Source organism: Lutjanus erythropterus, chromosome 11 (genome assembly GCF_056507025.1).
Source record: "Lutjanus erythropterus isolate fLutEry1 chromosome 11, fLutEry1.hap2, whole genome shotgun sequence".
NCBI classification, from domain to species: Eukaryota; Metazoa; Chordata; class Actinopteri; order Lutjaniformes; family Lutjanidae; genus Lutjanus; species Lutjanus erythropterus.
The window spans coordinates 6,018,667-6,162,845 of NC_139327.1; the positions used below are offsets into that span (position 1 = coordinate 6,018,667).

Below are 144,179 nucleotides of genomic sequence, written 5' to 3' on the forward strand. Positions count from 1 at the left end.
GTAGTTCTATCATTTTATTTCATTGTACCTATATTGTTGTTAGTTTAGTTTAGAGACAACTGTCAGTTTTTATTTATTATTGTACCCATTATCCCTAATAGGAGCTATTAATACTCCCAACCACCAGAGCGCAGCAAAGACTGGCATCTGCCTGTAAGCTCCACTTTTATTGCCTTGAGTTAGACAGGAGGATTTAGTAGAAGAAGACCAACTGGATGCTGGATGTTAATGAAGCTTTGCTATAAGCAAGCTCACATCACGCGAGCTGGTCGGCACCAACGTCACGTTGGGTAACATTAGATCAAAGATCGGTGAATATGCTATGCCTGTTATGCTCTACAGTATATATATCACTAGTTATTGTCAAAGTAACTGCAATAATATGTTATTTTGTAATGTGCTACTCTCAACACTGGTTATATCCAAGCTGACATAGCTTAAATATTGTTATTTTTTATGTTACATCACTGGGTGAAGGAAGAACAACACATGCTGCAGTGAGTTCAGAGTGATGTATTGCTCCGATTGACTACATTTACCATCAACACCGACTGGATGTCCACTTGAAAAGTGCCAAATATTTTCCTTGTCAGTACCTGATGAGGTTAGAGTCCAGCTTTCGTCCTCATCAAAATGGGTGTCACCTCCCGCACCCTCTCCGGGGGAGAATGCGTGGGCCAAGACTCCAGCCTGGCCATCAAATGGAGCAAAATCTCCATGCTCTGTTGAGAATAATTAAAGGTTGTGTAAAGCAACAATAAATGTTTGTTTTGAATTTGTCATACTGCAGAAGCATATCTTATTAACCACACAGCCAAGTTTGAATGATTAAAAAAAATCATTAAGTATGTAAAATTATGTCTCAAAATCATGAATAAATTAGCTCGGAAACACTGTGTCTCGCTACACTGTCTCAGCTCAAACACCATTACAACCTGAAACATGGACACTCTGTCTGTCTGGCTTTATTGGACATGTCCAGACATGTTAGAGCCACCAGAGCCAAAGGACGGTGACAGGATGGTATTTTGTTTTCTTCTGTGTCTGGTTGTTGGGACTGAAGTGAGCTGAAGTGAACTGCTGGGCTGATTTGGACTGAGAGAGTCACTTAAAGGTCTTGTGAAGCAGCAATACATGTTTGTTCTGAATTCAGTACTATTGTCTAACATGTACAATGTGTTGAGGGGGAAAACTCACTTTTTCCTTCACAGACACACTGTATGAAACATTTTCTTAAAATCACAGAGGACACTGCATCACCTCGAGCCTGGAATTTGATCATAATGTCAGCGGTGCCCTGGTTGATCCTCTTGAAATTCAGAGGGATGACATCACTGTAGAGTTGCAGAGCATTGGTTATGGTGGCATCCACATCCTCCTGCCTCAAGTCTGGTGTGTAGTTCAGTATCCTACAGTACGATGAGAGTGAAAATGGTTTACAAAATTTCTCGATGACAGAATTTATTATGCTTTAATGCTTGGGTGAACTGCTCTTGTGTAGTACCTGTATGTGATCAGAGACTTGTCCCACTTTGGTCGACCTGCAAAATGGCCATATCTGGCCACATCTGTGTAACCACAGCGAGGTTGAGCCATCACCTCTACGGTGTTGGAGTCCAGCTGCCCCGTCGCCTCCAGGCCATAAAACTCCTGCATTTTTCTGAGGGCGTCTTCGAAGTTATCTAGAGAGCTGCGCCAGACGCTGTTGGGGGCACTGACACCCACCTCAGAGAAATATCGAGACAGATAGTCCTGGATAAAGAAAGAACAGGAATTCTCATACAGGCTAGAGATGAAACTTCAGTAAGTGATTCTGGAGAAAGATAGTTGATTGTTGAGTCTCATTCTTGTCTCCAGATATTGATGTTTTGGGACTCAACAATCAACTATGACGCCAAAAATAAACTGCCTACCCCAGCTTTAATTTGACTGAATATGTCATAGGGGTGTTTCTTGACATTTCTGAATGGGGTGGCCAAGTGGGGCACTGACTTATGCATGAAGTATGTGTGTGTGTGCACACATATACATAGGCATATGTGCATATTACTGAAACATTTCTCATATCTGTTTTAATTACAAACAATAAAGTATCTTAGAGTTTCTTACATTACCTCATTCATTTCTTTAGCTATAAAGAAATGAATAAATAGTCCTGCCAATCACAACACAACAAAGTGGCACCATAAAATATGATATAATGCTTTCATACTTTATTTTTTAAGTCCTCAAAAAGAAATTTTACCTCCACCTCTGTTGTACCTCTGTCCTCATGCTGAGGCTCCCAAATTCTTCCACAACACTTTCTGTGAAAAATTCTTTTATTTTTATGATTTATTATTTAAGTAAACTAGCTTTGTCATTTTAGCCCTGCGATGAACTGGCGACTTGTCCAGGGTGTACCCCGCCTCTCGCCCAATGTCAGCTGGGATAGGCTCCAGCAGCCCCGCGACCCTTACGGACTAAGCGGTTACAGAAAATGAATGAATGAATGAATGAGCTTTGTAATTTTTAAAAGTATGGCTACATACAAAACAAACAACAACACAAAAAACAACAATGCACACTTAAAATATTCATCAAACAGTTGTTCAAAGGTCCTGCTTCTCACTGGACAGATAGCCAATCATAATTGAGGATAAAGGGGTAGCAGTTAGAGTGGCCACCGAGATTTCAGGGGTGGCCAGTGCTCCCCCCTTCTACAAACGCCCCTGTAAAATTCTAACTGTAATTTAATTAAATGTTATAAGCCTTAAGATTTTAAGGAAATCAAAAACATTTCACTACTATTTATCGTTAGTATTGTTTTCTGCAATTGGAATTCAGTGTATTTACATTCTGTAATTTCCTCTCTACAGTAATTTCCAGTGTAAGTGGCGGAGTCCACCACACTTGCACTGGTTCCAGAGCACCACATGTATATAATCCAAACTGATATCAGTCCCACTGTTTACTGTTCAGTCTCCTACAGCTATATCAGAGCTGTATTAAGATAATCAATGTTCTATCACATTAAAAGTGTTCAACTAGCAAAACACAGGATAGCTGCTCATCACGACATCAACAATGACGGTTCATGCTTCTACAAACAAGACAACAGTCATTTTGGGCATTTTTTGACCACAGATTAATTCTAAATATTGCAGAGAGTGATGGAACAGTCAGGAGCAGCCACAGTGAGCTGTTAGTTGAAGAGCTGCAGCAGGCGACGCGCTGCACGGCTTCAACTCAGAAAGGTAACGTGCTCTGTTCACTGCAGGTATGTGGGAAACTACCCGCTCTGTGTCAGATGTCAGATGGAGGCTGCTCACAGCGTAATAATCATAAAAATCATAATAATACAACAACTGCTTTTATGTTGTTTTCTGACAAATTAGTGGCTCATGGAGTGTTTGCTTCTCCCAGAATTCTGGGACATGCAGTTTTAAACTGCGCAAGCTTTTACCACCAGTGACCAAAATCAACCCTTAAATTCTAAGAATGATTCTGTAACTTCAGCACAGAAATCCCCAAACAGTCTGCTGTGAGGCTAGTCCAGGTGTGCTGCAGCTTTTGTGACAATTATACATTATTATTGCAATATACGTCTGAAAATAAAGTTATGAATGTGTTTTTTTTAATCAATAATATGTATACACTAATTTCACAATACAGAGCCAAATTCTATTCCCTAGAAATATTCCTTGGAAAGCCTTCCTCTAAAGCGAGGCCCAGTTTTTGCCTGTTGTGCAGTTGCCAGATGGTGAGAATTATTAGCAGCCAATTACAAAAACAAAGCAGGAATGTACGGACCAGTCAGGACACAGTGCACTGAAAACAGTACATGTATTGTCTCCAGGCCAGACCACAGAGCCCTGCGGTTATCATTTGCAAGCAATCAGGTCCCAAGTAAGTTATGAAATGACTCCAGACTTTATAAAACTGAAAAGGTTCCTCGCTTTAATAAAAGTTGAGCACTTCTATAGGCATGAATACTAACACACTGCTTGTCCACTGTGTGGTGCTGGGGTGTTCATACGACACCCACCTCAGTAAAACACGTCCTAACAAAAAAAGAAGGGTTTTCAGGAGTTTTAGTGGATTTGGAGGAATATTTGGGGGATTATGAATACCAAGGATGCATGATGATGGAGAAATGTTAACTGTCAGACCAAGTATATCATTATTTCTTTTAAGAACAACTTTCCAGAACCTGTGGATGCATACACATTCCCAAAAAACAGTGACAGTACTGCTTGTGCCTTCTGTATTCTTGCACTTATTGCAGACAGATCTGGGCTCAGTTTATTGCTTCTCACTGGGGTAATATGCAGTGAATGATTTCTGTCAACTTGAAGTTCTTTTGCTCTGTCAGCAGAAAAACACTTTAGCCACATATCATCCCACTCTTCATCTTCAATTTCAACACCAAACTCGCTTTCCCATTCTATTTAATTTTAGCTGCATTTTCTTTCTCTATCCCAGAAAATGTTCCATATAATTGTCACTAATTTGGTATCAAGAACGTTTGAGATTGGCTATACCACAGTTGCGCAACTGCAAATATCTGAAATAAATTTTAATAAATATTTCATGAGTAATAAAGTTGTTGGAGGCAGTTAACAGGCAGTTTTCATACTACACTGTGGTGCATATTATTTTAAACCTCAGCTTTGAATCGTTCAAACCAATTTTTGATGCCAAAAGTAAGAAATTTATGTTCTAACAATGTGATTTACATTTTTCCTTTTCATGTTACACAATTTAAAAAGGGTGAACTTGTTTATTGTCTGAAAGGATATGGATCTTCCAGAATCATGATGGTCTCACCAGGTTAAAAAACACCAAGCAGTGCAATATCTTAACACAGAGACCCCCTCATGTTTACCTGGGCTTTAGAGAGCTCTTCTTGGCTGGGTGAAGCAGCTGGCGCAGCTCCACAGTGTGCCACGATCACCACTATCATCACAGCCAGTGCAGCCTCCATGATCCTGCTGTTCCACTGCACAGAAGAAGGAATCCAGGTGTGATTCTTCCTCCTGACTCTGCACAGATGCAGAGTGGCGATGCACTAGTCAGTGATTTCCTGAAACTGTGCATTTCAGTGTTTTGGTTGTTATGTACAGAGCCAAGAAAGATGCATGATGGGGCAATAAAACATTCCTGTGTCTGTGTCTGAACAGGCCTATTCAGAGCAACAAGACAGATAATAACTGTAGTGATGTGACAGGGAGTCGGGGCGGAAGAGTTAACGTCAGGTCAGCAGCTGGAGCAGCTTGTCCCTGCATGAACATGATTTTGATCACAATTAATACCAACCATCAGAACATATTACTTTGACTCAGGCAAGAGTCAACATGAAGGTCCTTTTTGTGTTTTGCTGAGTTTTATAGTTCAGTTTAGTGTTGATGACCTAAATGTATTGTTTAATACTGGTTCATCTGCTCTATTTTAGTAATTATCTTTAATTGCAAATAAATAACTGACAGCAAACAGCTGGTTTCCTCTTTGGGTTAATTTATTTTTTTTTAATTACCTGATAAAAGATCTGAGCAGCAGATGTTGCTTATGTAACACCTTTACATAAATCCAATCTTAATAATTCCAATGTGTTTCGAAATTATATTATTTAGCAAAAAACACTGGAATTGTAAATAATCAGCTAAAATCATTCCTCTCTGCACATTTTATTCTCAGCATACACCAGTCATGATTTTTTTTTATTGATATTTCAAAGGCATTTGATACAGTGGATCATGACTCTGTAGTCTTGCCTTGGATGATATGGCTTGCAGCAGTGTGTTTCTATTGGAAATGTTACACAAGGTTCAGTCCTGGGGCCTGTTCAGCTCACACGTAACATAGATGATATAACTATATTCATCTTTATGCAGATGACACCGTGTTGTACAGTGCTGCAAATGATGCACACTCTGCTGTTTATTTCCTCCAGAACTGCTTATCTGACCTACAAGATGCATAAACTGGTTGTTAATGCAGACCAAATTAAATTCATGTTGTTCATCAGATCCAAAAATATTAACTATGACAACCTCATCATCTCTACCAACAATGGTACAACTAGTGAATGAGTGAGTGACAGTGTCACATGTCCAAGCTGGTGACTACTGTAAGGATTCCTCTTTTATAGAAATAAACTCTCCTTTCCACTGTATTGTAGAAGATGCTTATTGAGGCAACTTTTTCTTATCGGTATTAGACTTCTCTATTATATACATGCACACCTCAGCTGCCATTCTGAAGTCCTTGGACTCCGTGTATCACTTTAAGATTTATTACTGGAGATAATGATAACACACATCATTGTGACCTTTATGCTAACACTGGGTGGTCGTCTCTCAGCAAGATGTGACAGACACTGGGTTTTATTTATTTATAAAGCTCTTATTGGTCTTTTACCTCCTTACATCACTTCAGTGCTTTACTTTAATGTGGCCTCTTGTCAAACTCGGCCAGATGATTGGATTTGCCCACAGGTGCCAGCTGTTTATACTGAATATGGAAAATCCAGTTTTTCATATTTTGCACCTGCAACATGGAATAACATTCTGAACAAGTTAAAAGTTTTCCTCATTTTTATCCAATAAATCTTTAACTGTATCATATTACTTGTACATGTTCCCGTTTTAGCTCATTTAGCTGTCATGTCCTTCATTTGGCTAAAGGTATATGATCTATATATGTACCTTGTGTTTAGAGTGCATGGAGAAAATAAAACTCAAATGGATGAAAAGAATGAATCATTTTAGTCCTGTCAGATCATGGAGCCTTATTTTACCAGCCAAAACTTTTTTGGGGGAATCAGTTTTTGCAGGGGTGGTCCTAGCCTGTTTGGTGCCCTGGGCAAATCTCTTTAATCACCTTCCATCAGTTACGCTGGCTCACCGATTGTTACCACATTCAACAATTATTTACCCTTTTCTCTTTGATACTGAAAATAAATTGGCTTCACAAATCAATCGTGGCAAAGACCTAAAAAACTTTTCTTTCCTCAAGATGAATGCCATCAATAGACCTTTCTCACAGTGGGCATTTTGTGTTCCATTTAGGTGTCTATGAGCCACATCTGACAAGTCAAACTGTCCACTGTGAGAGACGTCCAGCCACACAGAAGCTCAGTGTTTTATCACTGTGGCCTCACACAGCAGTGGTCAGGGTTGGACTCCCAGCCTCAATCTATGCTGTATGGAGTTTCTATACTCCACCGTGTTGGTGTGGGTTTTCTCCGGGTGCTCCGGTTTTCTCCCATAACAAAAAAAAAAAAAAAACTCTAAACAACCTCTTCAGGTCTTGCATCGCATGCAACTGCGACAATTAAATGACCATCTACCACTTTTTCACTGGCCCCTTAGAAATGAATGAAATCCCTTCACATGGCAGACATCAACCCCTTTTTCACTGTGCCACCCTTCTTCACATCATGAGCAACCGCCATGATTAAATGACCATCTATGCCTATCTCCCCCCGACTTCTTTAACATCTTGATACACACCACATTCATGATTGACAAACCATCGCATCTTCTATCTCACCTGACGTGTCGTAGGTCAAATGAGGTGGAGCGTCATGGTGGCAAAGACCTAAAAAACTTTTCTTTCCTCAAGATGAATGCCATCAATAGACCTTTCTCACAGTTGCTCAAGTTGACTCTAAAAAGAAATGTGTGCATTAAAGCTGACAAAGCCCTGGGCTGAGCATGCTGCTCATTAGCTGAACTCTTTTTAAGATGCTTTGTCTGATAAATTCCATTTTATGGCAACTTTTTTTCCCACAGGAGTTTCTGACACTGAGTCAGGGTCTCACCGACAGAACATGCACGTGCAGCTGCACTAGTACACTAGTAGAACAGCCAGTAGGAACACCCGTTTGAGAAGACCTGTGATTGGTTTAAATCTCCCGTCACGGGCCAGATTATCTAAAGGTTGAGAACGGAGCCAAGAGGAGGTGCAGGAGGTGTAGTTCTGTCTCAGACCACTTTATTTACAATACGCTGAATGGTTATTATTCAATGCCAGGCTGTTGACTGGACATCTTTTCCAATTGTTGTAGTCGTTACAGGTATCTGGTGTATCGGAGCTTCGTTAGCTAGTGCTGGGGAGTTTCCTGATGCCCAGGGCCGCTACGTCAGATTTAGACCTCCCCTTGGTTGAACCGTGACACGTAGCTGGCAATGACCTCCTCTTTGTCTGGACGCTCAAACTGTGCATGCAGGTCCTCTGGAATGGGGATCCTCTGTACCTCATCCATGTATGGTCCGGGGTCCAGAAAGACTTTTTCGAAGATGAGGTCCATCAAGTTAGCCACATATCCTGTACAATATTTAACAAAGATTTTGTTTAGGTTTTTAAATTTTCATGTGTGCATTTTGAAGAAAATCAGAAAAGACTCCTGCACACTGTCTCGCTTTCTGTTGATTTATTAAATAGCCGACGTTTGCCTGATGAAGGTTGTCCAGACCGAAACGTCGGATATGTAATAAATTAGCAGAAAGCGAGACAGCGTGCAGGAGTCTTTTCTGATTTTCTTCAAGTTGAATCTTCCTGTAACTGTCATACATTCAGGTGTGTTGAGACTTTTTTAATATGTGTGAATTTTGTTTATGTTTGCCTATTTATACAATTTAGTATTTTTCTATTCTATTTTTCTAAGATTTTTTTTTTCTCATTTTTTTGTGTTGAAACAGTTCCAACAATTGTTATAGTGCAATAGTACATATAACATGTACATACCATTTTTGGGGTAAAAATGAAAAGAATCTAAGACTCACCGAACGTCGGCTCTGTCTTCACTGGTTTTGCTGTGCATGTACCCTTCATAGCCTTAGAGAAGTTCACTTTGAAGAGTGGGTCTCCGCCAGATGTTTTGGCTTGTGGTCGGTTAGCGTTTTCATTGTAATACATTGCAGCCAGGTAGAGTCTGGAAGTACAGTACACAGAAAATCAAACATGTAAATAATGACAAAAAATGTTTTAGTAACCACAGTTTCATTTACCTGCATAGCATTCCAAGAAATGGAAACACAACATTCTTTGGGGCAAAACGGAGGATGACACTGTGGAATGCCTCCACAGATGAAGTCTGATGGTGGGGGCTCAGTTTTGCGACTTCCTTCAGAGTCCTCTTGTTGGTCAGCACCTTCTCCAGCTTGTAGAACGCAGGGGTTGCTAAAAAGGATAAAAATGATTACTTTACAATACAATACAGTATTAATTACTGATGACAGTATGTGTGATGAATTTATAAACCTAATTAATGGAGTGATTTGTGTGATTATCTTTATAGAATAATTCTGATCACTACTTTTAAAAAGATGAATTGTGATAAGGTTTTAGACTGTATATGAGCAACACACCTGCTGTCAGCCATTTATTTTTGTCCCTTGTCTGGCGTAGTCTGTGTGTGCACTTGGGGAAAAGAGGGTCTTCATGCGTATGGATGTCCTGTACATGGTTCAGGATGGACGTCCATTTCGCCACTCTCTCTGGCCCAGAGGTTGATGACGCTGCAGTCCAGTAGATGTGGTTTTTGATGCTCCGCATCCACTTCTGTAACTTCTCACAGTCCTTCATCTTACTGATCTTCTCCAGTTTTTTAGAAATTCCTACAATTCATATGAAACACATTTCTTTTCAGTAAAAAAGTCCAAATGGAAGATAAATTGAGTGATATATGGCAGTGCAGTATTTTAAAATCAGCAAGTATTAGTTTTCAATTGTCTCATAACATTATACTATAACAACACTAAGCATCTTTCATATGCTACTTAGACACTATATACAATCATACACTGTTGTGTGCCTAATACATTTGTAGTAAAAGCTACTGGCTTTGCTGCTACAATGTGCTTTTTCTAAGTAAAAACTGATCACCCATTGTGATGAAGGCCACACAAATGGACAGCTGAGGGTAAAACCATGCACACACTCACCTCACTTCTTTGTTCAATGCACATGTTAATTTAATTTGCAGTCAACCACACCCCAAACAATTCAGGTCCACACTACAAGGCCACACAAATAGTGAGTTATAATATCTTTATTTTCCTTTAGCTTTACACTGTTTAAATGGAGTGCACACATTTTCACACTGTAAGGTTAAATTTACTAATTTTCTGTTGTATTAATCATTTTTCTTTGTCTTCTTTTGAGTTACCATGCTGGTGGGGGCGGTATCCTCCTGGACAGGCAAAAAGCGTGGCCAAGGGGTGGAACCTGTTAAATCCTGTGGCCAGCTCATCAGGCCATACCATCTCCAGCCATGTCAGAGGGGGGTTTGGGTTTAGTTAGTTTTTCCTGTGTATTAGTTTTAGTGGATATCCGTTTTGTTTTCCCCTTTTGTGTTAGTTGGTTTGGCCAAGCCAGTATATATGTTCCCTCATGTTTCATTTTGTTAGGTTAATTTGTTCAGTTAACACCTTGTTTTGTTGCTGTCATTTTGAGTATAGTTATATTCTGTTGACCTCTTTTATAGGCCTAGTTATTAAGTTCCTGGTTTATATTGTTTGGCATTTTTTGGGTAAATAAAACCCTCTTTTTCAACAAATCCCTGTTCTCCTCTTTGCCTCACTGCTTGGTCCCTGACACCCATGCAAGCAAATAGTTTTGATCATGTGTTTTGTGTTGGTACATGAAAATAAAGAAATATACCTTTCTCCATGTGCCAGACATCATAGTAATGGGTGATGTTGGCCTCTCGCAGGAATTTCTGGATTTGTGGATGACGGTCGGTGATAATGCAATCCAGCATCACACCATGTGCATCCAACAATGCCAGGCTCCTCTTGAGACCCTCTTTCTCCATGTGGTAGCTACCACCAACCTCATTGCTCTGTTCCCACCAAAAATTGAGATAAAGATTATTAGAAAATGTTAAGTAAAGTAAAGTAAGTAAAATGCAGAACCCTATTACTATTTGATTTCATTCCACTCACCTGAACCAACTGGATGTCAACAACAGTGTTGGTCTTGAGGTCCATCATGGTGTAGCTTCCAAACTTGGCAGAGTGCCCTGTGTGTTAAAGTTTTATTAAAGCCCACATATGATATTGTATTACTTATTGATAGTGGTGTTCCAAATTTTATGGCACCCTCCTATTATTTTCACATAAAATCAAACACCTGTCTAAACTTTGTCATTTCAGTAAAATATAAATACCTGGAGAGTCAGCCCTCATGTCACCACCAAGTATGACTTTGTCCTCCTCACTGAGACGCTGCAGCATGACGTCCTGTGATGTTTTCCACTGGTGTATGACTGCTGGCTCAATGAAGCTTCTGGTGTGCCGTCGAAAAGTGCCATACTGGAAAAGTTGCAGCTGCATCGCCTTGAAGACCTGATGATTGATAAAGATTACAAGGGAAAAAAAATGTAGTACCGTCTTCTGTAATTTCTTATGAACCAGCTGCTATAGATCCAACAAGATTACATTCTATATTCAAAGACTCTGAGCGCATATACTTGTTCTTCACTTACCCTTTCAAGTTTGAAGAATGATGCTCCACTTATGTACACTGCCGCAGAAAGCTGGATGTTCCCGGCGGGAGTGCTTCCCAGAACAGGCTGGCTATTCCAGTGTCGGAAGAACTGACAATGGGGGCATCGCTGTTCAACCGATAGGAATGTCCCAATCCTTCTGGTCCGCACATCACACACCTTCTGGCACACTGGACACACCTCAAAGAGCTCCATAATGCAGGTCTCATAAACTATGTATGTTTTGATTTTATGTGTGGGTCTGGATGATTCAAATCTATTAAAAAAACATAGAGTAACATGTTATAAGTCATTATATGGTTTGAGCTCTTTTATCATTTGTGATGCAGTTGAACTTTTACAAAGTGATTCATTTTATTTAGTCAGCACTCCCTAATATAAATCGAATGGACAAACTAACATAAAACCTGTCAATATAATGCATTTCAATTCAACAGTGCAGCTAGAGCACAAACTATGGAGCATAAACTCCTCCAACAATGTCACAGTTGAATCACCGCCTGTCTGAACAGTCTCAACAATAACTGAGTATAATAAACTCAGTGAACAGACTTTTTTTGCAGGACTGTTGAATACTACATTAATCTGAGCAAATATATTGTCAACTACACATCCACATCTAGAGGCACATTAGAATAACTCACAACATGTCTGGTGATTCTGTCAAAGCTGTGACTGAGTCTGCAGGGTCGTACGTGTCATCCAGCCCTTGTGACGCCACCACTGGAGAGCTGCCCTCTAATGGATCCTCCTCCTCGCCCTCCTCGTCCAGGTCCAGGCGAGGTCTCTTTGACGGCCTTTTTATTGATGTAGATGTCAGGACGGGTAGGGGAACTGCAAAGGGCACGGTGGAGGTGCCAACACCAAAGTCCTGGCATGACACAGTTGCCTGGACACCTGTAATACAATAACAATTGTGATATCTCATTATAAGAACAACTACAAAAACCAGCAACAGCTAATTGTTAAACTTTATCAAAAGCAAATGTATTACAATAGGCTACAAACCTTTACTCCTGAAGTGAGGCTTAAGAGTGGTCATAGACAGCTGTGTGGCGACACTGTGCTTCTTTGGTGGGTCAGTCTGGCAACCGACATCCCTTGTTGAAGCAGTTTGTAGTGATGCAGCTGCCTGTAAGCAGGAAACAGAGGTTACAAACTCGGAAATACATTGAGGTAGAGACTTCATTTACAATGTAGCCGAGTAAAACAATAAAAATAAAAGCACTTAGGCACAGAAAGCCAAAGAGGAACTTACATAAAAGTGGAAACCAGAACAAAAAACACAATAAAACTGCAATTAAAAATGTTAAAAAAAAAAAAAAAAAAAAAAAGAGTCACAGCAGAAGCATGCATGCACAAAATATCACCATAGTCCAACAGTGATTCTCGGCAACAGCTACACATAGTACCAAAAATGTTTTTTCTTTAAATGCATGTATTCAATCATCATCATCATCGTCACTGTTAACTTTGAGACTTGGTTTGTACTGATATAACCGTGTTAACAGTCATTATTATGGACCAGTACTTCTTCTCCTCCTGCATCCTGCACCTCCACCCCCCATGGTGTTGTTTGTAATGTAATGCAGGACTACTGTTCCCATACTGTTGTCCTTTGTGCGCTTTAGTGGGGAAGCAATGTAAACATTAAATGGGGGAGGTGTGGTGTTAGAGAGGAAGCCACTGAATGGCAGACAAAAACACTTTTTTTCTGATTATTTAACAGTGATTATGTTCTAAGCACAAATAAACACAACTGCATACCTGCTCTAATCACAAGGCCTGATTTAGTTTCTGGACTTGATTTTCTGGCAGCTCACTACACATTTCACATGTGAGACACTTAGCAGCTTGGTGCTAATTTAAGTTACACAGACTCGCCATGCAGAGGAGAGAGGAGGCGTCCATAACAACAGAGCCGAAAGCACAAACCTAACAGCATGTAGTCACTCAAAAAGAACATGAAAATAGATACTGGCATCCAATTTACTGGTCTGTTCAGTTAATTAGCTTCATATGAGGTTTAACAGATTATCTTGACTCTGTGTTAGCCCACACTCGATGCTACCCACATTAGCCGCGATGCTAACGCCATATCAACCGACTAAATACACAGTAAAGCAGCATAAACATGATAAAACTTACCGCTGCCATCTTTGAAGTCGGGTCACGGACAGTGGGTACTGATCCATCCTTCAGCTTCAGTCTTGAAGCAAGTCCTGCTTTGTACTGACCCTCATTCAAAAAGCAGTCCGCCATAAAGTGGTTAGCACACACATACATCACTTTACCCAGTGTTGTGGGGACATTTCCGTCAAAAATAAAATTAATCCACTGGGTCTTCTGTGGGTCAGATGACGGGAGTAAATGCAGACATTTGTGCTCGTACCTGCAGCCATCAACAGAGCACCTGTTGTGTTTTCCTCTTGACTTGACATCTTTGTTTGCCTGTGCAGCGCTGCCGGGAAAAAACATAGCACACAGCATAGAATAGACCAGGAGGTGGACGGTACAGACACGCAGCACAAGGAGTGTCTCCTGCTATGTCGTCATAGATGGACACAAACCTAAACGGGGCGTTTTGGCCTACATTCACTGAAAGGTGGAGCAAGTGGAGAGAGGGAGTAGTGATGGGAAGTTTGGCTCTTTTCAGAGAGTCGGCTCTTTTGGCTCAGCTCCCAAAGAAGAGCCGGCTCTTTCGACTCCTGAACGGCTCTTAATTTAGGATTTTTGTAGGCCTTTATTTTACCATAACTTTGCAAAAACGCCCCCCTCTCTGTTTTCACAAAATGGTATGATCCTATATCCTCACATCTGATTGGCCGCGATGCTGACCAATCAAAACAAAGTTCTGCCTTGAGCAGAGCTCAGGCTGAGCACTGAGGTAAGCAGCGAAAGGAAAAAACTGGGAGCCGGCTCTCACTCGATGCGAACCGGCTCTTCTGATTCACTACAAAGCATTGGCTCTGAGCCGCATCTTTTGCGCATGACACATCACTAAGAGGAAGAGAGAGGACTGTTCTCATATCAGGGGAGTCTGTAGACAGGCCGGGCACACATATTTTTTTATTGGAAAACCTTGAAAAAGTGCATTTTGCATAATATGGGACCTTTAAAGGCATAATATGCAACACTGTCCTTGAAAATGTTTACACTCAGAAACATAATCCCTTCAAACATCACTTGACCCACTAGTAGTTTGTAGAAGTAAACCTTCTTTCTGGTGCATTCATGAACAGCTTGGACAAATCAGACTTTAAGTAAATGTACTGGGTTACATTATACTACAATTCCCAGGGGAACTGATCAACATCGCATTATCTGATCTCATGTGTTGCTGTCTTCACTTTCATTCAGTAAAGAGGTGGACAGCAGTACCGTGGGTACTGGTGCCCTCTGCTGGCTGAAATCCTGACTTTCAGCTGAGCAGTGGAGTACTGCTCATGACCACTAGAGGCCGACAAAGAGTTGAGAAATAAAAACAACATGCAGCATTCTTTTATTACTTCTGTTAGCAGGGTTGGGAGGGTTACTTTAAAAATGTATTCTGATACAGTTACTTATTACCTTTTAAAGTATCAAGTATCATAATATTAAAGTTATAGAACTTGATTACTTCCTGTTACTTTTGAATTTCCACAGTATAAAATATGGTGAAATTGTTTAGCCTAATATAGTGTTTTTAGGGCTTTCTTAATTACTTGATTGGTTGTTTGGTCCATGAAATGTCAGAAAATGGTGAAAAATGTCCAAGTCCAAGATCACATCCTCAAATGTCTTGATTTGTCCAAAATACAAATATATTCAGTTTACTATCAGAGAGGAATAAAGAAACTAGAAAATATTCACATTTAAGAAGCTGAAATCAGAGAATTGTGATACTATACTTTTTAAAGCAAAAATGACTCTGCTGTATGATGTTCATTGTTAGATTTATTAGTTTGTCCAGCTGTTCCTTCTTTTGTTGTGCACAATTTATTAATTGATTTATCAATTGACTTAAAGACAACAACAACAAAAAAAGGGTGAAATTTCCACCCAGTGAAGCATTTTTTCATGATAACAGGCCATGATAATGAATTGTGTGTGCATTGTGCATGGTAGGATATCATTCTTATTTTAAATGGTAATCCTGCTAATAATCTGATTACATCTTTTTTTTTTTTTTTAATCTGTAACTGTAATGGAATACAGTTACCTTTTTTTTGTATCATGATAGTTTCTGTAACCTAACCAGGCTTGGGGAGTAAGAGGTTACACTATCACTACCTTTATTATTATTACCATCACACAAAGAAATCCAATTATCTTAGTCACACTGTGATGAATTGAGTAACAAGTACAAATGTAAACATGTGCTCCTTGACATGTTTCCACACTTTTCACTCCTCTTTTCCACTGCAGACACCATGACAGGCACAGGACCAACATGCATTTCATCTGTAAGAGTGTAACTCGTGGTTGAGGGACCGTCACACTTGCCGCTGCTAAATTGTTTGGGATTAAAGGGGTTCTGACGTAATTATCCCAAGCCAAGGGTTAATCTCTGAGTGCTGGGCCTGGAATAGATCTCCTGCAAGACGGTGCTCATCTGCTCTACCTGTTTGCCAGGTGTTGGTAGCGCACGGCCTCCTGGGATCTTACAAACACTACGGAATTATTATTTATAAGGTCATTTAACACAAAAAAATCAATTGAATTACAATCAATCTCAATAGCAAAGTTGCATTAATAAAGAGCACTGTCATGTTTAAACCCTATTATGATGATTCTCTATATGTTGACAGTATGTTTGACCTTTTACACTGAAGAATGACAAGTTTTTTCAAATCAGTTTCAAAGCAAGTGTTTTAATCTAACTTGTTAACTTGATTTGAATAAAACAAATTCATCCCTGTGTAAGGATTTTTTTTTCAGTGATAGGCTCATGAAAACCTTCATAAAAGGTTCTTGCCTTGTGAGGCAGCTGGATTCACAAAATCATGCCAGAATCCATCTTGCCAGGTGCCAAGTTATCTAATTAGTGGTGCAGCCAGTCAGCGTCCTAGGAGGGACTACAGGCAGCTACAGGCGTGGTTTTAAGTGCAACAAAACAGCGAGAAGTGTCCATGGAAGCAAGGCATCTCGAACAAACAATGGCGGCTCCTGAAGAGGTTACACTGAAGGCTTTGAAGAGTTTGATCTGACTGGTTGAAGTTAGCGCATGTTAGACATGAGAGAAAGGCGGCTTATCGAATCACCTCTGAAGTATTTTTTAAAGTGCTCGCCCTTTTCCAAACAGTTTCTATGGACAAATTACCAGATTCTTCTGTGTAACAAACCATCTGACTTGTCAAGTTAAATAAGGTCATTATTCCAGACAATTGTTCCTTTTGAGCACATTGCAAAGTTCAAGAAACACAACAAACAAACAAGCAAACAAAGAAATGGCATAGGTAACAGAATTGGTGACAACAAAAAAACTTAAGTTTATCATTTATGATGTATATATGAAAGCTGACAAGAAGTCCGGGTCCAAAAAGTTCAGAAAATGTCTGATCTCCTCTTGAAAAGTAAGAACATAGTTTGGGACCAGAGTTCTGGTTATTGTGTGCACACTGTCACACCACACACACACAGTTCAGACGGTGTGGCTCCAAGCTAAGGACCTTCAGTGAAGATTTAGACCACAAAACATGGTATAAATGACATCTTTCAAGTCAACTTGGCATGTTGGAGCTTTAGGAGACTTGGATTACACCAGACGAGCAGTATGGAGGCTTTATATGTTTTTATTCTGTTGTTTTGTCCCTTTGAAAACTGGTCACCATTCACTTCCATTGTTTGCAAGGTTCTGTAACACTGTTTTCCTGTCAAACTCCGGCAGTGTTTTGAGGACTAAAAAAAAATGAACCTTAGCTTTAATCAGCATGAGGGTGAGTAGATAATTCTAATTTTTGGGCAAACTATCCCTTCAAGGCTTTCCCAAGCTCTCGACAAAAAGATATTAATACTGAACCTTTAAATGTCTTTGCACTGTCAAACTGAATGCTTAGATTTGTAGTAAATGGTGAAAACTTCTGTTTAGAGTTTTCACTAACTTAAAAATCTCAAACCCCAGTAGAATTTTCTTTCTTTTGTGTTTATTAAACTCATAATTTTCAATTAATGAGGGAAAGGGTCCCCAAAAAGGTCCCTAAAAGACAAATATTTAGAAAAAATAACTATTTTATTTATGATGTATAAATAAATAGATATATATGTGTTTTTATACTTTTGAGCTCAGATAACCTCAAACTTTTGAGTCTATGAACTCAAGAAAATTGTTGCAACTGATGGTCTCAGTTTGTTTGAGTAATGCTGCTTTATTTGTTTTTTACAGTCTACGTGTAATATTTGCTTTTTGTTATCCACATCCTCTCCAACAGCAGACAGCACAGTCCCTTTCATAGCAACTGAATGTCAGACATGCAATGTCAACAAGGTACATGCAAGACTGTTTGTCCATTTAACCTTGTATTGGGAGACAAACAGGCTGGGAAAATAGTCACACAAATGAAATGCAGCTTTTTTCACAGAGTATGAGTTGGATTTTCAGTCAGTGAGTAAGTGTGAGTAATTATTCTTGCGCTCACAATCGATTTTAGACTGTCAGTCAGGGTCCATGAAAATCAATAATCTAATATATGATATCTCTTTCTCATTTTATAAACCACTCACGTCATCTGTCCTTTTAGCCTTCACGCTCATTTCTGCTCCATGGAAACTCTTCTTGCACAGTGTGGGTCTCTTTCAGCCCTATCCAAACCTCCTCACCTCCTCCTCCCTTGTACTACTAGGTAGATTCCTGGAAACACTCACATTTTCTAGGGATGGGACCTTTGCAAAGCCTCCTTGGCAACTTCACACCCCCCACAGGGAAGTTTAATGAAATTATTTCTCTCTGATCTCTCCCTCCTGACATCTCCACGCACACCTCAAACCAGCAGCGCACATGGTTTAACCCTCTTTAAAAAAAAACTTCATCTTCATCTTCATCTATCTCCTCTGTTTCAGACGTCCTTTGCAATTTTAATATCCATAATGCCTAATTTATAGGGTAAGATTTAATCCTGCAGAAAGGAGAGAAAGAGATTTCTGATGCTCCATATGTTCACAGTGAGGTTTCCTCAGACTCCTAGCATTATCCATACATTTGGTCAAGTCTTCACATCCTCTGAAAATCCTGAAAAATATGATAGATGGGTTAGACAGTTCCATTTGTCCATGCTGTTAGCAGGGTCGAGAGGGTTACTTTAAAAATATTCTGATATAGTTACAAATAAACTAATAAAAAGTCCAAGATGACGTCCTCAAATGTCTTGTTTTGTCCACAACTCAGAAATATTCAGTTTACTGTCAGAGAGGAGTAAAGAAACCAGAAAATATTCACATTTAATTAAAGAATTTGGTGTCAGAGAATTTTGACTTTTTTGCATTAAAAATGACTCAAAAAGATGAATTGATTATCAAAATAGTTGCAGATTAATTTAATAAAATCGTTGCAGCTCTAAGTGTTTTATGTTTGTCAGTAGGTTAGTTAGTTTGTTCAGCTGTTCCTTCTTTATTGATTTGTTGATTGACTGCTTTAAAGACAAAAAATTGCACAATTTGCACCCAGTGAAGCATTTTTTCACCCGAGGCCATGACAGTGAATTGAATTGTATGTACACTGTGCATGGTAGTATATCATATTTTATATTAAAATTGAAAATCTACTAATAATCTCCATTTTTAATGCATTCAATCCCATCTTGTTTCTAGAAAGTTCCTGAATCAGATGAAGCTATGTGGAAGTCTGGAACTTGACTACAGTGAATTTTCACTTTATTTCAGAGTATTATTATTATTATTGATTGATAGTGAATCATCGTCCTGGGAATGGACTTCAGTCTCTTGAACAGCAAAATCAAATGATAAAGGATTAATTTTAGGAAGGTTTTATGAATTTGTAATTTCAACACTTTTCACGTGGATGTTCAGTTAGTTTTGATGGGAAAAAACTGAGCCAATAAATTCCTCAGTGCATGCTGTATTGACTGAGAAAGGTGAGTTCTGCTGCTGTAAACTTTGTTGTTCTTTCTGCATGCAGTGATGTCCCAGAGGTGTTGTTGGTGTGAAGGAAGAAGAACTACAGGCTGTTTCAGCTTGGACTTCTACTCTCCCTCTCTGGATAGCCAGAGGGTGTGCTAGATTAGCATATTTGTTGCATATCACTATGTTGTAGCCAATAAAATGATAGCTTATAGGAGTGAAATACACTGCAAAATGGCCATGTGCATCAGAGGCTCGAGCGCAATGCATCCTGGTACATGTAGGCACTGCAATCACTCTACGCTTCTTGACTTGCACTACTTGTTTTCCCTACTTACTGCGTTTATTCATATTATTCACCAAAACACCAAGGCAGATTCCTTGTATGCGAAAACCTACATTACAATAAACCTGATTCTGATTTATATACCCTTAATCATATTCCCTTAAAAATATTACTTGATTGTATACCCTTAATACATATACCCTGATTATATGCCCTTAAAAATATACGCTAAATATGTAGGCTACACCTAATTATAAATGTCCTGATTATATACCCTTTATTATATACCCTTAAAAATTTAGACTGATCATATACCCTTATTTATACAACCTTAAAATGCATCCTGATTATATAGTCTACACTTAATGATACATACATATTATAATACATATTATATATCCTTAATTATTTACCTTTAAAAACATACCGTGATTGTTTACCCTTAGGCGATTTATATACTCTTAAAATATACCCTGATTGTATGTGCATAATTATATAGACCTTAATTATATTCCCTCATCATATGCCCTTACACACCTAAACAATTACCCTGATTATATAGGCTAAGCATAATTATATAGACCCTGATATATACCCTTGATTACATACCCTGTTTATATACCCCTATTTATATACGCCTAAAAATATGCCCTGACTATGTAGTCCACAAGTAATTATATATACCCGATTATATAAGCTACCCTTAAAATATACCCTGATTATATGCCTTTATTTATACAGTATATGCCAAAAAATACCCTGATTATATAGCCTATGCTTATTATATATACCCTGGTTTTATACCTGTAATTATATATCCTGATTATATACCTTTATTTATAAAAAAAACTCTGATTACTGTGATTAATTATATATATATCCTAATTATATACCCTGATTATATATCCTTATTTATATACGCCTACAAATATACCTCGATCATATAGACTACGCTTAATTATATATACCCTGATTTTATACCGTTAATTATATACCCTGATTATATACTCTATGTTTAATTATAAGTATCCTGATTATATACCTTGATTATATATCCTTATTTATATACAGGCTACCCTTAAAATATTCCCTGATTTTATTTATGGTCCTAAGTGTCACTAAAATGTTTTTGCTGAAGTTAAAAGACTCTCATGGCACAACCAGACTTCACCACAGAATAGCTACAACATCCTGTTTGAACACTTGCTCCTCCATGTCCACCAGCAGTGACACTGCAGTGTCTCTGCTCAGGTCCATTTACCTCTGACAGTTATCCTGCACACTATAAAAAGTCCCCCTGTCAACGCAGCACTTGTCTCAGTGTCTGCTGTTCAAAGCGCTCAGATGGGATGTTTTTTGCAGTGTAGCCCACAGCTCCACCCACACCGTGTCTGCCGGATTACAGTTTTTAACTCTTCTATGAACGCTGAAGGTCCGTCTGTTCAGAGGGGAGCCCATACATTGATTTATGGTTAAACTTTTTTTTTTTATTATTATTAATATTTTAAAAGTTTGTTGCGTTGAAGCGCTCCTCGCTGCTCGGGTCTGCACAGTAACCTGTCTGTGTCACACCGCCGCTCACAGCAACTTTAAAGACTTAAATGAATCCGTGAAGTCCAACTGTGAAGAGACGACATTATGTCAACATCCAGGGAAATAACTGATTAACCGGCAGCTTCTGACTGTTTCATCACTGTCCGGGATACAAAGGCTGTCTGGAGGTAAAGTAAGTGTTTGTGCGCACTTTATCGGATTATCTTCATATAATCTGAGGAACTGTCACTTGGCACTGGGTTTGCTTTTGTGAGTGGAACTGAGCTGAGTGATCTGTCCTCACTGCCTCTTCATATAAATATATACAAGACAGTGACTGGAGACAAGCAGATTATTAGCTGTCATTTGTTTTCCTGCATGTTGGTTGATTGACAGTTGTGAAATCAGTAAAATTGCTTTTGTTTACTGAGAAACTTCAGTGACACCTGCTGACAGACTCACAGATACAATGAGAAGACACACAAAAATAAGAAATGATCATGAACGCGTACTAGAGGTGGGAAATACCACAGAATTTGGTTTCAGTCTGATAACAAATAATATCAGGACCAGGATCATCAATAATACTGATATCTATACTTTTTATTGTTAAAAGCAGCTTGTGTACTGTCATGTTAGAGAGTGAGATATGTCATAATTTACTATTATTCTACATCTGGATATATAAACAGCAAATATGAGGTGTTTCTTCTGACTATTCTCTGATTTAATTACTCAGTTAAATGCATGTTTAAACACAAGACAGCTTTTAACAATAAATAAGGAACTTTCATCATGTGAATTATCACTGTGTCATGCACACAACATTGATCTTTTCTAAATTAAAAACACAAAACATGTTTCTCCTAAGTAACACAAAGTCCTATTTTAAACTTTTGCTGGGTAGTGTTAAATTTACTTTGTGAAGCAGCTGGGTTCGTGAGATCACGCGAGAAACCATCTCGCCAGGCTTCAAGTTATCCATTTGTGTCCGCACCAAAAGTGGTGCAGCCAATCAGTGTCCTAGGAGAGTTCACTTGCAGCTACGGGCATGGTTTTAGGTGTGACGACAGCTCGTAGCATCAGCGGTGGTGATTCGTCTCAAACGTAAGAGGTTAGCGTAGCCACTGTGATAGCGTCACTTATATCAGAATCAGAGAATATTTCTTCATTCTCCATGGAAAAGATGTTTTTCGGTCTTCTCCTGACCAGCTTTGGCAAGAGTTTGATCTGATTGGTTGAAGCTAGCCTGTGTTGGATGTGATTCATCCAATCAGCTGCCAAGTGTTTTTTGAAAGTGCCTTCCCTTTTCCAAACAGACTTCCCAACCACATGGCATGTCAGGTTAGTGTTGAATATATAAATAAATAAATAAATAAATAGCAACTGCAATGTAAACTAATCTGCTGCTGTATAAGATGCCACAGGTTGTTGATGTAGTATAAAGAGAGACAATGTCCACACATGGAGGAGGAGGAGGGGATGGATGACTTTGTCTTGAAAGTGACATCATGTGACATAGTTATTGTAACCCCAAACATAGTCTCATCCTAAACCTAACCAAGTAGTTTTTTGTGCTTAAACAGCATTAAGCACATATTAAAAGGCTGTCTGGTGGTGTCAGATACAGCGGCTTAAGTGTATCTTATGTTTCAGTATCTGACGTGGAGGGGTGGTGACAAATATATTGGTATGACAAGTTTGCATGAGAACGTGAATGTGTTGTACTGACTAAAATAACTGTGTTTTAGATTGTAATGGTGAATAGGATAATGGAATTATACATGACTTTTCTTTCCCTGCTCTCTGAGTATCAGCATCAGCCACTGAAACACCCAGTTTGGTTCACTTCACAGTAGCAGCAGAAACACTCAATTAATTGAAATTTTATTGAAATTGCAATATGGCTTTCTCTAATTTTTCAAATTGCAGGAGGTGCAATATTTGTTAAAGGCAAAATGTGTGTCAAAAAACTTTTAAAGTCATGAATGTGGTGAGGCAGACATGTCCTGTCCTTCACATCAGATTCTACAGACATAAAAAAAAAACATCTTAATTTGGTACAGATTCCTGCAAAAAAATATACCATAGTCACTTTAATGTGTTTTTCAATCAAAATAACATTAATGATGTAAAACTTATCATTATCTCTAATATCACAATTGCAATATCAGTTCAAATAGTTGCAATTTGATATTTTTTTCAAAATCGTTTAGCCCTAATTTTGACCTGACTCCATTTCCCATCATGCATGCAGCCTCAGGGTAAAGGACAGCATTTTTCTGACATGCTAAACACCGAACTGGCTGACTGAAAGTATTAATCTATCCTTTTATACGGCATATAATCTAGTTGTCTTTACATGACTGAATATGTCTTCCTCTCCTGCTCTTGACTGCTCCTGGGGTCGCCTCAGCGGATCATCTGCAAATGTTTACATGTAATGAAGGCTTTAAAAAGCTGATTTACTGAGCTGCTGTGGCTTGTAGTAGGGTTTTCCCCCCTCTCTTTTTTAACAAAAAGTCTTTTGACAACAAAATGGTGATGTCATCATTTTTGCAAAGCAAATGAATAATCACATTCGTCTGTCCTTTTGTCCTCCCAAATCTGATTAGTAGAAGATCTGACCACCCGTTTTCTTCTCTATCTGTTCCCTGGCCTTCCTGCAGCGCCACTCTCAATATCTGCCTCATTTATATCACCTGTAATAAATCTGAGGTTGCCTCACAACTGGCAAGTGCTGCCTAGCTGATTAAACTGGCTCTTACTTTAAAGGGACAGTTTGGATTTTTTGAAGTGTGGTTGTATGAAGTCCGTACACATAGTCATTGTATGTCTTGGTGTACAAAGCTGAGCAATGACCTGAGGTCCCTGCTCTCTGCCTGTATTTCCTTATTTTTAAGTCATGCTCGGGATGTTTTGCTAACCGAAAACGTTGGTATTGGACGTCCTGATGCGTTTAGGAACTGCTCGGACAAATCCTACTGACTACCTTTAAGTGCATGCTATAGTTAGAATATTTTCACTGCTTTACCTTAGCCATGACCCATGGGAAACCACTGTTACATAATCCAAATATTGCTCTCTCCAAAGCCACCAGACTCCTTTGGCAAAAACGGTAATTTTATCTCACAAAACATGGATGCTACTGGTCTGCCGCTGCCTCGATTATTTGTTTGTGTTATTGTATGACACAGATTAGTTCAGATTCACCAAAATCACACAAAAACACAAACAAGCTCACCAATCGAGGCAGTGGTAGATCACCAGCAAGAAATATTCTGCAGGATAAAATCACTGTTTTTGCTAGTGGAGTTTTGTTAGTTCAGAGGCAGTGATGTTTGCCTTGTATAACTGTGGTTTCCTATCAGAAAAAGTTTTTTTGATCGCAAGGTAAAATGAAAATTCAGCTATTATCTACTCACCCTCATGCCAATTGAAGGTCAGGTTTATTTATTTATTTATTTTTAGTTCATGTTCAAGTTTATTGAAGTCAGACTAGAGTCACAAATTTGATTGCTTTAGACTTGACAAAATCAAAAAACAGGTCTAATTTTTTAGTCCACAAAACCAGTGTTGCAGAATCTCCCAGTTTAAGTGAATGGTAACCAGTTTTAAAACGGAAAAACGCCTGAAAACCAAAAACATAAAATGCCTCCATACTGCTCCTCCAGTGTAATTCAAGTCTCCTAAAGCCCCGACATGTCATTCACTTGCACACACACACTGTCACACCACACACACCCAGTTCAGACAGTGTGCAGATGAACATGGTTCCAAGCTAAGAATCTACAGTGAAGATTTAAGATAAAAACATGGTGTAAATTACGACTTTCAAATCAACTTGGCATGTCGGGGCTTTAGAAGACTTTAGAGTTTACATTTGAAAACTGGTCACTGTGGACTAAAAAAACTAAGACTTCAATCAGCATTTTTGGGTGAACTATCCCTTTAAGCTGCTATCAGTGTTTTAGGTGGGTAAGTTTTTCTGCTGATGTTCACACTGCTTAGCTTTCTACACTGGTACTCCTGCTGCTTCTCTAAACTGGGGGTGTTCTGACCTGTAGGTGATACACTGACTATGGATAAGTACCTCATATAACCCCACTTCAAAAGAAAAATCTGAACTATCCCTTTAACAAGCAGAAGCTAATGTCTTACTGAATGACCCCCTGCTGGATGCAGGTTCACATGGGGTGATGAAAAACATCAGCCTTTGCTGAAATAAACTCACTGGCTTCAGCAGCAGCTTTGTTTCCAGCCCGTGCCCTCATCCTCCTCCCTGTGCGTGTGTGTGTGTGTGTGTGTGTGTGTGTGTGTGTGTGTGTGTGGATAATGAGCACGTGGCACTAATGGAAACTCTATTTTAGGCTAAATCCACTGAAAGATTAAGGATACAATTAATGCATGCATATATAAATTTCATGAAGCAGTGAACGATGGAAGCCTGGAAAGAGGCGACAGTGACCGAGATAAAAGGCTAATAATAGAGCGATATGGCTGAGGCTCCGTGGCAATTGGTTGGCTGAGACTTAGTGGATTATTGTATTATTATTCAATGAGCCATAACTCTAACTCCACAGACGGCGTCAACACAGCAAGGCGCCTGCAGTCTTGGAGGGGTGTCGACAGTAACCAGGTTACCTCTGGGAGCTGGCAAGACAGTGAGGAGAGTAGTGAAGTCCCGTCAGGTAAGTGGCGGGTTCATGAGAGGAAACTGATCTGATGCCAGCTGAATGAGAGGTCAGCGTACAGGTGAAAACGGGTGAATTAGAGTAATATTCAGAGAGCTCTTCTTCACAGGGTTGCAAGGCGCTGGCTGCAAATGCAGCAACAAAAGACATTAAATGTGCACTTCTTCAGCTTGTCCTGAAACAGAGGAGAGACTACACTGTACACAGTATCACAGGAGCTAAAAGAAACAATAGAAAACACATTAAAAATTAATGGCACATTAAACCTGAGAGTCCAAACAACAGTACAGTTCCTGTTACTGTAAGTACAGCGTTAAAACAGCCAACACTGCTGACTCATTACAGCCTATACACTGCAACACACTGAAGTTTGAACATAGAAGGTAACTAGTAAAATGCTGCCAGTGTGTATATTCATCAGGTAAATACAGTCATCAAAAGTCACATTTAATGAGGTCAAATAATTTTGAGTTTGGTGCCCCCCCCCCCCACTCTCCCAATAATATGGTAGTTGAACTTGGGGTGTGAAAATGCATTGATCTGGACTGATACATTGATTCACTGTTCAACAATCCAATGTTATTCATGTAAAGTAAAAATATCAATCTATAAAGTCATCTTTAAGATACGCTTTTATTCTGAAATTCCCATGGCATGTCTGTATCACAAATGAGCTCAGTCATAAAACTGACGAATCATCATCAGCTGCTTTTTGTGAGTTGACATGATTGGCAAATGATATCATCCCATATTGATTGCAGGTCCCTGACTTGAAGTGAATTGAACTGAAATCATATCATGGCAGACTTATCATCTTGTTGTCTAAAGAATCCATACAATATTGTATTGTGATCAAACTTTTGATTTACACCCAGATTAGACTATTATAATGCAAGTATATGATGACAATTATTATCCAGCTATTTGGTTGAAGCTATTTATAACACCGCTTTGGTGAAAAATTTGCCACAGGAAACCACTTAAACAATGGAAGATAATGGTGACCAGTTTATAAGTGTAATAAAACAGCAAAAAAAAAAAAATCTCCACACTGCTTGTCTGGAGAATAGACAAGAGTAGACAGAACATCCTAAAGCCCCAACATTTCAAGTTGACTTGAAAGACGTTATTTACACCATGTTTATAGCCTAAATCTTCACTGTAGATCGTTGGCTTAGAGCCACGTTCACGTGGGCATGGACGCCTTCTGAACTGGGTGTGTGTAGTGTGACGGTGTGCAAACAGCATGTTGGGACTTCAGAAGACTTGGATTATGCGAGACAAGCAGTATGAAGACAGTTTATGTTTCTTTTTCTGTTATTTTTTTACATTTAAAAAATGGTCACCATTCACTTCCATTGTTTGGGAGATTCTACAATGCTGCTAAAAAACTAAACCCAACCTTCAATCTGCATGAGGATGAATAGATAATGACTGAATTTTCATTTTTGGATTTCATTTTAGCTATCCCTTTATGACAGCAAGACCTTGAGGAACTCGATAGAAAAAATCATGCTGTGATTTGGAATCAAAAACATTTTGAGATTTCTATAATAGCATTTTTCAGTGATAGCTGGTACTTCTGTTCTGGGAATTGCTCAGAAACCATTATATTGTAAATATAATTAGTAAAGTCACACACCCTCTAAATACCCCAGGTCTCTAGTTTGTGGTTGTGAGGTTTCATGAGGCTGTGATTATCCTAGAGGTCACTAAAGGTCATTTTATATACAGTGAGGCCAAGTTTCAAAAAATAGTCTCACCAAAGTGAAATAGCTTCTGTAGGGAGTAACATCATTACACATGAATACAGCTGGGCTCACTGAATCCACAAGAGACTCGGTGTTCCACTCAGACCCAATTTTTGATACTCTAATACTGTTTATGGACCCCGATATGAAAAATTATTTAAATGCACATTCATAGACTGTCGCAAAAATTTAGCCTAACTTTGAGCAAACTTGTGCAGCATATAGAAAATATCTCGATGATGAAAAGTTAATAAAAGCTTGAGTCTTTGTTGAACAGCGTTATCGTAGCGAGGCATTGAAATTCCATGTTTTGGCACTAAACAGGAAGTGGTTTGTAACTTGGTTTTACATGGTCCAATCTGCCCCAAACTTCACAACTTTGAGAGTTCTGCCTCAAACACATCTATACCGACCGAGCCTGAGGATGTTGCTGCAGAGTTTACTGATGCAGCAGGCAGAGCTGTGAGAGGCAGTTTAAGGGGCCTCTCCAGCACTGGGTGCCGTACGCACATGTGATGCACATGTACGTAACGGCGGCTCTGGTCTGGCGTTATTAATTGTCCGTGTGCGGCTGCTTACAGTGATTATACTCTAAATAGACCTTGTGTTGAAGACATTTCTTCAAAGGCACAGCAGTTTATGCTGTACACATTTCCATTAGCAGATTGTTTCTGTCAAGTCTTGATGGAAATCCTGGAATACCTTGTTTTGTCATTTTCCAATAACAGTTTCACCTCACCTTGTGTCTATTTTGTGATATTTTGTGCTTCAGCAGTCATTGCCTTTGTTCGCTGCACAGCTTTGCTCCATCATCTTACTATTGCTGCAATAAAAGGATAGTTTGGATTATTTAAATTGGGGTCGTATGAGGTACTTTTCCATAGTCAGTGTATTACCTTCAGTTGGTGGTGGTCGCCAAGAAATGTACTGCTGTGTGGACAGGGTCAGCACCAAAATGTACTTTAGCTACCTAAAAAAAAATCAATATCAGTTTTAATGACATATTCAGAATATGTTCACTGCTTTCTTGCTGTCAGACAGCCTTTTCCAATATAGTATATTTAAGTTATATAAGAAAAATATTGCTTCCTCCAAAGCCACCACTCCATTGGTGAAATCAGTCGTTTTTCATCATAGAACATAAGAGTGGTGGTCTACCGCTGCCTTGATTGGTTAGTTTGTTCATGTTACTAAATGACTTTGGTGTTTTAAAGACCCCCTCCCATGAAAACCATGTTTTTAACCTTGACAACATGTCCATTTGGTGCTTTTCATGTTTGAAACTGCAGTAAGCAAGGGCTGTCTCCAAAAAAAAACAAACAACAAAAATAAAACAGATTCAGTCAGACTGGGCATATGACATCATAAAGTTAAGGAACCGATGGGGTTAACTGAGGGGAAGATGTAGCTGTTGCTGTTTTGGATTGAGTGAGAGAGAGATTTTTGGCTTATATAACAGCTGTTTCTTGTCAGAAAAGCCTTTGTGATGGTAAGATAAAGTGGCCTATTGTAGGTAATGCACTGACTATCAGTACGTACTCTATACAACCCCACTTTAAATAATCTGAACCATCCCCTCAACCCTTCAACACTTACTTGTACTGCTTGTGAAAACATCTGCATTTTATCCACATTAGGCACCAAGTTTACACTTGGTCTATTTACTGGAAAACAAAGCTGAACATGTGGAGACAGACAGAGTTTTATAAGTGCACTCTCATATACTGAATACATACTGTACCAGACATGATTTATGTGGAGTTATTTTCAGTTCACTGTAAGGAGGTTTTAAATCACGCAGTAATAAAAGAGTGAAGTGTCTGAGCCCTGACTGAGCGGCCCTAGTTCACCACACGATGACCACAGCTCTGCACCATGGTGGAAAGCACACAGTGAGACAATAGGCCAACCTAGCTGGAATAAGGCCCCTGTGATTTCAGCTCCAGTTGGCCCTTGTTTGAGGACGGGGTCAGGATGTGAATGCTGGGTATCCGCCAGCTCCTGCTCCGGGAGAATGCTCCCTCAGGCCTGGGACTTTCTATATAATAACCAGTCAGATGCTGCAAAGCTGCGAGGTGTACGCACAACAATTTCCTCCTTTTGTAGATTGTTTAGATTAACAGTGAATTCAAAATAAACATTCACACTGATCCCCTGAGATAAACTGAACAGGACACATAGCTCAAGTACTATACAACATGTAGCCTCTGAACATGCAGTTGCATTAGATTTAGATATTCTTTTAAATGTTTTTAAAGGTCCAGCGTCTGAGATTTAAAGGTATTTATTGACAGAATATGACAGAATAAAATATTCATAAATACATTTTATTTGCGTATAATCAACTGAAAATCTATAGAGGGTATGGGTACCCTAGAGGCCACCATGTACCACCGCCATGTTTCTACAGTAGCTCAAAATGAACAAACACTGGCTTTAGATATAGCCATTCACTTTTTGTGTGACTTTTGTGGCCACCTTCCATTGGTGTTTGAAAGGAAAGGAAAATTTTGCAACGGTTTTCATTTTTACTGAAGAAAAAAACGAATCCGATTGATTATGTGATATTTTTTGGAGTATGTACCAAACAAACATGTTTTTTATATCTAGAGAACAAGTAATGTAATTTTGAAAATGTTGCAATTAATTGTGCACAGGTTGCAGCACAATAGTAACTGAAGGATCGTGTGTTGCGTTTGCTGCCACAGAAGAACAAGAAGTTGTGTCTTCCTGCATTCTTCACCACAGAGTTGGGCCAAACTGTCAAGAACTAGTTTGCAGATTGAATCAGGCTAAAATAGCCCAAAACCAGGGGTGTCCTGACCACAGTTTGGTGCTGTGGATTTTAGAGGTAGCATACAATCACATTAATCACTGAATCAACCATCTTCACGGGTCAAGAAACAGTTGTTGTTGCACAGCTGGGCTACACCTACATTTTGTTTAACCCAGGGGTCTGCAGCCTTTACACTTGAAAGAGCCATTTTTGGCCAAAAAACAACATAGGCTGTCCGGAGCCACAATTATTTGTATGTTTTCCCCTGAAATCTTCTCTTTTTTAAAATTTGGCATCCACAGCGAGTCTATTCCTATTAAAGTCTTAAGTTTGAGGGTCTAAACTCCCTTTTAAATATTAAAAAATAACCCTTATTTATTTCCATGTATCTTTTAGTTAAAGCCACTGGAGAAGGACAAAAGAGCTGCATGTGGCTCCGGAGCCGCAGGTTACTTTAACCCAAAACAACGTTGCTTCGAGGAAACGTACCCATTTCTGTCCCTTCACACTCTCAAAATACATCCTAATTTATAGTGCAATACTTAAAAAAAGAGGCGGGGCCCTAAGGAAACTAATTTTTACATGACTCTCTGGAGGTCGTGTTGAATCCGTTTTTTGCAGCCTTCCTCACATGGCTCAGCTCCATCATCTCTCTCCACAAGAATTTTCTGAAAATATCTTTTCCTGTAATTGTTATTTTTAAATTGTTTAATGCACTTTATTTAATAATTAAGTCATGGAACGCTGTTAAAATGTAAATATTGATTTGAATTAACACCCCAACCATGACATTTCTAGTATTGTGTGTAGCTTCATATACTGTTCAGCCAATATAAGATGGAGTCAAAATGCATTGATAACTATTTTATTTTATTTTATTTTATTTTATTTTATTTTATTTTAACTTATAAGCAGTGAGCCAAAGATGGCAGCAACACAACAAATGGTGGCAACATACTGTGTGACAGAAAAGACACACACCAGGAGGCTGTTCCACAATGGTAACGTCCAGACGAACAAACTTATGAAATTAGTTCATTTTCAATATTTTTCCATTTCAAATGACATTCATTTTAACCTGGTGAGGCAGCTGAATATTTTCCGTAAGTATTGTAATAAATGTTTCATTCCTTACCATTATGGTACGGTGTCGCTTTAAGGTAACGCACCCTAAAGTGTACCCAAAAAAGAAAAAAAAAGTTTACTTGGTCTATTTTATGACCAAAAAAATTACAATTTCTTTTTTACAAACTGGCATCATAATGTGTATAATAGAGGGCTGATAACTTTTTTAATTCAACATGTTATCATTATCATTGTGGACATGACACGGCTTCAGAGCCTCTGCGTGACTTGTTTCTCTGTGAATCTGCTTTTGAATCAAAAGTTTGTTTCCCCTTTTTGAGTCTTTGAAAATGTCAGAGTGACATGGAGACAGAGTGTTGGCTGTACACAGTCACAGGCAGACTCAGTCAGCCCGCTGCCCCCGTCATGTTGTAATTTCTCTGCTGAGAGATAAGGACAAAGGAGCAGTTTGTTTTGTTAAGGACTGTTGACCAGGAAACATGTCCTTATCTACCTTTATCTGGTCAGGAAATTGCTTTCCATTGCTGCCTTTTCTCAAAACAGATAAAAAATAAAATATTGGACGTTTTATTTCAGCTGAGTGTTTGGCTCTGTTTTATTTTCTGTTTAGTGGATGAGTGTTTTTCTATTTAGAAAACCTCATCCTCAAGGTCTGAATGTAAGTGGTGTGTAGCTGCTCCTCAGGTTCATGACTCCATCTGAAGGTGTTGTTTCTTTTAAGACAGTGATGCTTTCTTTAATATCAGCCAAGAGTTTGAGCGACCTTATGTTTTCTTTACAGCTCTAGTTTTGAATTTGGTTCAAATGACTTAGAAGAGGTGAGCTGCTCTCCATTATAGGGTTTTCCATTGTGATAGTCATGCTGAGCTGACACAACTCCACTGTGTTGTCCATCACAGTGTGGTGGTCAGGTCTGGGAGGGTTACTTTAAAAATGTATATATTAAAGTAATGTAACTTGATGACTTGCCATTACTTTTGGATTACCTCAATAGAAAATATGTTGAAATTTTTTAGCCTAATATTGTGTTTTTAGGGCTGCAACTAATGATTATTTTCATCATTGATTAATAGGTCCATTATTTTCTCAATGGATTAGTTGTTTGGTTCATGAAATGTCAGAAAATGATCAAAGTCCAAGATGACATCATCAAATTGACATAAAAAATATTCAGTCTACTGTCGAGGGATGGGTCATGATTTTCGAATATTTGAATAGTCATTCAATTATATATATATAAAAAAAATCAAATAGTTCATGTGACTATCGTTTCGCAACATGTATTTTCCCATGTTTTACCGGCGACTGGTAAAATAACAGGATACCATTAGATCTCGCGTTATTACAGGCCCAGGTAGTATCACCGACAGGACGTCTGCAGACCCTGATATGTTTAATTTCAGAGTGACAGGCTGTTTACTGAACATTTACTGACTCCAAACTAACTGACACCATGTCAGAGGAGCAGCACAAGTCTTTACATCAGTCTTCAGCCTCCGAGGACACAAGAGCTGAGTGGACAAAAAGTTGATTTTTGAGGGTGTGTCCGTCTGACTGCTTTCTTAACGGCTCAAGCTCAGTGATGGTTAAATACCAGCTGTTGTGAACCGACTTCAAACTTGTAAACTGTACGTTTTGCCGTGTTTGTGTTGTTTTAGTGTTTACTTTGTAGTTTATCCTGTTGAATTTGGTGCTACTATGTTGGTAAAATGGCAGTGGTTTGGACGCTGTCAGACTAAATTATGTAATATTGGACGACAGTTAAGAGATACTGCGTGGACACTGAACCTTGTTTGAAGCAACTACATAATGAGAGGAGGCGCTCAGAGGCTGTAACTGTTTTTTCATGTTGCTTTTTGCGGAGGTTTATACTGCAGCGCGAGCCGCTGAGCTTTCTTTATGTACGGAAGCCGGTTTGGCCCTCGGCTCCGTCTTGTGTACGATGCTTATATCGAATAGCTTTTTAGTTTGAAGTGCCCATCACTATTACTGTCAGAGAGCAGTAAAGAAACTAGAACATACTCACATTTAAAAAGCTGAAATCAGAGAGTACAGATTTTTTGTTTTTAGTCATAAAAATGACATGATTTTAATTGATTAATTAATCCTGTCACAGTTTTGTCAATCGATGTATGCTCCACATGTTTGGACCTGATCTTTTTTCTAACTATTATTTGCAGAATCGATTAATTTGATAACCACTTTCTCCATTAATCAATTAGTTGTTTGGTAAATAAAATATCAGGAAATGGTGAAAAATGTTGATCGTTTTCCAAAGTCCAAGAAAACGTCCTCAAATGTCTATTATTATTGTCAGAGAGGAGTGAAGAAACCAGAAAATATTCACATTTAAAGAGCTGAAATCAGAAATTTTAGATTATTAATTAAAAAAATAAAAAAAGACCCAAAACAATTGATTGATTATTAAAATGGATGCAGACTTATTTAATAGCTGATTAATAATAGATTAATTGTTCAAGTATTTTATGTTCATTGTTAGGTTTGTTTGTTTGTTCAGCTGTTCTCTCTTTCATTGTGCACAAGTTATTGATCAATTGATTTAAAGTCAAAAACTGCTAAATTTACACCTAATAAAGCTTTTTTTTTTCATTTCAGGCCATGAAAATGAATTGGCAGCTGTGTGTGCACTGTACATGGTAGTATATGGTTCTTTATTCTAACACTGTAATCCTACTAATAATCCCTAAATGTATCTGTAACCTGATTGTGTCTGTTTTATCTGAAACTGTAATGCAATGCAGTTACCTTTTTTGTATCCAGATTTCAGTATCCTGTTACATGTAATCTGTTATTCCCCAAGCCTGGTGGTATTGTGGTGGTATTGTGGTAAAAGGAGCTCCCGACCCTGATGACGTGTGTAGGATTTATAGTTGCTGACATAATCAGGGCAACACATTTCTCTTCAGTGTTGATGGAGGCTACAGCATTAAGCATGGAGCTCTTTGAGCTTTTCATGAGTTTTGTTGCATCAACACAGTGATGGTGTGACTCTTAAAGTGCACCTCGCTTGTATATGAAGACAAATTCTTGAGCCAATCCGTTGGCTGTGACGACATGGCACTGTTGCGGGTGGCTTGTGCTCCCTCAGCGTGGCTATCCCCTGCAGGCAGCGGGGAAAACACATGTCATCACAGCTCGGCTAAGATGGAGCGATCGGGCTCATGGAAAAACCCAATTAGTCTGCTTCCTCCCTCTCTTCCAAGAAGCAGATTCTATCAGATGTTCACACAATAAAGGCCACCGAAAGATCAGAAGTATTATAAACAAATAAAAGTATAGAGGTGATCGTAATGGCTGAAGTCAACTGGGCGCAGCACTGTCTGTCAAGGTCTGCTACTTCAGTTTGGTAAACTGCCCTTTTCATTTGGATAATGGACTTTCTCCTCTGGAAATGTCCTTCAGCATGTGTCTTATCCTTCTGAAGTATTCTAAAGAGTGTGTCAAGTGCTCTTTTGTACCTAACGCCATTCTCCTGTACTACACCACCTGTAATGACTCAGGCAGCTCAGTGTCTGCTGAGGCCCACTGTTGGATGTTCACCCATCACAGACTATTTATTGTTCCACCCAACACTGGTCACTGTTTTTGTACAGTCGTTATTATTATAGTTGACACTGCCTGGCTGCACTACTTTTTAATACGTTGCAAAGTTCATTATTACTGTCCTTGTTTCACAACTATTCATGCTGTCTCTTCTTGTTTGCACTACTGCATAGACATCCTTCACTTTATGACTGGACTCTGTTTGCACTTCTCGTTATATATTTGCACAGTTTTTGTACATTACACATTTCACACCCTTAAATTTATTGAGGTATACTGTTTTTTGCACCACTTACAGTTTTAATTTATTGATGTATACTGCCTTTGCACTTTCTTTACACTCTTTTTTCTTCCACCTTCCACTCTTTATACTTTAGACTATACTATCTAGTCTTTATTAGTTTTTATTGTACTGTACTGCATTGTTGTATTGAATAGTTTTTAATATTTTTTTCCCTATTTACAAAAGTTCCTATGCTCTGATATCTTTGCTGCCATGAGACCACAGTTTACTCACAGGGATAAATAAAGAGCCAGCTTCGTACCTGCCTAGAAAGAGCCCCATGAAGAAATTTGTCCAATCAACATAGCCATCTATTCGGCTAAGTCATTCTATTGTACAGGTGTCAGACTTGCATTTCATCCCAGGTGAAATCACAATCTTATCCTAAAATCAGCAGGTAGGCTAGTTAGCATGCTATCATTTGCATATTGGCACTTAACCCAAAGTACAGCTGGGGCTGATGGGAATGTCACTAGTTTTTCAGGTCATAAACCAAAGTATTGGGCAAATTCAAATGTTGACTGTGCCAAGACATTTTTACCTGCCAAAAGCTTTTCTCTAACTGGTTGATTGGACTTGGCATGGAGCGACTGTGCAGCGGTTTTTGATTTGTCCTCCACACGGCTGCGTGCCCCATGAGCTGTGTTATAGAAGCATTTCAGCAGCAAGTGTTTTGCCCACCTGATTACCTTTACTTGATCAGATTTTGTTGATTTGTTCTCTTTCCTTACTTTTTATGCTTCTACCACAGATAAGCAAGTTACATATGATCTTGACTCTGCACAGGGTCTTTTATTTTGAAAACTGACCAGATTCCCTCTGCTTTTTCTGTGTTTGACTTTCTATGTGCTAAGTCTGTGCAAATTGACGCAGCATCCATCAAAAAGACTAGAGAAAGAGTCTAGAGACTAACATTTCTCATTTCAGGTAAATTTTGATGCTAAAATATGCTTCTGAATATAATCTAAGTGAGAAATAGGCAGTGCAGTAACAGGATCTTGTTTCATATTTGATCAGCACTTCCTAGCATGATAGTTTGATCGGACTTTAGTGAGTCTGCTACAATGAGTTGGACAGACCTCATTTGCATAAATTAGATGACCAGTCATGATTATGCAAATTCATTTATGGTTATCCATCAGCCCTCTGCAACATAGCCATCATGCACCGAGTGTCCGGATCTACTCGTTTCCATAGAATATAAATTTGATCTGTCGACTTGATGTACGTCAACAGATTTGGTGTGTCTGCACCGTAAGACAGAAGAGAGTGTGAGGGCAGCACGCTAAAGGTGGCATGAAAGGAGGATCATGAAAGTCAGTAGAATTTATCCCCTAGAAATCTTGAATATTTCACTCAGAACCAATAATGTCACCCTCATGATGGCACCAGAGGAAAAGTCAACAAGAATATCGGCACAAAATCCTTTAACAATCCATCCAGTTGTTGTTGAGGTATTTCAGTTCGTACCAAAGTAGCCGTTCATAGACCCACGTCACTTAGAACAAGCAATCATACTTTGAAAGTCAAGATTATTTCCAGCGTGTCCAGGACACTGAAGTGTCTTATAAACAGAAAGGCATTAAAGGTCACATGCTCAGACTGGGAGCTTGTTCCCAGTATCCAGCTTTATGTTAAGGCATTTTATTTTTAGACAACTATATGAGCTCACATTATGCAATTCTATATTCTGTAGTCTGTAAGCTACCCCATGATCTGAAAATGCTAGAAGTAAAAGAAAAGTTAGTTATCTTTTGAGCAAACCCTGAAAAAAGAGACAAGCACAGCACCGTCTCCTCCACAGAGCCATGAAAAACACCACCCTCTGTGCCAAGACATTTTTACCTGCCACCAAGGCAACAAGCTTTTCTCTGAGGCAACACGCTGACTCCATCTTACTCTTACTTTCCTTTTCACTGATGTTCTACTTGTTAAGGGATCAAATTGTACCCATAGATAGATATCCTACCCACCAACGACTGTTTTCCACTTTTTCACAGTCAGAAACCCTTAGATCATGACTGTAAAGCATATAGCATGTTATTATGTCCGTCCCAGACGTGACTCACTACTGAATGGTGTTGACTTCCTGTCACAGGTGTTGTGACTGCAAACAGGGTCCAGGACTGTCAACATGTTCATGCTGTTTTGTGAAAATACTCCTCAGCAGCTACGTGACGTGACGTGGCATGTTGATGTGAAATGTAATTGTATGTATGAAGACTGAGCTAATTATGTGAAAGTCTGTCCTGTTCAGTAACGCTTTGATCCTCTGCAGGGTTCCCAGTCCTGTGTGGGATGTTAACGGACTGGTGGCGCGTTGAGGCTGAAGGAGCATGGTGAAACACCAACCCTTACAGGTCTATGAGAAGCAGGTCTTTGTGTCCTTTGTCACTGGGATCTATGGTTGCCGCTGGAAACGCTACCAGCGTTCCCAAGACGACAGCTCCAGGGTAAGTCAATACCACTCATCTTTGAGTTTGGATATCATAATAATGAATAAAAGTCAAATATTACTTGTTTGTTATTCTAATAAAACACAACAGTGACTTTCTATTACTGTTAAAACTTTAATGTATTACTGTAGTACTAGTATTGTTGTTGTTGTTTTATGTAGGCTTGGGGAGTAATGGATTACATGTAACAGGAATACAAAAAAAGGCGACTTTTCAGTCACAGTTACAAAAAAAAAAAAATGTAATCAGTTTACAGCTACCTGTAGCAAAAATGGGGATTATTAGCAGGATTGCAATTTTAAAATAAAAAACGATATACTACCATGCACAGTGCACACACAGCTGCCAATGCATTATCATGACCTGCAGTGAAAAGATGTTTCACTGGGTGGAAATTTCACCATTTTTTATCTTTGAATCAATCAGTCAATAAATTGTGCACAACAAAGGAAAGAAGAACTGGACAAACTAATAAACCTAACAAGAACATAAAACACTCAGCTGCAACAATTCATCTATTTTTAATCAACTATTAAATTAATCTGCATCTGTTTTGATAAGTGATTCATCATTTTGAGTCATTTTTGAAGAAAAAAGTACAAATTCTCTGATTTGAAATTCTCTAAAGTGAATATTTTCTGTTTTCTTTACTCCTCTCTGACAGTAAACTGAATATCTTTGAGTTGTCAAAAGACATTAGACGATGTCATCTTGAGTTTGATCAACATTTTTCACCATTTTCTGATATTTTATGGATCAAACAACTAATCGATTAATTGAGAAAATAATTAACCTATTAATCAATGATGAGAGACTGTTAGTTGCAGGCCTAAAACACTATATTAGGCTAAACAACTTCATATTTTATATTGAGGTAATTCAAAAGTAATCAAGTTACATTACTTATTATACATATTACTTACTTATTGTGACACTTGGATTACGTAACTGACTATATTTGTTAAAGGTAACTGTCTCAGAATACATTTTTAAAGTAACCCTCCCAACCCTGATTGTATGTGGAAATTGTTGCAGATGGATGATCAAATCATCTTTGACTGAAGCTGTTGTTGTTTGGAATGTTTAACTGCTAGTGCCAATATAAAACTGAATTGTCGTATTAAAACGCCACATTTTAGATCCCTCAAAGATGAATCAGCTGGCTGAGTGATGTCATCTGCAGGCAGCGGACAGTGTTGTCAGTGTGGCTGCTGTGGAAGGATGCGAGCACTTGAGTTTTGGGAAGGAGATGAAAAAGTTCATTTTGAGCTCTGTGCTGTAACTCTCATCCTGCTGTAAACATGTCTTCACTTACCATCGTCTTATTAAATATGAACATGTTCCTCCCATCCTTAATGACAGCAAATCTCATTTAAAACCATTACTGACTAGCATTAAAAATACCATAGATGCAGTGGTAGATGGAGGTGTATTTTGAGGAGATGTACCGCGCCTGGTGTGCGCTCCTCTTGTGCGCCTTCCTAGCATTTTTTAAAAGCTCATAAAAGTTAAAATACCCTCAACTTTTCAGTGCAGGGCACGGACACGCCCATCCACGTCCATGTAATCATATTTGATCGCCCATTAGCACACGCAGCCCACCTCCACGGCCACGTCTGTGATGTCTCCGTCTGATTAATGCAGACTGATGCAGTTGAATGACGTCACTTCTAACGTTGTGTACCCCGCTCTCCCTTAAATACCAGTCATCTTCTGAAATCTACAGTAGAACCCAATGTAGTTTTCTATTTCATAAATTAATAAATAAAACTAATAAATGAATACTCCATGTAAAACAACATGTTACTGGCTATAATAACCATGTATATTAGATTATAATGTATATGGAATAATGGATTTATGCATGACTTTTCTTTGTTTTGATATCAGCATTAGCTCTGCTCAATATCAGCATCAGCCATTTAAAAGCCCATATCGTTCAATTGCTAAAAACCCCATCAGTCTTATGTGTTCAGTGGATATGAGGACATACAAAAACATTATTGTATTTAAATAGTTTAAAATGGGCAAAATTTACATCTGATCAAAGAATAGATATAACTATGAAATTAAGTGTCAGCTTTCAGTAGTTGACAGTTGACAGTAGTTGACTCAGTCTACAGACACAGCCACTGCCAAATACAGTTGAAAGTTTAGTGCATTTTTGTGCATTTACATTTTTTCTCATTTTAAGTTTCCATATTCAACAAATGGCTCTACTAGACAAAACCAAGTCAAATGAGCTGCAGTTACTTCCATTTCTAGACTATTGATTTGTTATCGATTATATACATTTTTAAGCAGTTAAATTCTTAACAACGATTAATCAGTAATTGATTAATCACCGACTTTCCTTGTACCAAATCAATAAATAACTAAATACTGATGTTTTATACACAGCCATATATTTGAACATGTATGTCAGGCATGCTTCACTTGTCTCCAGTTTTGGAAAAGGGACTCGAAAGATGTAATCAGATACTGATTACACATTACTGATGGAAAAGGTAATGACATTACTTCACTGAATACTCAGCAGCAAAGTAATGCATACTTTATTTTAATTTCTCAGCCCAGCTGCATGTCTTTAAACAGCTCCACATCCTCCACACCCACACGCCACATGTTGTATTTAACATGTGTAGAAATAGAAAACGAGACATTGTGGTTTAACAAGCAGATAGCCCTACAATTTATAGGGATTTACTGACCATCAGCAGCTGTCTTAGGCTCAAGGCTCTCCAGAGGTCCCGACCTCAGCTGCACGGTTCACACACAGCTCTAAATAAAACTGAGTGACTCCTGAATGTAGACATACTGTAATCGGGGCTAACGTTAGCAACCCAGCTAAGAACATGTGAGTATGTGAAACATCAAGGCTGTGTGCCTGGCTGGGACAGGCCCTCACTTTCCTTTAGTGAATCGGTCAGAATAACAGGAAGCTGAACCAAAGAAAGCTGTGTCATCGTTCGACTGCTTATGACACCTGAGAGTACAGAACAGTGGTTATTAAGTTAATCACAGGTGCTTCAGCCACAGGATTTACAGCGCATCTGCTAACTGCTAATGCTGTTTAGTGGTAACCTGGCTTACAACTCGAGCATCAGTCCTCTGAAGAGTTGCAGAATTCACCACTGCATGAGGAACATTTCAGTTTTGTAGGTCTGATAGGTGCTACTGACAGTGTTGTGTATGCTCATATTTTTGGTGAACAGTGAACTAAAGGAATTAGTTTGCAATTAATAAATGTGAACATGAGCATCATTCACTCCTGAGAGAGTGCTCACGTCATCAGCTGATTAAAAAAAAGTGTGATCGCAGCAGAGACGGAGTGTGTGCAAATGTGGGCAGAAGTGTTGTTGTGATACAAACACCTTGTTTCATCACAAAGCCTCATGTGTCTCTGTAATTCTGTGGTTTATCAGCGAAGTGTATGAACTCCACTGCAGGCTGGAGTCTGTTAACAGTGAGAAACACAGATAGATCCAGGTTATACACTCATCTCCAAAACGTCTGTATCTGTAGAAGCATATTTCTGCCAATATGATGTAAAAAAGATCCTGTAAGTCATTATAATGAGAAAATTGTTCAAATAATGTCTTGGAATCTCAAAATAATGATTTAGGGTATAAAAATATTGACTATTTATCTCAAAATAATTAGAAACTTCCTCAAAAAGAAAATAATGACTTGAACATGAAGTCATTATTTTAAGGTATTAGTCATTCTTTTGAGATATTAAGTTATCATTTTCAGAAAGTTTCTCATTATCAACTACTTTATGATAGGGGAGACCGGGAGCAAGTGTAACATTTTTCTTTCCTCCATAACTCACAGACTACTGAAGTACATGAGTCATCTTTTGATATAAGAAACATATATATGTGCACTATTTAATAATACAATTGATATATTTTTGTAATATTAAATTTCTTGCAGTAATGAGTGTACCATTGCCCCCTTTGTGGGTGTTATAGTAGTTTGGGGCAGTTGAACCATTGAAAAAATTAATCATATTAACCCACTGTGTCTCAAATATAAGCACACCTCAGAGTAATCACATTACTGCTGCAGTACCTAATAATGTTACTTAGTTTTTTTGTATGCAACAACACTGATATGCTAAGTGAGATGTGTATGTTGCATACATCTGCTGCACAGGTATTATTATCTTTGCCTCCACGTTGAGTTGTATGCAGGGATCTTGTACTGTAGATGAACATTAATGTAAAGAAAGCAGACTGGCTGGAGCGTGTGGGGCCATGTGGCAAACTGTACACGCTGTGCAGCAGAGCAAAACAGGCGGATAATGAGACCACGCCATCCTGCTGAGGCTGCACTGAAACCTGATCGCACCTCAGGAATAAATGAACTATTTTCCATTTGGTGGTTTTGAAGGCCAAAAAATAGGTCAGGCTTTGTGAAAGGCAACACACAACGACACAACGGTAACACAAAGTGCAACATACATTCATGTTGATTGTGGTGTTGCAGGCTTATCTTGACTTTCCCCTTAGTTTTCTCCTCTGTTACCAATTAGTTTTCAAAATACTAATATTATTTTGGTCTTGTTTTGCATGTTTTATGTATATTTGTATTAAATGGATAGTAAGTGAGTATTTGTCTTCAAACCAGAGATTTTGCAGTGGTATGTGTCTTAGCAGAAGGCCTCCATGTCAGTTCAAATGGAAATATTTTAGATGCTCTATAGACAGCCATCAGCCATTTGTTAAATACCTAAATCAGTTTTTATTTACTTAACTAAAAACTGACTAAATCCTAGCATAACATTTGTATATCTTTGTGTTTGCAAGTGATAAAATATGTCTAGCTTCATTGTAATTCTTTACAAGTCACCTTACTTTAAAAAAAAACAAAAAAAACAACTTGATTTATTGACATATTTCATCCATGCACATGCTTATGCTCACTGTGCTGCAAACTCAAATCTCTCAGCCTGAACATGATGAAACGTAGGCATCATACTATATAGGTTCGATATTTATATTTTTTAAGTGAAACATGAAAATTGAACATGTTACTAGTTACTTAATTGTTAGAATGAAATTAAAATAAAACAAATAAAAATTCAGAATAGCAACAACTAGAAACAGGTAACATCAAGTGTAAGTTGTTTAGATTATTTCAGCTTTTGTGAGTTTCTCAAAAAAATGTAGGTTTCTTTATCTGTTATATTGTTGTAAAGCCACCTGGTTGCTTGTAATGTTCTACATTAATAACAATGTTTAAATTGAGAGGTTTGGACTAACGGGATGTCATGAAATAACAGTATTAAAAAATTGAAATATCAATATCACTTTAATGACAGTCACATGATAATATTGTGTATATAATCCAGTAGGTAATAAGTATACAGTATTCTCTTTTATCAGTTCATCTGGTTACCTTTTCATGATCCATATCATGCAAGATAAAGTAGACTGATAGCACTGTGTATGTATTTTTTAAAATCTTCTATAGATATTGCAATAATCTTGTTATTGTGAATTCTTTTGGCCATGGTAATCCTATAGTTATATTGTGACAGTTTGGACTTATCATCCTGTTTATTGTTTCCTTATTAAGTTTATACAGTTGACAGGTGAACCCAGGATGCTCGGCTACAATACCGTTACACTATTCTACGCATCTGAAAAGAAACTGAGAATATACAATACAAGTACGTTAACTCAAAGCTTTGTAAATCTCTGTTGGTTGCATCTGGCAGTTGCGGTGACATTGCCAGCTAATACTCCTCTGGTTGGTTAGGGAAAAGATAAACACTTTAACTTTAAGAACCTGCAACCTCCAACAGCATCAAGAGATAGAAGCCATCGGCCCAGTGCTGAAGACACTGGCACCGTACACTGTGTCTTTTAGGATTTTTAATTTTAAAGTTCTTTGACTTGTGTATAAAGTTTTGAATGACATTGCTCCTCCATACATCAGAGATATTTCATCTTTCATTTAATGTTCCAGCCAGATCACTGAGGTCCTTCACCACTTTCTATTAAATGTTCCTTATGGGTCTCATAAATGTACTGGCAAGACTGCCTTCTGCTTTTATGTCCCTAAACTGAGGGAACTCACTGCCTCTGGATATTAGAATGGCAAGGAAATAAAAGACCTATCTTTTAAATCTGCCTTTTAATTTTTTAACATGTTATAACCTTACTTTTTAAGCTTCAGTAGTTGGTTTTTACATATTTTTGCCTGGTGCTCTTTCTGACTTTTATTTATGAATTTTTAAAATGTTATTGTTGTACATTTGTATGTCTGTGCACATGACCATCTGGAGCTACTGTATCCATATACTACCACACCCGTCTGTCCAATATATTTTGTGTACATTTATGACTGTGTAGTCAAGAGCTTTACGTATGTGTGGTGATTCACAGTGTTTGAAACCTCAGTCTGGCAGAGGCTGCAGGTCATCCACAACTGCTAGGCTAAAAACTCTAAAGTGGCTCAAAAACTAACATCCATAGAAAAGTTTCATTTAATCTTAAACCAGCGCATCTGCAGATTCATTCCATACCCTTCTAGTTTTTACTGAATTCCTAAGTAACCTCTGTGTCAGACCATAGTAACTGGGGAAAAATGATCCTGACAATAAAGCGAGTAACAGAAGCGGTGCAGTGTTTGGATGTGCAAAGCAGATCCAGACACCCAGCTGTGTCGGATACCGACTAAGCATAAACAGCTCCTGCTGCTGGATGTCTTCTGTATCACAAAGAGCCAGTGGCTCGGCCATAAATTAGTCCATTTACTGAATGTGTGAGCCTGGCACTGATGATGTGCTGAGCAAGAGGGAAAAAAAATCAAGCACACAGCTGCTTCTTTCCCCTCTCTGTCTCCATTTACAAAGCTCGTGTAGTCACACACAGACAGTGCTTGCTCAAGAGCAGAGATGTCAGCATTCATGCCCTGAAATGTGTGTTTAGACAAAACAGTGATGTGAGACTGATTGTATTATTAAGAACAGTTCTTTATTAGCAAAGACAGATTACGCCCTCACTGCCGCTTTGGCTTTCAGGATTAATGTTCTATTAGACATCATCAGTACTCTGAACCTCTGTTTCTCACACTTAGTCAGTGAGGGTAGTGGAATCTTTGCTTATTGGTTCAGTGGCCCACAACAGCATTAGACAGTTAAAGGAGGATGTCTGTGTTTTTAAATCTGGGCCCTTTTTTTTTATTATTTTACAGATTTTTGGATCTAAATGGTGAATAACTACAAAAAGTTAACTACAGGCTGTAATGTTTGCAGCATAATCCTTGAGGGAACTGCATCCGTCTAAGCGCGGCAACTAAAAGTGCTTGTTTTGCCGTTGACAGGCTCAGATTGTTATTTTAAGTGTCTGACAACCAATGGAAATGATCCCTAACAAATCCTTTTTGTTTAACCAGGAACAGCTGTTATATCACTGTCTTCAAAACCACCAGACTCTGTTGACAAAAACAGTCATTTTACCTGGCAGAACAGAGAGTTGCTGGTCTACCACTGCCTCGATCAGTTAGTTTGTTATGTGTTATTGTGTGACTCACAAACTTTTTTTTTACCTTTTAGTCATTTAGACCCCAAAATATGGGGGTTTCTTTCAGCTCACCGTTTTGAGCTGACTTCATTGGTTTACTTTTCTGTCTCATCAGGCTGGTTTCAAGGCAGCTGTTTTCAGAGAAAATGCTCCGATGAACCTGCCCAGCCCCAAGTGATAGACAGACAAAGTTAATGACTCACTAGTGAAGAAAGTGGAACATTTGCCAGTTAAGGAAGCAGACATTTCCTCAAAGTAGTAAATCAACACCAAAACACAGCTGAAAGAGAGAGAATTTTGGAAGGTTAACGTCATTAAATTTCAACATGGACCCCATTTTGCAATGTTTTTGTGTCTAATTGACTAATAGGGATAGTTTGAAACTGGTCCAGTATTGACAAAGACCACTGCAGCCTAAAATAGGCAATTGCTTTTTTTACTGGCAATTCCAGTGGGGGGAGGAGGGGCATGGTTGGGGGGTCTATTATCTATGACACAATATGACAATGGAACATACAACATATGACTTCAAAGAGGACTCACTAGTTCAGTATCATGAACTAGTGAACCATTCATATCAGAGGTTGAATTCTGATAGTTCCACATTTTCTACATGCACCTTTAATACTTGCAAACCTGCACACTGCATTTATTATTCCTCAGCTGTTCACTTGTCTTTTTTTATCCTCAATACGCTCATGTGCACTTGCTTTATCAGTGTCCGTGTTGAGCTGACACTGACCTTGTCTGATACAGGCCGTTCTGTTCAGTATTTATCAGCACAGAAAAGAAGGAGGTGGAGGTGTGTCATACGGTGAAGTCAGCACATACTGTAGATCAGGATTTATGAGAGCTGTCACAAGTTGGGCACCAGCAGTTCTAATTGGAAAGATGGGGAGACCTTTGAAGGCCATGTAGCACTGAGGAGAAAGTGCCAGATATCAGACAGCTTCCTTGAGAATGACTTGTACTGCACAGAGACAGCAGCCAGCTGAAGGTTGGAAACAGTGATATGGAGGTAACGCCCTCACTTTTGCAGAATGGATGCAATGTAGTAAATTTGTAGTACAAGCCACAATAGCATGACACACCCTCAATTATTTTCTCAAGCTCAGATAAAACATTTTGTAGATCTCCTTCGACTGTAGCGGTGTTCCCATCAACATATTTTTGCATGCACTTTTTGAAGTATTGCATCAGAAAAGGTTGATGAAAACAGAAAATTTTTGTTAGAGTGTGAGGCAGCTGGGTTTACAAAATCACGCGAGAATCCATCTCACCAGGCTTCAAGTTATCTGTTTGTTTCCGCGGCAATCTGCATGGTGCAGCCAATCAGTGGCCTAGGAGGGATCACTGGCAGCTACGGGTGTGGTTGTAGGTGTGAAGCGCAGATACTGTGATAGCATCACTGGCTCTGCTGGTTGATCTGATTGGTTGAAGTTCGCCTGTCTTAGACGTGATAGACAAATGGTTTATCCAATCATTTGCAGAGAGTTTTTGAATGTGCCTGCCCTTTTCCAAACAGTTTGTAAGGATGACACAGTGGCAGAACTTAGATATTTTGCATTTAAAGTTCCCATGAAATGATTAGCTGAGTAATTATTGCTTATATGTTTCCTGTAAAACAGACAGCAAGAGAGGGACTGGACTTTACAGTAGCCAATGCAACCAAAGTGGTCCTTGGATCTCGGAAGTAGAGTGGTCGCATTAGCTGACTGTAAAGTTACCTTTTCATCAGGAAACTATGTCAGGGGTTCATTGGGAGGCTGCTGAGCACAGTTCTGTTGCCCACTAACAGCAGTTACAGTTAGCTACTTCAGCAGCAAAGCTAAAGCTATTCATCCATCAGAGGGAAAACCAGAAAATATTCTCCAGTTTCACCAAAGTCAGTGAATAAAGTTGTGCCTTTAGAGTAAGGCCATGCTCTTGAAAACATTCCAGTCCAAGTGCAGGATAAGTCACTTTTAACTTTTAATGATTTTTCCATGAAGAGAAACTACTCTGAAATACCCAGGAATACCTACAAAACAATGTTTTTGTCATTGTTGGGCCAGGTACTGGTGTATATGTGACGTGTAGTTCAATATATGTGATAAAAACACTAAAACATTGATTTTGATGGCATGGGTTAGGGTTAGGGTTAGTTAGTTACTAACTGAGGTTCAGGCAAGAAGCACTTTAATTTTTTATTTGAATCTCTGGCTGCATTGTGCAAGAGAAGGCTGTGTTACAAATCAATGAGCAGGACTGCCTTAATTGGGTTTAGAGGATTTTAGCATCAGTTTGATGAAAATGATCAGTTAATCTTAATTATTTAGGCTTTTTTGTCTGCCAGTTTCTGGGAAATTTACACTATCACAGACTTTATTGTTATTTTGATATAGAATTGAAAGTGAAAGTGTTCTCCATATTGACTGAAGGTCACTTGACAGTAGTTACTGAGGAGCAGGCACCTCCTCATCATCATTTTCTTCACCAAGGAGATTTTCTCAGCCAGGGATTACTTGACTTGTTAGCCACAACCTTTCTTTGACCCTGCAGGTCACCCCCAGCCTCAAACTGGAATCCTAATCTGTCAAATTACCGGTCTCTGGAGGAGACATACAAAGGAGAATTTCACATTTTTTAAATGGTTGGTCTCTGGGAAAATAACAGTATATCAGGGAATTGTATCAAATGATGCCTTTTTCAGAAACCCTGGGAACTTGAATTTATTTTACAGTGGCAGTCAGTTGTTTCTCTCTATTGCAAGCCCTCATAGAGTTGACTTGAAAATCCATGAACACTGTTTCCACTGTTGCTTGATTCTCGAGTTAAACTGACAACGTGACCCTGCCTCATTGCCTCATAGCCATGTACAGGCACCTGACCTCCAGGTACCTGCTAAACCAATTAAAATGAGCCACTCGGTGAGCCGCTGTCATGCTATATGTTGGAAGACAATCTGTGATGCATATTCATGACCTCTCCATTCCCGGCTAAAAGTGAGACCTTTCACAAGTCGTAAATTAAAACTCCTGCATCTTAGATTTCCTGGTGTAGACTCAACTGTTTCATCAGTGCAGCCATTTGTTCTTCACCTCTACACACACCTAATCATCTCCCAGCCTCTTACATAAGGTGCTGGAAATGGTGAGTTCAGGCACGCTGTGGTGCAAAGCTGATCAGCAGGATGTGTTGACTGGCCTATCATACTCTTCACCCCCCCCTCACATGGCATTAGCCCCTAATCCTGTTAACCACTGAAGGGACGAGTCCTTGAGCACTGCACAAGCTCTCCTCTACACCTTTGTCCCACATGTCAAGCCGGAAGACTGTACAGGAAGGAGTTAAAAACCTGCTAAAGAGAAAACGTTTTAAAGGGATAGGTCGGCTTTTTTGAAGTGGGGTTGGATGAGGTACTGTGTTACCTACAGTAGCTGGTGGTCGGCACGTACCCAGTTTGGAGAAGCAGCAGGATCAGTATCAGTTCAAGCATTCACTACTGTATATTTAAAATGTTTTCAACACTTTACATTGCTGCACTGTAAAAAAAAAAAAATAATAATAACTGAGACGACTTAAAATTTCAAAGCAACACAATGCAATAGATTTTTGAGGTTTGAGCCCAACTCAAACTCTTAAGTTTTGAAATAAACTTGAAAAAGTTTTGATGACCTACAATCTTTAGATCAACTTGAATCTTTGAGTTTTAGAAACATTTTTTTTAAGTAGGTCAGTGAGCTGTGGACCTAATTTGTCTTGTTTTAGTGCCTGAAAGACTGAATAGTTTTAATTGAATTAATTAATTGAGTTTCTAAAATTCAAAGCTTTAAGTTTATCTGAAGAAGAAAATTAAATTTTCCTTAAAAATAAAAAAGATCAGCAGTTGGTCAAACTTCAAAACTTAAGAATTTGATTTTGGATCAAAACTCAAAAATCTGCTGCAGTCTGTTGCCTTGAAATTTTGAGCTTTCTCAACTTTTTCATTTTTACAGTGTGCCTGAAAGCTTTCTCTGACGGGAAACCGACATTATGCAAGCCAAATATCACTTGCACTGTATTGTACACAAACAAACTAACCGATTGAGGCAGCTGTAGACCAATACCAAGGATTCTTGTTGCTTTGGAGTGATATTGATTGATTTTTTAGTTGGCTAAAATATGTCGCTAACCCTGTCCACAGCAGTGCATTGCTTAGCTTCCTACACCAGTGTTCCTGCTGCCTCTCCAAGTTGATAGCAGTATGCCTGCTGCCAGTCATTGCAGGTACACTGACTATAAGTACCTCATAAAACCCCACTTTAAAAAATGACAACTATTAACTAACTACTAACTAATAGAGCCCTCCTTAAGTAATAACACTTATGCTCTTCTAAACATCTGGTTTTGACTATGTCTTTGTAATGGCATGCAGGAATTACAGGAAGTCATCTCACAAGGCAGATTGTTTTTTAGAAAAAAAATGTCAGAACTGGGTTGTTATGTCACCGTGACTGAGCAGACAAAAACAACAGCTACACCAACAGAATCTGAAACAAAGAGAAAATCAAAGGAAATGCTTGATGGAGAAGTGATCTTTGGTAAGTACAATGCAAAGAGACCATACGAAGAATCACATCACCAAATATGTTGCTATAAACAAGCAAAAATAGTCAGCTTTAAAAAAAATATGGCTGAGAAACAGCAAAACTCATTCACTCATTCATTTGTTTGAGATTTTGTCAGTGAAGCGAAGAGTAATAAGGCTAGACCTAAAAATGATGTGCATGTGAACTTAACTGTTATTGGGGAAAACACCACATTGACAAGATGATCTGATAACCGTCCAAAAAGGTGCCTATTTACTCATTCAGGAGTTCCACAACAACTTTATAATTCATTTAGAGACTTGATTCTCAGGGCGCTTTCACAATAGGCATAATTTATTTCTTACCATGTCAGACTCGCATCGTCAACTAGACAACATTTGTTTATGTCGTGGCCACAAATAGGTGAATGCCAATTGGAAGATCTCAGATGTCATACAATGGAGTCGACTCTCATAATATTCCTGCTATTGTTAATGTTTTGGAGACGTTGTCAACAACGTCCCTCTCGCCTGCCTACTTGCATCTTCCTCCACAGTCTTGTGGCTCAGAGGATGACATAGGCCCACTTCCATGTTTTGGTCCAGTTGCTCTTGCACGTAGCACACCAAGGGACTTTAGAGCCTCCTTGCTGCAGTGACAGTGAATCAAGCAGTAAAGTTGTGGGCTGTAAAACCAAATAAATGGTCTGGGAGACGTTAAAGTGCCATACAGCTGAGAGGAACTACAGAGTGGGGTGATAATTATCTGTGTTTGTCACTATCATCAACAGCTGTCTCATTAAATGCAGATATTAGATCCATTGTTATTATAAAAATACTCATTATAGCAGCTTTAATATTTTTTCAGAGTTTGTTCCTTAATTCCTGGCTTGGAACTAAGGAGTAAACTCATCATATTCTTATATACGCTGTATGTACAGAAGTTCCCGTGGACCTGATCTGAAAAAGTAAACTGTTGTTTGTGTTTCCTTTACAGTGGGAGTGTACATGGTTCATCATCCTGTGCAGTTCTTTCCTTCTGCTTCTCTTCTGGGCCTACTTCTGGCTGGTGGCTCAAAATGATTTCAACGAGTTCAACTTGTGAGTCAGTTTTTCCACCAGTGTGACTTTTTTGACAACAATGACAGTAGTGCGTTTCACCACCAGCATAGATCAACCTTACCTCTTCACACTGCAGGTCGGTATACAACCGGACAGGAGAGTGGAAGGACGAGACGATCCCCATCCTTGTATCCACCACCGTGGGATTCAGCTACATCACATTCTTAATGGTCAGAGTCTTTTCAAACCCCCGAATGTTTGCAAGGTTTCTTATTGCTCAGATATGATACAACTCACTGAATCTTGTTTCTTTTTCAGATCTTAGCACTTTTCCACATATCCTTGGGCCAGCAGCTGAACCTCTACTGGGTTCACAAGGTGCTGTGATTCACTTCTTACATTTTTGCCATGGATTTGCACCACAGGCTCTTTTGAAATCCAGCCTGACCTCATCATTGCCTGTTTTGTCTTTACAGATTGGAGTGTTGGCTACGCTGCTCACCACCATCTCTGGTGTCGTCTCTGTTGATGACCTATGGGGAGATGAGTGGGACATCCTGCTTGTGTCACTGCAGGTTAGAATCAGAATGACACAGCTGTGCAATAAGCAACTGACCACTTGCTCATAGTTGTCTTTTAGTTAACGTTCCCTAAATATTCCTCATCATCATAATTGAACAATATTGAAATGAACAATATTAGCATTATTATATGTTATTGTTTCTAAATTACAAATCATTGTGATCAATTAAATAAATGCGAAATGGCACAGAATAATTTATTTTATTTATTCCTATTTTGTCAAAAGGTCCAAGAAGCACTTCAGCTTCAACAGATTATCATCAAATTAAATTTTCTGGCAATTATTTCATGTGTCAAACTTTACATGGTTAAGACCTGGATACCTGACCTGAAGATTCAGTCCAATAACAATTATTCACCTGGTGCATGCGCCAAAAAAAAGGTTTCTAGCCTAGTTTCTAGATTCACTTGCGGGTTAACCACCCATTCATTCCACATTGAAAATATGACCAATATACATGAGTCACACAGTGGTTTCTAGACAAAAATATATATTTTATCATAAATTAAAATTACTTCTCAAACAAATGAATCATGTATCAAAGAATAAGTACATTCTTACATTATACCAACTATCTTTACCTTTAATTAGTGTTTATGTGTGCTTGATGGTGTTTGACCTGCAGTTTTATACTACTTCTACTACTACTACTACTACTACTACTTCTAATAATAATTATTATTATAATAATCATAATACTACTAATAATATCAGAATACTACTACTAATAATAATAATAATAAATTAAAAGAACAACTTTTACCCTGGCTAATGCACACCAATAACACAATATAACAGCCATGTTTTTACAACAGTAAAAACCACATGTGATTTGATTAGCTGTTCTAACCACAAATTAACACCAGTGTTCTATATTTGTTCTTTGTTACCAGTCCACAGCACCTTTCCTGCACATTGGAGCCCTGGCAACAGTCACAGCTCTCAGCTGGTTGGTGGCTGGATACGTGGTTCGCAGAGAGAGATCCAGTGAGTGTGGACTTTATTTCAACTGAAGATATCTGCTGTCAGAGTTCTCATTTCTCGATTTCTTCTTAATAAAGGTGCCAACTAGAACCATAAAGGATTCTTTGGCTTGCCCCATAGGACCTGTTCCTGTTAGAACCTTTTAAAAAGGTTCCACTTGGAACCCTTTCAGAAAGTTCCCCCTCTAATCCAACCTAAATGGCTGCATGTGGGACCATGTGTCAAAGCTTTCACCCAGAACCTTCTACAAAGAACCCTTCTATGGCGTAATGGTTCCACCCAAAACCCTCTCTTGGGGTCATATCGAACTGTTCTGCCTTCTAAGGGTGCTAACAGGAGCCCACCCCTGGGAGTTCTCCTGAGAATCCTTTGATATTCCATGGGTTTTATCTAGAACCCATCCAGCAGCTTCTACAGAGAACCTTTATATATATTCCAAGTGTTTTATTGAGAACATGCTCAGGGGATTCTACTAAGAACCTTTTTATATTCCAAGGATTTTATCAAAAACCTATCCAGAGAACCCTATCGTATTTATACAGAACACACTGTGGGAGGTTCTACTGGGAAAATGGGTTTTATCTAGAACACACCAAGTGAGTTATACCAGGAACCTTTTGATATTCCAATGATTTTATCTAGAACCCTCTCAGGGGGTTCTACTGAGAAACATATTATATTCCAAGTGTTTTATCTAGGAAACACTTAGTGGGTTTGAGAGAGAACCTTTTTAAATTCCAAAGATATTATCAAGAACGCACTGAGGGGGTTCTACTGAAAACCCTTTTATGTTAAGGTACGAAGAACCCTTGACCAAAGAGTTGTTCAAGGATTTCAACAATCCTATCTGTCATAAAGGGTTCTTTAGAGGAAAAGGGTTTGTATTGGGTCTCGTAGTCTTTCAAAGAACGCTTGATTGACCTTTATTTGAAAAAGATTTCTTCAGAAGCCCATGGTTCTTGGTAGAACCTGAGCCCTTCAGGAACAATTATTTTGGAACCCTATGTGTATACAGTGTTTAAGACTGAAAAAGTTTTTCACGTGTTTCCATTACAAGTAGCTATAGTGCAAAATTAGAGTAAACCCATGAAGATATTTCAGATGTTGTGTGGTTCGGTGTATTTGTTTGCCTACATGCACTATTGACCCATGTCAAATTGATTTTCAGTGCTTTCCTGTAATTGTCTGAATTTTCCGGCATGAACAAATTATTTTCCCTTTTGAGGAAGTGCTAGTATGGAAGACTACTTGGGTCAGAGATAAGAGGGGAAAAATGAGAGAAGGAAGATTTTTTTTTTTTCAGAAATTTTGCACTTTTTTTTTTTTTTAATCTTCCTCCTCTGATTTATATTTTTCTTCTGCCTGGCAGTAATGCTGAAAGTTTGACTTCATTCTCAAAATGTGCAACGTAAAACAAAAATCTTTATTTGAAGGGATGTGCATAACACTATCATTACACTATCATAATCATATCATGAACATAAAGGAGTCTTTATGAATGATTATGACTAATGTCATTTGGCCGATTATGTAATTTTTAATGCAAAGTTGTCATTGTTTGAGATGTCTTTGTTATGACAACTTGAAAACAACCGAGAACAAAATGATCTCTGTTGTCACACTGGCCTTATAACATTTAAATGATCTCTTTATGTGAAGTCCAAATGGCAACACTTTAATTACAGTCCAAGAAATTATTCATGACACTGTTACCAATGCATTTGACAGTGTTATAAACTTAATGACATCTTCATGACAAGTCTAAAATGTACCACTTTATTTGAGGTCAAGTAAAATGACACACTTACAATCATCTCATAGAGCCAGTGTCAAAACCAACCACATATGACAGTGTAATGTATCCTTAAACCATATAACTTAACAGTTTGATCATGTCAAGTTGTCATAACAAAGACATCTCAAATAATTTCAACTTTGCATTAAGAATTACACAATTTACTGACTCCTTCATGTTCATGACAGTTGTTATGACAGTGTAATGACTTTTGCTAACACTTTATTTGAAGGGGTGTGCATAAGGTTGTCATAATCATGTCATGAACATGAAAGAGCGTTTAAGAATGTTTATGGCTGTTGTCATTAAGTGTCATTAGGTCAACTATGTAATTTTTAATGCATAAAATAAAGTTGGCATTCAGTTCTTTAGGTTTGATAATGTCAAGTTGTCATAACAAAGGCATCTCAAACAATGTCAGTTTTGCATTAAAATGTCATAATTGACCGAATGACACTTAATGGCAGCAATCATAAACATTCATAGAGTCCTTCATGGTCATGACATGATTATGACAGTGTAATGACAGCCTTATGCACATCCCATTAAATAAAATGTTATAATTTTCTTTTTTACTTTGCACATTTTCCAGAATGAAGTCAAAATGTCAAGAATGAAGTCAAACTTTCAGTATTACTGCCAGGAATTAGAAAAAAATAAATCAGAGGAGGAAGATAAAACATGATATAAACATAAAAACTCCTTCATGTTCATGACAAGTGTTGTGACATGGTTATGGCAGTGTAATGACAGTCTTATGCACACCCCTTCAAATAAAGTGGCCTGGCCCTAATACTGTTCCATATACCACACTCCGATACTCCAAACAGACCAGTGCAGACAAAGCATCACATTTCTTCTAACAATGAATAGACGAGACAAGGTTAGAATGAATAAATTCACTCTTTGCTCTCCTTCCTCGTAGCTTTCCAGGTGATGGTGTTGCTGATCTACATCATCATCCTCTTGGCCCTCTACTTGGCACCGCTCACGTTCACCTGCCCCTGCATCATGGACCGCCACAGCCTCAAACCTCGACCAGACATCATCGGCCGTCGGGGAGCTCCCATGGTGAGTTGGTGCTCTGCCAGACCTCACTGTCTGATCCAGTTAATTGTTCAAATGGATGATGTGCAGCTCCGTGGGAAGAGCGTGCCGCTGCCAAGACATGGCAGGTGTCCGTGTCCTGCTGCTACTTTGGGTAAAAATGTTTAATAAATGTCCAACGTATTTCTTAAAGACTTGTTTCTGATGGATCAGTTTGTATATTTTTCTGCTCATAGACTGAGTGTGTGTGTGCCTCTGCACTGTATTTCACACAGCAGTTGTGGTGTGCAGCTACAGTACATGATACTGTTATCAGGCTCAGTAAGCATGAGAGCCGACAACACACTGAACTGTCATTTCACAGCTGGCCAAGCAAATACTGTTCCAGATGACTAGCTATAAACAAATGTACAGCGATGTTCGGAGCTGTGTTTTCCTGCCCTCTAAAGGCACACACACATTCATGCAGATGAACAGTATACACACAAATCACAAAATCCACCTGGCTTTCCCCTCAGCTGTGTGGAGTTTTTTAATAAATCACAGACTAAAAGATTTGGATAAATGAAGATATTTTTATATTCCATGAGGTCAGTAATAAGGAAGCCTTCAGAGAGTCTGACCAAAATAGTTTTTTATCCTGCTTTTATGACTTAAGAACAGATGAAACAGGTTTTGTCTCATGTCTTTCTTTTGGCTAGAAATGTGTTTTAATAGTGATGTCACATTAGCACAGATTTCTATCCAACAGAAAAACATGACAGTAATGTTAAATAACTTTGTAAAACACAATATATGTACCTTATATTTAGAGTGCATGGAGAAATTAAAACTCACCTGGAAGGAAACATGAATGTTCTTCGTCCCATTTAGAACATGGGGCAGCGGTGCACTTCAGCCTCTAGTGGTTGAAATGAGTATTACAATAATTTTGATAAGACTCAGGAAATGGATCACCAGATTTTTTTCCCCCTCTTACGTCTCGGGGCTTCTGTTCTGTTCCATCATTTCCCCTTGATGTTTGTTTTCTCCACACAGTGACTGACATTAGTCTTCCTGTCTTGTCTCCTCTCTGTTCTAGCTGGCTCCAGAAAACACCATGGTGTCCTTTCACAGAGCCCTGCAGAACGGAGCCAGCTCCCTGGAGGCAGACGTCACCATCAGGTTATAAACCACACTTTAATAACATTTTAATCTTGGCTTATCTACATTTAAAAAAAAACTCAGTGTGCTCTGAAGTTTCACATAAAGATCCTGAAGCTGAGATATCATTTGTTTGGTAGGAACACGATTAAATAATTTGCAAATCATTTTGTCTCTGCCAGTGTGGATGGGGTTCCCTTTCTAATGCGAGACCAAACCTTGAGACGAACCACAGACGTCCGCAAGGTCTTTCCAGCCAGGCAGTATGAGGACGCTTCCTTATTCAACTGGACAGAGATCCGCTCTCTGAACGCAGGGCAGTGGTTTCTGGAGGTACTGAAATACACTTGACCTCAACTCACCCTGATTTCAAATCACAGCATTTCCTCTTCAATCACAGCACATCATTCGCCACATGCCAAAGTCCTTTAGTCCTTTATCACATGATAATGTGAAAAATGTATAGTTATAGTTATAAACTTTTCTTGTTCTAACAATGTAAAGTGATAACATATTCATAGTTTTCAGTCAGGTGACATACGCGGTGATCTGGAGGGCAAAAACAGTGGGCCAATATGGCGGCTCACACCAGCGTCTCCGTAGAAACACAGCACAAGTCACTAAAATTTCTGACTGTTTCAAGCCATGAATATTTGGATCACCTTTCAACTAAAGAAAAACAAAGAAATGAAAACAAACTACAGGTTTTGGTCACTTGTGATCCATATACAGCACCCGCCACCGTATTTGAGTCACTAAAGTCGCTGCTGGAACTCAACTTCAGCGATGTTTGCATCTATATTGTGGAGAATCCCTCACCTTACACTGCTGATCTGGATGAAAACGTACAAAAATACAGACAGTCATATGTATTTTTGATCTGGATGGATCAATAATGTTGCTGATTGGGAAAAGGAGGATAAGAAGTTCTTCATTGTCAAAGCAAAGATGAGTAGCAGTTAACTTACGCTGGCTATCAGGGTCATTGTGGTCAGTGTTGTAGGACAGTATCATTTTTTTAGGTTAACATAATATTTCATGACATAAATTTAGTCCAAACTTTGGTAGTGTTTGCTGTAAATCCGTGTGAGAGGCACATTTAATGGCACAAAACAAAGCCTCCTCCCTTCTGGGTTTTCTTTGTTGGGCAGGATTCTGTGGAAACACAGCCCAGGCTTGTCTCCTTGTTGATTAGTGCATCCAGTCGCACCACAACTATCTGAAACAACAGAGAACATTCAGTTCGTAAGCTGGCAAGCTGTGGAAGACAGCATTGTTTTGCCCTCTGTTCTCATACAGACTTGACGTCACATGAAAGCTATGAATTGTTATAACGCTGCCTTATTACAGTGTAAGTTATCACATTATAATTTGAAATGGTTTATTTTCTAAAAATAAGTTCTAATAAGATAAACAGTATATTGTTATAACAAGAAAAGTTTCTTGCTATAATAATACATTTTTCAGTTCATAACATGATACCAATCTTTTTTTCTTTTTCTGCTGTGGCACCAATACGTTTCCGTAGAAACCTCAACTTTTAACAGTAAAACATATTTAAAAGAACTTTAAAAGTCTTATAGAAATTAGTTAGCTTTTCCGTTAACTGCACTGGGACAGTGTTGGTTTTGAAAAACCAATTTGGTCTGTGACCAAATCCTTAGGCAACAAATACTGGAGATGAGTGTGCAGATGCATTGATTTATATTCAGTAGAATAATCATGCAAAGACAAAAAGAAAAAAGATAGAAATGTCTAAATCTAACATCTACAAGATAAACAGTCTGCAAACTGTTTCTTATGTTGTGTTAATTATTCTACAGCGTAGAGTCGCATGTCATATCTGAGTGTGTGCCTCTGTGCTGCTGTCCTCTGCTTCCAGAGTGACCCCTACTGGACAGTAGAGACCCTGACAGCGAAGGACCGGAGCAGGATCGGCAACCAGACGGTTTGCAGTCTGGTGGAGATGCTGCGTCTGGCTGCCAGGGCCAACAGCTCCGCACTGCTCAACGTCCGCAGGCCTCCGCCAGAGCACCCCCGCTACCGCAACTGGTTCATGGACACGCTGTGGGCCGTGCAGAAGTCAGGGATTTCCCAGAAGAGGGTGAGGACTGTAGGTCCCTCCATGATGATCCTTTTTATAACTTAATGGTGCTGCTTGTAGTCCTGTAACCATGAGTACAGAACCAACTGTCACTAAGACCACCAGCTGTGATTGTCCTACAGGAAACTGATTTTTACATTTTATCACAGTTTATTTGCCAACATATACATTCTTGAGAACTGGGGTTAATCATCATGTCCTACAAAAAATGATTAATACTAACACTCTAATTCCATTCTGAAAAATATTCTTTAAGGAGTCATATATGTGACATGATACGCCATTTTTAAAATGGTTTGCTTTCATTTCTTTTTTCCCATTTTCAGTTTACTCAACAATTTTTGAAATATTTATTTGGGTTTCTTAATGATTCAAGTTGATCTAAAATAGAAAAGTAAATTATCTCAACAAAACATTAGTAAGTATTAAGCTTTTTCTCATCTTGTTTTTTGTGAGTAAGTTAGTAAAACATGGATGTGATGTCGCTTGAATTCCCTCCGAAATAGTAATGCAACTCCTGAATGTGGATTTATGGGAACTGTAGTTGTGTTTGTTTGTCAGGCAAAGAAACACAAACTAATAAGACGGAGCGTGCTTTAAGGGACACACTGCATTATAAAATTAATAAATAAAATTAATTAATAATTATGTTTTGCATTGATATTTATTTATAGTTAGTCAGATTTGAACTTGAATTCACAGTAATAAAGGTATATTTGTTTTTATTTATAAATATATTTTAAATGTGTTGCATTGAAACTGAAAATTTGCTTTGCTGACATCACAAAGAGGACAAAAAATGGTTATTTTGAAAAATTAAATCAAAAATCAAATCCAAGAATGTCATTCAATATTTTGTGTTAATTTTATAAAGAGGACCTCAATCTATTACGAAAGCCTTTGGTAATAGACATTTTATTTATTTTAACTGAAATATTAAGATTTATTTCATGGGAACGGAAAAGTCACCAATACTCTTTAAGATGAATATGTATGAAACATTTCATTTATTTATTTTAATTTTTTGGTTTGTTTTCATTTTTTAAAATTTCTAAATTTGTTCTGTGTCAGAAATCAGCCTTGTCACAGACAAAGGTCTGTGACAAATGTGTTTAAAGCCTTCAAAATCTGTAACAATCAAGACATGTTGATTTCATAGGTCTAGAAATGTGCAATTATAATTATCTTTGTTTTAAAATGTATTTTTTAATGAAAACATTGGCTCTTTAAAGTTTCCGTCAACTCCATCAGATTTTTTACAAAAACACAGTTTAATCAGACATGAAAAGGGTTAGCTATACTTGAAGAACCCCTGTCTCACTTCCTGGTTTAAAAAAATCACTGGTAAACTTTCTAATCTTTGACAAATTCATTAAATAATATAGCTTTCAGATGTGTCTCAGCCATAACATGTCAACTCTGTAGCCCTTCTGAATCAAAGCTAAATAATAATTATGGTATAAAAATGTGTATTCTGTTAGCATTAAGACAACTCTGAGCCACTTTAAAAAATAAAATGTCTGCTCACTTTTCCATCTGATGGAGTTGAGTTACCCAGCATATTTGAAGAGTAAAAATTAAAACCTCAACATACAGTTTTTTCCCAATTCTCAAGAATGAATTAGTATTTTAAATTCTACATGTAGCACCATTTAACATGAAACCAAATCATTTCTGGATGCGATGGACGCGGCATTCTGTCTGATCAGGGTCTTCCCATGTGATATGTGTTTGTGCCAGGTGACTTGGACCCCCGACACGGACAGGGGGAGGGTGCGAGGGCTTCAGCAGGCCGCAAATGAGAAGCTGTCAGTGGAAGAGATAAGGCAGAGGGGAATAACAAGTCTGACCCTCCACTACAGCAAGGCCAGCCGCAGAGACATACAGTAAGAGACACTACTGCCAGGCAGCAAGGACACTGCTCAGAAGGAGATAAGAGAGAGCGCTATCTGAAAGAAATCCTTCAGAAACAGCAAGTGAAGGACTCGTCTGGTGTGATTTGACTTTTCTTACAAAAATTATGATGATATTTACTTTAAAAACGTTTTAACCAAATTTAACTCCTCCATATTTCTGGACGGATATCAAATGTCGTCCATGTTTTGGTGCAGGTAACCTGTTTTTCTTGCCTGAGGTGCATTGACTTGGTCTTTAGCGGACTGAGTGGATGTGGAAAAGGTCAGCAGGTAAACAAGTACGGGAACTATTTCAATTCAAATCTCCTATAAAATACAAGAGATCGCCACCGACTTTAGACATTAAAGCAACATGTGCTTCAAACTAGTGAGAAGAGCAAAACAAAACAAGGAAATACTGAAAGCTGTTCTAACTTTGGCAGAAATTGTGTTTCCACATAGGAACCATAACTAATCTTAAGAAAATGATTGATTAATAAATATGCATATGTTAAAATGCAGATTCACATGAAGAAATAGCTTATCTCAAACTTACAGTGACTAATGAAAATCAATAGTCCACTAATATTCCTGTTTACATACAGCTACACGTACTTCGACTATGGAAAATTGGAGCAGCTGGAGTCAGTTGAACTATTTTGCTTCTTTGCGTCAAAATAGTAGTCAGTAGTCCCTCCTATGCTGCTGATTGGCTGTTGCATGATCTTGTGAGTCCAGCTGCCTCGCGAGGTAACTTAAGACCAGAAAAGTGGGCTTGTCTTTTGTGTATGCATCTTTATCCCGGCCTTGCAAACTGTTGAGTTTGTGTACATCGCACAGAGCTGACCAGACCCGTGCAAGAGCCATAAAACCCCAACTGAGCCACATATTCGAGCATGTACACGTCCAACAAATGCTCCTAAACTAACCCACATTTCCTAATCGAAAAATGCCTGATTCAAAACCAGGCCTAACTCAGAATGTAAATGTGCTGTTTACATGACCTTTATCAAATCTGGAAGATTGTCATGTTTGGAATAACGGTGGAAAATGATCCTTTAAACACATATGTTTTCTTCATCAGGGATACAGATGAACTATTGTTGGTTTAATGTTTCTACTTTTCTGAGTAAAATGAGCTAAGTGAAAGGTAATATGTAATATATTCATACATATTACAAGTTACTTCCATTTGAAAGTAATAAGTTATTTTACACTGTTACTGTCAGTATGGAGGGATGTGTTACTGATTACACTACTTTTGTCTTACTTCCAATGAAGTTAATCATTGCAGGGTTTGGAGGATTACTTTAAAGCTACTGATGCAATTATCAATCAACTATTAAAAAAAGGAGTCAGTATTGTTATCCAAGTATGAGAATATTAAAGTAATGTGACTTGATTACTTTCTGTTACTTTTGGATTACCTCAGTATAAAATATGGTAAAATTGGTGGTGAAATGGTGTACATTTTCAGCCTAATATTGTGTTTTTAGGGCTGCAAGTAATGACTATTTTCTCAACTGATTTGTTGTTTGGTCCATGAAATGTCAAAAAATGGTAAAAAATGCTGGTCAGAGTTCAAGGTGACGTCCTCAAATGTCTTGTTTTGTCCACTACTCAGTTTACTGACAGAAAGGACTAAAGAAACCAGAAAATATTCGCATTTAAGAAAGGGAGAGGACATTTTTTTCTTCAGCGTTGACATGTATTTTTTCTTTCCTTCCCTCAGGGAGTATCTGGCCAATAATGTGAGTGTGACTGTGTACCCAGTGAATGAGCCCTGGCTCTACTCCACTCTGTGGTGTAGCGGGGTGCCTTCTGTGTCCTCTGATGCCCCACAAGTCCTCCGAAAGGTGCCTTACCCCATCTGGCTCATGGTAAACAGCTCTGCTCTCTCTGTCTCTCATCTGACACACACACACACACCCACACACACACACACACTCACAGACAAGGTCACGCAGCGAGACGAGAGGACAGCAGGAGAGAGGACAGAGACTGACGAGGGCCCAGCAAGACTCGAGGGCAAGGACGCAGAGAAATATGAGGGAGCTCAGCGGCAGGCTTTAGCTCAGCGTGGCGTTAGAGAACAACAGGACCCTGGGAAAGAGTGTGGGACAGGCTGCGAGACAAGGACACACATCTGAAGGAAAAAAGCAGCTGTCGAGCAGGCGTTTGCTTTAGTCGGGACCTTGTGTTAGCTTCAGGAGACGTGCATGTTAACGGTGACCTCCGCTGGCGCTCACTGGAAACTGCTTTCCTCTCTCTTGTCTTGCAGGGCCAGAACGCTTACAACTTCATCTGGATCTCCTCAGACCTCGTCTCCCTCGCCGTGGTCATAGGGATTTTCTGTTTCCAGAAGTAAGTTTGGACTGGGATCATGTTGAAAACCACAGTACACACCTGTAATGCATAAGCACCTGTCATAAAAACTCACCATATTTATTCTCCCAGCTTAGGTGTTCTAAATAAGGGATAATGTACAGTGAGGAGGTCATTATTGCAAAATAAACCCCAACAGGGTGATGCACCCTGAGATCTTGTAGTGCGAGATCTCACAGTGCAAGTTTTTTGCAAATTTTAGTGTGTTGGTCAGGTCACATTTAATAAAAAAGTACATGGTTAATTTAACTTCTTTGGGGTCAAGTATGGGGTCTTAATGTAAACATTAATATTAATTTTAATAATGCACCAGGTTAGAGGGTTCCTCGTTCAATTTACAGCATTAGTTCTCTGATAATCTCTTTCATATCCAATAAAAATTGGTATTTTAACTGAAATGTCCCCAATCAAATTGATATCAAATTGAATCAAATCAAAAATCGAATCAAATCAGGACATTGTGAATCTAATTGATGGAACTGTGGATCATATAAAAGGTGCTTCTTCTTCTCAACCTGGTAAATTAGTCTCTTTTGTCTGTTTTGATGAGGGGAAGCTGAAATGTCCAGGCTGTCAATTTTAACCAGATAAAACAGGTTGGAAGTGCGTAAAGCTTCACTGAAATAGAACCAGGGTGAGCGACACGTTGTTCACTGCCACCTGGAGCAGGTTAGGGCGTCCTCACTGAGGAAAACTGAAACAACCAGCTGTTTGCCTGTGCGCTCGTTCGCCTCCAGTTAGGGTGTGGTGTGAGCTTTGACAGCCGTGCTCTTTAATGTTGCTATGGTAACAAGTTGGGTCACGGATGAATTTCAAACGGCGATTAAACTTGAGCCAAACTACGTGTGCGTTAAGTAAAGGATAATGTACAGTGAGCAGGTCATTATTGTGAAATAAATTCTGACCCCACGACACAAAACACTTATTACATGGTTACGTACCAAAACAAAATCAATAATTTGACACAAAATATTAACATTAAAAATGATTTTAGTGACATAACAATGATTTTATTGCTCCTCCAGAGTCTATGATGAGAACTGTGTCCATAGAAACGGTCTATTCTCCATAACAACGCTCTGTTATACATAGCAACGGTCTGCTATAAATAAATAATAGATCTTAGAATGCTGTAATTAGTCTTAATGCACACCTGCTGACCAATCAGAAAAGAGTATTCACCCAGACCACGGTATAATCTGCTTTATTAGACAGTGAGGTTTAATGTCCTGTAGAAATACAGTAAATGTGTTTTTCTGTAGCTCATTAACAATTTCATCACCCTCAGTATGTGTTCAGTCAAATATATATGTCTATATAAGTGTTGGCTGGAGCAGAACACATCTGAATGTATTAACATTTTACATGTAAATATGCTTAAGGTCGAGTCTGATTGTCATCGTCCAGTCTGCTGCTTCTACATTGACTGTTCATTGTGCTCTTTTTTTTCTTTTTTCCTGCCGTCTCTTGTCTTGTGGATGTTTCCGTATTTCTCCTCCGTGCTATAACCTCTCTTTGTCCTCCCTGTCCTCTCTCTTTCTCTCTTTCTCCTTTGACATTTTTACTTTGTCCTGTGCTCTGCCTGATCTGCATGCAACCTTCCTCCGCTGCCCCTGGCATCTGTCAGCTATCATATGATCAGGTAACTGCTGCGACTGCCTTGGCCTTTGTTTCTGCCTCCTCGTCTGTCCTCCTTGTGCTTTTTTCTGCCTGACGCCCTCAGGCTGATTCCTCCGTTTCCTTTCACTGCACTTGTTTACCTCATGTTTGTCAATGTACGTTCCATTAAAAGCGTGCATTATTTTATCTGTATCTTAAAGACACCATCTGGCACGATCATTATTGAACTGTCTGCACTGATGACACAGTTGGCATCATTGTAATGGTTTGCGTGTGTGTGTATGTGTGTGTGCTGTCACAGGTGGAGGGTGAGCGGGATGCAGAACTATAACCCAGAACAGATCATGCTGAGCGCTGTGACGCGGCGCTCCAGTCGGGACGTCAACATCATGAAGGAGAAGCTCATATTCTCAGGTGCAGCTTTGACCACATTCACACCTGGAAGTAAACTCTTCATGTTGTAAACATGTATACAGTCATATCCAGGTGATAACACAGCCTTTAAGGCTTTAAACTCATAAATCAGACCCTGTTAGACATTATTATAATACATAGCCATTAATAAACAATATGTCCCATTAAAAAACAAGGTTTGCAGTGTCCCATACAGTTTTGGTATGTTACTTTCAAAATGCAATATTATAATACTATTTATTACTAGTTCTTTAATTTAAAAGTAAAAAGTTACTTTGCAGTATTACTGTCAGTGTAGAGTAATGCATTATTGATTACACTTACTTTGACAAAAATGAGACTAGGCAGGGTTTAAAAATGTATTCCATTGTAATTACTAATTACCTGTTAAAAATGTAGCCAGTCATGTAATTCAGGTATCACATTATTAATGTAATGTAACTTGATTACTTTTTGTTACTTTTGGATTACCTCAGTATAAAATATGATAAAACTGTTTTGCTAAATATAGTTATTTTTTCAATTATTAGATTAGTTGTTGCTGTCATGAAAATGTTGAAAAATGTTCCCAAAGTCTAAGATGACGTCCTCAAATGTCTTGTTTTGTCCACAAGTCAAAGATATTCAGTTTACTGTCAGAGAGGAGTAAAGAAACCTGAAAATATTCACATTTAAGAAGCTGAAATCAGAGAATTTTTTTTTAATTAAAAAATGACTCAAAATGATTCATTGATTAATCAATCCTGTCAGTATCTTGGCTCTTTTAAAAACTAGGTCCAAACGTGGATGCCCAGGATGACGTCCTCAAATGTCTTGTTTTGTCCACGACTCAAAAATATTCAGTTTACTGTCAGAAAGTAGTAAAGAAACCAGAAAATAGTCACATGTAAGAATCTGTAATCTGAGAATTTGGATTTGTTTCAAATAAAAAATCGTCAAAATAGATTAATGTAATAGTCCATTAATAATAGATCAATTATTGCAGCTGTAAGTGTTTTCTGTTGGTTGTTAGGTTTATTAGTTTGTCCAGCTGTTCTTTCCTGTGTTGTGCACAATGTATTGATTGATTGAGGCCATGATAATGAATTGGCGGCTGTGTGCACTGTGCATGGTAAGATATGGTTCTTTATTTTAAAATTGTAACAGATTAATTAATATCCCAATTTTTACGAAACGTGTCTGTAATCTGATTTCTATCTGTAACTGTAATGGAAAACAGTTACCTTTTTTTGTATCCAGATTAGGTAATCTCATTACATGTAATCTGTTACTCTCTAAACCTGGTTATGAGATTGTTATTCATGTTGAAACATTACACAGTTCTGGCGTTGGTAATCCCTTCATATCAAAGATCTATTGTATCATAATGAGACTGATAATGAACCGCTGACACTGTCAACAAAAATATGAAACCACTGCAAAACCCTCAAACCCTTCTTCTTTTCTTTTATCACTTTCCTTCCCCTTATAAATAATTTATTACTGTTTTCTTCTTCTCTCTCCTCTTCCTCCTTCCCACACACATCAGTACACTGGTCACACTTACACATACATGAATATCTGACACACTCACATTCATGCACAAATAGGCCGTTTAAACATCGTATCATATATATGTGAGTACTGGGATGAACCCAGTGACTTTCACACCTGAGTCCTGGAGGTGTGACTGTAGAGTTTTATGATTTTATGACACCACTTGGGGGTGCCAAAGCTGGACATTTTAAAACTGGTTGCTTCTACTGTACTTCCATGAATAGTTGAAGTGAAGTGTAAATAGTGCACTCACTGTATTTACATTGTTGTCAGTGAAAAACAGATGATTATGAGATTAAAAATCTAAATTATGATTATGATGAGGAATTTTTATCTCATAATTGTGACTTTTTATGCCAGAATTCTGTTTTAATTTCATAATTTCAAGTTTTTATCTGATAACTTTGACTTTTTTTATCTCATAATTGCCACTTTTTATTTCACAATTTTAAATTTTCATCTCATCATTATGATTTGTATCTCATAATTTCATTCATTTTCAGAATTATAATTTACCATGGGGATATTTTTTTTCTTCCACCAGCAGAAATGTGCTTCCATACACCACATGAATCGTGTTTAACAGAATATGTTAATTTTGTTCAGAAAAGAGAGTTACAACATCATCGATCATTTTTCTGTCTTCTTTTTCAGAACTCAACAATGGACTCAGCAGCACGGAGGAGCTTTCTCTGTATCCTGAGAACGGTTATGCGAGATACACTCATGGAGGCCTCAGTCGCTGAACAAAACAGAGTCTGCCACAGCTGGAAAGACCCAGATGTTAGCTTGATTTCAGAACTTTACTGACTGAACGGTATTTTCTCCTCAGAAGGAAAAGGAGCACTGACCTGTTAGTCAACTTACCCTGGAAGTGGTGACAGCATGGACACTAAATCCAGCCATATTTTTTATCATAATACTTTGTAAGACTGCCAGTCTTGACCACATTCCTCAAAAATAGTTTTCCATTTAGTAGTTATAAGAAGTCTTTTTCTTAATTTCACTGTCATAAATTTGCGTGTGAAAGTTAGCGTGGAGCATCAAATTCTTAACTGGGATGTTATGGAAAAAAAGAGATTCTGTAAGTCAAAATAATGAGAACCTATATTGAAATAATAAGAAATGGCAGATTGTTGAGTCGTATCTTCAGGACGTGAGTTTTGTTTTCTCCGTCCTCAGCCCCTCCTACCAGACGAGCAGCGCGTGCTTTATGCACAGAACAGACCATAGCGATCGTGTGTGAGCCTGGACCAGCAGACGTCAGCAGATACCTGAAAGTAAAGAGGGAATCAGTCAGAAGCTGAAGTAGAGACTTTTAAAAACATCTTTCCCTCTGCTCTCCTTTTAAGATTCTCTGTCTGATTTTATAGCAATTTTTCCAGCGGGAGGTTCTGCCATTGATTCAGTTTGCATGAGTAGAACAGCCAATAAGAACGCCTGGTAGATGACCTGTGCTTGGTGTGGGTCTACTGTCACAGGCCAGATTCCTTAAAGGCTGAAAAGGGAGTGAAGAGGAGGTGCAGAAGTCTAGTTCTGTCTCAGACCACTTGATTTACAATGTGCTGAAAGATTATCATGGAATTATTGCTCAACGATGCTAAAAAAAATTGCCTACCACAGCTTTGATATCCCAAAATAATAAGAAACCTTTTTCAAAATAATGACTAAGAATCTCAATATATGGGGGAACTAATACTAAGTCATTATTTTGAGATACTAACTCATTATTTCAGAAAGGTTTATCATTATAATAACTTACAAGGATCTTTTTTCACATTTGCAGTAATGAGCTTCTATAGGTGTGTGTCTATGTTGCCATCACTGAAAGGGTTCGCTGACAAATGGGTCAAATATCTCAACAATATGATGAGTCCCGAAGTGAATCTGTTGACCAGGTGAAACTGGAATTTGTATTTCTCTGTTCAAAACACATTTTAATGTAGAACCTTTATTTTCTGCGCCACTCATTCAACATTATTACTCAGTAGATGTTTGTACTGATTGGGCCAAAAATCCATGTGACTACCACGACAAAAAGAGTCTGTTCAGTCTGTTTGCTCTCAGATGTCGAGCTAATAAAGGCTGTGATGTTGTATTTTCCCACGTCATTTACTTCACTGTTGTTTTATACCAGAGGAAATGGACTGTGTAGTGATCTGTATTATAAACTGATGTAAATATGAGTTGTTTTACATGTTGTTTTACATTTTTTTTTCAATGGTTTGGACATATCAAATGTATATCTTATGTTTGCATTGATTATCATTATGACTGATGTCTTCTTTGAAGTGTGAAAGACAGATTAGGACATTCATGGGACCAGTTTCATGGGATGACGGGGTTTGGGGGGGTTGTATTTTTTTGAATGTTCTCATATGTTTTTCTGCCTCTTTTCTGTCATGCCATGATTCATTTACTATTTAGTATTTTAGCGATTAAAACTTTCACATGACTGCCTTTTTGTTAAATGAATGGACTGGTAGGATGTTATAGAATATCTTTTGTCTGTTAGTTTAATATTAGGGGTACAGATTCCAAGTTGAAACTTCACTTTTAGCTGCAGACAGGTCGACTCCTCAATAAAAGTGATCTTTTTCTCTCTAAAAAATGTGCAGGCTGTCTTTTGTGGAAGATAAAGAGCAAATTCTTAAAATGGAAATAAACATTGTGGGTAAAAACTCTTGGAAGTAACAATAAATCAGAACTCTGAGCTACTTGAACAGTTGCTTTTCCATGCATACTAGCAGCATTGCTTGTAAACCTTTTTGTCACAGCAGACATTTTGACATTAAATAGTATCCTAGGGTAAACATGGGTCTTAGTAATGACACTAATTAAGTTTCTGTTCCAACAGAAACAGAGTCAGTGTGCTGCTGTTGGCTCACTGGAAAGGCTCTGAAAGGTAAAACTGACCTGAATTAGTATCACTGGTATGAACCATGAAGAAGATCTATATAAAAGGAAATTGAAATTTGTAGCCACAATGGCCTCAACTTCATTTCTTGTGCACATAGATTGGAGTATACACCTGCACCTGCATACACAAACTACTAAATTCACATACTTGCATCCATTGCCTGCATGTGCACACATGCATGCATCTGAATGTCAACAACTGATTTTATAATCCCCTCTTCAATCTCCCTTCATTTCCCTTCCTACTGAGTCGTTCCACTGTATTAAAAGGATTTCCTTTGCAGCACATCAGCACTATGCAGCCAAATTCTTTGTTTATGAAAAAAAAACCCATTGTACCGGAGCATTCCCAAAACGTGTAAAGGGTGTAAAGGGACCAATGCAGCCTTGTGAACAAAACTGGCAGAGGGAAGATGGTGCTAATTTGATCCAGTATCTAATTTCAGGTGTTAAGTAATAACTAGAAAATTTCAAACGAAATTCTGAGTGTGCCTGATGCTCGCTCCCGACTAGTATCCCCACCATATTGCTAGAAGTATTAATAGCAGTAGATGTATCATTGAAATTGTGTGTGCACATACACGCACTGTCGCACGCATGTGTGTATGTATGCAAGTGTGTGTGTGTCTGTGTATGTGCATGCATTATCACGTGTATTTGTATGTATATGGGTGAGAGTGTATGTCAATAAAAGTCCCCTTACAGACACAAAGAACAACATTTGTGTGTGTGTATATGAGAAGTTGTGTCAGTAAGCAGGACAGAAGAACAATATGGCTGACATTAAAAATGTCAGTAGGCAGCCATGGATATTAGACTCAGAGCTAGATGTTCAATTAAGCCAATCACGATCAGCCTTGTCAATTTCTGCCCAGCAACTGTGAGTGGACATGTATCTACTGTGTAGACAAGATGGACATTTAATGAATGAATGAATGAATTTAACATTAACCAGCTCAAACTTGAATTTACTAACAGTTCAAAAAGACTGCAGTCTAAAATGTCCAAGTTGGACACAGAAGGACACAGACAGACAGACAGACAGACAGACAGGAAGTGTTTTTAAACTGTTAATAACTTCACACTTTGAGCTGCTTCAGGTGTAATTCTCTGTATGAGGTTTTAACTGTCAAAAAACAGCTTCAGGTCAATCCACCAATCAGAAGACAGGACCGGCTTCAAGTTGGTAAAACTGGCCAATCGCCTGTATGTTACAACACAGACAAATTTGAATACTGAAAGAAAGAAAGAAAGAAAGAAAGAAAGAAAGAAAGAAAGAAAGAAAGAAAGAAAGAAAGAAAGAATTTAACCTGAAGCAGAGCAAGGTTTGAATTTATGAACAGTTGAAATAGACCGCAGACAAAAATGTCAAAACTGGACACAGAAAGACAAAGACAGAGAGAAACAGACAGATAGGCAGACAGAGTGACAGACAGAGACAGACAGTCTTTTTAAAATTTTGAATGAATGCCTTAATTTCTAACCAGTGCACACACTTATATCCCCTTCAGGATGCACTTTAATAACTTTTGTGATCCCCTGACTTTTAATCTAATGCTACCATCAAATCAAATTACCTCATGAGCAAATGTCAGCATGCTAACAATTATACCTGTTTCACATCAGCATGTTAGCATTGTAATTTTAAGCGTTTTAGCATGATGACACCTACATTTAGCTCAAAGCGCTGTTGTGCTAAATTACAGCCTCACACAGCTGCTGGCTGTGGTCTTATTAAGACACTGCCAAGCAAAAATTGGTTTATGTCCTGATTTCATAAAATCCCAAGGACTGCATCATGTGTGCTGCATCAATTGTAAATGGAAATGAGAATCATTTCAATCATATTTTGTTACTTCCTGTAACGTGATGAAATTCTCATGTGATGTTCAGTAATGCGCTGGTGACGTCCAGGCTAAGAAACCCGTTTCCTTGCACTACAAGTTAGGATGTGCAACCCTTTGTCTATGTTTACAGTTATGTTAGCTGCTCAGAAAATTTGTCTAGTGGTTTACAACACCTCACAATACATTACCAGGGTTTCAAACCACATGTATACAGTACTATCCATTTTAAATTATATGGATCAATAGAAAATTATGTAAAGTTTTAATTTCCAGGTCACATAGGTTAATAGTATGTATTTCAGAGGTCTTAGAAATTATACACAAATTACCACACAAATTATCCCAAAATGAATTATTATTAATTATGTGATGATTAGCAAGTACTGATTTCATGTAGTGGTGGTAATTACAAAGGAACATGTTTGAAATTTCATAGAAATTATCCACAAATTACCCCTAGATTGCAAAGTTAAATCTGTCATAACAGCAAGTAAAACTTTTACTGGTTAATTATCATTTTAATTATAATTTCTAAGAAATTTCAAATATGTTACCTAGGAATTATCACCACTACATGAAAGCAGTACTTGCTAATTATCACACAGTTAATAATGAAATCTGGGGGTGATTTGGAGGTAACTTGTGGGTAATTTCTAAGAATTTTACCATGAAATTATGGAACTTGGAAAGTAAAGTCTTACCGAAAACAAAATGATGGCATCTGTACAGCTGAAATGAAGTCAATTCAGAATCACCAGTTATGTTAATAATTGATTATTTTAGCAAAAATGTCACAAATCCACAGATTTAAATTTTTCAAATGTGATTTTGCAGTTTGCAGTAAACATTTTTTTCAATTGTTGGTCAAAACAAACGAGCTCTGGGAAACATGGTCTGCACTTTTCACTTTTGTGACATTTTGCAGACCAAAAAGTTAATAAATGAATCAATAAAATAACCCTGTGCTACTTAAAGGGCAGGAGTCAGTGTTGATGGTAATTGTTGTTCTTCCTGCACCAGTGATGTCGTTGGTGTTAAGGAAGAACTACAGAGTTAGCTTGGATTTCTTGTCTCCACCTCTGGTTACCTAAGGGCCGTGCTAGATCAGTATTTTTGTCACCTATGTTTTAGCCAACAAAGCGATGGTTATAGGTTAGGGTGGTGATATGCAGCAATGGGGCATGGGCATAAGAAGCTCACGTGCAATGCATCCTGGTACATGTAGGCACTGCTGGCCCAGCTGGAGAGCTCAGTTTTCTCAGTCAGTATAGCAACACCAAGGAATTTATTGATTTAATGGACTACATTTACCATCAACACTCACTGGGCATCCCTTCAAAACAGTCAGTGGAGTCAACAGACTTCACTGTAATGTTGCAGACAAATGAAGAGCATTCTTACATTTCATTGTCATTCTCTCTGATGGCCACAGTAAAATATAATTAGGCTAAAAAGAAAAGAGGTACATAAAATCTTTTATTTCAGGAAACAAATGAACATCTTACAGTTTATAGACACACATGCAGCAGAGGAGCTGATGATTAGCAGTGGTAAAGGCTCTGCATGGACATTTTATTGCCCATAATTAGAAATTACACCGTTGTAAGATATAAAAAACAGCAGTCATCTCAGCAGCGACATGATGAGCAAAACAGGCATCATACAGAATGGATTCTTTTCATGAAGCTGTTATCTCGGCTGGTAGAGGGTATTCGGAGATAAAGTGCAGGTCTGTGTCCTCCGCGCTGCTGTCAGGGCTGTCAGACGGCATGTGGCAGCCGGAGTCTCTTGGGCAGTTGTTCATATCTGCCTTCATGTTCTCGCCGGGGGTCTCGGCCTCCTGATTGGCCTCATTCTCCGACTGACTATCAGCTGTAAAGCAGAGGAGGAGACGGGTTGGTTGGAGGCGCTGTCACAGTGTTGAATAGATGAGCAGTAAGTAATCCTTTACAGCTATTATTCCTGTGCATTAAGGCTCAGCAGCCTATCTGTCTGCAGCTATGTCCTCGTGTGTCCTGCTCTATTCTCAGAAACGTTCTTTGGGGTTATCCTGTTATCCTTAACCTCTTTAGCCGTGGCCCGGATACCCTCCCTTTCTTATCTACTTGAGGTGCAATGTCACTTGTCCCTTTTGCTTTCCCAATCCGAACGTCCCCGCGTATCTTTTTCCGGTTTTATCATGTCACAAAATGTGTGTGATGACACAGTCCTTGGATGACCTTTTCAGTGTTTCCCATTACTCACAGCACAGTAGCTGCAGGGAGTCGACAGCGGCGAGCAGACGATGCCTGTGCTCTGGATCAGTCACATTCAGCTCCATCAGGTGATGCTCCCTCAGCCTCATCAAGTCATCTACTGTTTGGTAACCGCTCAGCTGCAGGGACGAGGAGTACTCCTGGTGAAGGGGGAGGAAAATAGCAGCGTTCAGAAGCTGAAGGAACACTCTGTTGTATGAATAATGATTGTTGCTACATTAAGAACACAATACCTCCAAACTGAGGCGCTTTAACAGCTCCTGAACAGTGGATTTCTGTCTCACTATGTCCGTTTGTGCATCAGGGCTCTCCCCTGACAGCACATCCACATAAATGAACTTGAAGTTTCCCATTTTGCCGTTCAGCACACCTGTCCATATTCCCATGGGGGGCCTGGCGATGATGTCAATCACATCCCCCACCTGAATGAAAGTTTAAACTAGTTTTATTACATTTATTTGACTGGGACCCTGCAGGAAAGAGTCACCTTAAAGCGATAGTTCACTCAAAAATGAAATTTCACTCAATATCTGCTCACCCCTGTGCTGATGTGAGGATGGGTGAAGATCTCCAGTTCACAAAAATGAGCAGCATGGAGACGTTTTGTGTTTTTTTTCCATTTTAAAACTGGTCACCATTCACTTCAATTGCACTGGATTTGGCTGCAACGCTGTTTTCCACTGAAGCTCTGGGAGTGTTTTGTGAACTGGAGATCTTCACCCATCCTCACATCAGCACAGGGGTGAGCAGATACAGAGTGAAATTTCATTTTTGAGTGAACTATCGCTTTAAGTGTGACTCATTACAGTGAGAAATCCATGACAAATATTAGGATCTGTCCACTCTGCAGGGGAAGACGGCTCATAAGCTGGTTTAGCACAAAGTAATTAAGGTCCAGGGGTATTTTTCAAATATATGGTTGTATATGTTGTAGAGCTAAGACCCACATGTTTGTCTTCATGTATCTGACTTTTGTCAGTTACCACTGTCTTCACATGTCTCTTCAGGAAGAGCTGCTGAGGTACACTGTAATGTGAAGCTGTCTTTCACCACGGTGTGCGTGTCGATCAATCACTTATAAAGGCTCATAAATGACATTTTAATAAAACAATTGTTGCCATAATAATTTTACGTCAATCTAATATTACAGAAAAGGAAGCTATGACTATTAAAGCTCATCTGCTGATCTATTTCTATCTATAGCTCCAGTTGTTCCAATAGATACACTGCCAGGAAAAATAACATCACTAAACAGCTGAATGATTTTGTTCTCATACAAACAAAGATCTAATGCAAATTTGTTGTCATCTAACAATGGGTACCTACAGCAGCATATCTATGTTTTTTGCTCTCTCTCTCTCTCTCTCTCTCTCTCTCTCTCTCTCTCTCTCTCTCTCTCTCTCTCTGTGTGTGTGTGTGTGTGTGTGTGTGTGTGTGTGTGTGTGTGTGTGTGTATGCAGTCAGCACTGTGCTCCTCTGCTGGTAGTGTTCAGCTCTCAGGGTCAGTCTGGGGTACAGGTGACTGTATCCTAACCAGGTACTCAGAAAAACCATATCCTCAGTTAGCTCCATTATATTAAAAACATATATTTTGACAAATTGGATTAGTGATATGGATGGGTCCTTTATTATTATTATCAAGCTACCATCATGATAAGAATAAAGTGAACTGACAACATTCTCATGATGTGTTCTGCACAGAAACATTGTTTTCATAATTAATTTCATGAAGTTGCTTTTAAAGTAATGATGTGAATGAATGAATGATATGAATTTGTGCAAGCAGGCTGGATGTGAATTATACTGCAGCTGTCCAACTTAAAATCATAATGTTGGTCTAATGAGGCTAAAACTGTGACAGGATGAACGGAGTGCATCATTAAGGGACTTAACTTACACATGGTTCTAAACATATACCTTTCAGACGGTATGTAAGAGAGAACTTAAGGTACAGATTGTGGCACATGTAGCACTAATGAGGCTCTGGGAGACGGGCCCCAGGCCTGTAAGGAGTGGAAAAAGGAAAAGCATGGGTGCGAGCAGCAGCTCATTTGTAACACATTATTATTCCTGGAGTCAGTGCTCAATAACACTGGGCCTGCCCAAAAACACCTGGTATTAAAATGTGATCTTTATCTGGATATGTTTTCCAGATTGTTGTATGGATTGTGTTTACGTCTGCCTAAGATCTGAACACAGTGGGAGTCAGACTACTTCCAGATGTGGTCAGGTAGATCTGATCTGATCACATCCAGAAAAAGAAGCATTTACACCTTGCATTAACATGCATTATCTGGATAACTCAATCAGATTCAGATCGCTTTTAAATAGCAGGTGTAAATGGGTTGAGTCCATGATGCTATCACCTCTGTAAGGCTACAACTTAGGACAGTAATTCTTCTAAACTAAATGCTAACATCAGCATGCTAATACACTCACAAGGTCAATGCTAACATGATTATAGTTATAGCAGGTAAAATGTTACCATGTTCACCATCTGATTTTAGCATGTTAGCATGCTGACAAAATGACAACCGAGGCTGATGGGAATGTCATTAGTTTTGCATTCAGTCATAATGCAAATGATTGGAGTTAAAAATGTGACCTGAGGGTGGCGCTAGAGGAAAATATAAAGCATCAATTTTTAGATGTTTGCCAAAAAATTAGATGTTTCCCTACTCCAGCACACTTGATTCAAATGATCAGGTCATTATCAGGCTTCTGCAGAGGCTTGATCTCGAGCTGATCACTTGAATCAGGTGAGCTGGAAGGGAAACATCCAAAGCGTGCAGGACAAAGGCTGAGAGCATTGAAAAGTTATTACAGTTTGTCAAAATATTTCACTCAAATGTCAACCTCATGGTGGTGCTATGTCTGAGAAAAGGTTGCTAATTCATCAATAGTTGTCAAGTCATTTCACTTGTCTTAAAACAAGAGCCAGGTACCCAAATGAACAATGAATAATGGGCTTGTTTGCTGTAGTAATTCTTTCTGTTCATACTGGCTTTGAGAGAGAGTGTAAGTGATGGAGGACAAAACCCAAAGTCCTTCTATCATCTGAAGCCATTAATCAGACAAATCAAGTGGATATGTTCCGAGGTGACTGTGTTTTTAGTATGATTTTTCTCCTGCAAATTTTCTAACTATCCTCAAACTGCAGCTCAGCAGGAAAAACACGCCAGGGAAACACAGAAGATGACTCTAAGTCTGGAAGATATCCACTTTGACTGCTGATTTTTTTGAATGTCTGCACAAAATGGTAATGACAGTCTATCCGGTGGTTGTTGAAATATATCTAAAGGGATAGTTCAGATTATTTGAAGTGGGTTTGTATAAGGTACTTGTCTATAGTCAGTGTGTTACCTACAGTAGATGGTGATCGGCACACCCTCAGTTTGGGAAAGCAGCAGGAGTACTGGTGTAGGAATCTAAGCAATGTGCTGGTGTGGACAGTCACCTAAAAAATCATTATCAGTTTAAAGTGATATTTAATTGTTATTTTTAAGACATGTCACTGCTTTACTTTGCTGTCAGACATAATTTTCTGTTGGGAAACCAGTGTTTTTAAGCTAAGTGTCGCTCTCTCCAAACCAACCAAACTCCATTACCAAAAACAGTAATTTTACACTACAGAACACAGGAGTTGCTGGTCTACTGCTGCCTCAATCAGTAAATTTGTCTGTGTTATTGTGTTGCTTCTGTGTTTTAAAAGGTTTGTTTGGAATCACCCAAGTCACACAATAACACAGACAAACTAACAGGTTGAGGCAGCTGTAGACCAGCAACTCCTGTGTACTGCAAGGTAAAATTACTGTTTTTGCCAATGGAGTCTGGTTGAGACTGAGTTTCCTCCAAATGAGGAACATGCTGACAGCCCTCTACTGGAGGTAATACACTGACTATCTATAAGTATCTCATACAAACCTACATTAAATAATGCAAACTATCCCTTTACGTCTGTCCCAAACTGATGGACAACCAGATTGACCACCATTTTCATCTACACAGCAGCTAGCATGGCTAAAATAGGTACTGGGCATCAACTATCATGAAGTATTCTACAATTATAGTATAATTATAATTATATAATTATATATATTTCGGACTGGTTTACCTTGAGTTTGAGGGATTCTGTGTCATATGGACTTGGCACAAAGTCTGTATGGACTCTGGCTCGGCCACAGAACTGTCTCGAGTACAATAGTTCGTCCTCCAGCCTCAGACTGTCTCTGTTACTGGAGCAGTCTGACCCACTGGTGACTCCACCTGGGGAACAGCAGAAAAACAAGAGGGTTCAATAAAGGGCGAGCTGATTACTTCATTCAGTTCCACTGTTTTCTAATTAAGTTGTCCACATGTCAATAGTAAGACAGTCGAGGATTCGGGTTTTGTCAGAGGTTAGTGCTGCTCTACAAATGAGTGCAGCTAACGGGCAGTAATGGGATCCTGGAGTGTACAAGCGAGGGTTGCATAATTCATCAGGCTGTGGTGTGGAGAGGACACTTGTCCCTCTGCCTGGAGGTGCTTACTTGAGGAGCTTTGTCCACTGTGGAGGCTGTAGAGGCTTTCCAGAGAGTTACTGGACCGCCTGTGTCCTTTGGTAAATCGTCGCCCACCAACGACTCCTCTTTTCTCCGCTTCATCTCTCTGTGTGTTTCCACTCTGCACAGTTAAAAAACACCAAGTCACGTTTTTTTTTATTTCTGCCGTATACGCTTCTGGTTCTCTGTCATTTGTTATCTTCAACTACAGGCAAACAAAAGAGAGAGCTAACCAACCAGAAAGCTGAGTCAGGCCTCTAAGCTGCTGTGTTTGATTCCTCATGTGACGGAACAGCTCAGTATCTTAGTTTCTGCCGGGACACGCAGCTCCTCTGGCAAGCAAAATACTTAATCCTGAAAGAGTTGCCTTGCTTTTTATAGCTGAGACCTGAGGAGGTGTGTGGCGAGCTTAATCCCCAACTACCTGTGCTCAGCTTTTAACTTCCTGTTCCCGTACAGGGACTTTCACACCACGGGCTGTATTTGCATCAGTCCATCAGAGTGCAGTTTCTGGATCTGGTCGGGCTGCACTTAAACTGCACTGGTGTGCATCTTACCAAAAAAAAATATGATCAGATAGGATTGGCTCCTCAAATTGTCAGGCAGACTCTTTGAAAGTGAGGGATTCTGGGAATAATTAGGTTCTATAATAAGAACACAAAGTAGACAAATTCAAAATGTCCCAATTTATCAATGCAAATACATGAAAGATGATGCTTGAACAAACTGCACACATATGCATTTTTCTAAAAAGAAAAAAACAACTGCCTTAAAGGGATAGTTTGGGTTTTGTCAAGTAGGGTTGTCAGTGTATTTATCTACAATACTTAAGAGAAGCAGCAGGAGTCCCAGTGCCATTAATTCATGCATTAAATGACATGACATGACTCATATTAAACATTTATTAAGTTTCATACCATAATTACATAGAATACACCTTTTGCACAGCAGCCATACTGACCTGAATGGAGCAGAATCTTAATTAGTATCTTAGTGTTTACCTTAATATTTCATGTCAAAAAGGCTGCTGTGAAAAAGGTCTATAGTGAATTCTTAAAATGTAATTAAAGACTGCCTTGACGCACCAGAAAGTAATTAGAGTCATTGTAAATACATTTTTGTTATAAATTACATCTTTAATGTGACTCATCAGCTATAGAAATGATGCCATAATATGACAGCTCAATGACACTGATCCACACCAGTGTAACATCATGTATCTCTCCAGCTTTTAGGCTATTTTTAGAACCATGCACTTTAGTGTACACATGCATGTATGGATTTCTTTAACCGTGAGCCACAGGGATTCATAATACATCCCGCATTTTTTTAATGCATTAAATCATGACTCGTATTATTTATGCATCACATAAGGATGTGTTTTTTTCTCCCTTATTATAAAGTGCTACCCACAATTCTAATTATTTGAGCAGTAATACATGAATTGCAAATGTCTGTACATGATGGTGAGTCGGGTCAGGATTTGATCACATCACTGGATGACAAGATGTAATTTAATGTATTCTAAAGGACCAATGTGTTGAATTTAGTGGCGGTAAGCTTGCAGATTGCAAACACCTCGCCTCCCCCTCTCCAAGTGTGCAGGAGAAGCTGCAAAACTTCACAAAACCTGAGTGGTTACCAGGGAACAAATGAGGAATGAGTGAAGAACTAACATGTTCATTAACCAGTAATTAATTAGTAACACCTAATCAAATTTTATTGAGTTGCTAAAGATGAAAAAAGTAATGGTTATGTAGTTGCTAGTTCCCCTTTTATGTTCTTTAATTAACTGATCATCTGCAATTATGTAAAATTTGATTTGGGGTTACACGTTAACTAATAGTTAACTAGCATGTCAGTTCTTCATTCGTTCCTCATTGGTTACCTGGCAACTACTCAATTTTTGTGCATCTTATTTAAAAGTGTTACCGGTTTGTCAGTTCTGGGCTACAGTAGAAACATGGCAGTGCAACATGGTAGCCTCTGTGAAACGGTTCATTCTACGGTAACAAAAACACAATAATTCCTGTTTTCGGGTGAATTTACACCAATGAAACACACTGAAGAAATTTTTTTTCCATTTCTGCTATATTCTGCCAGTAATTCCCTGTAAATCCTCCACACTGGACCTTCAAATGGAGCAAAATGATTCACACAGTTACATTGTAATTATTACTAATGATCTACATTTGTAAATATCAGAAATATAAAGGATTCTCAGGTGAAATTTTTAATATATCATATTCATATTGTTGTTTAAACCATGTTTTAAAGCTGTAGGAATTTTGACACGGCAGTCATTTAAAAAATAGAAAACTGCTGGTACCGGACATTTCCTAATAGTGTCTTTTCATTTAAAATGCTTTCATATGAATTATACAAAAGGCAAATGAAATGTGATTATTTTCACCTATTCTGGCCATAGGTGGTAATACTGACCACACGGAAATTGCCATTTTTTTGCATAGTTGGAGATGCATCTTGATTGCTTAGCAACTATCATTGTCTCTGTCAATAAAACTTAACAAGTTGTCTCCATTTACAATTTCCTGACATTAAAATAAAGTAGGGGAGACCAGCGATAGTTGTAACACTTTTTGTCTCAGCACCTACAACTCACTGAATTTTAGTGTTAAACCTTTCAGCTTTTTTAAACAAAGTACCTTTACTTATTACAAATAGCAGTGTTTCCAGTTATTTTTTTGCTTAATTTCTGTGCTCATTTCCAGCCTTTTCTCATAGGCTACAGTTATTTCTTGCTATGGTTCTAGGAGGAAATTCATCATTAAATAACATGTTGATAATCTTATAAAATACATTTAACTGATTCTCACTCAGTGATTCTAGATTATTGTAAAATTTGAATCAGATCACTGATGGTTATTGTCCTACAGAAAAATACTGCTGTCAATATATGCAATGGATTTATTTCATTTATTTCATTTTTAAAAAGATGACCACTAGTATTTCTGGTATTCTGGCATTTCTATTGTTAAACCAGATACAGTGGCAGAATGTTTGCATGCATGTAGGAGCTGTCAGCCCTGCTGTACTTTTAGCACTAATGTCAACACTTGTCTGTGAAGCCCCCTCCGAAAAATGCCAAATGATAGTGTGATTGATAGTTTGCAGTCTGCAGAGCAGGTGTGGGCCTGACAGCTGTGTCTGCTTGCTAACAGATGTTATTTCATTACGTGTGAACCACAGCAAATGCAGAGTGCCATGAAGCTAACAGAAGCTTTGTAGAGTGCATGACATACAATGATGGCTGTCAGCGTTTTCTCCGGCGAGGCCTTCACGTGCTTCCTGTCACTTTGTGATGAGGTCTCTATCTCCCTCGTCTGCAGTCTCAGTTTGGATGGATCACCACTCTGCTCCTGTTTTTCCTTCAAAAACAAAAAAAAAAACACATCTTCCTCACAAATGGTACATTTTTTCTGTCTAAATATCGGATTTGGCGTGTTGTAAAGGGCGTTCGAGAAAGCTAAATTCCTAGACTGACAAGCTGGCAGGTTGAGGAGTTTGGATCTCTTACCAGAGAGCTTCCATTATCCTGTGGTTTCATTAAAGGCGATTGCTGTCTGAAGGCGTCAAATCTCCCAAATCTGGTCAACTGTTTGGGTAAAAGAGAGATTAAAATGTGTGTTTTCTGGTGACAGATGGGCATATCATCCGCCTGTGTGTGTGTGTGTTCACCCATTGACCCCACAACATAAACAGTTGGGTGTTTATTCCCTGTTTATGATTTGTGTTCTGAATTAGGTTAAACCCTGGCAGACGTACACTTCTTAGATATGCTGTACTTTTTATATCCTGAGCCAAAATATTGTCGCTTGTATCTGAATGATCATTTTGTTCTGATATTATACTAAATATTATTTCAGAAATATTTTATAATAATCTGCTGATCTATATTCTTATATTTTCCTTATTAAAGGAGAGTCAGTATGAAAGCAGTGAATCAGTCCTCGCTGGTTTGCCGTTAGCTTCAGTTTAGCGGTTGTCAGAACATCTGTTACACTGACTCTTGGCTTATTTCCCAACACTGGCCGTTGGTGAACTGAGGCCTCGCTGTCACGCACTGAGTGGTTGGATAAGCTACTATTAATACCTCCTGGAAACAATTCACAAACATGGATATATTTAGTATAAGTGCTTTGTTTCCTTTTTGCTATTATATGAAGCTGAGTTTTTGGGATTCTGTCTGAAATTTGTGATGATACACTCTGATGTCTGGTGTCAAGTTTGATTTAAATCTTATTCGTAACATCATAATGAGAATGAAGAATCTCTCCAACTAATTTATATCTTGTGCCAGAGGATGACTGGTTGAAATCTGTGATTTGTATAAAGACACTGAAGAGGACATTGGGTTTGTGGGTTCAGCTACACAATTTGTAACGCAATAAAAGAAGTCATTTTTTTTTACCACCCTTGAAGAAAGTGGGCAATTTCATGAAAGTTTAAATTCATATACACTTACAGTATGTCTTAGATCTCATGCATTGTAATACTGTCATTTATTATGATCCATTCTGCTACATTTTGTGGATCATAAAATAATGGAAATAAAAATGGCTGTTAAAGTTGCACAAATATAAAATAATATTGATACACAGACACCAAGTATTGAACTTTTAGTAAAATAAATGATTAATATTGTAATTGAGTATTAAGGTTTTTAGTCCTAGTATTATAAAATCAACTGTTTTCTCAGTCCACTCACTAATGCTGAGATCAGCGAGCAGAGCAGAAGTCACGATCAGCAGGATTTGTCACTCTGTCTGCTTGACAATCCCATTTAGCTGCAATAAAAATGATTTAAGTGAGATGACAACAGATTAAAAACTATATCCTATTCCTTTGGGGACATAATTTGCTATTAACAACAGTTCACCCCAAAATAAAAAATACACATTTTCCTCTGTACTGCTGTTTATCTATCTGTACTGTTTTGGTGTGGATTGCAGAATTTTGGAGGAATCACTCAACATTAGCCTGAGATATCTGCCTCAAAATAAACAGAACTAGATGGTTTGGTGCTCAAAGCGTAAAAAAAAATCTGTTTGGAAAAACTCAACAGCAGTGTCTCTTTTCAGAAATCATGACCCAGTTAGTAAAAGTACCACAGTCCACAGACCTTGTTGTGAGCAATTTCATGTAATACCTTTTTTTTCTAAAAATTACACCTGCCAAATGTATCACCAGGTAGAAATGTCGTTCAGTTTGTTTTTCTGGTGATCTGTCCCTTTAACTACATCACTCCTTCATGCACAAGCCTCTCGTGTATCTTTCCTGTATTTCTGACACTGCTGCTTACTGCCTGGCTGCTAAATTTAATGTGTGAACTCTACAGGTTATTCAGGGAGAACTTCTTGATTTGCCAGTTTCAGCAGGATGGTCAGCCTCATGTAATGTCCTCACATCTGTTTTGTTTTCATATGATTATGATTATGATGTCATTAAATAGCAGTTTACGAGGCATTAGCAGTGCTAACTGAGGCTGAAAATGAAACTAAGCAGTAAAACGTTGGGTTCAGGATACACCAAAAGCAATAAAAAACAATTATTAGGTGGAAATTTCAATTACACTTGAGTTAGTTTAAATGTTCCCTTAAGAGCTCTGAGGTGCAATTAGAAAGTCAGGCCCTGCAAAGCACAGTTTAATGACATTTTGGAGATGTGGGAGCAGGCTACAGATTAACACCAACAACATAAAGAGTGAGAGCCATCACACACTCTAACCTTAATGTTGATGTCTACTGTACTTTGGCACTAAAATAAATGTTTAACAAACCAAATCTAACTTATTTAAATATCATATGTGTCACACTGTATTCATCAGCCACTTTGAATTTGTACACACCCTCTTTCACCACCCAGGTCAGACGACACAGGAAATGTTCTGGCTTGCTCTATCCTCCACCATGTTTGAATAATGCCATATAGTTTAGAGAAATAATCTTTTTTTTTGCTTTCAGAGTTCAGTAAAAACATTAATACCACCCTCATATCTGCCCGTTAAATGTACTGTAAGGCTACAGCTAGCTGCAGGTTAGCTTACATTAGCATAAAGACCAGAAATGCTGAAACTTGTTTGTATATTCCATGCAAAGATCAAAGTGAAAATGAAAATTCAGACTATTTCTTGGCTGGGAGCGCTTGCCAGACAACCACTGGACACAGAAGTTTACTGGTCCCGGCATCTTTGGTTAAATTGTTGTGTAAGTGTAAGAAATTAACCCGTCGTCAATTTCATACTCCACGAATAGCACAGAAACCACTACCTGTTGCTAACTAGTTAGCTCAGTTAGCCATGCAGCTAGCTGACCCAAGTCTGCCTGGACAGGGAGCTCGGAGCACCGGGGGATTGTCGGTGCTTACACTGCTATGGACAAACCGGAGGTTTTCAGGCCTGGGAATGGGGCGGCACAGCTGGAAATGCTGGTGGGGTGCAGCACTGGAAAGGGCACCAGAGCCGAGCAAATAATGGAACTGTGTTCAACAGCCTCCTAGTGAGCAGGATTGGGACTGACCACAGTGTCCGAGACAAAATGGAGGCAAGTATGGCTGCAGGGAATACAGCACTGACCGACCAGGACTCTGACTCTGGGGACGATGAAGACACAGCAGGAGAGGTAGCGACAATATTATTACATCAAAGAGTAAATGAAGGGTTTCTTTTGACCCAACCAGAGTTGGTGATTGTTGGAACAGAGAAAATAAGACAGTTTGGGTGAGTTTTTTTTTCTGTAGAGTTTGAATGAATTAGTTAATAAGGACATTAAGCTAGTTTTAGTTCAGTAAAAGACATAAGCTTGAATTCAGATGGTGTACAGTTGTATTCTTCTGTTCAATCAGTAAAATAGCTTTAAAAATTTTTTCTTTCTTTATATTTCATGAATTTATTTCATTAAACTAAAAAACTTGTTGCTGGAACACATCTCCCAAAGTGGTATTATGAGACGTATTATGACATAATCATCATAGTCAAAACTGTTATTCCTTCACATTCTGCTGATATTTTTAGTTAAGTATTGAATTTTTTGAATTAAAATTCTTACATATTGCACCTTTAAAAAACGTGATGTATGAATTTTAGAGCTCATTATTGTATCGATTGTAGTTACTTAAGAGACAGTTGTGAGAGTGGTATGAAAGTAAGTGGATTTCCCAGAATGTTGAACTATTCCTTTAAGATGCAAAATATTTTAGATGTTGTGGTTAAACTAGTACTGACAGCAGCACTGGTTTATAGGTTGTCAGACTGGTTTCATTTCCTGAGCGTAATAAGACAAAGGTATATCTTACTGTGTTTTGTGAGAGCTGCAGGTCTGTGAAGGAGCGGGTTGGCTGTGGAGGAGACAGATCAGGCTGTTTACTGTCCAGTTCCTGTATCAAACTCTCAAATCGATCCCACTCTGTCGTCCGGGGCAGCGACAGGGTGCCACCACAGACCCACAGTTCATGTCGGGGCTGGTGACAGGTGTGGTAGAAGGGAGTCCAGGGCTGCGGACACTCAAACGGGTTCCACAGATAATTTCCAATCCGCGGGCTCCAAACTCCCTCCTCCTCTGAGTCCTCACAGACATCTCTGGCCTGTTGTTGCTGCTTCTGTGCTGATGTTTTAGAGGGCTTCTTCTCTGCTCTCTTCCCCAGGCCAATGCAGGTCAGCACTGGATTGTTGTTACTCAACACATTTCCCAGATGATCTGAAGATTAGCAGAAATTGCCATTAATAATTATTACAGTTTCATGGACAGATTGAAGAATAGCGTCCATGTGACTCACCATCCTGCTCAGATGTGCTCTTCCCTTTTCCAGCTCCACTCTCATGTCCTTTTTTTATTTGCACCAGATTCTGTAACTTCTTCAGTCTTCCTGTGGTGTGTATTGATTCTGCTGTGTCAGCTGCACTTTCACTGCCCTGAAGAAACAACATGTGCATTAAATGCAGTGTATGCACACCTTCAGCACGAATCACATGCAATGTTTTTTTGCATTTTAGAAACAGAGGAATACACAACCCCAATTCCCAAAGGGTTGAGACACTGTGTAAAAAAATAGATATAAACAGAATGCAATGATGTGAAAAAAAATTTTGACTTCTGTTTAACTGAATGCAGTACAAAGACAAGATGTTTAATCTTCAAATGATTAACTTTAATGTGAATATGCACTTATCCTGAATTTGAAAAGTTGAGACAGTGGCATGTTTACTGTGATACATCATCATTTTTACACAACACTCTGAATAGTTCAAGTACTGAGGACACTCATTTTTGAATTTCTTGCTTGATATACAACCTCATGAGCTCAACAGTCTGCAGTCTCAATTGTTGTATTTTGCGCTTCATAATGTACCATGTATTTTTAAATGGGAGACAAGTCAGGACTGAAGGCTGGCTAGTACCCAGATTCTTTTACTACAACACCACGCTTCTGTAACACATGTAAAATTGGGCTTGGTATTGTCTTGCAGAAATAAGCAGATGTCGTCTGGATGGCAGCGTATGTTGCTCCAAAACCTTCACAGATGTGACAGTTAGTCATGACAGTTGGTCACTAACCCCCCTGTTAGTAGGAACAAGGAAAGTAGTTCCTTGATTTGATTAAACTATGCCAATCCCCTTCAACCTAACATATATTAATATATGTTATATATTAATAACTAATATAATGTCACATTTATTTATTTAGTATATAAACTGCCACACGATCTATTTAGAAAAAAATATGATCTTCATTCAATGATGGAAAATAAGTACATTTACTTAAGTACTTTATTTTTGAGGTACTGTACTTTGTATTGTATTGTACTTTACTTCATAATAATAATAATACTTTTAACCAGGTGCTTCATTTTATCATTCCAGCTTGTTCCTAATAACATCATATCATTGTTTTCTGTTTCTCTTTTAATTGGTGTTTTTTAAAACTACCAATGAATTGGGGTCACACACTGTCAGTTGCTGTGAGTGTAGTTTCTTACAGTAGTCCGGTGGTTCCCAGACTTTTTCTGATAGGCTCTCTCCCTTCAGAAGCCAAAAAAAGTGCATGCCCCCCACCCCACAATCATTATCATTAAAAATGATAGGGCTACCAACTGAAAAAGAGGATTCAAGTTGAATTTGAATGAAATTCGGGTTAGCATGAAAGCATCAGCAAACTCTTTAATGTTTATTTCCATCACCTAAATTATATTAATTCAACTTTGTTTCACTCTATGTTTCTCCCCTGGTCATCCACGCCCCCTCTGCATGTCCCCCCAGGAGGGTCCGGCCCCCGTTTGAGAACCCCTGCAGTATATTCTTGAGGTTTCAGGGACTCCAGTTAGTAGTTTTTGCGTATTAAATATGTTGGTAGGATGTAGGTTCCCAAACTGGGGAGCGGGCCCCCCTAACGAGGCGCAAGGCACTGCAGTGGGGCTGTGCAAGAGACCAGGGGAGAAATAAAGAGTGAAAAAAAGTTGAATGAATATGATTTATGTAGGGGAATAAAAAATAAACTTTTTACACCTTCTAAAAGGGGGGCAGGCCAGAAAAAGTTTGGGAATCATTGCACTAAGGCAAGTATTTTAGTAAAAGTAGTTACTTTACACTACTTCTTGCCCACTACTTTTCCAAGGCATTTTTTTCTCCTCTACATTGTTTTGACAGATATAGTTATTAGTTACAAGAAACAAAAAGCAACCAGAAAGGAGATTTTCCAGCAACATCCCACCTTTTATAACAAAAGAACCTCCTCCATAAAAGACAGGCTCACAAAAAGTTATCTAGATACATTTCACATAATATATTTTATGTTTGTTAATAGGTTTACATCTGATATTCTTGTTGGTGATGTCAGTTTTTTAATCTATGTATTTATTTCTTCTTTTATTGTGAATATGGACTTTTTTCCCCACGTCATACTTATTGTTGGTCTATTTTGTGGTATGCTGGTGAAATTTGGCCACATGGTCACTAATTGTTTGCATGAGGTGTCTTCAGTGTGTGAAGCTGGAGCTGGATTAACCCCCCGGCCATGATTTGTCTAAATGAGGTGTACTCAGTCTGTGATTGGCTGGTGTGATTCAACCACCTGTCCACTAATCTATATAAGGAATCACAACACTCCACTCCTGTTGGCTCCACTTTCCATTCATGTCCTGAAGAAGACCCAGTGTCGGTCGAAACTGGTTGACATTTAGTGAGATTTTTAACTTTGAAATGCTCCAACCAGTAAAGTCTTTTGAAACTACTGACTCTGTGTAAGTGTGCCTGAAGTAAGCCTAGTGGCTTCCCCCTTTTTTCTGTAGTTATTAATTACTTTGGAGATTACAAGTTTACTTAAAAAACCGAACAAAACTCATGACTGGGCTAAAACATGCCATCCCCTCTACAATCCTGTTTAAAAAGTCACTTTTTCATACAGGTACTGCACCATCACTTGCTCTCTTTTGTGTGGATGTGACTGCTGCCCTGATGTCTCCCTCTCAACTATCAGCTGCTGGCATGAAAAGCATCTAACAGTAGGAAACCAGGTGCTCTAAAGAACACAGGGCAGATATAAAAAGGGCCTCATAAAGGAGATTAAAGATTATAAAGCAGATTAAAGTGAACAGTGGATCTGATTTGGCTGACATACAACTGACCTCCCACAGCTTTACTTCACATTCACTTTTTACCCTCTGTAACCTCCGTCCACACCACATAAACTGTAATATTAACCAGAATTCTGTGTTAACACATTTAAATAAAAAGTAAAATATACCTGTATCCTACATCAAAGGTTCTAATATGTTTGTATTTATCAAAAATAAATAACCTCTGACATTTTCCTCACATGCACCAACATGTGCACAAGCAGACAGGTATGCCGGGTATCTACGTGCCTGGCACACACAGTCATGTGTGTCCGGGATTACAAAAGACTACTCTGCCAGGCGTACGGCTTTGCAAATAATTATCTATTGTGACACTAAAGTGATTGTGTCCACGTGTGAATGATGAGATTCTCTCATCTCAAGTGTGAAAAAAGCTGATAAGATCTACTGTGTTGCTCTGAAGGCACTGGCTTCAATCAGGAGTGTCAGAAACTTTTTTAAAAACTTTATGTTCACTTGAAACAATCACATGTTCCTTGTAGGTCTGGCATAATTTTTTTTATGTCAGCAAGTTTAGATTACTAAAATGTATAAAGCCAGTATGGCCTAAATAGTTCAAGACCAGTTAACAACAAACACATTGTGCACTTAGAAAATATTTTGATAGTTGTACATTTTTCTTTTAAAAAATGAGTCAAAGTAGTGTGTATTATAATGTGCAGGTGCAGCAGATTTCCCAGCATGCATTGAATCAAACTTGCGCATGTGTTGGTTAAACTTAATATCTTAAGCTTATTGAACATTTCCTCAAGTTCCTTTAACTTAACTCAAATTGTTTTCCAAAACAACTCAACTCAAACTAACTCAAATAAGACTTTAGATTAATTATTCAATCTAAATTCAGTTATTTTACATCTTTAAGTTGTTTTTATGTTCATATGATACGTGGTCAATTTTTATTCAATAAAATTAATAAGTTGTGTTCACTTACCGTTGCAAAAATACATTATTGCAATAAGAGCTGCAGTGTTTTGCTGAATACAAAAAATTGTCTTTCTCAACATAAAACTGCAGCAATTTCCTGTGTTTGTACCAACTTATTGTTTTTGTTGTACACTTAATTTATGAAAAATAAGTCAAAGAATGTGCAGACCCAGCAGACTTCCCAGCATGCATTCAGAGTCAGACTCTTAGTGTGACTGAACATTTCTTGGTTCAACTTAATATCTTAAGCTTATTACATGTTTCCTCAAATTCATTTAATGTAACTCAAATCTTTTTTTTTTACAAAACTCAACAAAGACTTTAAAGGAATTATTCAATCAAGTTTAGTTAACTTAAATTTGTAAGTTGAACCAGCTGTTTGTTGGTTCCACAAAAAAATTATTGATCATGTTCTCTCAGATTAGGTTTACTTAACTTGATTGGTTTAACAAAACTCAAATAAGACTTGAAAGTAATTATTGGATCTAAATTCAGGAAGCTGCAGCTCAAAATTTTTCACTGTCCACATGAAAAGTGTTGTGTAAGCTGTTTACAGTAGGTACAGTGAGGGTGAAACCTGCTGACGTGGTACGGTGATGTGGTTTTACCTGAGCAGGTAGATGTGTCTGTGTCTCCTTCACTCTGTCTTCTCTCGTCAATGTGCTGCTTTGACTGGGAGCTTTACACGTCTCTGTAGGATCAACCGACACAGGTCAGACAGTCCTCATATCATCAGATCTTGTCCAACATATAAATCAATAATGTCATTAGATATACTTTCATCATTTTCTATCTACTTTCATCTGGCTTCCTCACTCTGATAAGTTCTTTGATACCTGCTGATTCTGTGACTGATTCTATTGATCTCTAACCTCACTGGAACATGGTTTCTTAGTATAAGCACTTTGGTTTTGCTCAGGTAGACATATTTCTTTACCTTTGTTCTGGGCTTTTATTTGATGAGATAAGTCCTTCTTGTCACCCGATGACATCCAGCAGGTGTGATTTATGTCTTTGTCTGCAGCAGACGAGGTGGAGGGGAAGAGAAGCAGGAGACAAGCTGTCACACTGTGACTGTACACAGAAAGCTTTAACATGTAGCGTACGATCAAGACAATCATCTGAAAAGAACATTCAAAAATATGATCAGTGACTGTGATCATTTTAACCAACCTAATGTCTCATTGTCCAAGAATGATGTTGGCACACATGACCTGAAATGACAAACAATGAGTGAAATACAAACAAAACTACAGAACATACAGTGAAATTATTATAGAGAAATACACCATGTGCTCACTTAAAAATGTTACTAGAAAAAATGAGGTAATCAAACTTGCATACCTCCTATTATTCCTTTTTGCTTTGATTGAACTCTGAAGTTGGTCCTTTGGGAAATAAAGACAGACATGACTTAGAAAAATCAGGAAACAAGGAATTGGAAAAGAAGGACCTCTAGCGGTTTCGTGCCTGCAACTATTTTTTTATGCTGTATATCTCCTATCGCTTAAGTACAGCTTCTGAGAACCACTGGCATGCAGAGGTGCGGACTCAAGTCACATGACTTGGACTTGGGCCAGACCTGAATCACAAATTTGATGACTTTACAAAATTAAACAAACAACTTCCAGCTTTGCTCAACATTTGAAGTTGCACAAATGATGATAAGTTGAGGCTCTGTTAAAATTGTGTTAAATTGTTGAAGTTTGACATGACTTGGTCCAACCTCTGATAGAATGACTGTAGAGTCTCAGTATTGTTTGCTTGTTAATTACACTGCTGCACAGTTTTGCATATAACTACCTGGTACTTTTTTTGGTATAATTTCTGGCGAGGTTTCAAGTGAGCTGAGGCGATACTAAAATATGATGTCAAAACACTGCCGACCACTGATTAGTTGGAGATTATAGCCACTGGAAGCATTATGAGTGCCATTTGTGATGAGTGATGAGTGTCCCAAACTTCAAACTCAGTGGATTCAAATTTGGTTTGGTTTGGATGTTTGAAAATGATCCACTATATGCATCATCAATGTTGGATCAGATCAACGTCTGAAGAACACACAAAGATCATGAACTTACTGAATTGATAGCTGGATCTGAGCCGCCCCATTCAGGCTTCCGCCTCAGCAGAGCGGGGCTGCACTGGTACTTGGGCAGGACTTCCTTGAGTGTTTGGCTGTAAGCTGGTTGATATATGCTTTCTGTGGAGCCCTCCTGCAAAATAAAAAGCAGCCTGGATTAAATACTACAGCACACTGATTGGCTCAGTTTGAACTTTCAGACTAAATACATCCTGTTGTCGAGGCTCATCAAGGAGGGATTGTCCAGAATCAATCAACAGTGAGACTACACAATGTGAAATCAATGAGAAGCTCTACATCAGGGACAAAAAAAAATGTCTTCTAATCTAATGGTCTGGAATCTATGATTATTCTGCATGTACAGTTAGTCACTCAAACATGTACAGTCATTTTGTTAACCTGCCATCCCCCCTTCCATGTCCTCATAGCGCAGTGAGTGCAGGGACAGAAGGGTTGTTTATTTGTGTGTCTTGAATGTGTTTTGTTTACTTGACTCATTGATCCTTTATCTGACTGAGGTCTGTGTAAGTTAGCTTGACACACCAGACGGTTTGGTACACAAAACCATCTGGGAAGTCGTCCGTAGGAAAAGGGCTGGCACTTCCAAAAAGGTCAGCCATATGTCTGTCCTGTCTTATATGGGCTAACTTCAACCAATCAGATCAACGCTTCCGTGGAACCTTCTCACTGTCATCACACCTAAAGACACACCCATAGCTGCCTGTAGTCCCTCCTAGGATGCTGATTGGCTGCACCACTAATGGTGCCGACACAAATGGGTCTTGTGATCTTGCAAATCCAGCTGCCTCGCAAGGTCATCTGACCATGGCTCTGATTTATGCATAATAGTGCCTTTTTCTCTCAGTACTGCCCTTCTATCCATTGTGTCTTATGTTAAATTGTAGCCTATATACTCTATAGAGTAGTGTCACTTTCATGATCAAAGTGACAAGTGGCATTAAGTAGCGTCATAGAGACACACTGCTGCCTGTAGTAATGTTTCTCTGGCCAGTGTCACCAATGACCAGTACTGCTGAAAACATACTCCAGGGGTTAGGGACCGTAAGGGGTCCCTAACATTCAAGTTTCTCTCAAGACAAAAGTAAATCATCTCAACAAAGAATTATATTAAAATTTATATAATAAAATATCAACTTTTTTAGTTTGTATTGAGAACACTTCTTTTTAAAAAACATTTCATTCATTTATCATTGTTATAAGCCTAAAGTGATTCTTTCATTCTCTAATTGTAAAATATATTTCATCAACTAAAACATGTATTGTAGCGGACATCTATGGCTCTAATTTTGAGGCACCTAAGGCTAGTTGGGTGCCAAATCCAAAAAAAAGAAACATCTCAGAGGAAATGGAGAATTCAATAGTTGCAGCTACAGACAGACCTCTGGTCTGGGGGACCATAACTCTGTTGTATCACCAGGCTCGCCCAAAAAATCCTAAACACAGAAACTGTGAAGAACAGTTTATGGTTTAACTTCACGGTTCAGTACTACATAGCTCTATTATTATAATGTGTTAAGAAGAAAAACTCTGAATTCCCTTGACTTAACAATTAATGACTTGACAATAAGACTAAATACCTCAACTGAATTGTTTTTTATGAGGAAAATTAAATAAATTAAAGGTCAAACTAATTTCTTCAGCAGTATTACACATTTGGCATTGTACAAAGGGCACTGAGAAACATTTAAACCACAATGAAGGTGATACAGTTTACAGAAAATATGACTCAACTATTAAATAAATACATGTTTGTTGATTTGTTGTTTGGTTGGTGGGTGAGCTTCTGCTGGGGGAGTTTTGACTCATGACTCCAGTATTTCTAAAACCTTAAAAGACCAGTGTGTTGGATTTAGTGATGATAAGCTTTCAGGTTGCAAACATGTTGCCTCACCCTCCCCACCTACAGCGGCTGCAAACCTCATGAAAAACAGCCATATCTGGAGCCAGTGTTTGGTTTGTCTGTTCTGGGCTGCTGTAGAAACATTGCACTTTTACATGGCGGCCTCCTATGAATATTATATTCCACTTCTGGCATATTCTGCCAATAAATCCTCCTAAATCGTACACACTAGACTGTAAAAGTCAGGACCAACTGCTCATCCTTTGTGAATGTGTCCCTCATGTCATATTCTGCAGGATCAGCTCCATCACAAAAGCCACTATTGGTTTACACAACAGGATGGGACTGATGGGTTAGAAGCCCAATCATCTAAAACCATATTAAAATGTTCAAACACAGAAGCAATCTTTAATTACTTCAGTGGCAGTGTAACAGTGTATTTCCTGCCAGCTATTAGCTATAACTTCTGGGAAAACATGGGATGTGCTGGATATGTCACAGAGTGAGGAAGGAAGCTGGTAAACATGACTGGATGTAATATGAATAAGCCTCATCTATGAGTCATGTCAGACAGATTTCAATCAGCTGTTGTGGTTACTGAATGGACAAGTGTGTAGGATTTAGTGGCATCAAACGCCTCACTCTCCGTTTTCAGGTTTGTAGAAGAACCTATGGTTGCCATGAAACTTGCAAAAAATGTGGAATTATTATCCATATTTGGATCTGGTGTTTGGTTTGGCCATTCTGGGCTACTGTAGGAACATGGCAGTGCAATATGGTGCAACATACCATCATCAAACTATTTCTTTTGTTGTTGTTTTAAAGGGACAGTTCACCCCTAAATCAAAAAATACACATTTTTCCTCTGGCCTGTAGTGCTATTTGTGCATTTAGACTGTGTTGGTGTGAGTTTGGTATCTTTTAAATAGAAGGAAATTAGTTCCATCATGAAACTCTTCACAAAAAGGTCATGTGGTCTGAGTAATGATTTCTGGAAAGAGACAGTGGTTTTGAATTTTTCAAATGCATTTTTTTAGTGCTTTGGGCCCTACAAGCTGAGTGCCATTTAGTCCTTTTATACTGGAGAGAAGGCAGACATCTCTACAGCTGATATCTCCAGAACTCTAAAACTCACACCAAAACTATCCAGATGGATAAACAGCACTACAGGCCAGAAGAAAAATATCTATTTTTGATTTTGGGGTGAACTGTCCCTTTAATTTGAGACCAACTTGAAGCAAAACTTCCATACCATGCGTTTAAACATTTTTGTCCGGCCTGATAAATAAAATTCTAAATTTTAAATAAAACATTTTAAATGCACATCCTTTTCCTAATCCTTTTCTGAGAACTGGAACCAAAATGTCAAAAACAAACACTTTATTTATTTGTTCATTTATTTGTGAGATGCTTAGATTTCCTTTCTCTGAGAACAACAAAATGGCTGACATCCTTTTCATTCTGAGTGGAAAATGCAATAATTAAAGATTGTTTCTAAATTAAAAAGCATTTTAATGACATTTTTAGTGATAAATAGGCCTTTTATTTTCATAATCTACATTCAGTGGATGTATATGATCTTAAGTTTATTGGTTATGACAAATTATTTTTTCTTTTTTGACAGGAAAATGTGGAAATGCAGCATTTCTCCTATTGTTGCTATGATGGTTGCTATGGAATTTTTTTTAATGGTGCACACTCATGTCACTGTCAGTGAAACTATCTTAAATAAATAAAGGTTGAAAAAAAAACAACATGTAGCTTGGAATGCTGGAATGGTATGATGTCATCATGATGTCATCACTCTGACATTTTGATGATGTCATACTGCTTTGATGTTCGAAACTCTATAAATAGGACCCAAGGATTCAGGGCAATTATCATTATTTTACAACACCAGTTTGTGCAGCGACGAGAGTTCGAGAGAAACAGTTCGAGAGAGACTCAAAACACCAAGTTTGATCCAGACGCAAATTAATTCATAGTCATTTAGACAAATTAATTTTTGCAATGGAAAACAAGAAAATGAAAAAACAGAAGAGAGAGGGTAAGAAACAATATCTTACTTCCTTGGAAACACAAGTAAGAAATGAAGTGAAGGACAGTGAGGCAAAGCTCTCCCGTAGTTCTGATGGGAGAGTTCTCCTGGAAATCAGAGAGGAGAACCTGACTGAATTCTTCGATCAGCAGCTCCGAGAAAAGAAAGAGGGAATCAAGTGGAAACGTGAGAAGGAGCTGATGCAGAATGAGATGTGTAGCCTGAAGGCCAAGTTAGATGACTCTCAGGTTAAACATGTCTCCTCTGCAGACAAGGACATTGAGGACCTGAAATTGAAGCTGAAAGAAGCCAAGGACCTGTTGGAGAATGAGCAACTCCGCTGGAAGCAGGAGAGAACCTCCCTGCTTGAGGAGAATAAAAAATCCACAGCTTCCTATGTAGTTCAGCTAGAGGGGCAGAAACAGGAGAACAGCGCTCTTGTGGCTGCTCTGAAAGAGGCTGAGGAAAAGTTTCAGAGTCATCAAATCAAGTGGCAAGAGGAAATGTCATCTCTCGTTAACGCCAAAGAACGCCTGAGAAACAGTTTGCGTGACAAGAAGCACCAAGCAAAAAAGAACATCGAAAAAGCTCAGGCCGACCATGAAGCACTACTGGAGGAACACAGGGCAGAGACCACGAAGATCACATCTGCCCTGAAAGAGGCTGAGGACCAACTGGAGAGAGAACGTCTCCAATGGCAGCAGGAGAGAACCTCCCTGCTCAAAGAAATTGAGAAAACAAGTGTGGATCAGCTGGAAAAGCAGAGACAGGAGAACAACACTCTTGTAGCTGCTCTGAAGACGGCTGAGGAAAAGGTTAAGAGTCAGTGGGTCAAGTGGCAGAGAGAAAGGTTTCACCTTGCTTACGTCGCAGTCGGCCTCAAAGAGACTTTAGAGGACAAGGAGCGGGAAGCAAAGAAGATTTTGGAACAATATCAGGCTTCCCATCAAGCTCAACTTGAGGAAAGCAGGGCAGAGACCAGAAAGATCACATCTGCCCTGAAAGAGGCTGAGGATCAACTGGAGAAAGAACGACTAAACTGGCAGCAGGAGAGAGTCTCCCTGCTTAATGAAATAGAGAAATCAAACACTTTCAATATGGATCAGCTGGAAAAGCAGAGACAGGAGAACAACAATCTTGTAGCTGCTCTGGAGAAGGCTGAGGAACAGGTTAAGAGTCAGTGGATCAAGTGGCAGAGAGAAAGGTTTCACCTTGCTAACGTTGCAGTCGGCCTCAAAGAGACTTTAGAGGCCAAGGACCAGGAAGCAACGAAGATTTTGGAACAATATCAGGCTTCCCATCAAGCTCAACTTGAGGAAAGCAGGGCAGAGACCAGAAAGATCACATCTGCCCTGAAAGAGGCAGAGGATCAACTGGAGAAAGAACGACTAAACTGGCAGCAGGACAAGGAGCGGGAAGCAAAAATGACTTTAGAAAATTCTCAGGCAGAGACCAGGAAGATCACATCTGCCCTGAAAGAGGCCAACGATCAGTTGGAGAGAGAACGGTTCCTTTGGCAGCAGGAGAGAACCTCCCTGCACAGATCCAAAGCTTCCGTTATGGCTCAGATGGAGCGACAGAGACAGGAGAGCAGTAAGTTTTTAGCTGTTTTGTTAAAGGTTGAGGGAAAGCTTAAGAGTCATGAAATAATGTGGCAAATGGAAAAGTTATCCCTCATTAAGGCTGCAGAAGAAACAGAGAAATCTACAGCCTCCTATGTAGCTCAGCTGGATGAAAAGAGAAAGGAGAATGCCACCCTCCTGTCTGCTCTGAACATAGCGGAGCAGCAATTGGGGAGGCATCAGATGGAGTGGCAAGAGGAAAAATCATCCCTCATCAAGGCCACAGAAGATTTGAGGAAGACTCTCCAAGACCAGGACCTGGAGGCAAAGAAAACTGCATCTACCCTGACAAAGGCTGAGGATCTCTTGGAGACAGAACGACTCCGCTGGCAGCAGGAGAGAACCTCCCTGCTCGAAGAGATGGAGAAATCCAGAGCTTCCAATGTGGCGCAGCTGGACCTCCAGACACAGAACAACAACACTCTGGTGGCAGCTTTGGAGAACACTGAACAGGAGTTGAAATGTCACCAAATCGAGTGGCAAGAGGAAAAGTCATCCCTCATTCAGGCCACAGAAAAGCTCAAGAAGACATTGATGGAAACGACCAGTGAGAGGGAGGAGAACGAGAGGTTAATGGTGTCTCAGCTGGAAGAGCTTGAGAGTCAAATCACTAGAAAAAAGAAAAGGCGGAAGTGGTACAAAAGACTCTTCTAAGGCCAACCTTGGGGGTGGGGGGGGGAGGGCGCGTGGGGGGTATATGGGGGGTGGGGGGGTGTGTATAGGGGGGTGGGGGTGGGTGTGTGCATATATGGGCGGTGGGGTGGGGGGTGTCTATATACCGGCGGTGTGGGTGGGGGGGTGTATATATGGGGCACGGGGTTGGGGGGTGTATACAGGGGCGGTGGGGGTTGGGGGGTGTCTATATAGCGGCAGTGGGGGTGGGGGGGGTGTATATATGGGGGACGGGGTTGGGGGTGTATACAGGGGCGGTGGGGGTGGGGGGGTGTATATATGGGGGACAGGGTTGGGGGGTGTATACAGGGGCGGTGGGGGTGGGGGGGTGTATATATAGCGGCAGTGGGGGTGGGGGGGTGTATATATGGGGGACGGGGTTGGGGGGTGTATATATGGGGGACGGGGTTGGGGGGTGTATATAGTTTGGGGGGGTGGGGTGTGTGAGTGTACCCCACAGGGTGTTGTGATGCGTCTCGTGCAGTAGCTGGAGGGAAGGTGCATGCCCTCCTGCTTACTGCTGCTGGCTAGCCCTCGTGGTGAACAGGGAAGCAGCCGGTGCATAAGTCTTCTCCTGCCAGTACATAGCCTCTCCAACACCAAGACTCCTGCCAGGCCTCCTCGCGGCCACACACGGTAACTGGGTGCCTTGCGGACCCAGGCTAACATGGTAGGGGATCTCGGAGCTGCAGTGGTCCCCAGAGGTGATGTGCAGGCCCACAGAGTGGATATGCCCTGCCATCAACCAACCACTGTCCCGCTGCCTTGCGGGTTAGTCTGGGAGGACAAAAGGCTAGGGGAGTACACCCTGAGAGAAAAACAACGTGCTGGCAGCACGCGCAGGCAGTCCACGACAGACAGTGGCACTGGCAGCTGCCTGCAGCTGAGGAGGATGCTGGTCCACCCTCCTACAGTCAAGACGTGCCACTGTGGAAGGCACGCCCCCTGTGGCACTTTAAAAACTGTGTGTGTGTGTGTGTAAGATGGCAACTTTTGATCTATGTTTCAGGCTACATAATTTGGATTTATAGCATCTTGTCATTTGAAGGATTCTGCAGTTCGTTGTATTTTTATTTTTGTCCATTCCTATATTGTATTACATACATTAAGACTATTCAACCCTTAAGTAATGAGCTCAGTTGTGTAACCACTGACATCAATCTGTCATGGTTTGTTCAGGTGAGCAGATCATCCTATAATGTTGTGTTATTACAGTTTTGAGTTCATGACATTTTGTGCTGTTTTGGGGGCTAAATTTAGAGCAAAGCTGCGTAACTGGCACTGGGTTGAAGAGGAGTCAATGTGGTATTAACCGCTACCAATATAAACTGTTACTAAAAATATGTTTGAACATATGCAGCCCTTTTACAACTGTAAATGTTATTACTCCCAACATTAAGTTATACTACAAATGGCAGCTAATAGTATAATGATCACATGCAAAAGTTTTCATCCCATCATTTTATGATTTCTTTTCTAGTTCTATTAAAGGGATAGTTCAGATTGAGGTACTTATTGATAGTCATTGTATTCCCTACTGCTGTGGACAGGGTCAGCAGCAAAATGTATTTTAGACACATAAACAAATCAGTATTAGTTTATTAAGAGTATGCTATATTTACATCATGCAACACTTAACAAAAAACTATCCCTTTCAACATATTAACTGATAAATTCAATAAATAGTATTTATGTACAAAATGTGACTGTGGTGACATTAGGCAAAGTTATAAAGTTGTTAAATTCTTGGAAAATGTTATCATGTTAACAGGATTATTACACCTTTATATAACAATAATACACTAATACGAAGATATTACATTTAATAACTAACTAACACATTGCAGAACAAAGTAAGACTGCATCCAAGGAGCCTAATGAATCTTACAAAGAGGGAAGGCTGTTTGCAGTTTTGTCTCGTTCCCCAGAGAGCCCATTTCAGATCCTTGTCAACAACAATAACATCAGCAGTCGGTCTCTCCCACAGGGCACACACACACTTTCTTCTGCTGCTCACCAACTCTTTGAAGGCTGCAGGAACTAAACAAGTGCCCCTGATAGACAAACCTAAACTGTACAGGAGTTCAGAAGACAGTGTATCTTACCAGCGTGAAGCAGAACAGGTTCATGATTGAAGGGTCCGTGCCAAAGATCTGGATGGAGCCAAGTGAGACAAGCAACGGGACGCACAAGCACACTTTCACACCACCACCACCCCTCCCACTCAAACACACGCGCGCACACACACGCACCGTAACACACCCCTGTGATGCAAAAGCTCACGCAGCCCCCATGCTGTCTACAATCCCGATGGCCTAATCCGGCCTTCAAATCCCTCCCATAATCCAATAGATGCAGTGAGCCATCACTGTCCAACAGTGGCCTCAGAGAGAGCCGGGCCACCCGTGACAACAAGACAATAAACAACACAGGACGGCTTTGTTTGGCATGTGTCTGAAATGATTACGATAATGACCTGATAGGCAGAGATGAAGTAATCACTAAGTGAGGTTAAACTTCTGGTGACTGCGTGTATACTGAGGAAAAAAGAGTGATTTGCTAATGAGTTTCTGTTATTATCCATGCAGACAATACTTTGGAGAAATATCCTATGAGGTTTTGTCGCGTGTTATCCATGTTTTGTGTGTGTGCGTGTGTTGAAGCAAAGGTTTGCACAATGCGCTTTATAATCAGTCACGGAATACCTTAAATCATATGTTTGTTTCTGAGGTTTTGTATGCAGGGTTAGGATGGTTACTTTAAAAAAGTATTCCAAATTACCTGTTAAAAAAATGTAATCAGTAACATAATCCAAGTATCACAATATTAAAGTCGTGCAAGTAGATTACCTAATGTTACTTTTGCATTCTCTTAATATTATTAGATTATTTTCTCTATTAATTGATTAGTTGTTTGGTCCATGAAATGTCAGGAAATGGTGAAAAATGTTGATCAAAGTCCAACATGATGTCCTCAAATGTCTTGTTTTGTCCACAACTCAAAAAATATTCACTTTACTGTCATCGAAGAGTAAGAAACCACAAATCAGAGAATTTGGACATTTTTTAAATTAAAAAATGGCTTAAAATGATAAAATGATTAATCTTGTCACAATCTTGTCAATTGAACATCCAAACATGTGGACCTATTTTTCAAGTCTTTGCTGTAAAAATTATTTTTATATTCTAAAATCTAATTAGTGAGGCTATATGGTCCATAAAACGCCAGAAAATGGTGAAAGATGTTGATCAGTGTTTCCCAAAGTCCAAGACTACATCCTCAAATGTCTTGCTCAGATTGTGGACTATCATGACATATGTATGCAGATGACACACAACTTTACATAACAGTGTCATCGCATGACTACAGTCCCCTGCATTTGCTAAATAAGTGTATTGAAGAATTCATTAAGTAGATGTTCCAGAATTTTCTACAGCTAAACACAGAAAAAACTGAGGTAGTTGTTTTTGGCTCCACAGAACAAAGTCAGTGCTCACCTTGAATCCATGACACTAAAATCTACAAATCAAGCCAGAAATCTTGGTGTCATTCTGGACTCAGACCTAAATTTCAACAGTCACATGAAGACAATTTCTAAATCAGCCTACTACCACCTTAAAAACATAGCAAGAATTAAAGGATTTCTGTCTGGAGAAGATACAGAAAAACTTGTTCATGCTTTCATTTTCAGCAGGCTGGACTATTGTAATGGTGTCTTCACAGGTCTGAGTAAAAAACCAATCAGAGATCTGCAGCTCGTCCAGAACGCTGCTGCCAGAGTCACCGACACCAGGAGAGTGGAGCACATTACACCAGTGCTTAAATCACTGCACCGGCTTCCTGTGTGTCAAAGGAGAGACTTTAAAATCTTGTTACTTGTCTATAAAGCACAGGCCTGAATACATCTCTGATTTGCTCATATGTTACAAAGCACCCAGACCCCTCAGATCATCTGGAACAGGTTTACTCAGTGTTCTCAGGATCAAAACCAAGCAAAGTGAAGCAGCCTTTAGTGTCTCTGCTCTCCAACTGTGGAACAAACTTCCTGAATATCTGAGGTCAGCTGAAACTGTCGGCTCATTTAAATCAGGGCTTAAAACATCCCTGTTTGCTCCAGCTTACCAGTGATACCAGTGGATACATAACTCGCTGCTAAGATAATCTGTAGCTACTGTTTTCATATTTGTTCACTTTTGTTTTTATGTTTTAAATGCAATTTCTGTTATGTTTGAACCATTTATTGGCTTGTTTTTAGTTTTTGTAATCTCAAATGCAATTTTAGTCTTTTATTTTAATGTATTTCTATGCTTTTGTAAAGCACCTTGAATTGCCTTGTGTCTGAATGGTGCTACATAAATAAACTTGCCTTATTTTGTCCACAACTCAAAAATATTCAGTTAATTGTCAGAGATGAGTAAAGTGACTCAGAACGATCAATCAATAATTAAAATAGATTAACTTAATAGTCTATTGATAATAGATCGATTGTTGCAGCTCTAAGTGTTTTATGTTTGTTTGGCTCATTAGTTTGTCCATTTCCTCCCTTAGTTGTGCACAATTTATTGATCAATTGATTGATTTAAAGACAAAAAATGTTGGAATTTTCACCCAGTGAAGCATTTTTTCACTAGAGGCCATGATAATGAACTGTGTGTGCACTGTGCATGGTAGTATATTGTTCTTTATTTTGAAATTGTCATGCTACTAATAATCCCTATTTTTACTAAACTGGGTGAGCTGTAACATGAACTGGGCATAGATGTAACAAGGAGAGGCAGTTTGCTGATTCATGATCCACACTGTCCAATTTCTGAAAGAACTTAATTGAAAAATTAAGGATAAACAGTTTTGAATAAAGTGAACACTTAATGTGTGTGTGGACTGTATTTCTGAAAGTGCATGTGTCACATAAGAGTTTGATCACTGTCCCAGTTGTGTAAAATGTAGATGGCCCCTGGGGTGCAGACTATTTGGGGACTGAACTTACAATGTACACACTTGACCCACATTTCTTTTTTCCTTGAGTTTGCAAACTGTTTCATGCAGACACAGAAACTCTGATCATTTTAATGGCTTGTGACAACCATCCCCACTCCATTACAAAGCTACCTGTTTTAGCATGTGAGTTTGAAGGTAGCATGAAAGCAACGGATCAAATTAAACTACAGAAACTGTTACTTTAGTTTATGTAAGTCAAACCACTGTGTTGTAGACATAAAGGTTTGACCAACAGAGGTATCTACATTACAATTATTTTGACTGCAAGGCAAAAGTGATCTTGATGAAAAAATTAAACCCTTTTTTTGTCATAAAATCCACAATGTTGCTCACACAGACATGCCACTTCTCCTGTGAGCTAAAAAAGGATATGGGAGTGTACCATATTGATGACCTCACTACAGCACTTTTCTACTGTAATTGGTAAAATTGACAGGGTTACAACTAACCCCAGTGTTACAACATTCCCTGGTCTCCCCTGTATTAAAAATATCTACATTCTGAATTTTTATAAGGTATTATGATAATATGTATGTTGCAACATATGCTAGAAATATATATTTAGTTTATTTTTATTTTTAGTTTAGTTTACGTATGGTGATATTTTAGGATCATATTCATATATCTCTATATGTTTATGTGAAATAACCATAGTAAAACCATTGTAAAGTTTGTATATGTACATTATAAAACATTGTGTGGTAATATGTGTTTCTGATTAGTCTGTTTTATATTTACATATATAATATGTAAGGGAGAATGTATGTCGAGTAGGTGGTTATTACACAATAATGACCTCCTCACTGTGCATTATCCCACTTATTACATGGTAACTTACCAAAATAAGTCAACAAATTGACAAAATATTGATTTTAAAGCATGATTTTGTTGATCTAAAAATGATTTTATTGCTCCTCCAGAGTCTATGATCAAAACTGTGTCCATAGCAACGGCCTGTTTTTCATAGCAACTGTCTGTTATACATAGCAATATTCTGCTATAAAGAAATAACAGAATATTGCAATTGACCAATCAGAATCAAGTACTTAATAATGCTATGTAATACAACATATATTGACTTAAGGCATTGGGATGCATAAATATCCCAATATATATATGTATATACATATTGTATATGTCTACAATATACACATTTATTATGTACATATGCATACATAACACATCATTATAGGTCTGTGATGAATAAATAGATGAAAACGGAACATTTCTGGGACTTCATATGTGGAAGAATGAATTAAGAGGAACATGTCACGGATAAAAGTACAGTGACACCAGTTCATTCCACAGTTTGACAGAGATTTCAAACAGTGTGTGTTTCCAGAGGGAAGCTGCAGAGACATTTACCTTCTCTCTAAGTACTGATACTTGAGGAAATATCTGTGTTTCACTCCGATAAATCCCATAAACCTCCCTTATTACAGCTCTTTCTTTTCATCTATTCTGAGGATAAACATCAGTTTAAGTCCTGAGCTTCCAGCTCTTTCCAGTTTTTCTCTCCAGGCGGTGGTCCCAGTGAACAAGCTTCTGAAAATAACATTATTACAATTATTATTGATGTCAGGCTCAATATTAAGCTCCTCTTGAAGGTGCCCCCTCCCCCCTGTTCCTCCCTGGTACTGTTGTCTACACCTTCATCTGCCCTGCTGTCTTTTTGTCTCTCATCCAGAGATAAAGAAGACCTTTCATGTTGTTGTGATCAGAGCTCTGCTGCAGAATTAGGTCAGAGAATGAGAACAATGTTTCTCTAGTAATAAAGAACAAAGATGCTACTTATATTTTACTCAGGAGCCCTGCTGGTATTTATCCAACCACGCAACTTATATTTCGAGCGAGGGTTTATTTTGACTATAAAAGACATTTTATAGATGTTAATGCAAATCAAATCTGCAATAGTCCCAATAAAACTAGCATTGATTTAGTTATTTCAAGTTGAATGTTGCCACATCAGAGTCATGAGTAATGGACTCCGACACTGCAGAAAGTTACCACCATTATTAATATTTTTTTTCACATCTTAAAATCTTATTAATAAAAAAAATCCACAAGTTGGGGTTAATCATTTTGGTTCATTTTAACTCACTTATTTCAGGTATTTTCTCGAACCATCTGTCACTAAAACAAAGTGTGATGAGGGCACATCCCTCCACTGGTTTCCAGAAAATAACACGACTTGATAAGCTGCAAACCAGTGGAGTTGTCGCTGTCGCTGCCTGACTTTCTGAAACTGTTTTTAAAGTACCTGTGATTTCAAAACCTGAAACTGTACAAAATATTTTGACCCGACAGATATTTCCAGCAGTGTAGGGGACATAAAAAAAAAATGTAAATTAATTCTCATAATTTCACGCATCAGTATGAATACATGACATCCAAACTTACACTATTTGTTTTCTTCCCCCCATCTTTGAAAGGTCTATACAGAACCCTGTAAAGCCTGACACATGAAATACTTCACTGATTTTTTCTAAAACAGAAGTGTTTATTGGACAATTTTAACAAAAAAAAAAAAAAAAAAAAAAAAATCTATATCATGTATATATATGATATTTTGTTTGCATCATATTTGATACATTGAACATTTATGAAATTTCATTGATCACAATTATTTTTATTTTAGAAACAAATAACTGCTTGCAACACGTGATTATTCTGATAATAATAGCATAAATATTCAATTTCCACTCTAAATTTATCTTAGGTTTTAGAGTGTATTTGTGTTTGTGATGGAATAATGCAGACTGCAACATGAAATTCAAGAGAAAAACGACTGAGGGATTCACTACTACATGATCTTATGTAATGGTTGTATTACATTCAACATTCATTCATTCTCAGCATCATTTTACTATAAAATATGGTACAAGATATTAAACAATTATAGGTTGTTTCATTAAGGTTAATATTAGTAAGAATATAACTATATATAAATAATAATAATAATATAATATAAATAACAGTTTCACATATTCACCTGGAAACTTCCCAGTCCCACCAGTCTGGCCTCTTGCTCTCGGGCTCCTCAGCAGTGGTACAGTCATGGTCGTCTCTGTAACCTCTGAGCTACCTTTCACTGCGAGCCTGTTGTAGCTCATCTGGCGTCACAATCCTCTAAGTAGCTATTAGTGCTGCAGCATATTAAAAATGTTATGGCTGCATATTTAATATGTTATGGCTGCTGCTGCTGCTGCTGGATTGTGAGCACTGCTGCAGAACATCTGCCACAGTCAGAGCTACTGTACGACAACAGCAGTGGAGCTGCAACTCATGTCCGTGTGCCTCACACGTCTGGACCCGTTTTTCAAGTGACAAGATTGTGACAGGATTAATTTATTGATTAATCAAGAAAATAGGTGATAGATTCGGCTTTGAATTCAACAAAACTGACGTGAAGGGAAAAAAGTCACTTGTAAAAATATTTACTCATCTATAAAAGATACTTTTATTTTGGTGAAATGCATGCAGATTGTTTAAAGTATGTTTCTAATGTACATGGACACCTAAACTGTTTAGTAGAGGCTCATGATCAAACAAGTGATTTTCTTTTTACATGTTCTTGGGAGGAGTGTTGCCACTGCTGGACCCAACCTCAATAAAACAATTTCCTAATACAGAGATCCTAAACACAAACCAAATCAGAAACATTAACCAAAATGCCATTTTTGGTGTTGGTGGTGAGTGCCGGCGTGCTGCCCTCTGCTGGGACGCCTGAGGAACACGAGCTGAAATCATGACAGACTCAGCAGGCCTTACTTTAATCCTGGAATGTTCCAGCCTAATAATCAGCACTGACAAAAATAGTCTCTGTTGTCTTTGTGTCCAGATGAGACTGAAGCACAGATCTGAAACATGCCTCATCAGTGGTGGAAGGTAACTAAGTACATTTACTCAAGTACTGTACTTGAGCATTATTTTGATGTACTTACATTTTGCTTGAGTCTTTCCGTTTTCTGCAGCTTTACACTTCTACTCAACTACATTTTGGAGGCAAATATTGCACTTTTTACTTCACTTAACTTTTTGATAAGTTACTTTGCTGATCCAATTATCAATACAAAATATAATCAACTTATAAATCATGACATATTAAATATGTCATATGTCATTAAAATGAGCTACATATTTAATTTTAGTTAAATCTGGGTTGTAAATAAATCTGGGATAGTTGTATATATATCTATATTTGGTTACAACTAAATGTGGGAAGTTATTCTGATATTACATTATACAGAATATTATATAATACTTTTGTACTGTGATATATGACACATATGTTAATTCTATGTTTATAAATTGATTATATGAATTCTGATGAATAGATAAAAAATGGGGTTGAAATAAACAAGTGTCTACTTCTTCCTACTCCTTTTTGAACATGTAGTATTTAATTTGTGTTTCTTGGGTATTTGTCTGTTGGGTTTGTCTAGGTTTATTGATTACTGAACTTTATTGATATTCTTGTTTCTTTGTATCTGTTTTTTTTTCTTTTTTATTTGTTTGAAATAAATTATTTTCATTCACTCATTCATTCAGTTTTGTTGGATTTCCTCCAGTAATTAGTGATTTCTTTTTTGGCCAGAACAGACAAGTTGTCATCATCTTTTGGACCCGCTGCAAAAATCTCTTTCAGTAAATGACTTAATCCTCAACTGAGGAACCTTTTAAGGGATTCTGTACAACACCATTATGTAAATTCCTCAGCTAAGGAGAAATTAAGCCTGAGGTGTCACACTTAAGCACAAAACCTAAGACATTTTGTGCTACCAGCACCTGTTATTTACTTTGTGGTCTAATTAAACTAGCACTTGTAATCGCCCCATTTACACCTGGTATTAAAATGTAACTTGTATCTGTTGGGAAAAATTCATGTTAATGCAAAATGTAAATGTTTCAAGATCGGAATGTGATCAGATCTGCTTGACCACATCTGGAAGCAATCTAACTTGCATTGTGTTCAGATCTTAGGTAGGAAGACAATCAACCTGGACACTTAGGGAGTAACAGATTACATGTAACATAGATGTTATAAACTTATACTTTCATATATCCAGAGAATGTATGAATCTGATGAGAATATATCAACATTAGTAACATCACTCTTGATATAGGGACATACATGGTATGTTTGGGAGTAATGGATTACATGTAATGGGATTTTGTAATCTGGATACAAAAAAAGGTAACTGTATTCCATTACAGTTACAGATAAAAAAAAAACTGTAATCAGGATTACAGGATTACAATTCTAACATAAATTCTAACATAAATTACAGTATACTACCATGGACAGTGCACACAATTCATTATCATGGCCTCTAGTGAAAAAATGCTTCACTGGGTGGAAGTTTCAACATTTTTTGTGCATTTAAATCAATCAATCAATAACTGACATTACAAAGGACGGAACAGCTGGACAAACTAACAAACATAACAACAGTTAATCAGAAAATAATCAACTGAATTATCAATGATGAAATAATTGTTAGTTGCAGCCCTAAAAACACGAGATTTGGCCAAATAATTTCACCTTAGTGTAAGATAAGATAAAAGCTGCTGTGACTAGCTGTCACTCCCACAGTACCATCTTGGAAAAGTAACATCAATCAAATTACATTTCTTTAACACTGTGATACTTGGATTATGTTACTGACTATGTTTTCAACAGGTAATTAGTAACTGTATCTGAATACAACTCTGAACCCAGGCCACGTAACATCTGGATACAGATCACCTTTGAATACCAGGTGTAAATGAGGTGTGATATTCACACGTTTACACTCACTTCATCAGTTTTCACTCTCACATTAAACTCGTCTCGTGGAACTGGAGTCCTTCAAAGCACTGTGTTTCCTCTGTGACTTCACTCTGGCTGTTTCACGCTGCTCCTGTAGATGGCAGTGTCACACCTGCTGATTTAAAATGACTCTGTTCTCATCTCATCTGTCATCACACCTCTACACTTTTAATATCACCACTTTGTATTAGTAATGTCAAGGATAAATGTATGGAAAGTGACAATTTTGATTTTATCTTCCATAACGATAAATATTCTACGTGTGTTTAGTTAAATTATTCAATCTCCTTCAGTTCTGGAGTACGTTTCAGTCAGCAGGACTCATCATACATTTTGACTCTTGGAAGAATGGCTGTCATGGGATCTTATATTAGTTGCATAAATTTCATGCGATGCAGCAACAGTTACTCTTGAAAAGTTTAATTAAACGCCGTAATTCTCCTCGTGACAGTCTGAATATAATATGATTCATCAGTTCCTATAATATGCTTCCCACTGTGTATAATTATAATATTAAATCACAGTCACACCTTCAGCCTCAACCTGCTGCTGCTGCTGCTGTAGGTACAGTGTGACCTCCAGTCTCAGGAATAACACCGAGCACAATTCACATTTACTCCGACACGTTCATCTGAACGGGGGATGGAGACGACACCTTTGACCCACCGCACCCGACCTCCCGTTTACCCGGCATTCCTGCGCTGACCTCTGACCCCAGGACGCGCAGGATCTCAGCCCAGAGGCTACGACCTGGTGTCCTTTATTGCGACCTCTTGAACTTTCGACACCCCCCAGTCAAAAAGTGAAACAGTTTGTCCCCTTGGAATAAATGACCTCTCTTCCCCTTGTCCGGCAAAGGTATGCGAGTACGTTGACCCCGCTCGACCTTTCATTAGCGCTTCCTTTTATTACACCGCTTCCTGCCCTGCTGCCTCGTCAGCACGTCACGGGGAGAGAGCGGGGGAGGGAGGGAGGAGAGAGAGGTGAGGAAGAAGGGGGGTGGGGGTGAAATGAGAAAGAAGAGGAAAGCAAAAAGAAAGCCAAAAGAGAAAGAGAAGCTGTAGAGGCAGAGGGAGGAGGAAGAGATAGCGATGTAAAACAAGGGCAGCAGATAGAGCCGGGGAAAGACAGATTGGCAGCATCTGCTGCGTTGACTGAAATGTCACCTTTAAATGGCTTCCCTGTCCTTGATGCCGGACCTCCCTATCTGATCTCCATTCTCCTTGGGAGTTGTAGTTCTGATGACTTATGTTGGACACAAAACAGATCTCTTATAAAATATAGCCCCAGTTCAAGATAAGCTTCCAGCAAAGGGAAAAACAATTTCTCACGCCTCCTGTGCTTCTGTGAGTTCCACTGAAATTGACCATTTGAATGTTAAGTCAAAGGTCATCGTGCCACGTATGAATAAGATAATTGGATTTTGAGGCTCGCTGATACTGAGAGCTTACCGGGTGATGCAGCTGCTCACCCCAACAACTGTAATTCATTTTTTCCTCCTGTTTTGCTCTCATACGATATGAAATCTATTTTCTTGAACACTTGCTGCTACAGTAAGACACCTCTGCTCATCCTGAGCACATTTAGGTTAGATAGAGCTGAATACCTCAGTCTGGTAGATGTGACTTTAAATATAGCGGGGTTATCCTACAGGAACGATGGAATCTTGGTGACACAAATCTGCTGAGGTGAATTCCTTTTAAAACACCTGAAACTTATTTTATAGCAATACATGTTTTTTTTTTATTATTAGGTACATTTACATCATCATGTTTAAGTGACTGTAAAGCAACAATAAATGTGTCTTCTGAGTTTGTGACACCACAGGAATGTGTTATTAACCAGCTAAAATTTGAATGGTTAAAAAATCGCAAAGTATATAAAATTGGGTCTCAAAATCATGAAAAAAACACTGGGGGCGCGTCCTTTCCACTGTATACCTACATCAACTATGACCTGAAACATGGACGCCCTGTCTTACTGCTTCATCGGACATGTTTTCTTCTGTGTCAGGTTGTTGGAACTGAAGTGAGCTGAAGTGAACTGCTGGGCTGATTTGGACTGAAAGAGTCACTGAAGGTACGTTCGTAACTGACCGTTAGCAAGGGTGAGGTGAGGGGGAGGCGGTGGCATGTGTGTGTTGATTCTTAGGTACGGTGCTGGGGGACCATGGCTCTGGCACAACACCAAGCCATGTTTCAGGTCTGCCCAAAAAATTCTGAACACCAGTTTAACGCTCTAACTCCACAATTCAGTACTGCATAGTTACAAGGACTGGATCACCGCTGCGATTATCACCATGACTAATCGTACCAGTGACAAGATATAAGACACATACTGGTGTTAATGTGATGGGTCACCAAATACACCTGCTAAACTGGGTCAGATAATTAAAGAATAATACATAATCTAAATATGATGGCTTTCTTTTATTAGTTCTGATTGTTTCTTTAAAATTAATTGTAAACTTTAAAAAATTATACTTAAATATATTTTTATTTATTTATGATGACCACTCACAACCTACCTGGAGTACTTTCATGGCACAACATTTTGGGAATCACTGATGTACACAACATTTGTTTATGTTGTAGAAAAGACCGTTTTCGAGACCACCTTTTTCAAGTGGACCTGTGCACCGATCAACGAACTGTACCTGGATATGGTCCGAATAAACGGACTGGACACCGAGGTCAAGTGTATTCAGACCCGGGTCCCTGAAGTGAAAGCCCCTTAATTAACATCTAAACTTGATGAATCTTCAGCAAGTAGAGTTTAATGTATTTTTTTTTTTAATTATTTTTATACATTTCATTAAATAATAAATGTGGCACTTCTTAGTCATTGGTGTTACCTATAATGTCAATAACATTAAATGTTTATTTAAAAAATTCTGACTACAACATCAGTATAGGCGGAGTAGTGGAATGACAACATCGCACAACATTGCATGAATTTATTTGATTTGCACCATCAATTTTGTCTATCAAACTTACAATAATTTTGATACTAACTCCTCAATATCGCCAAATAATTACATCAACAATCACCAAACAAAATATTGCTAGAAAGTAAATAAATAATTTTTAAAAACACGTACAAGTGAATGAATATAATATCACCTGTGCCAGTAAGAGCAGCAACAAAAGTGACTGTAACACCAATCACATTTAATCCCTCCTAAGCCCCGCCCCTTCTTTCTCTGTGCTTCAATAACAGCTAAGCAGGCTTGGTACCTTGGTCAACTTTTTCCTTTTCTTGTAAAAACGATAGATATTTACATCTTAAATTAGCTAATGTTAGCAATACGTAGGCTAACTACCAAGCTAATGATTGATATAGATTATCTAGATGTTATGCAGCATTTTGCTAACAACCAAGTGTTTGTTGATGCTATCATACTAACCTTTATTTCACTCAACATGAACAACTTTGTTATCAGTTGCTTCCCCAGCTATTGTTAATATTATCGCTACATAAAATATATTGGCACGTTTTGCAGCTAATGAAGAGGGGGATGCTAGAAAAAGTTTGGGAACCACTGACCTAAGATGTGACTAAATGTCCCTCAGCAACATCTCAAAATTTGTCTTTCATTTCAACATAGCTGAGCACATGAGAGCAGGAAGCAGAAAGGGAGGAAGTTGACCGAGCTACTGAGCCTGCTCAACTGTATTCTCTTCAACTCAATTTGGGGAAAAATTATAATTTTAACAAAATCACTACCATTTGTCAGACTGCATGTCTTCAATGAGGATTTAGCTTTAGTGATCCTGATGCTAAAAAAGAACAGAATATACCCAAAAAAAAGGCCCAAAAATAGAAGAACATTTATTGTGCATTTCATATAAATCTCATGCGGCTAAATCTGCCCTAAGGCAAGAACAGCACATCCACATCTGGAAGGTGGCAGATCTTGTTAGCTGTCACTTGACATGAGACGCACTTGACATGTGTAAGAGATATGTGTGTGTGTGTGTGTGTGGGTGGGGGATCCACAGCATTTTGGGGCTAAGTCAGATCATGCTGACATTGTCTCCATGTGGTGGCTTGCCACAGGGCACAGCGGTGCCACACTTGATGTCATTTCTATCTTAAATGTCACTCTCAGTAAGCCCATCACCATCTACTGGCTCGTGTCCCCGGGGCCACGTTCACCCTTCAACCTTACAGTAATGTAGCAAAGAGGAGAGGGCAGCCAGACCTCGTCTCCGGCTCTCCAAGGCTGCTGTTTACTTCTCTTTTACATAATCTACTGTGTCACTGTAGGTCGTTAGACTCTGAGATACACCGGAAAATATAATGAGGCTCAGTGGACTTTCATGTGCGAGCTTACGTGCAGGGTTGATGGGTGTTCACCGGTCCCACCGCTGGCCCTAAAGTGACCTTTGATCCAGCGTGACCCAGAGGTCATGAGGTGCCCTTTCATTCCCACTGGTGTGGTGACAGGGAGGCTAATTACACACGCTGTGTGTCTGTGAGAGCCATAAAAGGAGTTACAGCCATAGGATGACAAAGCACTGACATGCTGGTGCTCATTTAGTGGTGCACTAGTGCTGTTGTCTTCTCCATTCATTAATGAAAAAGGTGCGTGAGCAGTGGGAGTGTACCAGCATACTGTATCATAGTCTGTACAAGGAAATTTGTGTATTATTATGGTCAGTGTTGTGCATGAATGCACTAAAAGAGCACCATTCTGTTGAATGTACTCATTGTGAACGGTGAACTGAATGGATCAGTTTGCAGTTAATGAACGTGAGTGTAATTCACTCCTGACAGAGATAATGGCGCTAACATTGTCAACAAATAAAAAAAACATGGACAGAAGTGTTGACGTGATATAAATACTTTATTTGATCATGACGTCTGATATATCTCTCTGTAATTCTGTGGTTTATCAGTGAAGTGTATGAACTAAACTGCAGGCTGGAGTCTGTTAACGCAGAAACACACAGATAGATCCATGCTACATACCGTCATCTCCAAAGTCTGTATCTTTGGAAGCCCATTTCTGACAATATGATAGAAAAAAAGATCCTATAAGTCATTATAATGAAAAACCTTGATGAACCAATGACTTGGAATCTGAAAATAATGATTTAGTATTTCAAAATACTGAGTTAGTATCTCAAAATAATGAGAAACTTTCTCAAAATGACTAACACACCATATTATTTTAAAATATTGAGTAATTATTGTGAGATATTCAGTCATTATTTTGAAATCCTAACTCAGTATGTAAACATAGGGGAGACGGGTATTTGTATAAATTTTTAATTAATTGATAATTTTTTTTACAATTTTCCTTCATTATTCACAGACCACTTGAAATACACTAGTCACCCTTTGATATGAGAAAGATATGTGTGCAATGTCACCAATAAGGACAAGACTGTAATATTAAAATTCATGCAAGAAGTCAGAGCGATTCGATTGCCTCCTTGGTGCAGCGATGGTATTTGGTATTTGAATTGACTTAAAAATAGTTTTACATTTACAAATAAAATGAACACAAAAACATGAATATTGTGCACCATTTAGTAGAATGTTATTGTGTAGACTCCAGTGTCCCTGATAGGAGGAATTTCTATTTTACATTAAGTTTAAGAAAAAAATAAAACATGAACTAGTTCATTTGTGGGACTGTGAACTTAGTTCAAAATTAAAAAATATGAACGTGAACTAGTTCATTTTAATCTCTGTGAACTGAACTTTGAGCTAGCTCTTTTTCAGAGTGCACTTGCACAGCACTGCTTATGGTATAAAAAACTATTCATACATGAATTACTCAAATCATCAACAGAATATATTAAAATGGATTTAGTGGAATTGACCAATCAACCTAACTTTTAAAAGGAAAATTAAAGGCACAAGTTATGGGGCTAGGGGTATCTCACATTAAAACAAAAAAGGTGTAGTTTAATGATGTTGTGAAGTAACAGGGAACGCGGGCGTTTCCAGACTTTTTGACTGAGGTGGCACAAATGGGGCTCTGACACATTTGAAAGCGAACATGAAACAGTAAAAAAAAAAAAAAAAAATACAGATATCTGAAAGTACAAACAGCGACAGTGGAGAGAAACTGCATTTCAAAACATAAAGATTATGTTAGAAGCTACAAACATCCTGACAGCTGAACATAAAGAAATTTTACGAAACGTCTGCCTCTCTGCTCTACTGGACACACATGAGCGCAGTATCATAATACTTCATGTCCAAGGCAGGCGACCGCAGCCTACTTGGAGGAGGGTCGGGATCCTGCAATCCAGTGTGGTATGGTTTGGCTTGGCGTGGCCAAAACCGCTGGAAAAGGCCCATAACTTATGCAGGTGTGACCTGAAGTGTGTGTGACAGATTAGCGTGAATTTACATTCCTCATATCTACTTTAGTGACTAACACTTAAGTATCTTACAAATTCTTATTCTTTTCTCTGTTTAATGTTTTATTTAAAAGATAAATAGTCTTGCCAATCACAACATAAAAGAGTGACACCACCTCACAAATGTAATGCAAAGTTTCCATACTTGAAGGCCTCAGAATAAATTGAACATCCATTCTACCACTATCCTCAGAATTCCACCATGAAAAAGTTTTATTTTTATGATTTTGTGGGGGTTTTTGTTTGTTTTTGTGAGTAGGATATAAGGATCTGCAAGTGACATCTCATTATACAACATCCTGTTGTAAAAACGATCTACAAAGTAAATGAACCTTGTAAGAATTAAAAGTAGAATACATACAAAGAAAATGCACATTAATAATTGTTAAACAGTTGGTTTAAACAAAGGCTCTGAACTAAAGAAAATCTGACGTTATGTTTAGTCACATTCGCCGACTTCCTTCCTCACTCTCTGATGTATCTGATCTGACCCGTGTTTTCTCAGAAGTGTAGCAACAAGCTGCTTCTAGGAAACGCACTGTTGTCTTTGAAAAAATACAGATTTCTCTGGGTTTGAACATTGTTAGAGACATTTTGGATAATATAAGTACACAGCTCAACAAAATATGAAACGTAAGTCTAGCATTCGCAGACATTTTCATCTGGAAATGTCAAGTATTATAGCTTTGAAAGTGGTAATTATTTATAAGTGTCCCTTTTAGTTCAGCAAATGGTTCCTCATTTACTTTTCCATTTCTTTTTCAAACTACTTTACAGGTGAGCTACAGGCTCCTACTTCTCCATTTCACCTCTATTTATCATCATACCCATTTCAAGGACATGTACATGTGCACAAACCACCACAACGTTCAGGTGAAGTGGTGTGCACATTACTGCCTGTCCAGAAGTGCTTTCTTTTTTTTAATATATCTCTGTTTAATATATGTATATAGATTAGAGAGATTTATTTATTTATAAGGGTTCTTTAATTTATCCTTGTATTTGTCTAACCTTTTGTATTTAATATTTAATACAATATGTTGTTTTCCATGCAAAGCAGAAAGGAGAGAGAGCAGGGTGCCACTGTAATACTGCACTTTTATGCTGGCTACATATCATGCTTATTGTGGATGTGTTCTTATGCAGCCAGAAAAAAATACCACCATTATTACTCAGTAACTTCAAAAACTAATATTTGTTTTGCTGTTGACCTTCAAATTGTCCACCAAGCTAACTGCTGAGACAGTCCAGCTAACACAGAATGAAAATGTGGCACAACAAAGAGCTTTTAACTGATGCTAATTTGGCTATAATCAATATTTCCCTACAAACAATGAACTAAATTGCTTATTTGTAACGTGAAAGGGTCACCCACAGCGATGAAGCCACAGAGAATTATCACCTGACTCAGAGCTCAGAGACTTTATGCTCATTGCTTTGTTTTTCTGGCAGCTTTACTGTTTCGGTTTCAGTGCTCTGTTAAATCATTTTCAGCCACAACGTTGCAGATATTTTCTGTGAAAAAATGCTAAAAAGCCCACAGTACACTACCCTCACCAAACATCAGACAGACTAAATTAATGATTAGCTTGTGAAAATATAGAACATTTAGCAGCTAAAAAGCTGCATTTTTCCTGCACCAGTTGATACACTGTAAAACAATTTTTGAGATTTAGAAACTTAAAAGAAAAAAAAATATTTTAAAACAGTGAGCTGCAAAACTGATTTGTCTTCTTTTAGTGCCTGAAAAATTAAATAGTTTTAATTGTAAATACTCAAATTTTAACGTTTACTTTCACTTCAATGAATTTACTCAATATTTGTTTAAATACAGCGTTTGGAGTTTCTACAGTTCAAAGCTTTAATTCAATCTAAAGAAGAAAAGTGAATTCATCAACAAGTTCAGTAGTTTAGTTCAGTAGTTGGTAAAAAATGTTCTAAAACTTAAGAGTTTGAGGTCAAAACTCAGAAATCTATCTATGACGCCTTGCCTTGAAATTTTGAGTTTTCTCAACTTTTTCATTTTTACAGTGTAGAGACCAGAACAGAGACCTAAACGGAGAGTGACTATTGGACTAAAATTAGGCCAAATGAATGCTAATTGTGCCATATGCTAAAAACGTTGCTACATCAACTTACAAGGTGATATGTTAGAGTTGTGTTCACTGCTTGTTTAAACGGACAAAAAGCCATTACCACAGCTTCCATCACGTATAAATGATTATTTAATTAAATTGTTAGTTAATTTGACTGAAACCCAGCATGCATGAATATATTTACAGCTGGCCAGTTTCTGATGCAGTGCTTAATCTACAAATTCTCTTTATATGTGATCTAAATTGGAACAAAATGTGGCACTTTAATAACTCAAAAAGTGCAAGAGTGTATGTATGTGTGGCCCATGGGTGCTCCTGCTCCCGCTGTAAGAACACAGCAACATGATATATGGTCACAATTTCCAAACCCTCCATTATAGAACTGCATCTTTTGCCTTAAAGCTGCTCCAGAAGCACATTACCTCATCGTAACACGGCACTCTTTAGGACAGAACAGTCTTGATTATCACCACACGCATCCAGATATAGTTTCTTCAGTCAATATGTCTCCCTCGGCAGGCTGACATGAATTGAGGGAGTTTACTTTTCACTGTAAAACTCAGTTGCAGATCAGAAGAGTTTCTGTGTCTTCATTTTATGACTTAAAGCGGTCCTGTGCACCGCAGCTGCACTACTCAGTCACCACTTTATCAAAGGCATAATAATGAAACGCTTCCTTACAACATCTAAATATAGCACGCAATGAAAGTGGTGTCAAAAAACAAACAAACACAAAATAGATAATCCATTTGTGACCCATTTCTGTCCCTGTGTGAGCTCCATTGTTTGGAATAATAATAATAAAAAAAAAATTCTCTCCCCAGGCACGTAGATATCTACAAAGCCCTCGTCGCTGACAAAGGGTTTGTCACTGTGGGACCATGAGGAAATTAGGACTCCTGAGCAAGAGGCTTGTACAACAACCAACACCCTCCTTAAAAAAAATAGAAGGGAAGAACTGTCGCTTGTTATACCACCGGTGTGATCCCACTTCTAATTTTGAGATTCCCACCCCTACGTGTGCTTTCAAGCGTGTGAAGCCGAGAGCATTAGTGCTGCCTCTCTGATCGCACGGCGGCACAGGAAGGACATTGTCACCATGTGTGTTTTTAATAGGATAGCAAAATAAACCTGTTTTCTGGTCAGCAATTACCCATTCTTCTGGCTCGGTGTAAATTAGGAAAAGCCGCAGAAAAGAGGCTTTGAAGGCCAGAAGAAGGAGGGGAGGACAGACAGGATCTTAAATTAAGTCCTGGTTCATTTTTTATTTCTGTGATATAAGCCTGGATTATACTCCCAAACGGAGGCAAACACAGACGCCTGTCAGTTCAGTTTATACTACTTTACTGGAGTCCACACATGCGGTGTAGACAGCAACTGTCCGCACGGTCAAAACAAATGCGGGTATGTGGATGTCCACACATTTTCTACATCCATGAAAGCGCAAGGCTCTGTTAGGGTCCATGTGACATAAAGGTTTTGCAAGTCACAAGAAAGTCTCAAGTTTTTGCACTCAAGTCCAAAGTCACGTCCCTAAACTTTGAGTTTCAGGTCAAAATGCACTCTTCACCAAAACTAATGCCATTTTTACAACAGAGCCTTGACTTACTGTTCTTTGTGCAATTTCAAATGTCCGATTGAAGTTGGATGTTGTTGCGTCTCTGTGTATAGTTTTTTAACCATTTCATTTTGGTTGACCAGCACATCAGCATCGTTTTTTTCCAACTGGAGCTCAGTAACGTTGGTTCTTCACGGTTCTCTCCTGCACTTTAGATGCTGTCAGATTGGTTCAATCAAAATTGATCTGGAGAATTAAGTGTTAAGTGGAAATACCGAGCATTAGTTTGACTCAGAAGATGAAGGGGAATGAAGTGTATCAAGTATTTTCAACTCCAAATTAAGTCACGGGTCACTGGGGTTAAAGTCCAAGTTGCATTGCAAGACTTTTTTGAATTTATCGACTCTTAAGTCATCAAATCTTGTGACTTAAGTCTCAACTTTAGTTCACACTTCTGGTAAATGTTGTCATCCCAGGGTGTACGCATAGGCTCTGCGACCTCACAGTCTTGTCCATGCAGCCACTACTGCCAAGTAACTAGTTACATTACAGTGTTAAGTAACTCTTCAGTGTACTTTCGCATTAACAAAAATAAAAATCCCTTTGTGATTCCTTGCACGTTAGTTATATATTGTCCAGATAATCTGACAGAAAACTGGGCAGAGGCCGTGCCAAGACACAGGCTTGCATAGCCTACAGTACATCATGTTTCAACAACTACTGTGACCAATGAACCAGTTAGCTTCTCAGAACTCAAGCCTACATACAAACAGTAAAAGTGTACAGGCTTTTAAATCACACAGACTCACCCAGCCGATGCTCTCTGTAGTTTACTCTTTTTCAAGTTTTTGAAAATATGTCAGATAGTCGGTTTCTCTGATGAGACTTCCAAAGTTAAAAAGCCTCTCCACAGGAGCACTGGATGATGTGACTGGACTGGAGTGTTAGTCTTTCTGATCATGGGTAATTGTTTAATACATCTGTCTCGAGATCTGAGTTGAGATTTCAGCTGAGGTGTCTGCTGAGACTGTGGACTGTGTCTGTGTTTTGTCTTTGTCTTTGCCAGAGTAAAATTGTCACAGTTAAGGACTACTTATTTGAAAATGTAACTAAATAACTGAGTACTCAAATTACAAAACTAACGCATTATGTTGCTTGTTATAACAAAAAAAGTAATCTGAGCACTATAAAGTCTTACTTTGCAATACATTAAGATTCATTTATGTCAAATGTTAGATATGGATATGGATGTATTTCTGCACATTTTCTGAAAGCTTATGGATATGGACAAAATAGAGCAGTGCCTCCGGAAGTCATGGGGCAGTGTTTTTAAAAGTTTATAAAAATTGCCTCGTTTGCTGTCAGAACTTTTTGACTCTTCTTCCTCTTCTTTGAACTAACTTTTGACTCTGAGTGGTGCCCTCTACTGACAGTTTTGCTTAACATCCATACCAACATAAAAGATGCATGGAAGCATTTGGGCGGTGACAGTTTATATTGTTTGAAACAGATGTATGTGTTTTTGTACATAAAGGGGGCGTAAATGAGCCGTCAACAGTTCCACCAGGAAGTTGCGATGTTGCAATGATTTACATGAATTCAACCCATCCTCATGAATTTTGGCGCAGCCTCACAATTTTATCCAAACTCTGCAACTTTTCTGCAAATTTAACCAATCATTGTTGCTTCCTGTCAGTTCCACCACCTTAGCAGTCCCCGACACAAACATCATACATGTTCCAGTGAACTGACTGAGTGTTTTGTTGCATTTTGTTGCAACACAGTCTTTGTCACAGTCATTTATCAATGCTCAGTGCACTTTTATCTTGAAATTTTGTGCTGCTTTGACTGAGCTAGAGCTTCTATGTGGAATACTGCCCAAGTGCACTTCTTCATTTACAAATAAAGCAGATTTTGGTAGAGTTTTTGTACTTGTGAGCATTTTTGTTAAGGTTACTTAGAACACTGAATGTGGATTTATTCTCCCTGAAACAAACTGCCTTTGATTTTAATGAATTATACAAAAAATTGCAAATTTCCTTTGCAATTTTCACTGGCTTCCACAGTTTAATTGCAAAAAATACCTAAAACCAGTGCAACACACACCGCATTTTTTAGAAACGCTGCCGTGAAATCAGCCATTTTAGTCCGCAACGATCCCAAAAACAACTCACAAAATCCTGAAGGGACTGATTTAAAGAACCCAGCTCTGCTGATTGCCCTCCCACCTGCATGAACTGAAGTGCAGCCGCCGATGCTCCCTGTACGGCTTTAGTTCTCTCATCCCGTCTCTTCATTCCATGTGAAGGCATGTTATCAAATGTGTTTGCTGGCTTTGTGTTTTCTACAGTGGTTATGCTGCTGGCAGGAAAGAAATCAAACACCCGTCTCTCATGGCAAACCACAGAACGGACAAACCCCACCTCGTCCTCCAACCCCCCGCGCTCTAAACCACAGCACTGACTGTCAGGAGAGCTCAGACGAAACACAGGATTATGACTACAGTCAAGTGGCATGGAGGATCATTTCACCATTTGGCTTTCTGAGAAGGACTTTCAAACTGACTCCATCTTTGCTGCAGTTAAGGACGGAAAAGATTTTCTATCAAACCCCAAATAAGAGCTTGTTCAAAGGCTGGTACCAACCAGGGTTAGGTATCATTCAAAAATGTGCAGGCAGATACAGTACATTGACTTTGATACCATCCCTTGAACAGTACCTTTTTCTAGGGCTGCGCCCAACTAAAGATTTTCCTAGTTGACCAGAAGTTGTCAGTTTAAGCCTAATCATACATTTATGATATTAATTTCATTATTTAAACATATATTTCTGGGGCTCAAAGTGAGCTGCCTGTTAAAAGCTAATGGCAGAAAGGATGATGGCTCTGAATATCTGAATGTATCACAACAACCAACAAGGAGACTGAGCATTTAGTTTTTTTATTTCAAGGCAGTACACACAACTCTCATTTAAAACACGTGAATAAATAATTTCCAACTTCACAAAAACATTTGTGGACTTTCCAGCACCATGGACAATGGATGACAAAGTAAGCTGCTATGTTAGAAACTTGCCCCTCGACCACTTCATGCCTCCTGCCCCCACCTGAACCCATCGTGTCTTCATTGTCCCCGAGGGGGTCACAGTCTGGTCAGAGACGTTGTAACGTTAAATCACCTCAGGTTCTATATTCCATGTCAAAGCAGCCCTCACTGATCTTAGAGGTTGTATCCCCATAAGGCCGCTAAATGAGCAAACTTGCTGGAGAAAAAGGTCTGTGTTGCAACAATCTCCTGGCGAGGTGCTGCTCCCACATGGAGGTGGGTTTTTCTTCTGTGACAAATGAATAAATGGAAACTCAGTTGACTAAGACTCAATGACAAATGGTTAAGTTGACTACTAGGGGGCAGTCCTATTTTTTTTATACCAATTTTATAAAATAATTTTAACAAAAAGAAATTTACATTACACATTACAGTACAATGACTCACTTCAATGGAGGAAGCTGCTCAAAGACCTGGAGCAGCTGGAGGAACTATTTTTACTCGACCTGGATAACTGGACTAAAATGAACTGATGGAATATCTGTATGGGCTATATTAAATTATAAATAACTGTCAAAAGGAAAAACCACTCTGTCAACTTCTTTAAGTACTGAAATTTGTTACAGAATGACAAGGCATTTTTCAGTACTTGATAGGATCAAAGCAGTTCCACTGGCGCCACAGAAGTATCGAAGTTCAGAACCCAGCGGAGTCCTGCACCGGTTTGGGTGACCTGCAAAAACTTTGTGCCGAGTAGAAAATGTATTTAAATAAATTTGCAGGTGCAGGGGTGAAAATGAATAATGTATCGCATACAGTACAATGTTATGTTTTTGCACTTGTAGAAATCAGAAAAGAAAATCATTGTTCAGTATTTTTAACGCTTGTATTTGCTAATACAGAAATATCAATTCTAATCAGATGGCAGGATTTTATTGTGAAAGTCTATCACACAACCTTTGACCCCACTTCCTGTCAAAACAATAGGATGTCACTGTTTGAGCTGATAGCAATGATGGCTAGCTGATAACTAAAAGTTGGAGGTTTGGGAGAATTTTAGTGTGTTCAAAGACTACTTGTAAAACGTTTCAAAAAGTATTATATTGTATTATATATAGCCGCAAGCTAACCTTGTCCTCACTATGGAAACACATCGACAGCTGCAGGAGCACAGGTGCTGCACCAGTTGAGAACACAAGTGAGTGAGTGTATGTGTCTTTAATCATTGATGCGGCCCGGTTGATATAATTGCGGGTAACGGGTCAGTTCTGGTCCTCAGCTTTGCAGGTTTGGGTGTGGGCAGGTTTGCAAAACTGGACCCTTGCAGGACTCTGATACCCAGTCATAGTGGCAAACATTTTCTGTACGGAGTGACGGATGTGATGTATGTGACTTGTACAGTGCTTGGATGGAGGTTGTTCATAAAAGTGAAGGCAGAGTGCATAGCGAGGCCTCAGGGGCAGGTGATGTGCGGCTGTGATGCCACCTGACATCTTCCTCAGAGGTGTTTCAGGCAACAAATAGCAGGTCTGTCTGCTGTCAGCCTCTAGGCCACCTGGGGGGTCAGGCCTGACACTCTGTGCCGTGACAGCACAAGCACCCCTCCCCAACCCCCCCAACCTCCCTCTCCTCCTCCCAGTCCAGGGCCAGGCTTCGGAGCCCCAGAATGCACCAGGAGCCGTCATGGCCGATGAGGAGTGACGCCGGTGAGGAGGGAGAGAAATCCCTCTTTCCTTAAGGTGCAATGAAAGGTCAGGAGCCCGGTATCACTGGGAGAATTACTCACCACGCTGCCTACCTTGACATCAACAGAGAGCCGACCTGCGGGGAGCGAGTGAGAACGAGACGGAGGGGGAGAGAACAGGTGGAGGGCTGGAGAGCTGTGGCAGATAGGCGGTGAGGGAGTAATGAGTCGGAGGGGGGAGGACGGGATGACAGGGTCAGGGGGAGGTGGAGAGGCAGGTTGAGGTAATGGGCTATAGGGAGCGTGTATGTGTGTCCTGGTGTTTGAAATCCCAGAGTGTGTGTGTGTATGTGAGTGAGGAAAGGGAGGAGGGGGGTGGGGGGGGGGTCGTTGAAGACGTCTTGCCCTTGCAGCACTTCATCACATTCAGTTTTTTATCCACGCTTCCTGAACTTCCACTGCCTTTTCCGCTCCAGTTGGCTCTCAGCGGACAATGCGATCAGAGTGTCCCTCCATGTGCATTATGCAAGCATGTTCCGGTCTATAGTTAAGATGTCAATGGTGCGTGCACCTCCCCAAGGTCAACACCCTAATGAGAAATCTCCGGGGACAACAGTAATTATCAAATAACTAAATGCAAAGCCAGCCAAAGTGCGATAATTATTCCTGAGCCCACCGTTGCTAAAAGGTTTGATTGCATCCTTTCCTTTGGCTTGAAAGAGACTTTTTTTCTCCCCCAAAATTCACCAAGTCTGAGTTGATGTCTCATACTGGTAGCCTGTCAGTTCTAGTCAGGGCCTGCCACATTTGAATTCTGGGACCATCTGCTACTTCATACATCCTCTCTAATAGCTTTCTTTTTCCATCAGGGCTGTCTCACTATCTGACATAATGTAGTTATGCACAAGACATTCACTCAATATTCAACAAAGCGCACACTATCTGCCTGCACGGCCGTGTGGCATTCTCTCAACCTGCCCGCACATAACAGGAATTTAAGCACATGAGCACTTGGTATTTGACTGCTCCCGGAGTCTGAATAGTGTGGAGGGGAGTCGGGTGGAGGATTGAGATTGATCAGCGGTGAGACAGTGACTGTGCCGCTCGCTGAGTGTTTCTGATTTTTTAAGGTCACCCTCACTAGAACCAAAAGGGCACATCAATTTTAGAGCCCTCATGAGGAGGCACCGCGTCTCCTCTTCGATCACTCAGCCCCCTGCGGAGAAACGACATCTGAAGGTGCACTTGATTTGTGTGAAACCCGGTGTGGCGCATGATCGGAATAGAAAATAAACAGACGCAACCTGGGTAAACAGATGGATAGCACCACAACATGTGGCGCAGGACGGCTTCGGAAAACATGTAACAACTGGAAGGCAACTGATTAGAAACTTGGCAGTTGTCAAAAACAATATGGTGCTTTGCGAGTCATACTTAGTGTGGATTTGTACAGTACCAGATAACATGCAGACGTGTGTGTTTAAAGGGATATATGGATTATTTGAAGGTGTGTTGTACGAGGTACTTATCCATAGTGCAGTCGATGGTGAGCCCCGTCAACAAGCCACAATTTGGAGAAGCTGAGAGGGAGACCAGCACAGTAGCTAACCAACGTACTGCTGTGGACAGGGTCAACAACAAAATACAGAAAAAATGGCCCTCTAAAACATCAACACAAGCATGCACAATATTTTGGATATTTTTGCCACTTTAACTTGCTGCCAGACAGTCTTTTCCAACAGGAAACCACCATTATATGAGCCAAGTAGTGCATTCTCTCACTCTGCTGGTCTTCCCCTGCCTTGACTGGTTAATTTGTATTATTGTGTGAGACTTCACCACTTACAAGAAAACTACCTGGTTAATTCAGTAACAAACGTCTTCATGTTTAGTTTTTAAATGTAATGTCTTTAAATGTGTGCTTTATTGCTCTCTGCTGTGCTCAGTATTTTGATATTTTGTTGTATTTACCATCTTTTTATCTAATTTTTCCAATTGTTTGTTTTCATAAAAGCCCTTTTAGGGACGGGTGTTGACAATTATCATTTGCTTTAACCACTATGATACGTGCATTGATGCCTGTTTTTCAGCCCGTCTATGTATACAGTATTTGTCCCTATCAAATAAACAATGAATAAATAGATAAATAAATATGGTAAGTTGTATTCACCGAAGTCTGCTTTTGGGCCTTAGAGCACCATCTAGGGGCTGGTAGAGACAGTGGTACTTCTAAATCGTTATTAAAATAAAAATAAAAAACATTTTTTTGGCAATATACAAAGCCAGTTATTTTTATTTCTAAATGTTCTAAAAAATTAATTTAAATGAAAATAGAAAATTTCAGTGACCAGTTACATTTGAATATCACCACACCAATCACGACACATCAAAAAACACAAACACAATGACACAAAGTGGATCATTTTTCTCAAATGAACAAGTCATGTAGGTGACAACTAACCTGAGATGCCAGATGGTTTGTTCCACTGAACCATCTCTCTTAGAAACTGTTTGGAAAAGGGCACGCACTTTCAAAAATTACTTGGCAGGTGATGGGATGAACCATCTGTCTATCACATCTAACACAGGCCTTCTTCAACCAATCAGATCAAACTCTTGCCGAAGCCAATCGAGAGAGAAGTGAAAACATGTTTTCCATGGAGAAAAACCTTCAGTGTCGTTCTTTGCTCTTCTTTTAATGAAGAAATGCTCTCCAGTTCTGATATAACTGATGCTATCACAGTATCTGTGCTAACCTCAAGTCGCTTCCATGGGCACCTCTCACTGTTTTCACACCTAAAACCACACCCATAGCTGTCAGTAGTCCCTCTGAGGATGCTGATTGACATATTTCCAGCCACAGTCAAACCCAAACCCAGCAAATTCCATAATATATGTTAGGTTATGGTGTGTTTCCTTCTATTTGCTAGTTGCTAAACAGGAAAAACAGGAAAAAAACGAGATAGGTTGGATATGTCAGAAAGTGAAGATGGAGGTCAGCCTAAAATTACAAAAGGTTCAGAACCAGTGTTCTAACAGGTGAAATTATTTATGTTGCCAATGGAATCTGGTTCAGCACCATCATATAAGCCAATTACTGCTCTCATAATAGCGGTTTCCAATTGGAAAAGGTTGCCTATTGGCATGGTAAAGCAGTGAAAATATTAGAAATATAGGGTACAATTAAACTGTTTTTATTTTAGGTGGATAATATACGTTCAGTAGTTGAGCTTGTCCGTAGCTGTTTATTGCTTAACTTCCATCCTGATGCTCCTAACTGGAAGCATGTCGATCACCATCTACTGTAGGTAATACACTGACTATGGATAAGTACTACATACAACCCCACTTCAAATAATCCAGACTATTCCTTTAAAGTAGCAGCAACTAATGTGGCTGAACAGCCAGTTGAACTTTTATGCCCCATGAGGGTTCAGAGCATTAAGTCAAAAGACTGAACATGATTATGTCTTCATTTTCAAAGAGGAAGGAGGAGAAAAGGAAGAAAAACATGCATAACAGCTCATGAACTGGGAACAAACAGTCTTGTAATAAACCCTCATGAATGAAACTGAATCTGGACGTGTTCAAAGTGAAATGTATAATTGCATAAAGTGTAATTGGCCCCGACATGACCCCTCCTCCTTCGAAAACAAAAAAGGTCAAACAGAGTGTGAAGCTGCTCAACATCCACATCCAGTAACGCACTTTTGGAAAGCGGCGCAAGGACAAAAACAATGAGGCGTTCATCCCCGAGACAGCTTCAGGGAACAGCAGTGAGTGGGAGGAGAGTGAAAAGATAACATCACAAAAAAAACACAGACAAGGAGAGGGAGAACGCGGGAGAGAGCAGGAGGAGGAGGAGAGTCATCAGAGATCAGGGTGACCCTGCGCCACTCAGGAACATGTTCTGCCTATAAGCTAAAGGAGAAGCCTAAAGTTTGCCACTGAGTAATCTCTCGGCTGTCAACATCCTGGGGACTCGGCCTTGACAGTGACCATGTTCCAGCAGCGTGGGGCCACGCCGCTCTCAAAACTCGACCTGACATGGTTGGAGTGTATTTTGGTGAAATGTTTGGCCAAGTCTCTCTGAACAGACAGAATAAATATCCACCTGCTCTAAACCGTCATACACACTTAGACATAAAGGTGCTAACTAGAACCGAAAAGGGTTCTTTGGTTCCTGGTAGAATCTTTTATAGAGATTTTACATGGACCCCTTTCAGAAAGTTATACCTAGAACCCAACATAAAGGGTTATACCTTGAACCAACTGTGAAAGAGTTCACCCAGAACCCCCTATAAGAGGTTCTAAAGGAGAACCCTTCTATGGTACAATGGTCCGACCTAAAACCCTCTCTGGAGGTTGCATCCAGAACCTTTCGACCTTCCAAGAATTCTAACAAAAACCTACTCAGGAATTTGTACTGGAAACCCTCTTATATTCTAAGGATTTTATCTAGAACTCACCCAGGGTATTCTGCCAAGAATGTTTTTACATTTCAAGGGTTGTATATAGAACCCAACCAGGGGGTTCTGTTGAAAATCATTTTATATTCGAAGGGTTTTATCTAGAACCTGCCCGTGTGGCTTCTGCCAAGAACGTTGTTACGTCCCAAGGGTTTTATCTGAAGCCACCCACGGGAGTTCTGTCGAAAGCTATTTTATTCCAAAGGTTTTATCTAGAACCCACCATTGGGATTCTACCAAGAACCCCATCACATTTCAAGGGTTTTATCTAGAACCCACACAGGTCTGCTGAAAATGGTTTTATATTCCAAGTGTTTTATTTACAGTAGAAACCACCCAGACGGTTCTAGCAAGAACCCTTTTTGTATTATAGTGCAAAGAACCCTTGGTAAAAAGTGGTCTTTAAGGATTTCAACAAACTTTGAAGACCTTCTTTCAAAAAGGGCTCTTTTGGTGATAAGGAATCTTAATGGAACCCTTTATCTTTTTGATGAATTTCTTAAAAAAAAAAAAAAAAAAAAGGTTCTTTTGAAGCAAATGGGTCTGGGCAGAACCTCTGCCATTCAGGAAGAACCCTTTTGGAATCCTGATCTCTAAGAGTGTACAGTGAGAGGTCATGAGAAACACTACAGGCTGAAGAACTCTCCAAACTAACTTCACGGAGGGGATATATTTTTCATGGGGGTGCCAAAGCAGAAGGAGGAGTGACGGAGGAAGCACGCTCACAAAAACATCCCAGCAGATGGTGTCTTGCTTTGATATATGTCAGTTTTAATGGAGCCTACCTACCATCAAAGCAAAACAAACTCCTTACTTAAATTGAGCGAGCCTGATCAAGATGTGCATTAGTCTGTGGCAAAAAGGACAGAGCTGTCTGTGGCCACAGAGACTTAAAAGATGTTAACAATCAGCTTGTCCTTAATAAGAGGCCACAGTAACATTTAAAGACAAGAAAACCTTAATCGGATGAAGCAACAGCCTGATGACAGTGACCGGAACATCCTCGGAACAGCGTATCATTTAACAAAGAGCAGCAAAAAGTATATTGATGAAATAATTTTGAAGATGATAATGTTGTAAGGTAGCCTCTGAAAAAAAATTACCAGCTGGTTTTGTAAATACAGTCATGTTTATCACTCCCCTCAGCAACTCATACTGATGCACAAGATACCATTTAGCATCTGTATGAGATGATGCAAGAAATACATGACAACACAATGTTGTGAAACAGCCACTTTGGAAGTACAAATACTTAGTTACTGTATTTTTCTGGTGTTTACTTTACTTGTGTATTTATTTTTCTGACAACTTTTTACTTTTGCTCCCTATATTTGAACACAAATATCTGTGCTTTCTACTTCTTACATGTTCCAAACAGGCTCAATACTTCAGTACTTTAATGCATTTGATGGGAATATTGAAATTTTTATTTTGCATTATTGTGCGCCGCCCTCTCAGCATCAAGACTGATTTTGATGTGTTGCTGTCCCGTCCATTTAGGTTGAAAAGACAGTTCCTCAGTGTATGCACCAGTGCATATCACACACGACTTAATACGACAAAAACAAAGTAAAAGACATAACAAGATGGAAGCAAACAGGCATAACAACATTAATGCAAAAGATGCAACGATGAAAATGACGTAAAAGACTGAACAAGACAAAACAACTTAAAAGACATAAGATGAAAACGATGTAAAAGATGCACCACAAAAACATTCTTAACGACATAACCAAAAGGAAAATGATGGAAAAGACAATAATAAGGCCATAGCAAAAGATGTAACAAGAAAAAAATGATGTAACAAGACAACAACACTGTAAAAGACGTAACAAGATGAAAATGGCATAAAAGACGCAAAACAAAAACATTGTAAAAGACGGACGAAGATAAAAATGACTTAAGAGACATAACAAGATGAAAACAACATAAAAGAAAAACAAAAGCACATTGTAAAAAACATAACAGGATGAAAATGACAAGAGAGGGAACCATGGAGAAAAGGTAAGATTCAGTTAGCTTTGCACACAAACAACTGGTAGAAATTTAATTTCATTTCCATTTCAGAGCCTAAACTTTTTCACTTTTATTGCAGTAAAGAAGCTGAATCAGTAGAGTCTTTTTTTTTTAACACTAGTATCTGTTATATCTGTTGCTACTGCTGTAGTTTGGTTAGTTCAGCAACAAAAATGGTTAGTAAGTAAAACTGTAGACAAAAACTTTACACAAAACTGACTTTTAGTATCCCTTTTAATGCTTTTAAAAAATAGCTCTATAACTTTAAAGGGTTACAGTTCACCCCAAAATCAAAAATACATATTTTTCCCCAAGTCCTGACTATAATGGGACTAAATGGCTCTTGGCTTGTGGGAACTGTGTTGGACCTATTTTCTTTCTAGTGGAAAAGTAAGAAGTTCTGGTAGAATCTACTGCAGAAGGACAGTTTTTCCTGAAACTGCTGCATCTCTGCAACTCTAGATGGATAAATAACACTACAGGCCAAGGGGAAAATCTTGGCTGTCCCTTCAAGAATGCTAAATAATTTCCTAAAGCAGTTGGACGCTGCCATTTTTAGCCAACAATACTCAAAGGAGGACAGTGGAGAACAGTCCACATGTTGAGGACCATCTTCAGCCGCAGATATGTAGTAAATATTTACAGAAGTGAGACAACGTATGTGTCCTAAAATAAACTGTGCTCATTGTAATGAAGGAACATGTCCCATAATGCAACAGTGTGGCTTATTGATGAGTTTTTGGACAACAATGGAGTGTAGAGGATCAATTCAATGTTAGTTTTGGTCTTTTCATGGGATATAAACCTTTATATTATATTGACTCTTTGTATTGTATTGTATTGTATTGCATTGTATGGACAGTGTACAGTGAGCAGGTCATTATTGTGAAATAAACCCCAACAGGTTGATGCAGGATCCCCATGCAAAGCGGAGGGGTTTTGAATCACCCTGATGGGGTTTATTTCACAATAATGACCTTCTCTCTGTACATTAAATGCCAAAACACAAGAATGCAAGACAAAATATTCATTTAAAAATGATTTTGTGGATTTAAAAAACATCTTATTCCTCCTCTAGGGTCTATGATTAGATCTGCATCCATAGCAACGGACTGCTCTTCATAGCAACAGTCTGTTATACATAGCAACAGTCTGCTATAAAGAAATAACAGACATAAGAATATGAATATCTTAGAATTGTTATATTGCATTATATTATATTAAAATGACTAACCCTTTAAATAAATATTTATCCAACTTATCTTAACAACAACACTCTTCACCTCCTCTTATATCTGATTATTCTTAATCGTGTCATTTGAATTCAGTATTTGAATTTGCATTTAATTATTTTAAATGCCCTTTTCATCCCTCTTCTTAGACTAACTCTTGCAAATGTATTCTCTTTCTCAAAGCAATATTTTACCATGTCTGATAAGTATATTAAAAGCTCACTCTCTTCCAAAACATAACCTCATATACTTCAGAGTTCACAGCTGCAGTATCCTCCCCTCTGCTCCTATGCAAACTAATAAAGCTACTAAAGCTGAACGAGGGCAGCTTGAAATGGATAACCCCAGCAGAAATGACTGGCCTGTGTTGACCCGATACATAAACAACATGGGTGCTGAGACCCAGGGACATGCTGAAATCTGTCTTGTTAGGACTTAATGCAGTGGCCATCCCTCCTTCCTCCTGACCCCGCTGAAACACTGCTGACCTCTCCCTTAGGTCCTTTGTTAGTACAGCAGCTCTTCACTGTATGCTGTCATTTGCATTTTAGAATTGTTAAACAAATACCCACCCATGGCTCCTTCTGCCTGCCACCCACTGTGACCCTACACCCACTCTCCTCTCAAGCCAGCCAAAGGTAATAGCAGGCATACGGTGAAGGCTGCTCCAAATGTTAGCCAGAGAGATCCGGGTCAGAGGTCAAATAATTCGTATGAGTGTGTGGAAGGAAACACTCGACAAAAGGGATAAAAGTTTAAAGCTATACTGGAAACCCAAATCTACAGTCAGAGTCTTAAGCATATAATAGTGAAGGTCCCATTTTTGCATCAAAACTGTAAATAATGTTCTCTGTAAGGTGGTATTCGACCCTTTATTACACCCTTATTAAATGTTATTAGAGGGTAAGTTTAGGACACAACAACAGACCTCTGTTCTGTAAACTATGCTACGTCCCTTTTTAAATACAGTATGTGAACTAGACCAAATAAAGACCAAAATTACAGAGGCAGAGGCATATTTTGTCTGTGAGTGTACAGACTTAATGTAATACTGCAGGCAGATAAAGTGATTTGATCTAAGTAGTCATCAGTCTTGGCTACTCTGCCGGTTGCTGGGGAACAGCCAAAGAAGGTGTGTCTCAAGTAGCAGATATGTGACTTCACTTTAGTTTACAGTACAATTGTAATGCTTCCCTAACTACCCTCTAATAAAGTCTAACAAGGGTCTAACAGAGGGAAATAATACACTCAAGTTACAGTACAGTTATGTTCTGTTGCAATGTGTTCCTAATTAACATGTCCAGTAAGCTTCTAATAGATAAATATACATTTTAGTTTACACTACAGTTATGCTGTAATTGCTCTGTAATAAAGTCTAACAAGGGTCGAACAATGGGAAACAATACACTTTAGTTTACAGTACAGTTGTATTGTAATGTGTTCCAAATTTCCCTCTAATAAAATAAAATACAGTTCTAATTGTGGGAAATAATACATTGGCAACATATAATCTTTTGTTCAGATAATTTACTTTTCCTCTTTAGATAAACTTGAATTTTAGACCCCCACCCCTGCAATCAAACATATTAAATTATTACTATTAACCATTATTCACTTTCACGTGAATGAATTTACTCAACTATTTTTTTGAAAAACAATTTCAGTTATTTTTGTTAAAACACAAAATTTTTTTAAGAGGAAAATTTGATCATGTCAACAAAAGATTATTGGGTGGGAAACATTTTGGGGGGGTTTATTTCAAAACTTAATTTGAGTTTGACTCAATCCTCAAAAATTAATTTAAGACAGCTGTCTTGAAATTATGTCAGATGTCAGAAAAGGGTCTCTGATGACAAAGCACAGCAGTGAAAATTTCCTTTCTTATTTTTTTTGTTGTTTTTTTAGGTGGGCATTTTTATGTTGTTTATTTTGACTATTTCAAGCCAAATTTCCTGAAGCTTTAACCATCTTTGCAGCATCATAAGCCTGCCAGAAACTCCCCGACTTGATGCTGAATGACTCGACTCAAACAGAGCAGTTTTGTTTAATTTATTAAATGGCTCACTGCACCATTCTGTAGACGTGGAGCTGTAAAACCATTGCATTATCGAACAGGGGCTGTATGGGCTCGACATGACATCGTCCCCGCTCGCATTAGCTGATGATGTCAGAGGCAGGGAGGCATATTTTTGCCACTTGGCATTTTGGAAATGTGGTATGGCCGTCGCTGTCAGAGCCTGAGTGTGTAGGACTGCGGATCAATAGCCGGCTATTGGGTAGACAGTGGCGGTGTGCTGCAGTGCAATCTGGGAGTTTCCTCTGGGGAGGAATAGGTCACCAGGGGTACAGAGCGTCGCGCTGCTCATGTTGTTTAAGATGGGAGTACAGGCTAGCGCTGTGTGTTTGTGTTGCAGCTGCTGATGCGTGAAATGGAACTCAGGTAGCTGGGCGGGCCTCGGGCCTTCGCTGTATCTTCCGCCAAGTGATTACTTTACTCCATTGATTTTTCTCCCTCCTCCACTGATCTGAGAAGATCACTAGAAAGAGGGAGAGAGGAAAAAAAAAGAGCGAAGCAGAGAGGGCAGAGGAACCATTGATTGACCTAGTACTGAGATTCAACGATTGACAGCAGAACCTTGAGTGGCAATGCTCCCTCTTAGCCCGCTAATCTATGACTGAGATCCCTGCTACATTCAGGGACCACTGTTTTATAAATCCTTACAGACAGAGGCCAAATCTTTTCCCATCCAAACATGTTGAGACACTCAGAAAAAAATAGAGTTGTACTTGTCACATGGAAAACGCCCAGAGATGGGAATAGTACACACTTTCTGTAGTCAAGTAGAAGTACAGATACGTGAAAACAGGCTCTGAAGTACAGGACTGAAATATACTCAAAGTAAAAAGCCGGCCTCTGAGGGACATTTCTGTGGACTGTTTCTGTTCAAAGCTAACTGAAACTCAACTTCCCTCCATGGTGGAGTCTCTCTCCCTTTGTCTGTCCTTGTTAAATTGTTTTTGTCCTGTTGTTTTCATCTTGTTACATCTTTGACATCTTTTAAGTCTGTTTTGTCATTTTTGTCTCGTCTTTTTCATCTTGTTACATCTTGTACTACATTTTCGTCTTATTACGTCTTTTTATCTTATTACATCTCTCACATTGTTTTCAGCACTTTTGTCTTGTTATGCCATTTTCAGCAGTTTCATCTTATGTCTTTGATGTCATTTTGGTCTTATGTTTTTCATGGATTTTGTCTTATGTCTGTTTTGTCTCATTAAGTCTATTTTCTTGTTACATCTTTTATGTCGTTTTCATCTTGTTACATCTTTTTTTCTTGATACATCTTTAATGTCGTTTTCAGTGCTCTTGTCATGTATCTTGTTATGTCTTCTACATCATTTTCATCTTCTTATGTTTTTTTGTCTCATTATATGTTTTTGTCTTTTTTTGTGCTTTTTGAGTATTTTCATTGTGTCTTTCATGTCATTTTCAGTGTTTTTTAAGTCTTTGACATTGATTTCATCTTGTTATGTTATTTACGTCATTTTCTCCTTGATTTGTCACTTTCTGTCGTTGACATCATTTTCATCTTTTTATGTTGTTTTTGTCTTTACGTCGTTTTTGTTGCATCTTTTCCAGCATTTTCATTTTGTTACACTTTTCTTGTTATGTTTACAATGTTTTCTCCTTGATTTGTCATTTAATGTTGTTTATGTTGTTTTTGTCTTGTTACATCTGTTGTGTGTGATGTACTGATGGATACACTAAGGAACCATCTTTTCTCTGTGTCACTGTCATCCATTGAAGTTGAAATCGCTCCTGATGTTGGGAAGCTGCATGCCATGATGTAAAATAAAATAATCAATAATTCCCCTTAAATAAAGGAATACAAAGTACAGATATTTGTGTTAATATGCAGGGAGTAAAAGTAAAAAGTTGTCAGAAAAAGAAAAAGTACAGATAAAGTACAGACACCTGAAATCTCTGCTTCAGTACAGGAATAAAGTATTTCTTCTTAGTTACTTCCTACCTCTTAATATGCCACTAGGAACATCTTAACCATGTCGAATACATCACCTTATTAGGAAAATACTCTCCTCACTGCACATTATGGTTGGCTGTGCACGCAGCATGTTTGTTTTTTTTCATGGTCTTATCAAGGTTTGTTGACCTGGCAGGGCTGAGTAAATATATTCATGAGTTTTTGAATGGTTTATTTTATTTTCATAATGCAGAGCATCTTTCAGACAGCATGACATCTCCAAGAATCACAAGCACACTTCTTTTACCTCCGAGGCAGATAACATAAACGCATATGCAAAAGGTGCGTGTCATTACCATAAGCTACAGTGGGGTTTGTATGTGTAATAGCTAAGTGTCTATTAAAGGGTAATTTTATTTTTATCGTGATGTTTAGCTCAGTCTGCGGGCGATCATCTGCCAAGGCCTCAGCAGAGTCAGAGGCAGAGCTGAACTGATGTTAGATGATTCAGACTCTGTAAGAACATCTAACACGACAAGCTGACAACCACAGCATGCAAACAACTTGATTTACCTTAGCAATGCATGAATATTTGCTGTTGAGTTGAGCAGCAGCACTTTCCGGCCCTTTATAAAGGCAAAAGACCTGTCCAAATCTGTCCAAAGGTCTGTCTGAAACTACCAACCTCACATTTTTTATTTTATTTTTACATTTTAAAAGATATGTCTGGTAATATATTATTGTTGCTAACAATCACCATCTCATGTAAAGACGAAAACACTGACATATGTTGTGTATTGTTGAATGCTTCTATTATTCCAGATGTTTTCAACTATGTTCAAATCCAGATAGATTTTATTCAAGATAAGATATGTACCTCTTACCTCTTATATTTACTAGAACTTAAGGGAAACATGGGGAACACCAGAACAGAGCTACCCAAGGTGGGGCCCACAGGGCCAAAACTGGCCCAACATAAGGTTCAATTTGGTCCCCCAGATGTTTCTTGCAAGAAAATAAAATAAAATAAAGAATTTTAAAACGGGTTCTTCTTATCCAAGTTGTTAGTTATTGTAATATATTTAATGTACAGCAACTTTTAGGAAACTTCAGACTGAACACACACACTGTAATTTATTTTAACTCAATCTCACACTGTCCTGCTGCAGGAAATACTCAGTAGCCCACAAAATATGTATCATTCAACAAATGAAAATAGTCCCCAACAAACACACAGTTTCCTGCTATTTCAGTAACTAAACTATAAACTACAATAGCCAGCTATTTCTAGATATTGTTAAGCCTTTTTTTTCTAAAGTCAAAGTATAGGCTTATACTTGTAATCCATTTATAAACCATTCTTTCCCGTTCTGATACAACGCAACTTTTTAGTTTTGGGACTCTTTTCTATCACTTTTAACACTATGTTTACCAAAATAAGATCACTACAATAAAGTATAAAAGGGCAAGAACCAGTACGTCTGTCTCTGCATTACTGCCAGGCTGGGACTGTGTGTGTGTGTGTGTGTGTGTGTGGTGTGTGTGTGTGGGGGGGGGGGGGCGGGTATGTTGTTATTTTTTTCCGTAGCAAACAACAAGTTGTGACAAACCATTTAGTCATCATTTTATAATGTCAAGTGCAAATGGACTGTTTTCTTAGAACATTCTGGTATCTTTTGACACTTAATACTACTGGACAAGGCCAAGTGGATTGGAAAAAACAAAGTAATTATAAAACCTGAACTAAAGACTGATTTAGTGAATAACATTCTGTGATTTGGCAGGTATAATGTTGACAATGAGCAATGGACAAAACCAGGAAATGTATATTTTACTTAAGTAAAAGTAGAAATTCCACACATAATTGCACAATAAAGATACAAAACATACAACCAATAGAAAGAGTAGCCTAAAAGGCTTATTCAGATCCTTCGTTATTAAAAAATAATAATAACATAATGCTCAGCAAAAATGACCAAAAACAAACAATAAAAAACATTAAACACAAACCAGAAGAGAAGAGAGAAATCTAGAATTCTTACATTCAAGATTTGATTTTGGAGGATTTATTGGCAGAGTATGGCAAAAATAGAATATAATATTTATTAGTATGTTTTCATTAGTCTCACCTGAGAATAAAAGTTGTTGTATTTTCGATATCTTAGGATGAGCTTGTATCTACAGAGGATGCGTGTCCTCTTCCATGGAGGCCATCATATTGTCCAGCCAGGTTTCTACAGCAGCCTCGAACAGACAAACCAAACACTGGCTCTACATTTCTTACCTTTCACATTTTTGTTTTACCATTTTCGCAGTTACCACGTGTTTCTCCTTCATGCTTGGAAGGGGAGGGTGTGGCAGCATGTTTGCAATTTGCAAACTCACCACTAGATGTCACTAAACCCTACACACATCCTTAATTAAACATACTAAACAGTTATCTCCAAAATGTACTCAAAGCATCAAATGTGAAAGAGTGTTATCATGTCATATTTTAATGTTGTAGCTAGTAAAGGTGTAAGGCTAGCTATCAGATATATGTATTTGAGATAAAAGTACAATACTTGCCCTTGAAATGTCATAGAGTACAAGTATAAATAGCATAGAATTGTGTTTAAGTGCACTTTTTTGAGTAAATGTACTTGATTTGGTTCCCACAGACAAACCTCTAATGTCAGCTACACAGAAATCCAGTTAGCTAGCTAATATGCTAATGCTACAACTGCTAAAAAATATTTTGGGAGTGTAGTTGGTGATGCTGATGACCAGGACAGTGTATGTGAATAAGTTCCATTTACTTTAAGTTTAAGAGTGAAACTTAACAAAGTACATTTAAATGTGCATAATTACCGCTATTAATTTAAATGTGTATTCCCTGACTGAATATAATATTCATAAGTACATTTTTATTAGTGCAAAATCACCTGAAAGTGACAGTAGTTGTGCTTTCATTACCTTAGAATGAGCCCTTCATATATACAGAGGGCACAGGCTATAATATGTAACATATCCACATTAAAATGTATACAACCCCTTGACATATGTTATATTTATAGATGTTATGTTATAGTTTCTGTGCCTTGCTGGGGTCAGACATGATGTACAAACTGTAACCCTCCATTAACAGAGCAGTCACTTTGTACACAAGGTCATCCTGACACCTCGCTGCACACAGGTATCTATGGATCTGTACTGACAGAGTGATTGAGCTCGATGGCGTAAGCAGATACGATGCCAAGGAGAGACGTAAAAGCTTAAATAACAAGAGTATGCACCATACAAGTCAAACACAGGTCACTTCTGTTATTGAACGGTAAAATTTTACCCTGTGTAAGAGGAACAGCACTTTGTCTGTCCAGCCGATAGCGAAGGTCAAACGCAGCGGTGTTATTGGAGCATCATTAGGCAGGGAACCATGTAAAGGCCACCGTCGTAATTAAGACCTGAGACCTGTGCTTAACATTGGCACACTCTGGGTCTGGAGAGTGATAAGTGCTTGATCCTGATCAATAAGATGCACAGCCCCGTTGCCACTTGCAAAATCAATATTGTTTTATTTGCTGTTACAATAGGCTTGTCTGGTTGCAAATGAGGTCTGAGCCGCAGAGTTACTTTGGAAGTGGAGACCTTACCCTAGACTTCTGCCCCAGTCCGCCTTAATGAATAGGCCAATAAGTGTCTGCACCGGTGACCTCTCCAGTCCTGTGCCTGGAGGAGCCCTGCAGGAGAGATCCCCAAAGGAGCCTGTCATTGTCTCTACGTGCACACGGATCTGCAAAAAACATGCTCAAACTGACTGTTTTACAGAGGTGGTAGATATACACAGAAACTGTACGCAAGTAGAAGTACAGATACTTGTTTACCAAATGACTCTGGTAAAAGTGGAAGTGTTGGTTCCAATTCTTTTCTCAAGTACGAACATTTTCTTTATGTGTCAGTATCATCTCATGTCTTTTAGATAGACTTTAGTTTTGTTATGTCTTTATCATCTTGTTAGTTTTCTGTCTTGTTAATGACATCTTAGATGTAATTTTTTGTCATTACGTCTTTTTTGACTTATGTCTTTGACATTGTTTTTATCTTGTTACATTTTTTAAAGTCTTGTTATGTCTTTTTTTTGTCTTGTTCCATCTTTAGGGCCCGAGCACCAAATGGTGCGAGGATGCTATTGGATTTGCTCAGATTCTTCTTCTTCTTTTTCGTCCTCTTCAGTCGCATTTTTGAGGAGCTAATCATGCTCGTTGGTGCATGAAACTTGGCACACATTTTTGTTGTCAGTGGATGTGGTCAAATTGATTGGGCACACCCTCTAGGCAGCAACCCCTGCTGCACATTCCACTGACATGCACAAAAATCAGACCTAGACGCACAAAAAAGTTTGCAGGGACCCATAACCTAAACCCAACAGGAGGTTTTCATCAAATCAAAAATTCATCATAATGACTTCAAAATGAGTGTGTGCCATCTAGATTAGTTTGAGATCAAAATTTATGAAAAGATTTAGCTAGCGTTTAAAGGCGTGGCTATGGCATGGCATCAAATTTTGATGACTCGCCATGAAAGTTAAAATTGCTGTAACTTGGATGTAAATAATCCAAACTTCACATCCAGCACTGAACACATCCACATGACAATATTCTGTGATAGTCATAGCACCACCTACTGGCAACAGGAAATTACATGTTTTGGGCTCTGACATGCTCCTCCTGGCAGGCTGACCATATCCAACTCAAATCTGATCAGAGAGGCCTTAAGACCTTGGCAATGCCATATTGTGAAGATTGTGATGTAAGATCAAACAGACGTTGCCATGACACCATGGCGAACTTCTATGTTTCGCCAAAACACAGGAAGTTGTATTCACTTCAGTGTACATGGTCGAATGTTCCTGAAACTTCACATGGTTCATAACAGTCCAGGCCTGAACATGTGATATGACTTTCATCACAATTTAAACAATGGGCTGAACAATTTTATATATGGAGGCAATCCAAAAGTAACAGAAAGTAATCAAAATTAATTACTTTAATAGTGTGCCACTTGGATTAGGTTACCGACTACATTTTTCACAGGTAATTAGTAACTTGGCATATATTTTTTAAATAACCCTCCCAAAACCTGTAGATACAACCGCAGAAAGAAAACAGTTCCTACATGAAACTGGAAAAAGAGACATTGATGTTAAACTTACTTTTAACACAAGTTGAGTGACATTTAGTTCCTTTATGTTCAAGAAAAGACAAATATTTATATATTCAAAATGCTACAACTCACCAAAACTGTCTAGATGGATAAACAGATGATAAGAAAAAATGGATTTGGAGATGGAAGTCCCTTTAAAATTTTAACACCAGTAGTTTTACTACATAAATGCCCTCAGGGTTCAAAATTGCACCACGGCCTTTTTCCCCTCTTCCGTTATCTACAAAAGTGCAAACTTCACAGTCAATATTATTGCTTGTCTTGAAATCTTAAGTGTGAACATTTTACCTTATTACCTCTGGTGGAGTTTATTGCAAACAATTCACATTTGATATGTGAAAGTAGTATTAGCTGCAGGATATGTGTGTAATTACATTTACATCCTCACACCTTAGTTTGAAGACAAGACACTGGTAAAACGTTGGCATTGTTGCATACTGGTAACACACTCCATAACATCCTCCTGAGACCCGGAAGGAAAAAGAGATGGGATGAATGGGAATGGATGTCCTTTTAAAAAATTTTACAGCTGTAGTTTTACTATTTTTGAAAAAAATCTGTACACAGTTGGAGATGCAGAGAATATTTTGCTGCTCTGAACGAGTGGTGTCTTTAAAAAGAGTGCTAAATGTTTGATTACCACAGCCACACATGCTACCAGCCACTCACACTCACCTGCACAGGTTCATTTCATCTGCAGTCAACCACACCCAAACAATTCACATGACACAATTTGTTTGATCTGAATCTTGTTAATTTGTTTGTATTGTCACACAGTTTAAATGGAGTGAACACATTCTCACACTGTGGGGTTAAACAAGGGCTGCTCTGTGTTTCTTTGTCTTTGACTTACTGTGGTTGTTGGGGGCGGTTCACTTCCTGGTTGAGCAAAAGGTGTGTGGGAGGGGTGGAGCCTCTTAAATCTGAAAGCCAGCTCATCAGATCAAACCATGTGCTGCCAAGTCAGAGGGGGGGGGGGGGGGGGGGGCTGGTGCCACAACAGTTTTTTTTCTTCCTTGGCCCCAAAGACAGCTGCTCCATGAAAGAGGCTTTGTATAGACTCACAGGTACGTTCAAGAATTAACTGTCTGAAATGTTTATGAGTTTTAGAGGTGACAAATGGAGGATAACCGCTTTTACTTTTGTGGTTTTCCCAGATGTTATTGGGGCTCTGGCCTGAACTCATGTGTGTATTTAAAGCTTTTGTCCAGTCTGTACCGGACAGACTTCATCACACTCTAACATCTAGTGTCATTTAGTTTATTTGAAGTATAGTTTTAAGTGTCTCATGTTTGTCTCTGGTGATGTAAAATTACCTGTTCATCATTTCCTGTTGTCCACAAAGGCCATATCACCTGTAGCAGGTTTATACATTAATGTCCTGCTGAAACCAGTGTGACTAAATGTCCTCCTTTCTGAGGGGAAGTGAAAAAAAACACAGATTTAAAGCTTTCACATAACAGTTAGAAAATAACTGTAATCAAAATTATTTGCATAAGTGTCTCTAACACTGACTGTTTCATTAACATAAAAAATAGCAACTAAAATGTGTCAGTTGCTGTGAAAGAGGTCTGAAAAATTCTGGAGTGAAGATCCAATCACGAAGCCAAGGCAGTAGCTAAGGAGTATGAGGGCGCCTCCTGAGGTGGCTGCCGGCGGGTGGGCATCCTCCTCACCATGTTTTTTTTATTTATCTTCATGCAAAAGGTCAAAGGTCAACTTCACTGTGACATCATAATGTTGAACTCTCTATCAGTCACTCTACATCTCTTTTAAAAGTTATTAAAAGATTTAACTGTCGTTGACGGACGTCACTGTGGTTTCGCCATGAAACAGGAAGTTGTTGTAACTTTGCGCATCACAGTCAAATCGGCCCCAAATGTCATGTTTGATCAAATATCCAACCTGAATACATCTACAGGACAATGTTAAGTCAGTGTCGCAAAATGGCTCCATTGCGTCCCCTACAATATTTCAAAGAAGCAAACATGTCCAGAAATCAGTAGGAACATGTTTCATGTACAGGTGTACAAAAAAGCTTCTTGGAGCTACAGCCTAAACCCAACAGGAAGTCAGCCATTTTTGAATTTTGTGGTCAATTTCGGCGCTTTCCACGTGTTGTATTTGAACTCGTCCTAGAGAGCTGATCAGATGGACTTTAAAATTTGTGTGTGCCATCTAGACTAGTTTATGATCAGAAGTTATTAAAAGATTTGGCTACTGTTGAGGGGCGTGGCATCGTGTTGAGTTTTGATGTCTTGCAATGAAACAGGAAGTTACTGTAATCTGAGCATAAATGATCCACTAAGCCCCTTCACATGTTTGATAAGAGTCCCTTCATGATCACATTTACATCCCAATCAGGAGTTACTGTATTGTGCGAGGAAGCAAGCCTCATGTGACAGTCGTCATCTGATTTCCATTGAATTTTCAGTGTTATCTACACTAAATATACTGAAACATGCCACCTAGTGGAGACAGGAAGTGGCATGTCTTGTCTTTTTTGTTTTGTTATGTCATTTTTTTCTCTTGTTACGTTATTTTTTGTCCTGTTAGGGTTTTTTTTTTTTTTTTGTCATGTTGCATCTTTTTAATCTAGTTACATCTTTGATGTCTTTTTGTCTTGTTGTATCTTTTTTACACCTTTCATATTCTTTTTCATCTTTTTTGTCATGTTGCATCTCTTATGTCTCGTTACATCTTTTCAGTCTTGTTGCATTTTATGTCTTGATATGCACTGATTGATACACCGAGGACTCTTCTGTGTCATTGTTCCATTTATTTAGGTTAATAACACTCTTGATGTTGGGAAGGGGGCCCACAATAAACACTATGAATGAAGGGCACACACATCCCCAAGGCCCGATGGGTTTGGGTGCTGTATCACAAAATATCAAGTACATAAAAAGAGAAAAAGGCAGGATCCGCACACCAAAAGAGCTCCCGTATGAAAATTTATCAGCGGAACATTGTGAGCTGGACTCTAGTCTGAGGAAGAGCGTCCAGCTTGAAACACTAATAAATTTTCACACGGGAGCTCTTCTGGTGTGCGGATCTTGCCTTTTTCTCTTTTTAAGGTGGCCCACAATGACACAAAATATAATCATCAATAATTCCCCTAAAATGCATTACAATTAAAGTAATGAGCCTGTATTGAAAATATAAGGAGTAGAAAGTACAGGTATTTGTGATCAAATGCAGGGAGTAAAAATAAAAAGTTGTCATCTCCCACCTCTGTTATGTTACCCAGTACATCTTCCTATCAGTGTTGTGTTTAGCACTGAAAGGACATGGCCAGACTAATACTTCCAAAGGGAAGTAGTTTTTATAATGCCAAGGTTGAAAAATGTGTCACCTTCCAGCATTAGGACTAACTGCAGCGATTAAGGTCTCTCTGATGTTAATTCCTTCTGACACAAGACAGTCTCAAATATAATGGAGTGCATTGTATCCATTAATCCCCCTCATATGTTCTATAGATACAGAGGTGGGATGAGTTAATCTGGATTTAGCAAACACGAATCCTAGCATTGAGCCTAATTGTCATGATAGAGCAAAGATGGGGATGGGAACAATGATTTATAAGATAGGAATCGGCCGAGTTATGGATGGCGCTGGGCAGTTCAGATAATAGAGAAAAAGGTCTAGAATAGAAGGTC

At 38.7% G+C, this 144,179-nt stretch overlaps 4 protein-coding genes across 4 annotated transcripts in view; 1 reads left to right on the top strand and 3 right to left on the bottom strand.

The window, feature by feature from the left end:
- The window catches only part of mmp30 (matrix metallopeptidase 30), an 8,342-nt gene extending 3,258 nt beyond the window's left edge, over window positions 1-5,084 (bottom strand). The window contains exons 1-4 of the mRNA XM_084730243.1: window positions 4,868-5,084; window positions 1,505-1,752; window positions 1,261-1,409; window positions 597-722 (exon numbers count right to left, since the gene is read on the bottom strand). Of these exons, the coding sequence (XP_084586369.1) occupies window positions 597-722; window positions 1,261-1,409; window positions 1,505-1,752; window positions 4,868-4,966 (622 nt within the window). The 5' untranslated portion in view covers window positions 4,967-5,084. The remainder of the gene's footprint in view (window positions 1-596; window positions 723-1,260; window positions 1,410-1,504; window positions 1,753-4,867) is intronic.
- Window positions 5,085-8,013: 2,929 nt separating this feature from the next.
- LOC146318602 (uncharacterized) lies at window positions 8,014-12,947 on the bottom strand. The gene is made up of 10 exons (XM_084730277.1): window positions 12,503-12,947; window positions 12,139-12,391; window positions 11,474-11,750; window positions 11,156-11,333; window positions 10,932-11,008; window positions 10,648-10,828; window positions 9,354-9,602; window positions 8,994-9,165; window positions 8,769-8,917; window positions 8,014-8,310 (listed from the first exon to the last, which is right to left on the bottom strand). Exons 1-10 carry the CDS (start codon window positions 12,681-12,683, stop codon window positions 8,132-8,134), a joined length of 1,896 nt encoding a protein of 631 aa, XP_084586403.1. The 5' UTR covers window positions 12,684-12,947; the 3' UTR covers window positions 8,014-8,131.
- An 8,373-nt stretch (window positions 12,948-21,320) lies between these two features.
- On the top strand, window positions 21,321-67,973 carry gdpd5a (glycerophosphodiester phosphodiesterase domain containing 5a). The gene is made up of 17 exons (XM_084730685.1): window positions 21,321-21,561; window positions 37,801-37,975; window positions 51,063-51,166; window positions 51,264-51,357; window positions 51,446-51,505; window positions 51,604-51,702; window positions 52,604-52,697; window positions 55,415-55,560; window positions 56,618-56,700; window positions 56,862-57,012; window positions 58,562-58,783; window positions 60,524-60,669; window positions 62,411-62,558; window positions 62,960-63,042; window positions 64,691-64,705; window positions 64,985-65,097; window positions 67,288-67,973. The coding sequence occupies exons 2-17, from the start codon at window positions 37,859-37,861 to the stop codon at window positions 67,377-67,379; spliced, it is 1,767 nt and encodes a 588-aa protein (XP_084586811.1). The 5' UTR covers window positions 21,321-21,561; window positions 37,801-37,858; the 3' UTR covers window positions 67,380-67,973.
- A 4,891-nt stretch (window positions 67,974-72,864) lies between these two features.
- Window positions 72,865-100,190, bottom strand: samsn1b (SAM domain, SH3 domain and nuclear localisation signals 1b). Its single transcript, XM_084730703.1, has 15 exons — window positions 100,152-100,190; window positions 91,852-91,986; window positions 91,115-91,158; window positions 90,944-90,984; window positions 90,708-90,788; window positions 90,379-90,461; window positions 85,990-86,125; window positions 85,510-85,910; window positions 81,734-81,811; window positions 81,459-81,584; window positions 78,184-78,316; window positions 77,769-77,920; window positions 73,888-74,076; window positions 73,644-73,794; window positions 72,865-73,271 (listed from the first exon to the last, which is right to left on the bottom strand). Exons 1-15 carry the CDS (start codon window positions 100,173-100,175, stop codon window positions 73,078-73,080), a joined length of 1,968 nt encoding a protein of 655 aa, XP_084586829.1. The 5' UTR covers window positions 100,176-100,190; the 3' UTR covers window positions 72,865-73,077.
- Between the last annotated feature and the right edge of the window lie 43,989 nt (window positions 100,191-144,179).

Bases quoted from the DNA above. Each gene is read 5' to 3' on its own strand.
- gdpd5a (XM_084730685.1), top strand. From the start codon at position 37,859: ATGGTGAAACACCAACCCTTACAGGTCTATGAGAAGCAGGTCTTTGTG. The intron at 56,701-56,861 runs GTTATAAACCAC...TGTCTCTGCCAG, and splicing joins GAGGCAGACGTCACCATCAG to TGTGGATGGGGTTCCCTTTC. The intron at 65,098-67,287 runs GTGCAGCTTTGA...CTTCTTTTTCAG, and splicing joins GGAGAAGCTCATATTCTCAG to AACTCAACAATGGACTCAGC.
- LOC146318602 (XM_084730277.1), bottom strand. From the start codon at position 12,683: ATGAAGTCTCTACCTCAATGTATTTCCGAGTTTGTAACCTCTGTTTCC. The intron at 12,392-12,502 runs GTTTGTAGCCTA...ATTGTATTACAG, and splicing joins GCCTCACTTCAGGAGTAAAG to GTGTCCAGGCAACTGTGTCA. The intron at 8,311-8,768 runs GTGAGTCTTAGA...AATATTGTACAG, and splicing joins GAAGACAGAGCCGACGTTCG to GATATGTGGCTAACTTGATG.
- samsn1b (XM_084730703.1), bottom strand. From the start codon at position 100,175: ATGAACCTGTTCTGCTTCACGCTG. The intron at 86,126-90,378 runs GTAAAACCACAT...TTGTTTCTTCAG, and splicing joins AGACACATCTACCTGCTCAG to GGCAGTGAAAGTGCAGCTGA. The intron at 77,921-78,183 runs GTAAGCACCTCC...GCTGTTCCCCAG, and splicing joins CAGTGGACAAAGCTCCTCAA to GTGGAGTCACCAGTGGGTCA.